This window comes from Chenopodium quinoa, unplaced genomic scaffold, assembly GCF_001683475.1.
Source record: "Chenopodium quinoa cultivar QQ74 unplaced genomic scaffold, ASM168347v1, whole genome shotgun sequence".
NCBI classification, from domain to species: Eukaryota; Viridiplantae; Streptophyta; class Magnoliopsida; order Caryophyllales; family Amaranthaceae; genus Chenopodium; species Chenopodium quinoa.
Window position 1 is genome coordinate 2341071 of NW_018743099.1, and position 144179 is coordinate 2485249.

Genomic DNA, 144179 nt, shown 5'->3' on the forward strand with positions numbered 1-144179 from the left:
GGCCTTACCTGATTGCTATAAAATTTTGAAAGGTAGGTTTTTGAAGTGATGAAATGGAAAGGAAGAACTGCTTTATGGAGGAAATGCTTGAATGAACCTGAGTTCTAGATTAGTTGAGTGACTGACTATTCAGACTCTTCCCTTTTCTCTTCCAACGGTAAAAAACCCTGTAGTCGTGTCATGGCTAGAACCCACTCCCCAGCAACTACGGCTAGGACAGCGACTTAGTTTTTTGTTCGTCTTTCACTCTTTCGGCTGCCAAAAAAAATAAAAAAAATAAATAAATAATCCCAAGTTTCCTAACCTAATAACCCTGCTAGCTCCGCAGTAATCACTGACCCTTCAAAAGTTTTTCAAAAAAAAAAATTTCATTTTACTTCGAAAAGCAAAGTGGCTGCAAAGGTGTTTGACTGCTGGATCCGGAAAGTAATATCAATGAAACAAACATTTAAGGAACAAACTTTCACTATGCATATCAACTTTGAATATTTTGCATTCTTCGTCTACAACAATTTCTTCTGAAATAATGTATACTATCAAAAATTTAGGGTGAGACAATGAATCAAAGAGATCAATCGACTTATTATCACTCATCGTCAAACTCTATACCAGCCATTGGCACCTCTGCTTTGATTTCATCCTCATCGTCATCTTCATCAACTTTCATGGACGATCCTCCTTGCTTGAAATCCACTGTGAAATCGTAATCACCATCCATAGCATCCTCTGATGCAACTTGCTTGCTGACCTTCTTTCGTTTTTTCTTTTCTGCTCGCTTCTTTTTTGTGTTGAGCATTCCTTCTTCATCATAAAGCTTCTCGTTTTGCTTGCTTGCTGAGCTTTTTACCTTGGTGTTTCCTGTTTCCTCATCTTCAGCTTCCATAACTTCATCCCCGCCGTTTACATTTAAATCAATGGCTACCTTGTTTTGTATTGATGCTTGTTGATCTTCCTGTTTGGTGAAAATGAGGGATGTAGTTACATACAATGTATTTTCCAACTAACTACCATTTTTTTCCCAAGCTTAGGAAAAAAAAGCATTAAAATTAAAATGGATGGATAGAAAATACTGAATGGGAAAAGAGCAAACCTCGATCATCTGTTGATCAAAGTTCAATGGGCAATTTGGTGGAACCTCAACAGTTTGGAAATCATCAACCGACTTCAAGCTTCCAATGAAAGAAGTTTCAGTTCCGTAGACCTCATCTATATTGAACTCCTTACCAAGTTCAGTAACAATCCTAGTTTCGGAATCAGGTACTTCTCCTTGGTTCCTTGTTGGAGGCATAGTATAATAAGGAATTTTACCTGAAACAAAGAAAACGGACAAATATATTCACAAAGCAACTCCTTACATCTCTTCACAGAGTACTGAGAGAATCAGAGAACATAAGATCTTTTTTTTTAACTTGAGCATACCTTCATTCCAGTCGTACAAAACAATCCTTGCAGCTGCATCAATATCTACAATACCACCTTTCTTAAGTCTTCCCCTGACAGTGGCCACCTTGAACAGAAAGTCATCAACTGTATCGAAGCTAGGGACCTTGTATAATGTGACTAGCACTTGGGCAGGGCAAAGATTTAGGATTTCCTTCACTGCATAGAGGTAGATTGTACACACAATTAATATAAATTCAAGATACAAAAATTAACCTGTAATGGAATTTTTTTTGGAAAAACACTTGTGCCAAAGAGCGCTTTCTTCAGTAAAGAAACAAACAAGAGTTAAAAAACAACTGAATATCCAATATTAAAGCAATTAATGAAGTATGCACTCAACACCCAAACATAACCTATTCTCTTTTTCCAAAAGCTTCTAGGATATGTTGCAATGCCTTAGTAACTTCATCAACGAAGCAAATTAGAGGATGAGATGTGGATCAATCAAAACAAGAATGGACTATATGTTGCAATGTGTTAGTAACTTCATCAACAAAGCAAATTAGAGGATAAGATGTGGATCAATCAAAACAAGAATTGGACTATTCTCCTCTGTGAATCCAAGATTGATTGGATAGTCTTGTGGTTTGGTTTCATAAATTGGCCCATTTGCTAAGTGTTAATAATATGTGGTAATGAGATTGACTTTTATATAAATTTGTAAGAAAATTGATGTCCATTCCCAAGGTAATGCTAGTTTAACCCATATTATTTATGTTTCTTAACAAATATTCATTACCATTCAAAACCATTTGGGGAGCGGTATTAGGTGTTAACGGACAATTATAGAAAGAGTATCAGTCTGGGAGATTGTGTTACTATGGAGTATGGACTATAGGAATTTACTTTGCTCGTTAAATTACACTTAAATTCATTTCCACTACTGCTATTTGTAACCGGCAACAAAAGAGACTGTAAGAAAATTTAGAATTTTAGACTATCAGCAAATAACCAACTCGTTAGATCATAAACAATGCACCAATTACAGCAACCACCAAGTGAAGATTGAAGGTAGGAAATAGTAACCTGGTGCAATAGGATCTTCAAGCTTTTCAATTCGTTTGCAATTTCTAAGGGCTACAGTTGCATCACTCTGCCCAGATTTAAGCATAACAACTCCAGGACAGTCCATCAACTTGACATTCTTGTCCAACTGAACTTCTTGCAGAGACCTTGTTAATCCAGGAGTTGCACCAACATTAGCAACATGGCTTCTCTTCAAACTATTGATGAGACTACTCTTTCCAACATTGGGTAGCCCCACAATGCCAACAGTTATTGACTTTTTGATCTGCAAAGTCCCCAAATCAACAGAGAATGAGTGATTAAATGATAAGATGACTTGTTAACAATCACAGTACTAATATAGGTAACATCAACTGATATACACTGATGGATGGAAGTCTGAAAAGTTTCACGGACTTTTAAACTCTTACCTCGTGACTCCTTGAGTAATTTTTAAGCAACTTAACTAGAGTGTCTGCTCCAAGACAGTCACTGGTCTGCAAAATGTTGCTAGGTTTAGCAGCCTTTGAGGACTTTGAGGACTTCCACCCCAAGTTTGATCTTTGCTCTTGGGTGCTGCACTTAAAGGCCACTGCTGGTAGTTCTTCTCTAAGATATTTTAGCCATTTTTCAACAGCTTCACGAGGTACAAGATCTGATATATAGGCAACAATTTAGAATACAGCAGATGAGTACCATAAACAAACCATATTTTTCTTCAATATAGAATAGCTTAAACTTTTTCCACTTGAGGAAAAACAAGTGCAAAAAACTATCAAAATCTTCATCCACATAATAAATTGTTATAAAACGACACCAGCATGGTGTGATCCATTACCAAAACATGAGTTACTAGGCTAGGGACAAAAACAATCCCTCAATCTCAGAGGCACATGAAAGAATGAATAAATCAAAATGAAATTCATAATATCGGCACTAAGCTTAGTTCAAATTTATGCTCATCTACCAACAACCACCACAACCCCCAAAACAATGACTATCTGCCTTGAAGATATAATTTGAACATGCATAAAGTTTTCAGAGCATCTGACTAGCATGAAGGCAGCAGACTTAGACTTCATAATGGACAACTAGTCTTACAACAAAACATCAAGCAGCTAAAAGAAAGACGTACCAATTTTATTCAACAGCAAAACAAGCTTCTTACTGGGACCCGAGTTAAGAACCAATTTCTCCATATCTACACATCTAGTACCAAGGGGATCACGGGCATCAAGAACTTCCAAAATAACATCAGATGCCTCAATAACCTTGACTAGCTCCTTGTAAAACGCCCTGTCAGAATTATCTGCATAAAATCTCAAAATCATTAGTTCACTACTACAAGGAAAATCATGTGCAGGTAAGTAAATATCTGTAATTTAAGTTGTAGCAAACTCTATTGTTTTGCAAACCTCACATACCTCGGTTTCTAATGAATTCTTTGGCTGGATCTGCTTCTATAACCTCCTCAGCAGGTTGCTCCTCAGTGTTGTCCTCAAGTAATCCTAACTTTCTTTTCTGAGCCTACAAACATGATGGAAGCATCAGAAGATATCAGCTTACATATACATGATACCTCCCAGTTTTCACTAAAAGAACAAGCATGCTTAAATTTTAGACAGCCTATAGATACATAATACCTCCCACTTTTCACTAAAAGAGTAATCATGCTTAAATTAAACATTTTCTATGAAGACTAATCAACCAACAACGTACTCTATACAGCACATCCTTTGGAAAGGGGTGAGTCAAAAGTTCTGCTAGCGTACTATAGGAATTAGACCTGCCTAAATCAAGCTAAATTTTGGTCAACCAACAACATCAGAACGTAAGGTATCAATAGCCAATATCATGCTAAATGATGTGCAATGACCCCCTCCCATTCTCACCATCCAATCCTCCAAAGCTCCAAACACACAGATGCAAACACGAACTGATGGAAGGTGATGTTGGCAGGGGAAATGACTCCCCTAAGAACTTTGGGTCTAGTCAAGCTGCTATGTGTATAATAAATAATACTATATACTCTGTTAGTGTTCAGCCTGTGTTTAAGCATTGTTAATAGCATCTCAGGATTATTTTGCTAACCAATTACTTGTATACTTTCTTCAAAGGCGTATCTTTTTTCTCCCCCTTCACCTTAGATATTAAATAACCGCTTCTATATTTTCACTTCACAGTCATCAACAATAACTTTTAACAAGATCAACTCTATCAAAAGACCCCCCAAAAAAAAAATATTCCAAAGCAGCTAAGCTAATCAACTAAATTACACCATATGTACTCTATTATTGTACTCCAAACCAATACTCCATAACAAAGCATACATCTTAATTCAAATTTTGATTACTTATGGCACTTGGAGTCACAATATAATCCACCCATTATTCTAAATACCAAAGCATAATTTCCATCAATCAATGAATAAAACAGTTAATTGCTCTAGTGTCATCATCGATTCATTTAAATCTATACAACTAAGATGTTAGAAACAAGTCTCCATTCTCCAATCACATCCATAGTTCCAAACACTTTCCCCAAAATTCCCCTACTATTTTGAAATCTGAATTTATATAAAATGTTTACTAAGTTTATGGCATACTTATAGAATCTAAACACTAAGCCCCTGACAAAACGCCACCCCTTTTTTGCATAATTTTGTTTGTTAAATTTAAGTGTCTAAATGTCCATGTCCAATTGTCGCGTATCCAACACGGGTACTTGAGGTGAATTGAAGAGTCGAGAGTAACATAACAATTACATTACATTACATAAAAATAAGTACAATATAATAACCATGAAAACCTTAAAAATTACTCACAAAAACAAATTAAAAATCACATACCTTTTCTTTACGGGCAGCTTTCTTCTGCTCCTTTTCTTCGACGAGCTTAGCACGTTTAACCTCGAGAGATTTAAGCTCCTGCTCCTTAAAAGGCCAATCATTAGGAATACCAGGATCCTTTTCAATCTTACTCTTCTTATTAATTCCAAGTTTTTTTGCTTCCTTAGCTTTCTTCTTGTGATGCTCTTTCACTTTCTTTATAATCTTATACTTCTTCTTCAATGAGACCCTATTACTCTTACTCTCTGCAATAAAAATCAAATCAAATAAAATCAAAGTTAGAATTTTTATCAACAACCCAGAAAAATTAAGAATCTTTATTAACAACCCAGACAAATTAAGGAGTTTACGGTTAGTGGGTTAAGCTTACTTTTGCTTTTCTTCACCATTTTTGGTTTTGATAAAAAATGAAGAGAGAAAAGTAGCTATTTGAAGGAGAAGAATGGCGGTCGTTCTGTGTGAGAAAGACAGAGGGAGAAGGGTTAGGGGTTAGGGTTTATGGATTCACAAGTAGGAGAGATTTTGGTGAGAAATGGCCGATTTATCAAAATTCGGGTCTAATTCTATTGGATTGAACATGAATTCAATATTGGGCTTTTTTTTTTTTTGAAAGGAATTCAATATTGGGCTTTAAGGGTCCATTTTAGTGAGTTTTTTTTTTTTTTTTTTTCAATAGAAGATACACGAATACAATTAGGTTTGTAGGAGCAGTAACTTCGACTGAAAAGAGGCTACATAATCCTAAAATATGAATTAATGGATAAAAAGCATCATACGACATCATTATGATCACGAATCATCATACTAGTTACTGCATAATTGTTAACAACAGACCCATCATAATTTAGATTTAATATTCCTGGTAGAGGAGAGTCTCAATAACCCAAATTAGGTCTTTAGGAAGGGTAAGGAAAAAGTTCTAAATAGAAATATCCAAATAATCGATATTAGTCTGTAGTTGTCATACAATATGATTCAGAAAAGCCTTTTGAAAGACAAATGATGAACTAAATGGTCTATGTTTGAAGTTAATTTATTATTCCATATACTCTGTAAAAGGCAAATAAAATCGATAAACGAATGTGGGAAATGGATTTTAATGACCTAAAGATTACTACCACAAAACAAATTAAGAATTTTTATTAACAAACTAAAAAATTTAAGAACTTTTATACTACATTTTACACCACATATTTTGATGTAGATTATAAACACAACAAATTCAAAATCAAATTTAAAATAATTACACGCATTATTATCAATATCCATTGCTTTAAGAATTTAGCTATTCTGAATTTAGCTATATATCTCCATACTGAAGAAAGGAGTTTTAAGTGCAACTGTACAACTTTCCACTTGGTCATTTTCCCCATAGTGCAATAGTGAAGTCAAATTTATGACAAAGAAAATATCTTTTTGGACTTTTCCTCTTGTAAATGTTGGCTATCAACAAAAGGAAAATGTTAGTTGTAATTTGAATCTAGATTTTAGGATTGTTGTCAGATTTGAAAACCCATGATAGCTTTAACATTTTATATTAGATACAATTGAAATTCTTTACCTGAAGGACGGTTACTATTTGGAAATGCTCATTTCTGTTTGCAATGCAATGCAAAGAAATTTAAGTATGAGAGTTTGCATTTTTGTTGTTGCAATGGAGAGGTTGTAATTGCTGTGAATAAATTCCCTGCTGAATTGCACCGACTATTTACATCACAAGATGAAGATGCTAGGCATTTTAAACAATATAGTCGAGTATATAATTTAATCTTTTTGCCTATAGTTCCTTAGGAGGAAAATTTGATGCAAAGACATATAAAGGAATTTATGTTTTCAAAATGCACGGGCAAATGTACCATTTTGTTCCAGACCTTTTGCCTGTTGATAATAATCCTAAATATTTGCAGTTATATTTTTATGATGGTCAGCGTGAAGTCAATAATCGACTTGGATGCTTTCCACTTTTCCAGAGTTAAGGGAGGATGTTATAAATATATTAATGAAGGTGATTGAAAAGAATCCATATGCAAGATTTTTCAGATCACTGAGAGAAATTCAGGTGGATGAAAATACGAATATTGTATTAAATCAGAACACGGTGTTAGATCAGCGTGTTTACAATGCACCGTCGACAGATGAAGTTGCTGCGGTATGGCCAGATACTGTATCTACATATCAGACTATTAGCCCACACATTCTTGTGTGTGGAAAATCAGCTCAATCTCATAAAATCTATCATTATTATGGGTGTTATGACCCGTTGCAGTATCCGTTGTTGTTTCCTCATGGTGAGTGTGGTTAGACTCAAATCTTAAAAAACGAAGTCATAGTGCAAATCAGCAAGCCCATTTGGTTCCTGATCCTATCAATTCTTGTGTGGTTCATACAGTTGAAGACCTGCTTGATGAAGAAGCATCACGTGAGTATTCTTCCAAAAGAATGGGTGAAAAGAAGTTCAAAGTTGACTGTTGTTGGTCGTATGGCATTTGTTCTTCCAGCAGAGGGTGAACGTTTCTTCTTGCGACTTTTACTTCTCAATGTTAGAAATGCAGAGTCCTTTTTGGATTTACGAACTGTGGCTGGTTGTGTTTGTAACACATTTCAAGAGGCAGCCAAACGACTTGGCCTTCTAGAAGATGATGGTCCAGCATTTGTGTGTTTAACTGAGGCATCTGAAATACAGCTACCAGATGCACTGAGACGTTTATTTGCAACAATTCTAATCTTTTGCCAACCCAGTGATCCGCCGGCTTTGCAGGAGGAGTTCTATTCCTTTTTATCAAAAGATTTTCGACATAAGTATAACAACAATTCTGAGAAAATTAAACAGCTAACTGCTAGTTCAATTGAGCAGTATCTTGAAGCAATGGGCAAATCACTTACAAGTTTCGGCTTAGAACATTTGAGCAAAAGCGTTGGCAGTGAATACAGAATAACAAGAGATATTAGTGATGCTTTGGATGCACCTATTCCTGAAGAATATATCAATTCAAAGGAACGTCTCAATGCTGCTCAGCTTAATGCATTTGTCTGTATAATGGAACGCATACATGAAGGGAAGGGAGGTGCATTCTTCATTGATGGGCCAGGTGGTACAGGGAAGACATTTTTATATAATTCTTTGTATGCAGAAGTTCGACTTATGAACAAAATTGTACTTCCCACGGCTACGTCTGGTATTGCAGCTTCAAATCTGCCTTCAGGCCGAACTGCCCATTCAAGGTTTAAAATACCAGTTGACTATGAAGCTTAATTAGCATGTGACGTGCCTAAACAAGGTAGCTTAGCGTTTTTAATAAAAGAAACAACCTTGATTATATGGGATGAATGCTCAATGGCCAACAAGGCTAATTTAGAATCTCTTGATTTATTACTACAAGATCTATGTGAAAACACACTGCTTTTTGGTGGAAAGATGGTTGTTCTAGGAGGGGATTTTCGGCAGGTGTTACCAGTAGTCCCTCATAAGTCACAAAAACAAGCTGTTGAATCAAGTATAGTGCTTTCACATATATGGCCACAGCTTACCAGATTTAGGCTAACAGAAAATCAAAGAGTTCGGGAAGATCCTGCCTTCTGTTCATTTTTTGTTGTCCTTAGGTAATGGTGAATTACAGAAAAGTGAAAACGAATTTGTCAGACTACCTGAGGGAATGGTTCATCATCTGGTTGCTGGGGAGGATCCTATTATAAAAATCGTAAGTGCAACATTTCCTGAACTCAATGATGGCAATATGACTCCTGATATTTTTACAGATAGGGCTATTCTAACACCTTTAAATGATGATGTTGATTTGGTGAATTCTGCTCTAATAAACCAGTTTGCTAGAGAATCAGTTGTTTACGAGAGTTTTGATATAATGTTATATGATACATGCAACATCTATCCCACGGAATTTATCAATAAATTGTGTCCCGGAGGAATGAGTCCTCATGAACTTGTTCTTAAAAAAGACTGTCTGGTGATACTATTACGTAATTTAATGCCTTCTTCTGGTATGTGCAACGGTACAAGATTGATATGCAAGAGGTTCCTTCCTAACGTTGTTGAATGTATGATTTCTGTTGGTCAATATAAGGGGACACGTTTTATTACATCGGGTAAATCTCCGGCCTTCTTCAGGTGGTAATTACCCTTTTCTTTCCGAAAGGAAACAATTTCCTATTAAATTAAGCTTTGCTATGACAATTAACAAGTCAGAAGGGCAGACTCTCAACAGCGTATTGTTGTATCTTCCTCGATCATGTTTCTCACATGGTCAGCTCTATGTAGCGCTGTCTCAGGCTAAGAAGGCCAAAAATGTTGTGGTCTATACCACAAAGGCTCCTGAAGGTTACCATCCAGATTCTGTAAGGAATGTTGTGTCTTATGATATACTGACATTATCAGGAATAATTTGAAGACCAGTGTATCAGGTACTATTACCAAGTATTTTTGAAAAGAAAAAAAAAGTTAGTTCATTTGTCTTTATAATTTTAAAATGCTTTCTGACAACAAAATACTAATTGCTAAAATGTGCAGCTGGATATACTCAGAACATCAACATATAATTACCTACATATAACTACCTATTGCTGCATATTTGTCTTTTCCATTTAACAGGTATAAATTTAATTTATCTTTGAAGAATAAAGTATTTTTAAAAGTATAACAGTCTACATGATTTTTCCTTACAGATAATTACAGCATTGCAAAAAAACCAGAGTTACCTAGAGTGAAGAGTGTTGCTCAGAAAAAGTTACGCTATGCGTTGTCTGAGGACAATGAAACTGATCAGGATGAAACCCCCGACACACCAGCACATAACACTGCTATTGATGAAGTCCTTTCAACTCAAGATCAGTCTAGTAAACCAACTACTGACCAGAACTTGGATGCTGAACCTTAACTGTCTAGGGTACATGTATTTAAGAATAATTAGTATTGGTAATAGCCAAGTCATCTATAGGCTTATAAAATAGGAATAAGTTTCCATGATGTATAGTTATCGGTAATGTAGCTTCATGGCTTTTGGACTTTTAAATGACACACACATGGAACTACCATTTGTGTGTTAATCTACTATAAGACTATGTGTATATAGTATTGTGTTGCTACAACACACTTTCTAGGTTTAAAAGTAATCTATCTGTACTTCCAAATTTTCTAATGATATATGGAAAAACAGGTAGACAGTATGTCTATTTATTAAGTATATATTTCTTCATTTCATTTCATAGTCTCATATTGTCAATTTTTTCAGGCTTGCTTATATTGGGTGTTCTAGCTGCTGAAAACGCACAAATCTCCCACTAAAGAAACTGTAGTCCAGTGCTTCATGTTTCAACAATATGATTTCTAATATGTTGAAAGAAGACAGGTTTTTAGAATCCAATCCCCGTTGATTTTTTTTAACACATAATTTATGGAACCTTTCTCACTTAAGAGATTCTTGTTCAAATATGCCATAATAACCATCTATTTTCGAACAAAAAAACCAATGAAAAGATACATATCCAATTTGAATAACAAAATGTTTATTTTTTCTACTGTAAACATTATATAACTATGACAAAGCTAGGACTTACACAGGTTTATTATATCAGCTGTTTCTATTTATTATTAATTTGGATAAAGAAATTATGATAATTTAGAATAGCGTGTGCAACACACGCGATACTACAACTAGTGAAGTCAAAATATGTATAACCAATAAAAATAGGAAAAATTCAAGTTTATCTCTGAGATAAACATGAAAATATATCTCCTCTCACAAAATATTATTTTACTTTTATTTTTTAAATAATAAAAGTGATATAGTAAATGGCACAGAAATAAATGCAGAAAGTTGTGAGAGGAGATTAACTTAAAATGTTAATCTCAGAGATTAACTGGGGCTCCCTCATAAAAATAAACGGAGAGAGCAACCCTATTTCCACCGTCTAATCACCAAACTCCAATTCGGACTTGCCAAAAACCCAAGAGGCCCCAAGAGGACTAATGATTTACCTCCAAGGATTGTAGATATCAGGGTCCACTCACTCTGCCATTATTCAGCTTTGCAAAACCAGTCATAAACTCAGCCCATTCCTTCCTTCCTCTCTCCTTCTAACAATATGAATTCATGAAAATTAACTTCCAGGTATCATCTAATTTCCCATTTTCTCACCCCCAATTCCCTAAATCCCACTTCAATTACGCCTTTTTATTTGTTAGAATTTTATGCCATTTCTTTGAAAATTAATGAATATGTTGTCTGTTTAGATATTGATTTTTGTTTGTTTATAATTAATTTTCAGTAGATTCAAGCATAAGCGAAGTTCTTATTTTCTTATTTGATTGGGAGAATAAAATGTATTGAGCATTTGGGTGAGATTGAAACTCCAGAAAAATGGCGGAATGTGGGACTGTGCCATCGAATTTTAAGCTGCAATTGCAAACAAATGGGTCTTGGTTCAAACCCCAGAATTCATACCCCAAAAATTTTCCAAGGTGATTGCTCTTCCTCCCAATTTCGTTTGTAATTTTCATGTTGGTATGATAAAATTGTTCATTTTGGTTGTTATTTTGTGGTTGCTAGAATTGTAGTGTTGTTGAATCGAATAAATTGATATAATGTGGGTTCATTTCACCTCATCCTTTGACAAAAGTGCTTTCATGTTGGTATGATAAAATTGTTCATTTTGGTTGTTATTTTGCGGTTACTACAATCGTATTGTAGTCGAATCGAAGAAATTGATATAATGTGGGCTCATTTCACCTCAAAATTCGACAATATGCTGCCTGTTTGTAATGTATAAGCATTTGCAATGGGTGTATAACATAACTTTGTGGAGCCATGTCTATAAATATTGCTCTAATATTGCCTGTTTATGGATATGTAGCTCCCCAAAATGCCTATTGGAAGTACGAGGTTTAGCTTCAGCAATGATGTTAGGGACTTTTGGATGTGTTGATTGGAATATTATGATGGTTTCTTGGGGTTGAACACCTTTGGCACTTAGCATCTTGAGAAATTTGTTAGTTACAATTTTCGAATTCTTTGTTTTGAAGCTTCATTTTTCTTATGTTAATGACAACCCCTTTTAGGCTCGCTCTTCATAATTACATATTCCAGATGTTACCGACTTTCATTCCAATTTTGTTACTAACACTTTCTAGAAGTCATCTCTGTTGTACTGATCGAAGCAATTTGCAAGGCATGTTTTACTGCCTTTTGCTATTTCTTTCTCCAAAAAATGAGGCTTCTGCTTCGGAATAGGAATTTGTTGTTAGTGTTTTCGTGTATAAGTTTAAAGGACAAACTGTCAGTGGCATGACCTGGTGTAATTCTGTAGGAGTATGTCAACTATGCACTTATTTGAGCTGCGCGTTTCATGTTAATTACGAATTAACTTAATTTGTGGGGGGATAGGCATTCTTAATATATAATTTGTTTTGACAACTTTTAATATTTTTCTCTGCAAAGATTATATGTCCACAAAAGTACCTCTATGGAGGTTTTGACAACTTCTAATATTTTTCTCAGCAGAAATTATAGGTCTGCATCACTTCCTTCATGGAGAGTCAGCAAGCGTAGTACTATGTCTGTTGCAGTTACTTTCAGAACTCCTGTTTTTAATGGAAGTCCCATGAGGTGTAGCTGCTTGGGAACTATGATAGACTTTGAGAGTGCTGCTGCATCTAGCTGGGTTCCTGTCATTGACCAAGTGCTTCTGACTGCTAGTGTATTCTTTGCTTATATGGCTGGAGTCATTCCTTCTGGGGGCTCTTATATAAGATCCCAAAAGAACAAGTCAAATGACCTGCTGCTCCCTGAAACTCCCATCTTTTTTGGTAGGTAAGCTTACTGTACTTGAAGTTTGATTTTCTTTAGCATACATCTTCTATTGTACAATTGCAGTTTGCACTGTCTTAAGTTATGAAGATATGTGCTAAATTTTCTTGTTCTAATTCTGCTCTTCCTTTTTCTATTTATTTATATTTAAATTTTGCAGTACAACAGAAAAGGAAGATCAGCTTGGTTGTCACTGTTCCTGGGATGCAGTGAAAGGGAAAATCACAAAGTCTCTTCTAGCTATTGAAAATGGTGTTAGTGTGGAAGAAAATACCAAAGAATATGAATTAGATCGTGCAAAGAGGCCTCTTAATTTGTATGCCGTTGCCATTGGTCCCAGATTCAGGTTGCTTTTGTCTTTGGTTGAGCAACTTGAGAAAATGGTGGGCACAGGTTCTTTATGTCCTATCAGCTTGTTTCCTTGTTGTCAGTTTAGTTTTCGACGTGAAATATATTATCAGACAGTGGACACTTGAAACCTGAAACATGATGCATCTGATGTAGAGGAATGTAATTATATTGAGAAATTGCACGAAAATGTCTGTCTTTTTGTCGGGGGTGAAGCTGCATGTATCTTGCCCTCCTCATACTCGTGGGATCCATACTTTGTATATACATAGTATATATTTTTTTTTAAGGTTTAAGCATGAGACAACTAAGCAAACTGTTTTTCTCCCTTTGATGTGAGTTTACAACTCCTCTGTAGCTCTTTTATACTTTTCCTGCTCCAGAAATCATTTTTCTTATAATGCGAATCCCTTATGAATTATGATTCTAGCTCCTAGGGGCATCTTACCTTGGCTTATTTCTGAAATTAATTGGCAAGAACATAGTTTTTCACTGTGAATTAAGGTCTAGGTCACATGGTATCATGGGGTAGACCAAATATGAAAATTTAAAAACTAAGAATATCATTACACTGTATTTTTTTTCACAAGTATCCATTACTGCCGATTACCACTGTAGAGGTTGGTATTGAGTGGTAGTGGATGTTTACAAAGACATCATGTGATAACTTGTTTCATATAGTGAATTGATTTTGCCTAGTTAATCTCCTTCGTCACCCTTTAACCATGTTGATTTTGTTTCTTCTTTCTTGCTCAAGTTTCTCCATTGTCTGGACAGGTTAATGAAATTCCAGACACATCAATGGCTATGGAAAGGGAGGAATGGCTGGGTTTATTTTCCTCTACAGTAAAGAAGGCTTGTCAATCAGCTTTGTTTTCTTGGATGGAAAAGGAGTTCAGCATAGAAAATTGCAAGCCTGACAAGGTATTTTTTGAATGGATTGCTTTCGATGTCAAAGTCGATACATTTGAGATATCAACATTTTTCTTTGCTCTGTTTTTGTGTAGGAGCTTTTGCTGTCTATGTCAGAGAAGTTGAGAGGAGAAGATATCATCTTAGGAGATTTTAGAAAATCCGGCAAGATGGATCTTTTTGCAGATTTGATAGGTTTTTTCAGATATGGTTGCTTTAGGTAAGTTTGTTTATGGTTGTTGGGGTGCTCTAGCTGATTATTTGCCTAAATTGATTCATGTGGTAGAATGGACTGTACACTCACTATAATGCTTTGAGCACTATATATTTTTCATCCTCTATTGTAAAAGAGAAAAAGGACTTTACCTTACATTTTGCATATCTGGTTTCTGATCAATTAAACTGAATCATCTTTCTGCAACAAACTATTTTTATTATGCACTATTTCTTTGTTTGACTTTTGAGGTATATAATGTTCAAAATACTGATTTTCATATAAGTATGGCATTCAGTTGTAGATTGCTAGAAATCAATAGAAAAAGTCATTTTGAGCAAGAAAAATGTAGACTAACTGATAGATTGTTTTATTATTGATGCTATTATATCACCAATAGAAGTAATACGACCTAGACCTCAGGGTGCTGATTATTAGAATGGAGGTAATACAACCTAGACCTCAGGGTGCTGATTATTAGAAGGGTTGGGCTGGTTGATTCACTACTTGTTCTTGCTTGAGATTTATGGACTTGCTTCCTGTACCTTTTGAGGGTTTTCTAACTTAGTAATGAGCTTTATAAAGCACTGATATTGTTGAAGTTCCTCTTTACCCTTTTCATCTGTGTCAAGTCTGTCAACATTTGTGTATTGATCATCCTAGGGATCCACATTTTATGTAGCTTGCCAAATATTTCTGTCCTTTGATTATACCTGTAAAACTTCTAAAGTTTGCAAATTGAAAAAACTAGGTACTGGCTGAAGTTCTTATACTGCTTAAAAGGGCGCTAAAAAAGCAGCAGACTAATTGTAAGCATTGCCACTTTATAAGGGGAAATTTTTAACTTGGGTTTTGGTGGTTTGGCATTAGGAACAAGTTAGGCAGACAAAGTTTTATCTTGTAATGTCACCAACTAGAGACTCTAGAAGGATAGTTGATTGAAAGAAGTTGGTGATTCAATGAAAAATGAGCCAAAAACGGGATTTTTCAATAAATGGGGAATTGCGTGCAAATGCTACGTGATGGAAATGTGGGAATGTCTACAATCCCTGGGTTTAATCAGATACAATTTGAAGGATTTTGGAGGTCCATTGATCAGGGTTTAACGGAAGAACTTTATAAGTTTCCAAAAATGGAAAATACAGACCAAGATATTGAATTTCAATAATGGCCTAGTTTTTGAAGTGCTTTTATCTTGTAATGCTATTGTAGGTTCTTGGTGAATATATTTTGTACTGAATGCTAGTCTGGAAAATGTTATGGACATCAATTTTGGCTATTATGTTGCTCCCTCAAAATTTATCTAAAAGGTAATAGAAGATGTTGTGCACCTTTTGCAGATTTAACTATTTACTTCTCACTTCTCTAGTAACTAGTAAGTTAAAATGTTGTAACTTAAACAATGGTAAGATTACAATTGTTGTTATTCTTACTGAAATATGTTGATTTATACCCACATCTTATCTCTCTCCCCTCCTATATTACTTTGCCTCAGCCTCCCCTTTCTCAATCTCTCTTTTTCTACTGAAAAACCATGCACAAAATGTGGCTTGATTTGGCTACTAAATTACCCCTCAATGGCCAATGCCAGTGCTTCTAGACTGGGTTTGCCTCCACCTCCTTCAGCCCTTCTCTCATTCTCTTTAACTGCTTTGCTTCTGCCTCCCCTTCTTGCTTGCAATAATTCATTTTTTTGTACATTGGCCTTGAGCATGATGGTTATTGGACTGTGTTGTTAAGGGTGGGAATGATGGTCATGGGCTGCAGATTTGTGAATGGTCGTATGGCGAGGTCACTGAGGTGTGGTTTTAATTGGTGCTGATGATGGTTCTGGGGTTAAAAAGATTCCCATCTATTCTTTTTAAGTTCATAATCTCATATCTTTGATTTCCTCTGTTAAGGTAATAAATTATATGAGGGAAGAGGGTTTCAAAACAGGTGACATGGATACTTAGATTGAAATAAAGGGAAAATGTATTTCAACGAGCACGTAGAATCGGAATGGGATTCTTAGTCTCTCCATCTGTTTGAACGAGCACATAGAACAGCTTCTAGCATCCTTAGTGCCTATAGTTTCCGAAAGACAAAATAATTGACAAAAACCCTGAACTTAGGTAGATTGGTCTGAAAAGTTTTCTTGTGAGCATATCAGTAGGTCTGTGACTACTATATAGAGTAAGGCCTATATTTATTCCGTTTCTTTTTAGTTGATACATTTCAACTTTAGCATTATTCACACACTCCCCTTTGACCGTCTTTTGTGATTTATACATGATGAAAAGTAAGTCATGCGGGGTCTTGTAAGATTTATCTTGATACATGATTTCAGTATATCAACTTTCTATAATTTTTTCTTATTGGTAATTAAAGTGTCAATGGTTGATTTTTTGTATTGGAAAACGTTCCTAAAGAATTGTGTCAGCTGAAAAGAACTGGAGGACTTATGACATAACTTAATACCTCTATTCCGTATCTAACAAAATTCTTCACTTTTCAATATGTGTGTTTAGTAATTCAAGTACAGGTATTTTGTGCCCCTTTTCTCCAATTACCTCAAAACCTTATGCACTTTAGTGTAAGCCTATATGTACTAAAGATTTAATGTGGTAATCCTTCTGTGAACTAGCAGTTGCCTTAGATGTTGAATAGCTTCAGCTGCAGGTTTATTTGTATACAGAATTAGTTATTGGATTTGGATATATCCTTTCTCAGTCTTTCAAATCGCCTCTACCCATAATTTTTTGGTCAAAATGAGCTCCTTAATTCTGGTAAGCTGTTACAACTTTTTATTTTCCCATGTTCTTATATGATGACGTACTAAAAATTAAAGTGAAATTTGCCTTCTGTTGATGCCAGCCTCATCCTTTAACTGCTCTTTGTGATAGTTTATTTATTGTGGTTCAAGTCTCATTAACATCAGGTTGAATAAATCCTTTAAATCCAACTCCAGTGAAGAGTATGTGGTTTTTTCTTGCCCTGTCTTGTTTAAGAGAATGGGGTTCTCTTTCTTTATATTTAGGTTGCTCTAAACTATTATGGAAACTTGGTCTTTTCTGTCTTTATGTTTTGTTTTCCATACTTATTGTCCCTCACTCCCTCTTTGAGCAGTCTCAATATTCAAGATCTAATTTGCAATGAAAAAGTAAAATTGCTGTTCATGACGTACTTACTCAACCTGAAATATGCTCCTACGATAATAATTTATACTAAAAGGTTTTACTCAAGTATTTTGAGCTTTGATTGAATTTATCTCACAGGTGCTCTTTTCATTCATAGTTTATAGTGGGTCATGGGAACAACATTCCATTCTGCGAGGTTATAGGTGTCATTTCACATATTACAATAAATGAGTTTTAATTTGAAGGAAATGAAAAGATATAAAGAAAAATGCCCCACCAGTGACTGTCAACTAACATTTACTATACTATAACTTCTGGTGACTCACATTTATAGAGTTTAGGAATCTTACTTACATAGAAATGTAGAAGTGTTCAGGTCTTTTTACCATTTCTCTTCTTCTCTTTGTTGATTTTTCTTTATGGCGATACGCTCACAAACCCCCAAATTGAAGTTTTATCACTTGACACGGATCTGCCTTTTTTGTTGCAGGGAATGGAGCTACTATGATCATAATGTTTATCCCTTACATGGAGGTGCTATATTGGAAGATCTAATTATTACTCTCGCTGATGCAATATCAAGTATATATTTGGAGGTTATATCTGTAGACAGTGACATTTCTGAAAAGATTAGTAACTTTGGGCTGTCCTTGTGTACTTTGTCGACCAGAGATTTGCAGAAATTAAGAAATGAGGTATCCCCCACTTCATGTTCCTTCATTTTCTTTTCCCTGCTAACAGTCTTGGAATGATCTGTGTCTCAGAAGAGGAGAATTAGGAGCAACTATCATTTCGGTGACCGGCTTTTACATTCTTGTGTTCCAGATCTATACATTGAAATATATGTATATAATCAATCATATATGTGTTCGTTTCACTTTGATATCCTGGGACTTCAGGTCTTCAGCCTAGGCAAGATAACAGGCAACTCAAGGATGAATAGTATATCTTATTACTACGTATTGACTGTTGCCTATGACCAAAATTGTCTCTTAATCTGTTTTAAAATCCATCATCTTGTAAAACTAAGAATCCCCTGAAACTGAATCAGATTATTTCTTTTTGTTCTACCAGTGATGCAATATTGATCTAAGCTAACATAGTAAGTAGCATTGTAGCAATGTAATCGTTATAAAGAAGCTGAGACATAATACACTACCTTCTCCATCCTATAATTGCTCTCTTGTTAAGCTTTGTCACTCTTTAGATGCAAATTGAGAACACTAGTTGGGGGTGGACTAAAGAGTGGTAAAATGTGTACAAAAAGTAGTAAGAGATAGTTTGGGAATTTTGAGAGAAATAGGATTGATGTTGTTTCAGGAGAATACTGGTCTTTATCACATAGGGTAGTTTTTCTAAAAACCAAAGTAGGTAACATGTAGTAATGAGTTCACATCTTGAATTTTGAGACATCCCACAACTAATTTAACAATTTCATAAGTTCTTAACTCTTATTATTTCTTGAAGTCCCAATCCCCCCCTTCCCCCCCCCCCCCCCCCCTTCATGAATTATGACTCAATTTGTGTGAAGTACCTCCAATATTCAGTATTGATGCTAATATGGCAGTCAAAGTAACATTTTGTTCCTTTCAGTCTCTAGAAAGACCTCCATTGTCTTGGAATAGGAAGTAAATAGAGAAGATGAAAAACAGCAGCAATGTATCAATTGCTCCATAAATTTAGCAGTTCTGCCCCCTGACTCTTTGAATTGGATTTATGGTGTAAGGTAGCTATGCGTGAGTGGATTCACCAGAACTTTGGAGAAATTGTATTAATGTATGAGGATCGATTCGACCTGCGAATACTAAAGACTGAACCTTATCGTGAGTCGGCTGAGACACTCGAGGAAAGTCATAGTTGGTGGAGGAGACTTACTCTGAAGAAATCTGTACATGTGCAGTTCTCACTACGCTATTCTGTAGTCAGTACCTTGTCTTTGACTTTAAAGCGCACAAGGGAACTAAGGGCCCTCAAAGGATGGTATATTCCCCTCCCTCCCCCCCCCCCCTAGCTCTTATCTCCCAAATATGTGGAAACTATAATTATTTTACTCTTAATATTGCATGAAATGGCTTAAAAGTTCCACCAAGCACATATATTGAAGTTAGGGCAGTATCTTTGTAATCAGTCTCCTGTTTGAAAGTTTAGCCTTTTGTCCATTCATCCTATTAATGCATGCCTATTTAAACTATGGAATAACAAGAGTAAGGCCCTATTCTCTTCACCTTATTTTTGCTGAACTGAAATTATTTTTATTGAATTGAAATTTTTTTTGCTGAACTTAAATTTTTTTTGTCAAACTGAAATTTATTTTATACTGATAAAAACTTATTTTTACTGATTTCCTATTATATTTGGTCTTTAAAGTAATTGATTTTTATTGCTTAAAAATAATTTTTACTAAACTGAAATTATTTTTTAAGGTGAAGAGTATAGGGCCTTATAGTGCTATTGGATGTGCAAACCAAAAATTATACTCCCTTCGTCCCAAAATATCTGGGACGTTGGACTTTTTTCACTATTCATGTATTAGCTTTGACCATATTTTTTTTACTAACATAATAAAAACATATTTTATCATAAAATATGTTGTTGGATAGGTATTAATATAAAGTTTCATGATATAATTTTTAAAATAGTTTTCATTAATATTTAATCATATAAAAGTAAAGTCAAGCTAGTGTATTGACATGTGTGCAAGGTTGACTGTGTCAGATATTTTGAGATAGAGGGAGTATGATGATAAGAACTGGTACTTTTTTGCAATTGCTTGTGGTGGATTTGTAATATAGAAAACTAGAAAAGTGTGGTGAATAACTAATTTTTGGTGCCAAGTGCTCTTCCTCTGTCATTGAATTGGCTTAGCATGCACACATATAAAGAACTGCAAACTAGACTTTGGTCTTGGATTTAGGTTGCTTTGATTCTTTAATTGCTGTCTGGAGATGAGTAGATTACAAGCTTACAGCTACAGAGATGAAATTTTCTTTCAAAGGTTCATAGAAAACTTTGAATTATATAACTCTATGATACCTGGAAGGAATTAAGGATATGCAATAGTTTATTCTAGAAGCTTCTGACTGTAGTATGGAGGAAGCCATCAACTCATGTGCTTTTTGACAATTGATACCTTGTAAAAGTGCAAGGGAGACACTGATTCTTTTGGTCTTAGCTGAATCTGAGATGTCTTAAACTGCGCAACTTAATATCAAGTATCAACCTTTTGTCTTATGCCGTGTTGCTGTTCTGTTGCTTCTGTATGAGGCATCTATTTAGAGAAGGCACATCTACAACTGTGCCAGCCATATGATTTGTACCTTTGGGAGTATGGGTGTTTTTTTTTTGGGGTTGGGGGGTTGGTAATTAGAAAGGACTTAGGATATATTACATTTCATACTTGTTTTCGAGTTATGATATATGTTCTTGTCTCAGTTGGATCATGGGTGGTTTGTTCAACTTTGTAACATTTTCTGATAGCTTTGTGGCAAAACCGTTTTATTATGGGGCACAATAACTAGAACTAAGAAGTCTTGAACTTTCCTATTATTTTACTGATTAGAAAGGACTTAGAATATATTACATTTCAAACTTGTTTTCGAGTTATGATATATGTTCTTGTCTCAGTTGGATCATGGGTGGTTTGTTCAACTTTGTAACATTTTCTGATAGCTTTATGGCAAACCGTTTTATTATGGGGCAAAATTTGAACTTTCCTTTTATTTTACTGATTGCATGAAATAATATATTTATTTATTTTCTGACGTTAATATTCCTACAAATCTTTTGATTTCAGGAAGTACTACTTCAGCCTCATACTCGAGTTGTCTGACATTGCAGTGCCGATGGTGAAAGTAATAGTTTCTCAGGTTCGCAATGCCATCTCTTTCTTCCTCGTTAGCTTGATTGGACGGTCTGTAGGACTTGTATATACCGGAATAAGGCAATCTCTACGGTGGAAGTAAAGATGACCTCTGGAACTCCCTCATCTCATGCTCCAATTTTGCTTTGTTAGCTAGTAATATACACTTGAGTAGATGGATTATATAGGACAAAGCAACTTGCTACTCCAATCCAGTGATTCTTTTCTGGGCTAGTCCTAAGTTTAGCCCAGCCCATTCTTTTTTGCTAATTGTTGGGCCTTGAAAATATTATTTGTTGTTTTGAGCAGGTCTTTGTCATTTTTGGTGGTAATTATTACAGCACACCTCTATTCAATCGATTAATTCCTTTATTATCATTTCTGTTAATTTATTTTTGCGTTAAATGAGAGGATTGAGCTATGCACAATATAATTAGATGTACATTGTACATTTTATGGACATTTTCTTATGACTCTTATCCCTTTATTATCAATGAGTATTCAAGGTTAGAGGATCAAAACTTACTAAAAGATTCAAGGGGGGTTTTTTCTCCTTCCCTCCACTCCCAAAAGGCGTTTCTTACCTTATTATAAAAATAATGGCTAGAAAGTCGTATGATTCTAGGCAAACCATGATTTATGGAAAATATTTTCAATTTAAAACAAATACGGAATTAGTTTGAGATTATATTTGATTCAATTAGCTTTATTGAATGCTTTTGACTTTCATTTGATTCAAAAAACTTTGTTTAAATGTGCTTGACTTTGATTCGATTCAATTAGCTTTGTTAAATTTATTTGACTTTCATTTAATTCAATTAGCTTTATTAAATGCATTGGACTTTCATCTTATTCAAAAAGCTATGTTTAAATGTGTTTGGCTTTTATTTGATTCAATTAGCTATGTTAAATGCACTTGACTTTCATTTGATTCAATTTTCTTTGTTGAATACATTTGACTTTCATTTGATTTAAAAAGTTTTGTTTGAATGTGTTTTACTTTTATTTGATTCAATCAGCTTTGTTAGATGTGTTTGACTTTGATTTGATTCAATTAGCTTTGTTTGAATGTGTTTGACTTTAATTTGATTCAATTAGCTTTGTTGAACGCATTTGACTTTCATTTAATTCAAAAAAGTTTGTTTGAATGTGTTTTGACTTTTATTTGATTCGATTTGCTTTGTTGAATGCATTTGAATTTCATTTGATTCAAAAATCTTTGAATGAATGCATTTGAATTTCATTTGATTTAATGAGCTTTGAATGAATGTGTTTGACTTTCATTTGATTTAATGAGCTTTGTTGAACGTATTTGACTTTCATTTGGTTCAATTAGCTTTGTTGAATGCATTTGACTTTCATTTGATTCAAAAAGCTTTGTCTAAATGTGTTTTACTTTCATTTGATTCAATCAGCTTTGTTAGATGTGTTTGACTTTGATTTGATTTAATTAGCTTTGTTGGATACATTTGACTTTCATTTGATTCAAAAAGCTTTATTTGAATGTGTTTGACTTTGATTTGATTCAATTAGCTTTGTTGAATGCAATTGACTTTCATTTTATTCAATTAGCTTTGTTAAATGCATTTGACTTTCGTTTGATTCAAAAAGCTTTGTTTGAATTTGTTTTGATTCAATTAGCTTTGTTTAATGCATTTGACTTTGATTTGATTCAATTAGCTTTGTTAAATTCATTTGACTTTCATTTGATTCAAAAAGCATTATTTGAATGTGTTTGACTTTTATATAATTCAATTAGCTTCATCTAATGCATTTTACTATCATTTGATTCAAAAAGCTTTGTTTGAATGTGTTTGACTTTGATTTGATTCAATTAGCTTTGTTGGATGCATTTGACTTTCATTTGATTCAATTAGCTTTGTTGAATGCATTTGACTTTCATTTGATTTAAAAAGTTTTGTTTGAATATGTTTGACTTGTATTTTATTCAATTAACTTTATTGAATGCATTTGTCTTTCATTTGATTTAAAAAGCTTTGTTTGAATGTGTTTGACTTTGATTTGATTCAATTAGCTTTGTTGAATGCATTTGACTTTCATTTGATTGAATTAGCTTTGTTGGATGCGTTTGACTTTTATTTGATTCAATTAGCTTTGTTGAATGCATTTGACTTTCATTTGATTCAAAAAGCTTTATTTGAATGTGTTTGACTTTCATTTGATTCAATTAACTTTGTTGAATGCGTTTGACTTTCATTTGATTCAAAAAGCTGTGTTTAAATGTGTTTGACTTTGATTTGATTTCCTTTTTTTTCCTTTTTCTTTTTTTTTTTGGGTAAGTAAGAAGTATATTTCATCAAAAAAACTGTACAAAATTTACAAGTGTACAAAGGCCTAAAAAAAACAAGGCAAACTCCTAACTACACATGACCCTAAGGTCAACCACCCACCTAGATTCTGGACCCTTCAGGTGCCACCTTCTAGGAAGGGATCACCCGAGAAACCATAATCCAACTTGAACAGTAGCAGCCCTGCTGCCACCTTCTAGGAAGGGATCACTCGAGAAACCATAATCCAACTTGAATAGTAGCAGCCCTACTACCTTCCAGGAAGGTTACACGGAGCTACAGACAGGTGTACAACAACAACTAGCACTCCCAACCTCAAAATTACATATCATATTTAAGTTGATAAAACCATCTGCAATCTGCTATCTTCCATTTTGCATTGATCAGCTGCTGGATTCTTCCTGTCACCTTTCTTTTAATAACTCTAGCTAAGACATCAGGATGCAACACAACACTATTCTAGAATACATGATTCCTTGCCATCCAAATATGATACACCACAGCTGCTAAGACTGCTAACAGAACATTCTTTTGAACACTGTTCTGTCCCCTTCTTTTCCAATTCTTCCAGGCATTATCAATATTAATTTATTGAATAGGAATTCCCAACCAGCTACAAATGCCTGCCAGACATTTCCTGCTATACTTACAATTAAAAAACAGATGGCAATTAGTCTCTGCACTCTCACGACATAAGAGGCAAGTATTATAACTGCACACCACAAACAGAGCTAGCTTATCTCTAGTTCTCAGCTTGCCTAAGATAGCTAACCATACTATAAATGAGTGTTTAGGAACATTATATCTATTCCACACCCAGCTGCTCCATTGAACTTTTTCCAAGTTGCCATGCATAACAGTCAGCTATCTTATATTTCCTGTCTAGCTAATTATTACTCACAAAACCATCCCTGAGTTCATCCTTGATTCTACACATAAGTTTCCATCCCCAACCTGCATCCTTCTTATGAACATAATTCCACCAGCCTTAATCCTTGATGTATACAGAGTGGACCCATTTGACCCACAAAGAATCAGTTTTCTTTGCTATCTTCCAAATGTAACTGCCTAAAGTAGCCTTATTCCAGCTGATGCAGTCCCTGATAACCAATCCTCCAGCCATTTTAGGTCTGCAAACCCAGTCCCATGCTAAAGAAGGAGCTCTACTCAAAGTTGCATTCCCATCCTAGAGAAAAGCTCTATAGAGTTGAACAATCCTAAGCATGATTGTTTTAGGAATAAGTAAATACTGAGCCTAGTAAGTGTGCAAGCTCATAAGGACAACATTGATTAAAGTCACTCTGGCTATATATGGCAGATTCCTATACTCCAACAATGCAGCTTATTTAGCATTTTGTCAATTAAGGCATCATAATCTGCAACTTTGAGGTGCTTGACATTTGATAGAATACCAAGATACCTAAAAGGAACTTCTCCAACCACAAAACCAGACATACCTAAGATATCATCTTGTATCTGACTTTGGACATTACCAAAGTAAATAGCAACTTTATCAGTGTTAGCTTGCAACCCAGACCTAACCTCAAATGCTTTCAAAGCCCTAACAAGCAGTTTGACAGATTGAGTGTTCCCATATGAAAAAAGCATAAGATCATCTGCAAAAATCTAATGATTCAATCTCAATTGCTCACATCTTTGGTAGAATCTGAATTCCCTTTTCTTCCCTACTTTCCTTAACATTTTAATGGTACATCCCAGCTTAGAAAATCATAAGCCTTCCTCGGATCAACTTTAATGGTACATCTAGGTGGCTTCCTTTTGTTATTATAAGCTTTGAGCATATCATGGCATACTATAATGTTATCCAGAATTGGTCTTCCTGCAACAAAAGCATCTTGACAGGGATCAATTAGACCTGGCGGCACCTCCTAAAGCCTTTCACAAATCATTTTAAAGATGATCTTGTAAATGACATTATAGTAGGCTATGGGTCTGAACTAAGTGACCATATTTGCATTATCTACCTTAGGAATCAAGGTTAGGGTGGTAGCATTAACTTGTTTCTGAAAATTCTCCATGAAATCAAGAATTACCTTGATAATATCTAGACCAGTTATATCCCAAGTTGCGTTGAAAAATTTCCTAGAGAAGCCATCAGGTCCAGGGGCCTTATTGTCATTAATACTCCAGACTGCTCTTTTTACATCTCTTGCAGTGAAAGCTCTGCAAATATTGTCACTATGCTCATTAGAGAGCACACTTCCTTTTGCGATTTCAGCAGGGTGCACATTCCCAGAAGCAAAAGCTTGAGTTCCAAGCAGTTCCTTGTACTACTGCAGGAAAGCATCACAAAAACCATCTGGCTCTGTAAACCATCACCATCATTGATTACAATTGAAAAACCATTTTTCTAAATTCTTCTCTTTCTTAATATGGCATGAAAATAAGCAGAATTCATGTCTCCATCCTTAAGCCAATGAGCCTTAGCCTTTTGCTTCAGAAACTTGTATCTAGCTGAATGAGCAATATCATAATCTTTCCTAGCTTCCTTTTCCTGGAGAATAAGCTCTGTATTATCAGGATATCTATGCAACTTGATTTGAATATCTTTCAATCTGGCCTCAACACAAGAGAAATTCACCAAATTAAGCCTTTTCAAAGCCTTTTTAACCTCTGCTAGCTTCCTCACTACTTGGAACATATCAGTACCAGTCACCTCGGTGTTCCAAGCATCCTTTGTAGCATCATGGAATCCAGGAGCATCAATACACATTTTGAAAAATCTAAAAGGCTACCTAAGATGCCCTCCTCCCTCAAAAAGCTTGATCACACAAAGACAGTGATCCATAAGCCCTTCATGGAAAAAGTTAGCTTGCATCGTTGACAATTTTCATCAATAAAAACGTTAGTTTCGATATTTTTAAAATACTTCATTGACATCTATGCCAAAAATATGATCTTTAAAGGTTATGGACTCATTTTGGCTCTTTGTGTCTCAAAATTGTCAAATAATAATTGAACATGTCTCATTTTGCATGCTGAAAATACCTCAAACTCAGTTAAAATAAATTAAGGGAATTTTTTTTATTTATATTTTTTTAATAATGAAGAAGTTTAAAAATTTGGATGTAGAAATACTTCAACCAAAAATGTAGAGGGTTTCGCTGGTTTGATCCTTATTCAATTATCAATGCTTTGGATGCACTGCCTCATCTTTTTCAACCAATTATTGTTCTCAATTTGTTACATATTTCAAGCTTCAAGATCAAGGGAATTAAAAAATTTAGTGTATATCATTTCTTATAAGGTGGTCCAATCAAATAATTGTAATCATATCACCAAAAAGAGGAAAAGTACCACTTACCCTTTAAACGAAAAACTCAAAAGTGAATGAGGAGTGATAAATAAATACATATAATTTCACAAGAGTACTCCTTAAGTCTTGGAAGACAAATAGGACATACAAATTATTGTACTTCGTCCTTACCTCAACAATGGTTATATCCTAATCTCATATTCACGGGGCATTGTGGTTTCCAAATGGTTATAAATTAATATATGCCTCACACATAAACAACCTCACGGGTGAATTGTGATTATACAATACAGATCAATAACACCATTTTGATACTCCCCCGTTCACAATATAATTTGAGTTAACAATTTAAATTGCAACATGGATTTTGTTTAAAAATATATTCAAATCCACTCCATTAGTCAAGTATCCAACACTCTCCCTTATATTAAGGCATTGCTAAGATGTAGTGTTTGACCCTCTTTAGAATACATGTGTTTTTCTGAGTCATTAATTTGACTCTTTCTTACATAATGTTCCTCTTTACATGAATAAATGTGTATATTCTATTATTTTTGGTCATAACATTAGGGTGCATATAATATTATGTATGTAAGTATGTTATATTCTACGTAGTAAGCTTGCATGGTATGAGTCATCTTCAAATAATTTAATCACTAATAAATCAAATTGGTGGGAACACAAATTTGATGAGAAAATGATAGGTATATCTTTTAGTGGTTGATTATACTTTTACAAAAGATTGCACAAAAAAAAAGTTAAAGTACATTTTTACAAGATAATCTTTGCTCCCTACTACTTTAATTTCTTTGAACAAATTAAATATTTTAGCAAGGTATGTAAGAAAGTTCTTACAATAATTAATTAGAGAAACTTGTTTTTGGAGTTTTTACTTATGCAAAGAAACCAAAACAAAAGCAAAGTTTTCCCACTTTTGTACACTTATATATAATAATGTATGAAGATATATTGAGCCACTGGTCAAATTTGTTTTTATTGTATTAGCTCTTAGCTAGGCATCTTGTGCTTTCTTCTATTATACACTTTCTAAATTCTTTACAATAAAATTCATCATGATGACTTTATTACTTCCGACCCTCAATTCATATTCTCAATGAATGAACTCTCTCTTCCTCGACTCAAATTTTATCTTTGATTAATAATACACAAACTTATTAGCGTATGATAAATCCATTGGGTCAATAAACAACATATAAAGATCACTGCACCAAACACGTGTGAACCTAATAAGTGTGGTGTGTCATATGTGACATGTGCACCACTACACCATATATGTTTATCAACCAAAGCTAATATTCCTTAAGTTTATCTTCATTAGTCACTATACTCGTTCATACTAATTTGACCAGTTTTAAATTATCATTCACTTATCTATAATGAAAAATTTTGGTCATTCACATGTGAAGTAGTTCATAGTCTCTTACTAAAAATTATTTCTTCGTGTGAAACTAAAGAATCACAAATCGGCGGGTTATATGGCTTGCCTATCATGACCATCAAGGCAGTCTTAATCTTGTGTTCATTGTCATAGCCTACAACACAACGGCACTTATTAAGGGAAAATAATGAAGGTGGATTATATACATAATGACCTACTTTAGGCGATATAATTACACACTTTAATGAATGTCATTTTAATTGTTGATCATGTTTCCCCCAGATCAAAAAGTATTACTAGTATTTAATTTCATTGTTTGCCTTTTGGACTGTTGATGCTAAGAGATTGAATAAGACTAGCTATAATATACACAAATTTAATTACATGGAAAGTTAATCAAACAATAATAATGGAAATCGATTATGTATATCCCTAATTGTGCGTTTAACTGTTCATTTGGACTTTTGGAGTGGGTCATATTGACAAGATAAGTGGATGAAGATGTGAATAATATACACAGTATTGAAAATTATCACATGCTAGGTTGTTTTTTTTCTCAATATGATCCCTTTTTTTTACTAAGAGTATTGGTTTAGAATTTCTTTTTGCAATGCAAACTTGGAGCGTCAATACCTAATATTAGTATATATACAAAGTAGATATTTTAAAGCTATAAAGTAAGGCAGATAGAAATAAGATCTCATATGGGCATGTATCTATTATCCGTCCCAATAATCCCAAATAAATGTGCGTGGACGATTAGAATTTGGTAATAACTTAAACATATGGTAAGGATAGATTATTTCAACTCTAGCCATTTATTTAAAAAAATAGTTAAGAAAAAGGATCATATTAACTGAGGAAGTTCTTCTCTCGAGGGTTAATCCTAACAGATACAACTCTAGCCAATTGATTTATCAAATCAGCACATGGTCTAGCCAATTGACCGGTCCTCTACACGTTTTCACAAATATTAATTGTATATTAGATAAACATTATACAAAAGTATAATATTAATGTATAATAGTCGTGACCATATAATTTTTTTATAATGTTATGGTTGTCCATATTAAATTTAACTCACATATCATCATGGAGTACAAAGTACGTGTAGTATAACTAGAGGAATTATAAGTGTCCAAATTTTACATGATCTAATATGCTTATATGCTCACTTTTGTACCCTCTAAGATTTTGATGCTTTCAAAGCCATGTTAAAGTAAAATGAGTTGTTGTACATGTTTTTCATGTATGCAATATGCATCACATGCATTCAATTTACTTGTAGTATAGAAGTACATATGAATATAAGACATAGTAACAAAGTTGACATTAATTAACAAAAAGTCAGGGGAAGTTAATTTTTCCATCTATGGAAATCTTCTTATGACATGATAATAATTCCTGAACTATATTTATTAAAATAAAATTTTGGGCCTTATGATTACTGTGTGTGGACCATTCACAAGTCATGGCTGCTTTCTGTGGCTGCTTTCTGTGTCACTTTTCATTTCAATGTTGCAAGATGAAAGCAACACCACCTTAGGCCAGTTAAGCAAATAAACCAAATCTCTTGTGATTTGATGTTGACTTCGAATCTAGTTGGAGAATTCTGAGTTATATTATGGTGGAATGTAAATTGGAAAATAGAATAAATAGTATGAAACGATCCAAATACAAATGGGGCCTAATCCTCTAAAATGTCTTTCCTAGGTAATTCTTAATTAGATCATGTAGGTCAGGCCATGTTAGTAAAATAACTTACGCATTAAAGAATTGACTTTAGAATGAAACTTTGCTGAGTTTGTATGTAATCTGACATTAATCTGACGTGGGTTGGTAAATGGCTCAATGAAATTATCACACGCTAATAAGTTTGTGTGTAACTGTATTAATTACATATCCTAACATAAAAATTGATCATCCCACGCAAAGAAAATAAAAAAAAAATAAAATACTACTCTCATTTTCAAAAGTTTTAACATTTATTAGTGTTTGCAGGTAAATTAAGGCAATTAAGAGATAAATTAGAAAATGTTCATGTAGTGAGTGAGTGTAGAAAAAAGATATATGACAAAGTGAAAGAGATCGAAGTGTAAAAAGATATATAAAGTAAGAGGTACAATTGTTTTGAAAAAAAAAATTAGAGGTTTTAAGAAAATTAATGAAGATATACTCCGTATTAAATAAGGAAAAAAATTCATATGAGGAAAGAAGTGATAAGAATAAAGTATATATATATATATATTTTTTTTTTTTTTAAGGGTGTTATAAAGTATATGTCTATGTAAATCTATCTAGCATTAAGAAAAAAAACTAGGGAGTAAGACTAGCATATAAATTAGTGGATTTTTAAATGCGTTACTTCGTTGATAGATTAATTCAAGGATAAAACTTCCTTCACTTTATGCCCATGTTTGATAAATGGCTTTTTGGTTAGTTTTTGGCTTTTGGCTTTTTTATGTGGTCAAACAGCCAAAAAAAATGTTTGGTAATTGGTTTTTCATTCAGTGAAAAAGCTGGCTTTTAAGCCAAAATGAAAAAGCTACTTTGAGTAGTTTTTTTTGTTGGCTTTTGGCTTGGTGGCACTCAAATTATCAAATAAACAGTCAACAACCAACAATTAAATTTACCAAACACTTTTATAAACAGCCAGATTAAACAGCCAATTTTAAAAGCCATTATAAACAGCCAAACATTCCAACTGGTCAAACAAGCCAAGTGAACCAGCCAACCGTCAACCGCCAACAGCCATTTGCCAAACAAGGCCAATATGTTGTTAAACTCATAATTCATATAGTCGATATAGGATTGCAACAAAGAAAAAAATTAAAAGGATTTAATATGTGATTTAATTTAATTTTTTTAAGAAAAGATACACGAATGTGTGTTATTTAATGGTTAAAAGACCAAGTTCTTCAATGATAAAATCATGATATATGGCCTCTTTGTCTTTTCACCATAAAGTTATAGGGGCGCAATTAAGTTGTGCCACATGCACCATCCTATTTATTTTGATAAATCCGCCCCCCTTTCCCCTTTTATTTCTTTTTTTAATCAATTTTAGATGTTGATATACCCGTCAATTTTCAGCCTATAGTTCGATTTTTTGAACAATTTTTCTAGTCTTGTCGTATGTAACTCTCTACTGCTTTTAGCAAAACAATTGGTAATGAAGACTCAATCATGTGACAACAGAAAGACGATTTAGTGCTCAATAATACTATACCAATAGGCAATAGCTAGTTTGAACTCATTCTTATTGTGTGGTTGTTAAACAGCCCTGAGTTGCATCCGTTATGAAAGTCCACTTTGTAACTTTGTAAGTTCATTTAATGAGGTTTCACCTCAAAATCATACGTCAATAAGAGGAATAGACTCTTATAGTCTTATAAAGTGAAAATAACTTTCTACTTTCTTCGATATGAGATACTCATCCCAACATTCTTCACTTTTCATACTTGTTTACGGTGGAACTACACTTCCACTTACATTAAAGTTTGTTCATGCGTCGATCTTTATATTATGTTTAAAGACTTGGTCATTCGGAGCATCACTCGGGTTTATAGGCTAACTATTAATACATTCATTACACAACCTTGTTATATGGTGGTACAATGGTACTCCTCCTTAATAAGCAAGAGCTAGTGCACTTTTGTTGAAATCTGCCTGATCTACACATGCGAATTTCTCATGTCGATAAAAGATGAGGGAATTCATTACTTTAATTAATGAACTATTCTTCTTTTTATTGTCAATTGTTTTTGGGATGAAATCTAATTTTTGGTCTTACGAAGTGGCATTAGCTTGCTTCTTAGTTAAGGATGTTGACGCTCCAAGTAAAATGGCAATTCGAAAACCCATTAAATTCACTATCTTGATTTATTCCATTTCGCCGTGTGATTTAACATATATTATTTATGTTATTTTTTGGGTCTTTAATTTGACAATGACATTACACATTAACCCTTGCTAATAATTTTATATATAGTAATATAGTCTATGAGAAAGGTGGTTGAATTTGGGTCAAGTTTTAACATCTTAACCTCATAAATTTATTTGATAAAATTTTCTATGGATACATACATAAAATAAATATAATTAAATAAGTAGTTTCTAAAAAAATATATATATAATTAAAAAAGTTCAAATACACATTGCTTGATTAATTTTAACTTGTTAGATACACATGGTCCCATGATCATATTATACATATAACTAGCTTAAATTCCGTGCAACGCACGGTTTTACTAAATATTATAAAGATTTATAATAATATGTAGTTTAAATTATTAATTTTTATAAATTTTTTTCTCTTTATAAAATACTCCCTCCGTTTTTTTTTTAAATGCATTAGTTTGACTTTTGCACTATCCATATGTCATGTTTGACTTTAGAGAATTGAAGGAGAGAGAATATGAAATTAATAAAATATGATATATATTGGGTCCCCTAGTTGAGATAAATGAATTACATATTATAAAAAATTTCCAAATAAGGAAATGGAGCAAGTATTTAAAAGCGGCCGAAAATGAAAAGTGGAGCAAGTATTTAAAAGCGGAGGGAGTATATCGTTAGACTCGTCATAACGTCTACTTTCATAATATAATTTTATTACAATTTTTACTAATAAACAATTAAATATATTAATGGTCAAAATTACGTCTTGACAAATGTGCCGGTCAAACTAATGCATTAAAAAAAAAAAAAAAAAAAAAGAAAAAAAAAGGAGTATACAATAAGGTATTCATATTCTATACATTATTTCAATAGAAATTTTAAGTTGTACCCATATGTCTTACGTATATATTTTAATTTTAAATTTTAAATTATGATTTTGTTTATAATAATAATAATAATAATAATAATAATAATAATAGTAATAATAATAATAATGTATGGTTAATTATCACTAAGTAATAGTTTTACTGAATTTGGGAGTGAAGGATTGCATTACATTCAAATTATTTTTTCTTGGTATAATATCTTATTGAATAATATCTTATACAATTAAAGATATGGAAAATAAGTGAATATTTTTTTAGAAAGTGAATCACAATTATATGATTTAGTGAATATTTATTTAAGAAAGTGAATCACAATTATATAAAGAAGTGAATATTTTTTGGAAGGGAGTGAATAAAAAATTAAAAAAAAAAATTAGAGGGAAATAAACAGCACCAAGAAGTGACACGTGTCATTCTTGGTGTCTGTTTTAGTATTATGTTATTGATTAATTATTGTCCGTTTCAAAAAAGTTTCCATTTCGTTCTAAGCAATCTTTACATAAGTAAATATTAATGGAAATTAAAAAAAAGTTATATTATGATACTTTATATTAATACCTATCTAACAATATATTTATCATTGTTAGGATGTTAATTAAAAACTATAGTCTAATTAAAGTATATAAATAGTGAAAAAAAAGTCCAACATGTCTGTTAATCAGTTATTATGGAATGGAAGGAGTATTATTTTAGGGGGAAAACAATTCAGCGTGTTTTTGTGTGTGGCTGACCACATAGCTTGTAAAATACTCTTACTACACTAACCGAGTAGCCTCTATAACACTGATCGAGTAATTCCTATAGTAACATTGATGAAGTAACTCCTATAACACCGATCGAATAACTCCTATAACACTAGCGAAAGTAACCCCATGATAAGAATTATTTGCAGGAAAAAAAAACTTTGTATAAAATACAATAAATTAATAAGAGGAGGCTAATTAATTTTAAATTTTAAATTATGATTTTGTTTATAATAATAATAATAATAATAATAATAATAATAGTAATAATAATAATAATGTATGGTTAATTATCACTAAGTAATAGTTTTACTGAATTTGGGAGTGAAGGATTGCATTACATTCAAATTATTTTTTCTTGGTATAATATCTTATTGAATAATATCTTATACAATTAAAGATATGGAAAATAAGTGAATATTTTTTTAGAAAGTGAATCACAATTATATGATTTAGTGAATATTTATTTAAGAAAGTGAATCACAATTATATAAAGAAGTGAATATTTTTTGGAAGGGAGTGAATAAAAAATTAAAAAAAAAAATTAGAGGGAAATAAACAGCACCAAGAAGTGACACGTGTCATTCTTGGTGTCTGTTTTAGTATTATGTTATTGATTAATTATTGTCCGTTTCAAAAAAGTTTCCATTTCGTTCTAAGCAATCTTTACATAAGTAAATATTAATGGAAATTAAAAAAAAGTTATATTATGATACTTTATATTAATACCTATCTAACAATATATTTATCATTGCTAGGATGTTAATTAAAAACTATAGTCTAATTAAAGTATATAAATAGTGAAAAAAAAGTCCAACATGTCTGTTAATCAGTTATTATGGAATGGAAGGAGTATTATTTTAGGGGGAAAACAATTCAGCGTGTTTTTGTGTGTGGCTGACCACATAGCTTGTAAAATACTCTTACTACACTAACCGAGTAGCCTCTATAACACTGATCGAGTAATTCCTATAGTAACATTGATGAAGTAACTCCTATAACACCGATCGAATAACTCCTATAACACTAGCGAAAGTAACCCCATGATAAGAATTATTTGCAGGAAAAAAAAACTTTGTATAAAATACAATAAATTAATAAGAGGAGGCTAAAAAAACATATCCGACCTGCCGGAATCGAACCAGCGACCTAAAGATTTCTAACGGGTTTACCCACTACAGTCTTCCGCTCTGCCAACTGAGCTAAGGTCGGATGTTGCTTATTTTCTTCAAGTTTATTATTTAAACGGTTAAAAAAGTGGGCTCCTTTTCGAATTTTTCCTTTTTTTTTTTTTATTATAATTTAATATTTTAAACTTTTGTTTTTGAAGCATATAATATTTTAAACTGATTGATCTTAATTTATTTTCTTACCTAATACCATTAACCCTCTTTTTTAGGCATCTAAGCTGTCAAATGTTCAATTTTTTGGCACGTTATTATAAATAATTGCTCAAATTATTCCTGATTTTTTGGGAGAAAAGGGGGTGTTTACCGACAAACATAAACTTTAAAGTCTAATTATGTTGTTTTCTAATGTTTGTACCAAAAAATAATGTTTTCTAATGTCTACTCTATTTGACTTTTGTAGCCCCTTTTTTTGGTGATCACTTGAAGCCTAAGAAAAACGCCAAGAATATGCATATGAATATAGTAGTAGATTATACTTGTATAATCTAAGGTATTATTTGTTGTTTTCTCTTTGTTGGTTCATAGTTTGCAATTTTTGTAGACAAAGATGATGCCAATTGTGAGTAATTGTGACGAAATGTTGAAAATTTTGATAATAATATTGTTATTTTGTATATAAAGTCAATGATTTTGATAATGTTAACTATTTACTCCTATAGTGTTGATAGAAACTTCTTTGCCTTTTTTTGAGAATAAACTTGACCTAAGTAATCAATATATCTCCGTTTGACCATTGAAATACAAATTAGTCTTGTTCTCTATATCTGCTTTTGCATTAAATAGATTCAGTGAGCTATCATTCTTCATTAAAAAATTTATTGTTGATTTAAAATTATTTTCACATTATATATATAAACTATTACTTCAGCAGCAAAAGAATATTTCATTGTGCAGAATTTGCTTACTCGCTTTAGTTGTACGAGCATCGAAGCATGACAACTACAATAGCTTTAAATTATCCAATCTACCTTTTTTTTTATTGTTGATGATTTTCTACATCTATCTTTATTATTTTGTCATGCATACTTTTAATTCTCTGGACTAAAATACAAGGTAAAATGAATTGTCGATTCAACAACTATCACCTTGGAAATGAAAGTTATATATATATTCTCTGTACAAAACATAAGAATCTCTCAACTTTTACTAATCTTCTTGTATCTACTTGGAATATAACTAACCCAATTTATGGATCCACATTCTTAGTACTTATGAAACACAAATAAATCAAAAACAGGTAAGTATAAGATTAATAACACAAAATAATATATTTTGATTCAAACAATAACGTCAAATTATATACTTGATTTGCATGCATGTACTTGATGGTCTTGATCATATGGTTCTGCACGAGTGCATGGACGTCCGATATGGTCACACAACAAAATTAACAACTAGAGTAAGACAATTCACTGAAAATACATAACTCTGTAACAAACTCTTTTATTTAAAAGATAGATATGATGAGAATCATGAATTTTGCATCTTAAGGTTAATTATGATTTCCAAACTTTGTCTTGTTCTACTAACCAATCATTTGATAATTAATATTCTAATTAGCTCCTCAAACTTTATTGGAGAGTTATTGAACGTGGGCATTGGGTACCTTTTTATCAACTCGATCATGAATATATTTGTATGTATGGTAAACAAATTGAGTGTTTCTTTTCCCAAAATATCATGCATGCTTTCAATGTGTTGTCTTCATCAACTTGCAATGCATAAAGTTCATATACCACCAATATAATGCGAGATATAAAATAAGAAATGATATATATATATATATGTATACTTTGTGTGTGTATATATATATATATATATATATATATATATATATATATATATATATATATATATATATATATATATATATATATATATATATATATATATATATATATATATATATATATGAAGTACTTACGTTCGTATTGTAGTTTATTGAGTCCTTTCTTCATTTTAATCACGAATGATTTAATATGGTTCGATCATATTTAATCTATACATTATATATAAGTTATAATAGTGCATTATCTTATAATTAACTATTTCTGATATTTAAAAAAAGATCTTCACTTCTTGATTTTTCTATCTCTAATTAAGAAGAAAATTGAAAATAAATTAAATGAAAAACTTTGATAATTACTTTGTATCATATAATTAACATCAACTATTTTTTAGTTAAATTTCAAATTTTTATGTATCATTGCTGGGCTTGGTGATGAATGATTGCGATTAGAAAGACACTTTTAAAAATTGACTATGTACTTATCATTCATCTCGTATTATTGATAGATCTTTTAAATATATTCATAGTCCCACTATTCCTAGGGAATAAGCTACTTAATTTCTAAGGAAACTCTATACCCAACCTGTAAATGTTTTACCTGATTAATTTTATGACATATATTTCAAATAGTTTTGACATGATATATTATTTTGATGGTTGTCGGAGAGGTTGTTGAGAGGTCATTACAATGTTGAGCTACATGTTTACAAATTTAATTTTAAAAATCTGAAGTTTATTATTAGAACTATACGATGATAGACCAATTATTTGTCAGAATAGTAAAGAGAAAAATAAAAAGAAAATTCAATAAAATAGAAATAGTGTTATGAAATATTTGTGGATATCCATTATCCTCCCTGTATCATTCCGGAATATTCTAGATTTAGGGTTTATTGTTATCTAAGCAAACCCTAGTTATATTGTATGTATATATATCCACATTCTATGGAATAATAAAACTGATCTATTCTCTCTTAATCTCTCATTTTTTTTTTCCTTATTTTATAACACGTTATCAGCACCATTTCTCTTGGATCTGAAACAATATTATTGATTCATATGATCAAGAGCATTACTGCTTCTCAAAACTACCCAAACTCCAAAACAACTCTCCTCTCCTTCGACACCCTAATTCACTTTCACTCATAGACTAACAGTCCCGCAGTCCGTGACGGCGTGACGCGTAATCAGGTCGTGGCCTCCGTGCTCCGTTCTCTATGCTCAACCGATTAGTTTCTGGGTTTATCTGAGGTCAGAGTTCGACAGTATTAAGTTTTGATTTTAAGCAATTTCTAGCATTACCCGTTCTGTGTGCTGTTTAATTTGTTTGTTTTAAATTTATGATGTTGCCCTTTTGATTTTAACACCCACTTAATGTTGCTAGTTGCTCTTTAATTGTTGTTGTTTCATGTGTGAAATCGTTATTTTAATTGTTCAACTAGAGTAAAGTGTTGTTCTTGGCATACTGTGTTAGTTTTAGTCCGGAAATTCGAGCTAAGAAACGAGTGGTTGATTGATTATAGTTTATCTGAGGTGGAATATTTGTAAAGAATTGATAACGAAGTTTTAATCATTAAATTTTTTTTTTTGTTATAATATGGTACTCATCCAAGAATTTATTATATCCAAGAAGTTTTAATCATTAATGCTCTGTATTTTGCTTCGTCTTCTGCTTTCGTCTTTCTTCTCTTATCCTATGTCGCTGGTTTTGCGTTAATCGTCTTGCATAATTTGTGATTGGGATCGGGGTCCTGTTTAATCCATTCAATTGGTTTGATGATTTTGGGGTTTTTGATCGTTTTCTTTGTTGATTGTTACTGCTTCTTTTGGATTGATCAGTCTAATATTTGCGGGATATTAGTAATGAGAAAATATTGTATGTTTTATTGGGAGTTTTTATACATTATCGAGAATAATACGGTTAACAAAAATTTTTTTTATAGAATTTTTTGAGAAGTGGATGTATCTTTACAGTGTATTAATTAATAAGCAAGCTTGTCATTGAAATGCTTTGAATCAATCATTGCGTGCAAAGACCTTATTGATACATTACTTTTTATAATCCGATTACATACGTATTTCCACAACTTGTCCCAAAATAACGTTTTTGTTTTTTTTTAAGGTTTGTGTTTGTTATGGTAAATTAAGGTTCATGTTTTGTTATGATAATTGATTAGTAGACTTAATTATGGTCTCATGAACAATAACCTTCTCAAAGTTCAATACGCAAATCTTGTTATAATTACTTACTTGAAATTAGTTATCTTAATTGAAACTTGGAGTATATATATTTATTATACCATCTTAGTTCCTAATTTATAATATTGTTTTATATATCAGTGAATCATGTCAAACCTTGCAAAACGCGAATTTGTTGCTCTTGATATTACTGGAAACAACTATCTGTCTTGGGTGTTAGATGCTGAAATACACTTAGATGCAAAGGGACTTGGTGATACTATTAAAGAAAACAATACTGCAACAAGCCAAGATAAGGCTAAAGATATGATATTCCTTCGCCATCACCTTCATGAAGGCCTTAAGACTGAATACTTGACTATGAAAGACCCACAAGTCCTTTGGAGTAATCTAAAGGACAGGTATGACCACCAGCAAAACTGTGATATTACCAAAGGCTCGTTATGACTGGTTACATTTAAGATTACGAATACAACTCAGCCATGTTTAGAATTATATCACAATTGAAATTATGTGGAGAGAAAATCACGGATGCAGAAATGTTAGAAAAAACATACTCTACTTTTCATGCAAACAATGTTGTCCTGCAGACACAATACCGTGAAAAGGGTTTTACAAAATATTCTAAATTGATATCTTGTCTCCTTGTGGCCGAGCAAAATAATGAACTATTAATGAAAAATCATGAATCACACCCAACTGGCTCTACTCCATTCCCTGAAGCGAATGCGACATCCCATAGTGGGAAAGAGAAAAAGGCTAGAGATCACGCCAGCAGTCGTGGTCGAGGTCGTGGACGAGGTCGTGGTCGCGGCCGCGGACGTGGACATGATCGTGGTCGAGGTGGTCATTTTAGAAACTCATACTCTCACCAGAAGTGGGACAATAAAGATGGAAATAAGAATGAGAAGGATAAATATGAAAACATATGCTACCGTTGTGGAGGAAAAGGCCATTGGTCTCGTGTGTGTCGCACACCAAAACATCTAGTAGACCTTTATCAACAATCAATCAAACAGAAAGGAAAGAAAGTAGAAACAAATTTGGTGTATGAGGATGGAGAAGGTGATTTTGATTACGGTGATAAAACTCACCTGGAAGCAGCTGATTTCTTTCCTAATTCTGAAGAAAATAATTGAATAAATTATGATACATTGGCGAATAAAAACTATTAATTAGCTTGCATTTATTTTAGAATTTTATCGTAGTACTGTGATTTTATGCTTTATGGGACATTTGTTTTTGGATATTTTTATGTTTTCGGATATTTCATTATTATTATTATCAGTCATTTATTAATTTAAGTTATTTGGTTTAGTGAATCTTATTTTAGTTCCTTTAATTCTATTAGAATATTAATTTGAGAATTTTTAGTATAAAGGTTCATATAATTGGGCAAGAGGAACGAATATGAGTCTTATAAGAATTATTTTACTTTGCTATACATACATTGATAAAAGAATTTGTGACTTAAAAGGTGCAAGAGATTTAAAGGTAGTTGGATTAATTTAATGCCCCCACATACAAGGATTAGGGGGAGATAGTATTTATATCATTATTTTATGTAATCCTTGCACATAAATAATAAAATATATTGATGGTCAGTTTGGTACATACATTAACTTAAATATTAATGTTTTAATTAATAAAAGTGGTCACATGTTAATTAATATATTTCAAAATGATACCATTCTGAAGATGGATATGAATAGATGTCATTAGCTATATACCTTTATAAGTTGCTAATGAACCTAAAGCACGCCTGAAGCGTGGTATCCGTAGGCGAGCCCAATAGATTCCAAAGATAAGAATATTCAAACAGGAAAAGAGCAATTATTGACAATAGTAAATTTGAGGAAGTAATACGTTTTGATAGACCTTTATAAGAGATTATATTTAGTAAAATGGATATGTACCATGATTATATAGAGTACTCTAGAAGAGTATAGAATTATCCAACAAGCTTAGCATGTATCAAGATTATAGTCAAAGCTCTAGCAGAGTATAAAATTTTGGATCAAGTATTAGTTGATTGTCTTGCCAATTATATAAAGAAACACATTTTGGTGTTCTAATATCACATCATATTATGTCTCATAAAGTGATCACCTGGAAAACTAACCGTAATATAAATTTAGATAAATGATTGGATGTGATGATTAAATTAGGCCATCCGGGTTCAATAAATACCCGTTATAGAAACCTGAAGTTTCATTTGATAATGTGCTGACACTCTCTCAATGTTAGATATATGAAGTGAATTGAATGGCAAGACATAACATTGAGATTGAACTATATTTGGATTCTGATTTTCAATGATTTGTGTTGAAGAAAATTTCAAGAGATAATATATTCGTTCTGAATAAATTTTCATACGAATAATAGGTGACTAGAAGTTCACCAGAATAACTTATATGTTATCACATGTTGGTGACCAGAAGCTCACCAAATACAAGTTGTATGAGAAAATTCTGAATATTTAATTAGTATCATACTATCAAGGTTTCTAGTGATCTAGAAGATCATCACCTAGTAGAATTACAATCAAGTTTATATTTGTATAATAATTCTTTTGATTGGGGATATTATATGTCAGCACATAAGAAGTTGGAAAAGAAAGAAAAACGTACAACTGCACGACACATGTCTCCCCATTGACATTGATCTCCAGAAGAGAACATATTATAGAAAGTGTAACAATAAATACACATGCAGTGTAAAGTTAATGAAGAAATGATTCTTCATTGAAATTGTTCTCTAGAAGAGATAAAACTTGTTTAATACAAATCTTCTGAGATAATTATTTTGATTGTGATCCTCCCGATGAAAAGAATTTTAATTTATATACTAAGTTGGTATAGAATTAGATGCCCCTATAAATGAGATATTTTACCAACTTAGGGGGAGAAGAATTAGCAAAAGTTGGAAAAATCGGAAAATATAATTGATGATCCCGATAAGGTAGTTTGAAAAGTTATATGCCAACTTTTGTCTATATATTATCAAGATATGTTGCACATTTATGATTTGATTTGTATTTAGTTATGACTCATGTTGCATAGCGTTGAAGATACTTTTTGGTCATATTATGTGTATACATTGAGATAAAATCTTGCCAATTATACTTGAATCACTACACCTGAAGTGTAGGTTGTATGATCGGTTCCAAAATAAAAATATCTTTAATGGATATGATATATGGCAAGATAGTGCAGTTAACACTAATAGCGTAATAATATATAAATACCATAGAGTATGAAATACCCTAAAAGTGGTATATATATCTGAATTATTACAATAGATGGCCTATGATGTAAGGAAGTTATGATGGTACCAATAAGAAAAGTATTTAGATATCATAGTAAAATAGCATGCGAAATGTACGTTAAAGGAATATTATGATACCGGTATACAAGGGAACCGATAAATAATATGCATATGTATGATAGAATGGACTAGTGAATAAGGGATCTGAAATATATATGTCCATTTTGATGTCGACATAATGATAATGATAAAAAGTTTATCATGGACTAGAAGTCCAATGTAATATGGATTTTTAAATCCACACTGTACAGTGTCTTGCATTATTTTGAGTCCTATGCATGTTTATATGCATAATTCATAGGTTAACGGATTGTTCATTACATATGTTAGTAGTTGTTAGATGCATTACTTATTGTATATTTTGCTTAATATGTTATCATGTTTTATATATCTCATATTGCATGCATTAGTTTCTATACAATATTTGTGGTGTATGTGCATGTTCATTCAAAGTATAGTAAGGCATATTTACAACTTTGATGGAAAATTAGAAAGACATATTTATATTCCAACGGGCTTATAATTATGATGAAATTAAATATGACGTCGATCTAATATTATTTATGAATCATGTAAGAGAAGTTCCCGAAGTACGTATATGCAACGTATTTATAGCCCTACAAATTTTATATCTTGAATATTGCAATTATTATCAAACTCTTGAAAAGTGTATGTGACTACATCATTGACTTCTCAACCTGAAGTTTGAGCATATGAAAGTTAGTGAGATTTGCTTTTGTATTTGCAAGAGAGCTATCGTGTCAATTATGAAACGTCTAAGGAATATCAATGGAATACTTATGCGTGAGAATGTTTTCTTATGGTCCAGAAGAACCATGATTAGCGTATCTAATTACATGTGTTATATTATAATTTAGATGAGATTGAAGAACGACATTAATAATATCAAGTTTTGTCATCAAATTATTATTAATGAATGTTTGATCAAATAATGATCATCGATTTCTATTATTCACGACCTCCAAAAGAAGGCCTAACCGCATAAGTTTAACTTTTAAAATAACTTTATTCAAACAGAGGTTTGGAATGATGTAGAGATAAATACATGTATGGTGAAATGAAGACACTTCACATGTTCACTTGAAGACTTGAAGATGCAATTTCAGTTTAGGAGGATCGAAGACCAATGAATGATATTTTACTACATATTAGAAGATATCCATCTATATTGGATTCATTGTTGCCGTACTAGAAGATCTCAGGTTATGTATTCATCAGGGGGAGAAAATACGCGCTGCACTCTTTTTCCCTTGACCATGGTTTTGTCCCACATTGGGTTTTCCTGGTAAGGTTTTTAATGAGGCAGCATCTCGAGCGTATTACGAAGAATGTTGTACTCTTTTTCCTTCATTAGGTTTTTTTTTATCCCACATGGTTTTTCCTAATAAGGTTTTAATGAGGCACACTCTTCGATAATGGACATCCAAGGGGTAGTGTTATGAAATATTTGTGGATATCCATTATCCTCCCTGTATCATTCCGGAATATTCTAAATTTAGGGTTTATTGTTATCTAAGCAAACCCTAGTTATATTGTATGTATATATATCCACATTCTATGGAATAATAAAACTGATCTATTCTCTCTTAATCTCTCATATTTTTTTTTCCTTATTTTATAACAAATAGGTGTAAAAGTAATTAAAATAACCTATTTTTAGAAGAAGTTACCAATTAAATAATAATTGAGTATTATTTATTTGAATGTATATATATTTTAGTTTTCTTTTTGATATACGGAGTAACTAATAATAACTTTAGAAAAAGTACATGAAAATATAAGCATATTTTTGTAACTTTTACTGTATTTTTCGTAATTTGGTATTTCACAAATATGATCAATTGTCGTCATCATAGAATTTAGAAAAAAAAAAATTGAAAGAAAAAGCTTCCTTGCTCAAAAAAATATAAAATTACTCCTATAAAATGTACTTCAACCTGATAAATAGGAAAGAAATTTAATTTGTTAGATCATATAAGACTTTTACACTAATTCTATTGGCTAAATACACGTACACTTTCTTCACCTAAAATTTTCCCTAGGATAAGAACCCTAAATTTCCTTACCTTGAATTACTTTCAAATTAAGCTCACCTAATATGCAAACTTCCTAAAATTAGTCTCTAGCTTTCATTATCTACTTTGATTTCAGGATCTTTAAAGGTAGACCCTAAATTTCCTTTCCTAAAATTAGTATTGCAATATCATGAGCCACTCATTAAAGGTAGACCCCACTTATGAAATCAGCAATATGTAAAATTTTCATTTTTTTAAAGGCTAGGGTCCCCTTAACCAGGAAGTGTGAATTTACAATAATACCCTCGGCGTACCATCTCTATCTTTGAAAGCTAGGTTGCTAGGCTAAATATGGGGCCCAAGAATTCCCATCATGGAGACAAGTCTCTACTGGCTCTTCTCAACTTTAGAGAGAGAAAGAGAATCTAGAGAGAGAAACAAGTCATGGATTGATCGAATACGATGCTTATTGTGTTATTGCTTTGCTTTGGTTCTTTCTTTCTTTCATTTACAGCTTTCTTAGCTTCTATTCATATTTGTTGATTTCTTGTCCATGTTTATTTTGACCCCACACGTTATTTTATTTCTTTGGTGTTTGGTGCAAATTTAAATTTGTGTATGTACTGTAAGTAATGTAACTATGTAAGTATGGTACTATGAATTTAGTTAATTAATTAATGAGGTACAATCGTGAGATGGACTGAGATTTTAGAAATCGATTGTAAATTGAATTGGTACGGTGTTTTATAATGATTTTGTTTAGATTGTTACAAAGATATTCCTATCATAATTTATTTAAATCTTAAAACTTTGCCCCCCCCCCCCAATCAAATCCACTACACGTAACTATATTTACTATTTTTCATCATTTAATCGAGATAACATGATAATTGAACTTATGCATGACAGCCGAGTTGAGGATTGTGTGCCACACTACTAGATACAATTTTTATAAATTCCCTTTATTAGATAAGTATAATTATATATTCAATACTATTCGCATGTCTTTTTATACAGTATGTAAAGTTGTTAAGAATCACTCTAGTCTCTAAATATATATCCTAAATATCATCGTATTATTACTTTTGTTATCTTTAATATAATTTCTAACATATATCGTCCCTTAAATTAATTAACATTCTCATCCATTCTATCCCCATACTACCATATACGAAAGTATTTCACACTCTGTTCCTCTTTTTACCATGCATCCCCCCACTACACCCTAATCACCATCTTTATTAAAGACCTTTTTAAGAGATTATATAAGAATACCTTCACAACATAGACTTAGAAATTTGATGTGGCATATTAGGTTGGTTCAACTCGTACTTTGACACTTTGTGCTAACATAAAAAAAGTGTGCAAGTCAATACTCAACACCACTTAAATGAATTTCATACAATACTCCGTATGATTTTATTAATATGGGTTTGACCTTTGAAGTGGCTATATACAATAATTCCTTATTAATAGCAAAAGAATGTTCATGTGATCACACACCAAACGTTTTAAATCACCTCTTAAGTTTACATTAGTTCACACTTACATGTTAAGGAGTACGAGTACAATTTAAAGCCATATTAATTAATTTTGAAAAGAAAAAATATCCCGTAATATTTAAAAGCATATCGAGCATAAACTAATGCACTCTAATTCAATCCATATATTAGGTTTACATTAGTTCACACTTATAAATATCAAGGACTACAAGTATAATTTTAAGTCATACTAATTAATTTAGGATAGAAAAAGGATCCCGTGGTATTTTAAAGCATATCGAGCATAAAATAATGCAATTCAATCCATATAAGAGGGTGAGGGGCAAATAGTAAGGCCCCCATCAAGCGGGGTGAAAGAGTCAAAGAGACATATCCTCATAAAAGGTTGAACAACTCTATAAAATCACCATTTTTCTATGTGCCCTGTGGCTGGGGCTCTTCAATTAGTCAAAGAAGAAAATTTTATAAATTACAAATTTTTTGGGAAACCGGCCAAATTAAAGTTATCAAATTTTAAAAATAAATAAAAGGGAGAAAAACAGAAAATTAATAAAGCCACTGTCATCCCCTCCACTCTTTTTTCTCTTGTGTCATTCTCTCTTTACCTTTTTTAGGTGCCTTTTTCTTTTTATTTACCACATGACCCAATTAATATGCAATCTTGTGGCTTTATTTTCCAGTTTTGACTAATATGCCCTTGATCACAAGTGCTCTCTTTTCTCAATGGTTTGACTATGTATTAGTTTAAAGTTTAATTACTAGCTAAAGCATTTGATTATTTATTTTTATGGTGACAATAAGTTTAGGGAAATTATTCTATAAATTGCAATGTTAAATGTTATTAAAACATTCATTATCATGAAAAACATTATAAATAGCGAAAATATTAATTAACTAATTTATTAATTACCACCGTGTTTGCTAAAGTATCATTTTAAACCAGCATTACTAGCGAATGAAGATTATTGATACTGTATTGTTATTGTACTAGACATTTTAATTAACCAATAACATTTTTTAACCACTTTTTATACAATAAGAGTACACAAATTTTAAGGAAAATGATTTATACAACTATTAGGGTTACATATAAGAGATGTGAGATTAAACTATATATATTTAACAATAATTACATCTATTGACGCATCATTTTGTCATACATTCCTAAGTTAGTACTAATTAAAGAAATGTAATAAACGTATTTTCACAACCTTAAAAAGGCTACATATATCATTATCCAAATTTCATTAAATTTAAAGTTTAAAGTGACGTATTATATTTATGAAATGTCAATATACACATACCTAGACTAAAAAAAAAAAAGTAAAAAAAAATTGAAAATAATAGATTCATTGTGAAGAACTTTACTTTTAAATTTTTCTTATGAAAATCTATAAATACAAATAAAACAAATAACTTCCAAAAGATTTTTTTGCAACCTTGTTCGAAACACAATTTACTATGCACAAGCACATATAAGCATTCCTAAGCTATCATCTTTCAAAAAAAAGTATTCCTAAGCTATAAGTACAAGGAGGTTTTAAAACCTTTTTTTTCTAGGAATAATTTAGAGATATAGATCCTTATTGCAAGCTTGATTCGGAGACTTTAATTTTATCGTATAGGCAACATAGATTTTTCATTTAAGCTCAAACATGCTTAGCTTACATCCACGTATTATGTTACATAATCAAAATGAAGGGCATTTTTGTCATTAAACAATATGTAGTCCATTGAACTTTAAGCTTTTGTATACCTCCTTATTAATATGCATTTTTAAACCTTCTTGACAAACTAATTGTGCATCGAATTTCAAATCCTCCTTTCAAGTATTACCTACTTTTGTTGAACCTTCTTCTTACTTCTTCCTTTCCTCTTTCTCTCTCTTTCTCTCTTTTCTTCAATTACCTTCTTTAATTTCTCTCTCTATCTTTCTCTTACTTTTCTTAATTAGCCTTGGAGAGGCTTAATTGGTTCATGGATATTGATCCCTTGTGGGTTCTTGGGGGGTGTAGGTTTTTATCTTCAATTTGCATGGCTAAAACTAATAATAAAACACCACCATCATCATCACCAAGAGAAAATAACTACAACAAATCTCAACCTTTTATACTATTTCTCTCCTTCCTTTTCATATTCCTCCTCCTTGCTCGTCCTGCGGATCAGATAAGACATTCTAACATGGTATCGGAGCCAGACAGTCAAACCCTACCTGCCTCGACTGCTTCTACATCATCATCATCTACTGCGACGACATCAACCCTACGACCTAATAAGAAGGCTCATCATGAAAAAACATTGCCTTCTAAACAATTTGAAGCAAGTGAGCATGAAGTACCAAGCGGACCGAACCCTATTTCGAACCGGTGAGCCTTAATTAGTTATATATTTCTAAAGATTGCCGCCTCTTCATATCACAAGGGTTTGTGATTTTTCATGGCTTCATTCTGGTTGCATGGTGAGAGCTAGCTAGGCTTATTGCCACTCCATTTAGTTTTTCATTTTTTTTTACTACTTAATATGTTGTTATTTATTTTTATTTTTTTTAATTTCTCCTTTGAGCTTTTTAAAGATGTATAGCAAAGATACTACTATTTGTATGAACTCATTTATAACTTGCCTATATAGCTCATGGCTGGTATTGGTTTTTGTAGTAAATATAGTTACTCTTTGAGAGAGAGAAAGAGAGTGGGGGTCAATACTATTCTTCTATATTTTTTTCACTATTATTCTTCTATTATGTGCATGATATAGATAATTAATAAGATATTTTTGATTGGATAATAATTCTTTTTGTTTTTTCATTGTTTTCTTTCTCTTTTCTTTCATATTTTTGTTTGGCTTGCATCTAGAATGAATAAATTGCAATGATTATGATGATCTCGATTTTTCATGAAATTTGATTTAATTATTTTCCAATTCTTTCTTTCTTAGGAATGTAAATTACTAATAGTTATGCATTTACTTGTTCCTAAATTTGAAGATCTAAGTATAATTTTGGTGAAAATCACATGTTGCTCTAGAATAGTATTTTTATTTTAGAAAAAAAATAAGTTTACTCCGTATTACCTTATTTTAATTTGAATTATATATAATTAGATTTGATTTAATTATGATCTAAATTTTAAAAAATCTCTAGTAAGATATTACTAAGATGATGACTAATTATTTACCAAATTCGAACGTAGGGATAGAAGTATCAACGTAATAATAATAATCAATATTACAAGTGATCATAATGTAGAATAAACCTAGTTTTCGTACGATCTTTACTATGTAAAATGATCCAACTAAATAAATAAACAAATTAAGGATATAATTAATTAGAATTAGTGCATAAGATGGTGGAATTCAAAGCTAAGGGAATTGGAAATGGTAGATAAGAAGGGAATCTGAGGCTTTAGAACAGAAAATGTCAGAAATATATGTGTACAATAGTTAAAGAGGACCCCTTTTGTTTAGCTTTGTTTTTGCACTCTAAAATTACATTATTTACATGTATTTTGGATTCTCTTTATTTCCATGGTTTTCTTTTGTCACCTTCATGCACGCATTCCAATGAGTGACCAACTGATAGCATATAATTTTCATGTGTCATGTTATAATCTTTAGCATGATTTAGCAATTATTATAAATTTATAATTAACCTCAGCGTTTTGTCTATGGTATTGTTTTTTATTTACATAAAAAAATGCCAAATCATATAATAGTTGAATCATATCCTACCAAAAAATTTTGTTTGTATTATTGTGTGTTTTCTTATTCTTCTTTATGTGAAATTGAGAATACACCTTTCTCACTTTTGGAGTATACTAAAAAGCTAAGATTGAGTGAGTAGTACAATGTTTTTTATGTACTGTAATATATATGTTATGATATTACAACGATCATTTAATTAAGGAACATGTGAGAGGGTGACATTAACATGTCGTGGTAGTGTACGGGAAATACTTATCGATCACATCTTTTTTGACATATACTCAGTATTATTGTCATGTTGAGAGGGTAACATTAACAAAACATTGTAGGTTTAATTTTCTTTATCTTAAGGTGAAAATACATGCTAAGGTATCATATATTGTCTCAACCCTATTTCAACTTTTCAAGGGCATAAATCAAATTGATAGTGGCTATGTAAATGGTTTGTACACTGACATGCTCACCCAAAGAACTGGGAATTAGGGTAAGAAACCAACGCAGACATAAGGAATGAATCACGTATTGTATATGTTAGTGCCACCTTTGTCTCTCTTTGTTTTACATATTCGATCATTTACTTTATAATTTATGTGATCAAAATAATAATATTTGATCTTATATAGATTTTTATAAAAGTAAATAGATTATCATGTAAGATTTTGTTAATTAGATTCGTCACAATGTGTATTTACAGTATCGACTTTTCATAATTTTCATTAATACAATATAAATAAATCTATGATAAAAAAAAATGGAGGAATAAGACTATAAGAGTGCCTTTCTTGGATATATGTTAAACATATTGTAAATAAATTTATACGGTAACTTTGTTAATAGAATCATGAATCTAGGTTCTAATAGAGAACACATATCAAATTAGATTAGCATAAATTATATATTAGGTCGTTATTATGCATACTTTGTGCAGGATCAAAGTACAAATATATTATTTTAATGCATAAATTATTCATTAGGTCGTCACTATACATACTTTTTTTTTTTTTTTTGAAACAGTCATTATACATAATTTGTGCGGATCAAATAACAAATATACAATTTTTTTTATTTATTTTCGTTCGACAATAATAGTGGCATATGGGTATAATTGAGTGAACATTTTTCCAAAGTAATATCTACTGTATATTCTGTACAATCAAGAATAATGTCCTTGTTAGCAATATATAACTTCTTATTATTGACAGCACCAAAAACTATTTTGGAAAAAGGCTTCATTCATATCGTGTTTTGTTGTTTGGGAAAAAAAGAAGTCATTTTTACTTAAATAAAGTAATGATTTGTGATTCATTTCACAACGCTAAAGTCACAATTATGTGTCTAGGAATTTTATGAACAAAATAGGGAAATTCCTATGCTAAAGAATAATTTAATCATGTGACAAATTCTATGTGTTTATTAACATTCTATTTGTTCCAATAATATAACTATTTCAACAAATGACTTAATTATTCATGTGACAAAGCATGTCTTTACAAAGTTCAATTAATCTAATATTAGAGGCAGCAAATTGGATAAATTAGGATAACGAATAAACTATAGTCCAAATTAATGGACAAAAAAGTTACATGTATAAATTAAAGTTTTCATATTAGTGGGAATAAATGAATGAATGAATTTATAATTGTGCGTTTTTACTGTTACTCTAGTGTTGAACAATATATTTGCTGTATAAAAAATGAACAAATTAAATTTGTATGTTTTCTATGTGCTTTATTCAATATGATGATGTCTCAAAAGACAAGAAAAAAACAGAAGCAAATAAAAAAAGTTTATAAATAAAGGTATTAAAAGAAGTACATATGGTTTACTTTTTTGTCAAATTACTAAGAATTATAACATCTTTATATGAAGACTAAGGTAAGATTAGATTTTGGGAATTTTAGCAGTGTGAGTTGACATAAAGATGTGCACAACTAGTATAGTATAAGATTTTTATGCTCATAAGAATCATAAACATGGGCTAGCTTTCAATCAAACACAATAACTTTAGTAACACCATCTTTTTTCAGGGGAGCGGACTTAATTTTGCCAGCATTTTAGATGCTTATATTGGTTGGTATGGATTCCATTCACCAATCTTTGCTCCTTTTCTTGTTGAGTTTTGAGGGCTAAATGTGAATGTTTTTTTTTTTTAAAGGAGGGGCTGAGGGCTTAGAAGCGCTTTGGTTTACTTGGTCTAATGCTCCCTTTGTCTTTAGATTGAATCTAAATGTGCGCGATGCATGTTTTAGATTGTTTGAAACAAGTACGTTGAGGTTGACAGCTAAAATTAAAGTATGAAAGAAGTAAGTAGTTTTTAAGTACAACTACTCAAATGTTGGCTTATAGAATAGGAATAATAGGCTAGCCCTACATCAGGGAAAGGATCAATTCCATATGCATTATATACATAAGTTATTACTCCGTATCTCATATTATATCTTATGGCCTAAATTAATGATATTATTAAAGATATGCATTTTGAAATAATACTCTGTATGAAATTTAATTTACTTAATACAGAAACTGACGATTATTTTAGGAAAATTTGTTAAAAACCATCTTATAAAACACGAATTTTATTAAAAACCCTCTTTTAATTTTTTTTTTGTCAAAGCACACCTATTTTAATTTTTTTTTTTCTTTTGTAAAGTCCCACCACTCCCCGGATTCCGACCTTTGACTGTATCTCACTTCTCCACCTTAATTCCAGAAGAAACAAATTGATGAAACTTAGATTCACACAAATCAATTGTTCTTTGAAGAGAGAGTGGTGTTTTGGATTTCAATTGATAAACAGCAAGTACAAATTGGAGTTTTCCAGAATCAGAAGATAAAGATCGAGAAGAGTCGTTTCGCTTGTTAGGATTTCGGCGACGAGCAAGAAGAGAAGGAGCAAGAAATTGGGATGACGGAGCTTTTGGGTTGCCATTGATGTTGTAGTTGAGGTTGGATTATGGGACTGAGAGGGAGGTTGGGGTAACGGCAGAGTGAGGTTGCGGAGTTTGCCGCCATTGGAGGTGATGGAGGAGAGAGAGTGCAAAGGTTCGTTTAGTTAGTTGTTGCAGTGGAGCGGGAAAGAGGTCAAAGGAAAAGAAAGGGGGGAGTTTAGTAGAGGTCAACGCCGGAAACCCAACCAATGGTTGGAATCGGGTGGGGTGGGACTTTACAAAAAATTAAAAAAATTTAAAAGCAGGTGTGCGCTTTGACAAAAAAATAAATTATAAGATGGTTTTTAACAAAATTTGTGTTTTATAAGATAGTTTTTAACAAATTTTCCATTATATAACTATTCCATAAGTCCATAGTATATGTGTTTCCGGCTATTTATTTGGGGATAGAGAAAATAATATTTTCAATCAAAATTAATAGTACATGTTATGCGTATACTAGATGAAACCTGTGCGATGCACGGTTTGTTTGTATTTTTTCAAATGACATATTTTACTAAATATATATTTATCTGATAAATTTTGTGATATTTGCTTGTTTACTACTTGAATTTTTTACTATAAAATGAATTATTAATTCTGTGTTTCATATTTAGATAAAAATTCCTAATATAAAAAGATAATATTTTATTTCACAAAGTTTCATATATGACTGGTCACACCGTGTGGCCAGGTTTATTTGTTCAGGAGTTACTCAGTTGGTCAAGGGTTACTTAATCGATCAGGGTTACTCGGACGATCAAGGTTACTCGGTTCAGTGTTTTGGTGTGTCTCAGCCGCCACACGATATGGCCAGCCACACAGAAAACGCGTTGATTTTATTTTTATAATTAATATAAAATTTTAGATCTAAAATAAATTGCAATTCTTTTTTTTCATTGGCTAAAATATAACATTTTCCTATGTGACGCTCTAATAAATTTTTATTTATTATTATATTCCTACGTAGCGCTTTAAAAATACTAATCTTACGTGGCATAATGCTATTGTAGTGTTTTAAAAATATTAATCCTACGTAGCGTTTATTTTCTTATAATCTTACGTAGCGCTTTAAAAAAACTAATCTTACGTGGCATGATCCGATTGTAGCGTTTTAAAAATATTAATCCTGCGTGGCGCTCTAATAATTTTTTAAAAGTTAAAATCCTACGTGGCGCTCTAAAAACTCGGGAAAAAACTCCCTTATATATATATATATATATATATATATATATATATATATATATATATATATATATATATATATATATATATATATATATATATATATATATATATATATATATATATATATATATATATATATATATATATATATATATACTAGTCTTATGCCCGAGCGATGCCCAGATGGTTGATAAAAGGGTTTAGGATAAACTTTTTGGATTGAATGTTAAATACGATCATATAATCCCTTTTGATAATGCAGGATATTTAGACATATTGAATTGAAATATTTTTTATTAAATTGAAATTATTTTTACTGAACTAAAAGTAATTTTACCAAAACAAAAATTATTTTTCACGATTAAATTTTTTTTCACTAATTCTCTATTATTTTTGTAAATAAATTAAATATACTATAAATGGATCTTATTTTAAAGAATTTTTTAAAACGAATTTTATGATGGAAATAGTGCCGAATTATAAGATATTTAATAAAAGTTAAGATTAATTTTGTATATATGAAATATTAGAAGTATATCGATAATAAAACACTACAACTTTTTTATTTTTAAAAATTTATCCAAATTTCGTTTACTTATCATCATATGTGTCACAATAATACCTATTTGTCGCCTACGTGGCGTGACACTTGGCAAAAAATTGGAATGTCAAGTGTCGCTATCTCTTGTCCTGGCTGCGAGACCGGCTTTATATGATATGATATTAGATTTTAGCTAGACTTTTAGATATTAGTAAATCTAATCTATTAACTATTACTAAAACAAAACATTGCTGACATCATAAACCCTCAAACTATATCCAACGTGTCATTCTCACATTAAAGTTTTTCCCTCCAATTCTATATGTGACGTCATCAATTATTAATGATTTTTTATTTTCATTTTTAATCTACGCTTTTGACTTCAATGCATAAGTGTCTATATAAAATTCAATTAACCAAGTTTCTCTCTTAAATTATAGTTTCACATACCTAATTTGTTTGATGTTTGATCGTGGTTTCAATTTTTTTTTTTTTTTTTTTACTTTCGTTAAATGTAAATTATTTTTTATGTTTAATTCTAATCTTCATATACAATAATGTAATGCAACAGAATATAAATTACAAGAAACATTAATTCTAACTGGGGGATAACCTAGTAACATACTATAATGGAATGTGCAATATCGCCAATATATATACACTTGTTCCCCAAAAAAAAATGAAAAGGTCGTCATATAATAAAACATGTTCCTTGGTTCGTTGTGTCTTGGAGCAGACTGTCCACGCATCATCAAACACACCATGCTCCTCCGTATATAATTTCTGATAGAATATTTCAATTTTTGTGATTTGTGATAAGTTAGATTTTTAATAAAGAGAAACAGTCTTAAAGCGAAAGAAGACATGGGAGTTAGCATGTTAAACTGTGTATGTATCAAATTATCAAAAGACATGTCCGATATGATGGACTATATATAAAGCGCGAGCAAGTGAGTCAAGGAATTGATTCTTATATACGTACCTTCGACCTTATGCCTAAGATGGTATCTAATTGTATTGTATGTGATTAGGCCGTACGTTTCCACAAATTCTTCATAGTGTCATCAAGACGTGCGTTCATTGCTATTATACGCGCTAAGAGCTAGGAGCGAGCTCTGTCAAATGCACGCCAAATGCCTTCAATGAACGAACGGCTTCAAGTATGGTTGGTGAGTTGGTTATCTATACGACGAGCTTTTATAATCAAGCTTCCGTCAAGTTTCATTGCATTTCTATATGTCAATCGAACTCCACTGTAATTGATTTCGCGAAGCCATTGCGTGCATGAAGATGTATTATTGTGTCACAAAGGATAACGCTATTATTTTCTCCTAAAGGATAAGTTGCATTCGATTCTCTTTTGGTTCTTCATGATTAGTGTTTAAACATTGTTAATTTGAGCACACATCTTTACCGGATCCAATTCTCTATGGTTTCATTATAGTTAAATTTAAACACTATTTGACTATTTTTCATATTGATATTACATAGTTGGTGCATGTATTATCTCAAATTTATACAGAGATAAAAGCATTATATTATATTACCTCCGTTTTTTTTTGACACATTTTGACTTTGAGCATTATTCACATAACCTACTTTGATTTCATTTTGTGATTTAGTGTTAAATAAATACATATATAGTCATGTGGGATCTTGTTAAATTCATCTCAATATCTACTTTCTAAATATACGTAACTAAAGAAATTTATATTTAAAAGTATGTGTTGACAAACGTGCTAAATGAAATGTGTCAACTAATAAAAAAAACAGAGGAAGTATGATGTTATTATTCGATATTTTTATGAGCCATCATGGAGCCATGGCCAATATAATTTAAAATATATCTTCTTTCAAACACACAATGATTAATAGCTTGATTACTGTGCATATTATGATGTAATTAGGCTAATTAATTATCCTATTTCTCGACACCATGTTTTGTTAATTTTGTAATGGTGAGAATATTGGGAGCACCTTTATGACTAAGAACACTAATATGTAGGTGCATCAATTAGATTAAAATATAAAAAGTTAACAGTAATTCAGTAAAACTAATTCTAACCTACTGCAATTAACACTAATTCCAACACTAATAGTGGTACTGGTGAATGAAGTTTAACGGTACACTAATATTCAATAATTTGAAGTTACAAGCAATGGCGGATCTATGTTACGTTTTTATGGATGGTGGATCGCCACTGTCCACTGACCGCATACCTATCAATAACAATGCGATGTTAAAAAAGTACAAATTAAATAAGGAATAGTAAATTTTTTCATATACAAACCAAACAGATTAAACAAATCCAATATATAGCTAAAATTTGAATTAGATTAAACAATTCAATATATAGCTACAATTTGAATTAAGTTAAACAATTCAATTTATTTAAACTATGATTTTTGATAATCATGCATCAATCATTTGATTAGCTAGCATATCATCAACCATTTAACTTAGCTAGTATATAATTATCAACCATTAAATACTAAATCAGAATGTTCTATTATTGTCCATTCAATTTTCCATGACCAAGTGCCGACCAAAACCTAGGAGAGGGGCCAAGAAACAAGAGTTATTTAACCTAAAAAAACAATAAGTAGGTAACAATCGACAATAAAAAATAAAACTCAATACTGCAACATCAGGTGTGAAATAAAATTGCTGAACTTTATCAAAAAAAAAAAAGAAAGTAAAACTTATTAGTAGCCAAGCCAAATAGCCAATGTTCACAAAAGATTTCGCCTTAGCCACCCTCGTGGTTAAGAGTTTGTTCTCTATCCCCACCATATTTAAACTTATTTCATGGAAAAAAGTTTTGATAAACTAAGTTCAGTACCAAATTCAAATAAGAACATAAAGGGGTATTCAAGTTTAATTCTACAATAAGTTAATTAATAATAAAAGTTCATATAAGGGGAAATTAGGTAAAAAGGATGCACCTTAAATATAAGTTTTCAGATAATAAGTTATGACAACAAATTTTCGGGTAAAATGAGCAAATTTTTGATTAACTACTAGTCGACGTCACTATGAAACATGTTATTTAACTTCATATGTTTTAAAATAATCCATTATTTTTACAATTTTATTCAAATGAAATGTTATCAAGGGTGGTAAACATTTTTTGTTAACTTTATTACTTCATTTGAGTATATGAATTTATAGTATTTTGAAACATAAAAGATTATAATAAAAGATAAAAAAAAATTACCTTAGTTTTTTTCGCACGAGTGCAAGCTAAAATGCAAAATTACACGTTCAAAGAGGAAAAAAAATAAAAAAATAGACATTCAAAGAAAGATTAATGTGCAAAACGTGGTCGCGGGCCTAGTATGGACTTCAAGTACTCCAATTTGGCTCGAATAATGTTTGCCCGCAAGCCTTTGTTTTATGTATTTCTTTATATGTACTCTTTGTCAAAAAAAAATAATAAAAAAAATAAAAAAAAATTCAAAGAGAGATTAATGCTTTGCACCAAAAACTAGAGAGAGAAAGTCCTAACCTTTAAAAAATGAAGTAGCTAAGTAATTTTGGGTAGAGGTGTCAAAACCACATCTGACCCGACCCGAAAAATATCCGATTCAGATTTGAACTCGCGTGGATATAATAATTTAGCATGACTCAACTTTAAAAATTGACCTGATCCAATCCAACCTCATTAGATCATCAGACTCGATCCGATCATCCGAATTGACACCTCTAATTTTGGGTCATACTAAATGGGCTTGACCATACATGAATAATTGAATACTATTGGATCTTATTTTTAGGGTTTGGACCATAACCCCCATTTCAATTCAACTGTCCAGCCCAACGCCATTCCACACCCTCTGCTCTCTCTCTCCTCCGCCTCTTGCTGTGCGTCAATGGCGTTTCGATATCGGAACCTCCGACGAGTTTCGACTATCTTGCCTCGACTCTTCTCAGGTCAATTTCAAACTACTTACTTCAAATTCACAGAAATAATTTCCGTAATTTGTTCATGTTTTTGTAGTGTTTGTTTGATTGAACTTTGAGTGTTTTTTAGAATTTGTTTTCATTTTTAGTAGTTAGCAGCTGAATTTTAGCTAAATTAGTGATTGGTTGATATTATTTGAAGAAGAACTTATAGATATTATTCAGTTTGATTGCTAATTCTTTTTAACAATATTACAATATGTTTCATTTTTAATTGTTGCTCATATTTTTTGGTTGCTAATTCTTTTTAACAATGTTACGATATGTTTCATTTTTAATTGTTGCTCATATTTTTATATTATTTATCAAGTTAAACAACTTATGTTCTATCATAGTGGTAGAAGTTGATCTAGTAATGGAAATTTGTTTAGTATGTAGTTGTAATTTGTAAACTTATAATGCTAATGTACTTCCATTTATCCTGCTCAAATGTATCAATAGAGCTTGGGCTACGGCGTAATTTGATTTTTTTTTGCTTAGTGATTTGATTTGGGACCGAATTTCGCCTTTATATGCGCTGCTGAAGTTCAAGTGGAGCATTTAAAAGTATAACAACTTTTTTGCAATTTGTTTCACCTTCAAGCATCATGTTTGTCGATATTTAAATTATGCAACAAAGGACTTGTTGAGATTATTTGACCTTTTTGATCATGTATATTTTTGCCTAGGCAAAGGAGTAATTATGTGGTTAGCTAGCTTGAAGCTGTATTTAATTTACTGAAGCTTATTGTTTTAGGTAAATTCTGTATGATGCTCTTATAGTATTGGCCTTTTCGTTTAGTACCATTCGGTACACAAATTAATATTGGATCCATTCAACTACTTTCAATCTTTGTAGGGGATTGATAATTTGATATATTTATTAATTCAGTAAGATTGGGCTATTTATGAGGAGGTAACGATGAATAAAGTTGAATTCCGTATGTAAGAAATATGCCTTGAATCTGATTTCGGGTCTTGGAGTAGAGAACGATAGCTCGCGAGGTAATTCAGAAGTTCGTAGGCAATTGTGGAGTTGCGACGAAAGTGGAGCTATAGCTCCTAGGCGATAGCTCGCGGAGGTATGTAGGTGCGGTGGAGCCGCTCGGTCGCGTACAACTCAGAAAGTCGCGCGCAAGTTTGGAAGTTGCGCTCGGAGGGTCAGCGCAACTATGAGAGTTGTGAGCAACTTTTAATGAGGCGGTCAGCGATTTTCCGCCCGTTTATCTATCATATTCCGGAGTACTATATATACCCCCTTAGGGTTATTCATAGCCATATGATCATTAGTTAAGTGATTATTCAAGAGAGTCTTTTGTGTATTTCTCATCAATGAGTTGTGAGAGAGATAACATTGCAATTCTAAGAGACAATCAATCTGTTTTCTGTGATTGGTCTCATAATCTGTATTCCTCAAGATCAATAAACTATTAATCCCGCCTGCCCGTGGACGTAGCCAATGCATTGTTGGTAAACCACGTAAATATGTGTGTTTTTCTTGTTAATTTTACATATAATATTTGTTTTTTCTTGCATCCGTTATAACATCGTATTTTAGAGTTGGGGCTTAAGAATCTTGTGAATTTTTTCTTTATGTTTTGTTTTTATTTCCTCAAGCTGAAAATGCTTTCAATTACTCCCTCCGTATTTTATTACTTGCTCCATTTCTCCATGCGTGGAGTTTTAGGAGGAGTAGTGGAAAGTAATAAAATATGATGGAAGTGGGGTTGGTTGAATTTTAAAAAAAGAAAAAGTGAGTATAAGTGGGAAGGAGAGAGAATATGATATATATTAAAATATGATATGAGGGGACCACTAGTAGGAGGGAAACCGTAAAATATTGTTTAAATTTTCCAAAAAAGGAAATGGAGCAAGTAATAAAATACGGCCGCAAAAGGAAAGTGGAGTAAGTAATTAAATACGGAGCGAGTATCAGATTAGAAAAAGATTTAATTGGAATATCCTATCAGGGATCATAATTGTGTGTCATTGCTGCATTGTTTTTACTTTGCTATTGACGCTATGTATGGACAAAGTTGGTGATTGACATTTTCTCTTCTCATCAGGCCAACGATGTCAACATTGTGGAGATGCAACTAATATAGCTTCTGGTTCAATTTCATTGGCACATACATTAGAAAAGTTTGATACGATTGGTGAATGGAGAAGTGTGCAAGTCTCAAGGTGGATACTCATGCTCCCTTTGTTCTCCTCTATATGTGTATTTATTGTCTTCTTATTTCATTTCCTTGATACCAAGGGCTAGGGCATGTGAGAGGTGTATTAGCTTTTGTTCGAAGTGGATGATTGAATAATCATGTTTCTGCTATTTTGTGTGTGTGTGTGTGTGTGTGTGTGTGTGTGTTTTTTTTTAAAAACTTTTAATTCTTTTTGTTATCCTCCTTTGTGCAACTCTTTGGTAAAGTGATTGCATTGTTGTGATGTGGAATTTTTCTTTTCCTTATAAAGTGATGAGCTTTGGGTCGAATGCTTGCCTGCTTGGAGGATACCTGTATGTGTTTGAGGTAGTGTTTGTTGTTAAATGGTTGTATTAAACAAGTCAAAGAAGGTTTATTTCATCGTGACTAACTTTATCAAGTACAATGTGTTAATTTGCTAACCGTCCTAAATGACCAGTGGCAGTTATTTTCAGGTTATCAACTGTAGCGGAGATATCAAAGGAGGTTCCTCATGAAGTGGATCTAACTGCATATATTAGGTCGACCTTTGATCATGTGGAAGGTTTGTATTTGATATCTTCATTGATTTAAGCTCTTGTTGCTGCACTTTTTCTTTCTTGACTTATTAAGTTTGTTGATAGATGACAATGAAATGTCTCATCTACTTGGTATTTTCCATTGCTGGGATTAGAGCACTTACATATTATTCTTCAACACTTGGATTCTGATTTTGATTGATGCTTTAACATGGGAGGTTCATGTGGCTTGTAAATCCTTCATCAATCAATCAATCAATCAATCAAAGCCTTAATCCCATAAGTGGGGTAGGCTATATGAACCAAAAGTGATTATTCCGTGTAGTCATCGACAAAAATCTTCCTCCATTCCTTACAATCTAATGCCTCATCCTCATGTAAATCCATATACTTCATATCCTTCCTAACTCCTTCCAACCAAGTCACATTAATTAGCTATCAACAGCTTCAGGCCATCCATTGTAACCTGTACTTTGACTGAAGTCTTTTTTCATCATAGCTTTTCCTTTCAACTTTGCTTAGACAATTCAAATAAATTGTACATTGGCATTGCTATATTTTATTGAAGGTGAGCATTTTTCTTGAAGGTTTTTGCTAACTGTAGCCATGAGGTACTTAAAATAGTTGAAACATATAATAATACAACTTAATGATAATTAGCTTATATTTTTCGAACATATTAGCATAATGGGAAATATATTTGTTGCTTAACCATGGCCCTAAGAGCTACGGTTGCTTTGGTTGGCAAAATCAGTGTTATATGCATGCTTGAGAATTCTTTCCATGCATTTGCTTATAATGCACGCTCAGTGTATTTTCTATTTCGTGTTTACCTTACATTTTAAAGTGGTTGCGAATCTTTACAGTCCTTTATACAAAGTCTCTGTATGGTATTCTGTCAAGTAATCTCCTGTTGGCCAAGATATTCTTACAACCTTTTTACTTATAATTTGGAGTTTTGATTTTTATTTTCTGTGTGAGATTAGTGCTTGTTACTCTTGCTTACTATTTTACCTTATTGTCAATCAGGCCCTTCTCATCGTTGGTTAAATATATCTGCTAAAAGCACGGAGTTCTTTAACAAAGATGGCGCCTTTCTGCTTGTTGCTGGAGGATTTTTGGATTATCCTCCGGGATCTCAAGGTGATCGAATTCATATGCTTCAAAAAGTGAAGTTACTTCAGCAGAGGTAGGAGCATATAATAGTTCTGTGAGCTTGTAATTGATCATTTTATTGTAAATTTCCATATCAATATCAAAAGGTGGGATGAGGGGTGGGTGACTTTTTTTGCAACTTGCAGCCACCTTATGCTATGTAGTTTGCTGGATTTCTGCAATTAATTGCTGGTGTTTGTTAATTTTTCTTTAACACCACAACCTAAAATCATGACATTCATTATATGCCAATTTCTATGTAAAACATTATTATGCATATGGATTTCAGTGTCTCTATTTTGAGCATGTCAAGGGACTATCTACTAAATTAAAGTCTAAATTTTTGATCCACTGTGGGAAAAGAAACACGAAGAGATGTTGGCCTTTCGCTATTTATTGCATAGATGCTATGATACATGGACCGGGGATGTTAGACTATGAGTTATTCTTGGCATCTTGGGTATTTCACCCTTGGTGATATGGGGGAAGGATTGTAGTTTGTAGAGGAACTAGGAATGTCAAAAAAAAGAAAGTTTGCGCATGTTAGTTGAAGCAAAATTACGATTCACGAGAATGGGATGGAGTGTAAAGTTAGAGCTTAGGCTATGTTCTCTTCACCTTATTCTAAAAGCTTATATTCTTATTTAGACAACATCATATCAGACTAGAATATTTTATTTCAGACTAGACCATATTTTCTGTTTCTTTTTGTCAAATATCTTTAATTTTGTAAACTACCTCCGTTTCACATTTTTTGCAACTTTGGAGTCGACACGGACTCCTAGGCAAAAAATGAGAAATGGAGATTAAGAAAAGAGAGGGGCATTTGATTAAGGAAGGAGAGGGAAAATGGGGATAAATTAATAAGTAACCACCCAGCAACACCAAACACCAGCCTCACAGGCACCGCCCAACCACCACACACTCACCCTGTAGCCACCACACACCCAAAACCTAAAACCCATCTTGTAGCCACCACCACTTGCACAAACCCGAAACCATCTACACACCACGCCGCGCCGCAACCACACCACCCAAAACCTAAAACCTACCCAACAATCACCACACAGCCACCCCGTAAAACACCCACACAAATTAAACCCAAACCACTTACCCTAGCCAACCAAAAAATCATATCACACCCTCATTGAAAAACCCACCTCGCACTAAATTCGTTCGTAAATGGCCGTTTAAACCACCACCATACATAGCGAACTTTCCGATATTGTACTCCACGCAAAGATCTCCGCCATCCCGGTATTTTGGCTTTGTGGGAAGAGAGAGAGAGAGAGTCAGATTGAAGGATAGAGTAAGAAAATATGGAATTGAAGAAGAACTTCAAGAATTTGGTTTGAATTCTGGAAAAAATTAATGAGGGTAGAATGATGTTCGGTGAATTGAATTGGTGTTGGCTGGGGGGGATTGAATTAGTTTTGATGGAAATAATTAAATTAATTAAGTTAGATTAGTATTTTATTAAGTTTTGTTTTAAGTAATTAATTGAGTTTATGAAAATTTTAGTAAGGTTGTTTTAGTAGTTTCATTTAAAAAACTTTACTAAAAATGGAAAATTTTGGAAAGTTGCAAAAAATGTGTAATGGGCGTTTTTGTCAAAAGTTGCAAAAAATGTGAAACAGAGGTAGTACCTAAAAATTAGATATTTAAAATAAATATCAATAAGAATCTGATAATATCCCACTTATTTGTTTTTTATATATTTTTTTAATATGTTGGTGTGTGTAAATACTAAATATGGTCAAAGCTTAGTCAAACCATGAGATCAAATCAGACCATACTAGAATTAGGTGAAGAGAACATAGCTTGATTGAATAGTCATGGGGTATGAATTAATTTTTTTTTTTTTTTTAAAAGGACTCTTCTGGTAAAATTTATGATGATGATGTACCGTGTACACTCCCATTGATTGCATAGTATTAAGCTGTATCTTCCTTGATTTACCAGGAAACGATTGCTTATATCTTATTCCTACAATGCTCTTCTTTTTGATTCCTCATTAAATTGTTATGTTAAAGGGTAATCCAAGCGATTAAAGCTCACTTAGTCATAGTATTGTTGATTTGTTTTGTTATCCTTAATTTACTCCTATTTTGGTACTGGGCAGTGTAATTCTGTATTAATGTGAAAATGAGAAGTTATTGGGCGAAATTCCCTCTCTTTTATTTTACTTTATTTTAATTTTTATCCCCTCGAGTTAAATATTGAAAGTTTATCATCTTATCTGTTCTATATTTTCCCCTCATCATGTCAGGTACCCATGGCTCCATGTTTTCGGTTTCCAGTCTTGCTCCTCAATATGTTCCACTGCTGATTATGATCACCTTATCAATGTTATCATGGAAGAATACATTACTTTCCCAATTTTATTGTGCAATAAGATATTCCCCGAGGTTTGGTTCAAATCTTTGCTGCTATATTGAGGTTTTCATATGAAGCTCATGACTTGTGAGTACACAAAATTCCACATTAGTGCTAAAATACTGATAATATGGTGTCCGGGCCTTATAAAGCTGTAACCATAAGCTTAGCGTGGCTAGTTTTAGTGTAGGTGGAGGTCCTCATAGGAATCTGAACAGCTGTTATTTAAATTGAAATCTATTTTTGGCTCCCTGAATAGCTGAACCAATCATTCACCCTATCATGAACTTAATGTCTCTGTGTCATACAGGATTCCCGACCGAGAGACAATCTACCTCTCCCTGTTTGTTCTTCTCGTACATTTGTTTAACTCCCTAGTTTAAAATTCTACAGGGTATCGGTATCTGCTTTAAAATTGTCCTCTATCCTGATGAAAGAATTCTGTAGAAGGTTTGGATACAGCCCAATTTGAGCTTCAACTTTTTATTATTTTGAGGGTGAATAAAGTCTTCTCCGAGTACCTTATATGCTCTCTTTCGAACAGATGACATGGCACCTTTTAGTTGGTTCTGTGCTATGTCAGCTTTTAAGTTCTACATGCAGACTTCCTTTCAGGTTCTAGCAGTCTGCATTAGTTAGTACAGAAGGAGCTGATAACTAATTTCTTGCACCATGCAGCCATCCTATAATTTTTTCCTCATGGGGCTTTATGGTAACACAAGTATTAAATAGCAAATTGCTTCTGCTTTCCAGTTACTGGATGGTCTAGAAAAGAAATGGTTCCAATACATTTGAGAATCATTTCATGACATCACCTTGTCCTCTGTACTGTAGTATCTTCAAGGGATGTCACCTTTGAAAGAGCTGAAAACTGAGAATTGATTAATTGGTAATATTGAAGGGTTGCTGACCACTCCAATTAGCCTGAAGAATCATCTTGATCCATTCCTTACCTTAATGCTCTCTATTGTGAGAAATAATTTAAAGTCATAATATTTGCATTCCAGACACCAACACCATCTGTATAAGAGTTGTTTTTTGCTGCACCATCTCAATTCCTCTACTCCAAATTGTGGCATGGATGACTTTATTCTGAAGAGCATCTTCTTTATTACAAGATTCTAAGTCTTCACAAACTTGTAGTCATCCAAATGTTTGTTCCCGGAACCATATACTGCAAACTTGTAGACATGTATTGGAGTGTTGAAATTGATTGACGTGCGTGCTAGGTCTAACTTTCATGATTGTTAATTTGTTATAGTGTAGAATTTTCTTCTTTAAGCAACCAAGATGTTGGTTCTTTCTACCTTGTTCATTCTGGATTTTATTTATCCTTACTACTTTTTTTTTCCTAGGTGGCTGCTGGGCCTTGCTGTATGCTATTGAAAAATCTCAAAGAGCTCCCATTATATCATGAAAGGGACATTGATTTGACTATACTAAATGGAGGTATGTGTTTCATTTCATTGCAGTATTATGTTATCTTTTAGTTTGATTGATCCATGTAAAATGGAATTATGGCTTTCTGTTAATCTTGTTATCTGATTGATGAGAAATTCCTAAAGTTGGATAAAAATTTAGATTTCTATGAGGACAATAAACATCTGTTTTGAATTTCTTTAAAGTTGGTAGTGTTTTGCTTTGGGTTTCCCTGGACACAGTGTGCTTGAACTTCCTTGCAATCCTTGTTGGTTGGGGCTTGGCATATTTGCATGCATGCCCTTTTCTTCATTGCCTTTTTCTCTCTGTTGACTATTCTGGAATGCAGTATATGGTTCCTGGAAATTGGCATGGATAGGAGAACCCAATAATGAAATCGCCCAAGCTATAGCAAAAGGAATCGGAAGAATACCTTTTTTCCAATTTTTCCCACATGAGCATAATGCATGGTGCCTAAAATATCACCACACTATCTGTCTAAAACAGTTATCAAGTACTACCTTGATAAGTTGATAGATCATTGAACTATAACAACCCTTCATAATACTTCTGGTTTTACAAGTATATGACTTGGACATCCCTTGACACTAGGTTGATATCTGTGCACAATTGCAAACATGTTTGAGAAGTACTAATTAGATCCGTTGATCATGGTACCACCAGAAGTATTGTAACTACTATCAGTGCTCCTTCTAGAAGTAGTGTTTTTGGTCTATTTAATCCAGCATTTAGTTTTCCCTTGTCAACTTGGTGGTCTAAAGTTTGCAGCCTTTTGTACCTTATATGCAGTTATCAAAGACTTGAGTGAGCTGCATGCCAAGAACACTAATAATGCCAGTAAGTTGAACAGTACTTGGTCTAAACTTCGTGAGGGCTTCAAGGAACCTCGTGCTTGTTCTTCACTGAAGAATTTGTTTCTTTATTTTCCAGGTAAGCTTTTGGGAATTGATTCTAATGGATTCCTCTCTTTTTTGTACATAAGAAATTAAATTGATTTTTATTCCAAATTGTATCTCTAGATCACTCTGGAAATTGACTATGGAATAGCTTCCTTTGCGTACTTTTCCTGTTCCCTGCCTAATTTAAAACATGCATGCCCCCTTAGCCAAAAGTTTCTAGGGTGAAACATATTGACACTCTGCCTTTTCATTTCATATTGTAATGACTGTTCTCACTAAATATGTATTAGTGTATTACCTGAAGTTGAGGAAGTTTTCTCAGGATGCTAAGTTTTACCCTTTCTATTCTTATTTTCTGGAAAACAGAAACCAACACTTTTATTATATGGCTTGAATCAGGCTTGTAACTATTTACTAATGCAAATTTCTAAAGCCAAATCTGAGTATCTAGTTGCTTTTAAACCCTTTTTGGTATTTTGCAGAATTGTTATTCTAAAATAATCTCTCAATTGCAGCTTGCATTTCAGCTGATGGTTCTCGCAGTAGATTATTCCTTTCTGACAGCAATCATCATCGAGTAATTGTATCTGACTGCAACGGGATGATTTTGGACGTGGTATGTATGAATTGAATTATTTGTTACTAAATTTTACATTTTTTAAATTACTTAACTGCCATTTTTCATATTTGATTGAGAGCTGGTGATATAAATAGGGAATGTTTGATCACATAATTCAATTTGGGTTATTACTTATTTGACCAGATTTCTTATCTAGATTGTCACTGTTTATTGTTTACTATATGAGCATGTTTCTGAAAACGCTTTAGGACTGGACTGGACTTCACTTTCTATACATCAACCCCACAATAGCTAGCGTTGGATGATTGTATTCGATTTTAGAATCACTGGAGTTCTGCTTCATAGCTCTAAAGTTAATTTTCACTTTTCAGTTCCTTCCTGTATGAGATGAAAGAGGTTTGTTTTGTTTTGTTATTTTTAAGGCTCTATGTTTTCTGAAAGCTCTGCTCTTTGACCATTAATAAACTATTTTTTGGATATGATACAAAATTCTATTGCTGATATAGAGTCTAAGTTCAAACTTACAGCTTTTATATGTCAGATCGGTTCTTCCCCAGGTTTCGAGGATGGAGACTTTGAAACTGCCAAACTAATGAGGCCTGCAGCTTCCTATTATCATGCTTCAGAGGATTGTCTGTACATAGTGGACTCAGAGGTAGAATTTATTTGGATCCTACATTTAGGTTGCATTTATTAATTCTTCACGCTCTTTTTCCTCATTTACTAAATGTTATTTTTCTGTTTGGTGGGTGACTATACATACTGTTTTTTCCCCCTAAAATTAATGATGTATTGTAAAGTTTTGCCTGTATGAAACAATTATTTCCTGTGTCTTACATCACTTTGAAACCTTATTAATGCAAAGAATTTTAGGAGATAAGTTGTAAATGAGTTATCGTTATATTAATGATAAAGTAGATGTGATGAGAGTTAGTGGGGTATATATAACATTATTTCAATGGAAGTATAGGTGTGAAAGAAGACAGTTAACTAAAGGAAAAGGTTTGAATTGATTAATCATTGGTGGTACCTTGCCAAAAAGGAAGTGTTCAAAGTTTTCAAATTGTTGTATATGTGGGACAAATAAAATGAGTTAGTGTTTAAACTAATTGGGACAGAGCTAGACTGCTAGAGTATTTCTTATGATGTAATATCTTCAAATCCAACAAATGTTAAGGTTTATTTTTCCATTAAATTTGAAGTCTAATGGAAGAATTTAAGTTGGGGAAAAGCGGTTTGTAATGAGCAGAACTAATATGTTATTGAGCCTTCTTTATCTGTGTTAGTACATTGTATAGGAGTTTGTAAGTCTTGTTCATCCTTTCCTGTTCTAATGTGGTACTTCTTCCATAACATAAAAGACCAAAGTCACACTGTCCCATAAATATGAAACATTTCTTAATAACTTACTAAATTCACATGATGTCATTTTCCTCAAATAGTATACTCGCATTGGATTGTTCACATTAAAAGACATTTATCGAATAAAAAGTTGAATTCTGGTCAACTGGCTGTACAAATTCCAAGTGTTACTGTCATAATTTGAGGTTCTATTTAACTTTTTACATTATGTTTCCCCACATTTTTTTTTGTTGGTAGGGATGCATTTGATGATCTTCTCCCATTATATTCTGATCACTTTGGCTAGCTATGAAATTACTTTCTCTCTCTTATTTATGAAGAATCATGCTATCCGAAGAGCTGATATTGGCAGAAGAGTGCTAGAAACACTGTATCCAATCTGCAACGATGACAAAGCGAAAAGTGGATTGTGGTCATGGATCTTGGATAAGCTGGGGCTCAGAAGAGATGCTGGCATGATGTCTGTAGATTTTGATTCAGAATCACTGTTATTTCCTTGGCATTTGTTAAAGTCCTCAGATGATGATCTTTTAATCATGAACAAATCGTAAGCTATTATCTTTTGACGTCTCAAGGCTTTACTCTTATCTTTATGTGACACTACATTTATAGTGCAATACCATCTTCTTTATGTTCAACATCAAATTCGATTACAAGTGTTTATAAAATCAAGCCAAGAGGCCAAAGAGACTAGCTTTCATTGATTGTTTTTCATGTGGATATCAATTTGACATATTTGTATGTAAATGTGTTTGTGTGCAGTTTTAACAGTATGTGGATCATGGATACGAGTTCTGGCATGATCTGCAATGTAGTCAAAGGTATTATAAAATGGCTTTGTAAATTTCCTTATGTTTTATTAAAAATCTTCTGTTGAACTGTGATATCTGATATGGCTTTCTATTCTCATGTTTATATTTTACCTTCCTAAAGGGCATGCAGCTATAATGGAGCTATGTGGCCAGCAGATCATTGAAAAGGTTTCACAATTGGAAGATGTTTCTCCTGATTTTCTTCAGCAGCTGGTTTATTCTAGTTACTCATTAGGTGGCATCCCATATTCTGGGTTTGTCTCCTCATTTGTTGCTTTGGGAGACCGTTTGCTTATCTGTGATACAGGTAAGAGTATTTTTATTTCAACATTACTTTCTCATTGTTATGACCTTCAATTCATATTTATGTTTAAGCTTGAAATGGTTTCTGAAGTTGCTCAGAGGATTTTAATGATGAATAAACAAGCTGATTCTTCTTCAAGCTTTGAATTCTCAAATCTTGGAATTCTTGCCCAGCCTTACTGGTTATCTTTTCCTTTGGAGAGAGCTTTTACCACGTAAGTTCATGCAAATCTGTCACCTTATTTAAGATTTTGAAGATGTATATTTTTATACTTTAAACATTACAGGGGCGATGTTTATGAGGAAGCTCATATTGATCATTTTCAGACTTTCACATTGCTACCAGGTAATCTATTGTGAATAGTGTACTTCATTTTTTGTCCACTAAAGTTTCTTTCTGAGTATGGCCATTATGACTTTGGTTTATCTTTGGCAATGGTAACTTCATGAGAATTGATTTCCTGTGTCAAATACAGGAAAAATAGCCGTGCATTGTACCGTAGATATTCCTGGGACTGCAGAACTGGTAGAACCTCTGGAAGAATCTTGTGTATGGCGTCAAGTTAGAGGGGCTGCTATTGAAGTATTGGGAATGAATAACACTGCTGCAACTGCAGAGAAGGTTTTACAATCACTTTTATTTTCCCAATAAACTAGCAGCTTGCTTCTGTTATGTAAAAATCTTTTGCTCTATTTTATATCCCTTGGATTCTCATGAGAGGGATTCAGTATGCAAAGGTTTTACCAGATGTATCTTTATTTGCTTTTAGGTTGGTGTTGCTCAGCAGTGGTATGATGAGTTGGATAATCTTGCTTTCGAAGAAGAAACAGAGGTCTCTTTGGAAGAAAAAATAACTCCACGCATAGACTTGGAAGATGGCAAAATTCACATCAACTGTGCTGTCAATACAAGTCCTGGAACAAGTGAGGTACGTGTGCTTTCCCCTACCTTCCCACTCACTCTCCTGAAAAGGGAGGAAATGTTTTTCACTAAGGCGTATAAAATGAAGACGTTGGATGATACTTTTTCACTTAGTTCAACTGATGTCTGGTGAGTGTAGAAGCTAAGCCAGTTTGGCAAGAATTGTTTCAATGTTTCATTAATACATCAAGAATCAAGATACAGTTGTAACGGATGCTGAACTTTGTTTCGCTTCGTCTCACTTCAGAATTGTGGAGACTAGAAATCATTTGTGATATTTTATGACATGATTGTTTAGGCCTAGAAATTGATATCTTGTATGCAATATTTTACAGGTTTTCATTTTGGCTCCGCTCTACCTGAAACTGCATAGTATTTTAAAGACTTGCAAGGACACTCAAGAAAAGGCCGCAACAATAGCAGAGATTTTGAAACCTGATATAACAGGAAAGACTACAAGAGACGCATTTGTTCATTCATTATTAAATTTAAACAGGGATTTGGGGGAGCTTGTGTTTGTGAAACCATTGCGCATAAAGTTGAGATTTGAGATTATCAACCCCCAAAATCTGAGAATTCGAGGGACGTCATATTAACTGATTCAGCAGTTGATGTTAATGTATCTCTCAGCTAGTATATGGAGAATAGCAAGTGATATCAATGTATCATGTAGAATAGTCTTAAACGCTCCATGATAGTTTTTTTTTGGGTTGTGAACTTGTAATGGTTACCAATCTTACCATGTTCTAGATGTAGATAAACCATAAGTATTTGAGAAACCGGACTTCACTTTTTTTATTTTTCTGTGAAATTAGATGAAGGCTTTAAGATAGGCTGTCGAGTTGGTAGTTTGATAATTTTTATTTTTATTTTTTTGAAGAACGTAGTTTGATAATTTCAATAAATGTGATCTTGTTATTCAAGATTAATTTGTGATGATTTTGCATCTTATCTTGTGTTATATGTAGAACATATTGAGAAGCTTGGGGAAAGAGGCTTATAGTCTTACACTAGCATTTGATGTCGTCAGTTCTCAAACAAGGGCTGAAAAACATTACACTGTAATACTTCATGTTACTGTAATTTCCTCATCAGAGAAATATATGGAAATAATATTTCAAATATTGTGACTTTTTTCTTTTCATTTTTACATCAAAACAATTTCCTTGGTTTGTGATAAATCGATAGTTATTAAGTGAATAGGATAAAAGAAAATTGAAATTTACTCCGTAGTAATTTGGATTATACCTTTTCTCAGGTAATAGGGTCATCAAAGTTGCGGAGGGTTGAAAGTTCTTCAAGTTCTTCACAAGTGCCTAGTTGCCTACCAAGTAATATTTCCTATGGGCAGTTGGTCACCCTCATCCTTGTTCCATTCTTGTCTCAAATAGTCAAGTGCTCTCCATTTTTTTCTTTTAATTTCTCAAACAGCAGTTCATAATCCCCGTTCCATAATAACTGACATGTTTTTTCAAACTTGACACACTCGTCATAGTCGTCAATGTTGATGTATTAGTTTGGCCATTGATACAAGTATATGGATAATATAATCAAACAGAAGTAAAAAATATGATAAAGTTTACATTATAAGTTTGTAACACGTTATACCAATTTAACAATCTTTTATATGGAAAACATTTGTTTATAGTAAATTAGAAAAAAAAAAAAAAAACACTTTATTTAAAGTTTGTATATGAATAGTGTAAAAAGTCAAATTGTGTAAATTATTCTAGATTAGAGGATTAGAGGGAGTACAAAAACCACTTTGTACTCCGTTCCATATTCACATTTGATACTTCACCAGATCAACTTGATCTTTGCTATGTACACATTTACATAAACAAAGACATTTAATGTTGGATCTTGTTATATACGTCTAAACAAGGATTTTGGATTGAAAACTTCGTTACATCTCATACATGTATTACATAAGCAATAAATTTGACTATTTGTGGCCCTTTCAGTTAGAAAGAAAGGATTGTTATTTTTGAAGGTTGATCGAGTACGGCCTGTAACGGAAGCTCCCTCACACATCCACCAAAATAAATAAATAAAAATTATACTTTGTATCATAGTTCTATATGTGAAGAAATGGCATTGAAAACCAAGCCACTACCCACAATATCCTCTATTTTTCTTAATTATGCCCTAAATCTCAGTAATATTATTGATGGTGTCATTGGTGCAAAAGCATCGCTGAACTTCAGCTGCTAGTTCCTCCATGCTTAGTTGACATTCTAGCCCTATCTGTATCACATAAAATCCAAATTAACACAAATTAGTCATAGGAGAATCCGAGAATCAAATTATAGCATAATTTGATACTAAACACAAAATTTACTCCTTCTGTCACTTTTTAATCTTTACGCTTTGGCTATATTTTCTCATAAAAAAATCAGAAATCCAAACGTTAAAATAATTAAAAACTGACGGGAGTATTAAAAATTACATACAACATATTATCTTACATTTATTGAGAATATTATTTACTAAAAATGTGTAATACGTAGATTAGGTCATCACCCTTTTTACGTGTTATATATTATATGCCACCACTCAAGGTCAACCTAGCTAGCTATTAGACAAAAACTCACATTCTTATAAGTATATGTTTAGTTAGCTGTTTTTTTTTTAATGAACATGCTAATGGAGTTTGGTTCGCAAAATTTAGGTATAAGGTATAATTATGATAAAAGGGCTTTGTATATATACCTTGACGACGAAATAGTAGAGAACAGTGTCATCCATGCTACTAATATTCAAGTGAAGGATCTCAAACGAAAGCTTCTCTAGTGTACTTATTATCTTAAGTAATTGTCCATGAGTTCTCTTTGATATGACCCTCAACACAACGTTAGAACCCGAAATCTTGGCTTCAACATCAGCAACCGGTGAATTGCATGATGCTACTAGCTCCTTGCCACAATCAAATTGAAAGGAGTGGTTCGTGATGCTGTTGGCGTTTGCTAGTTGTCGCGGACTAGGCTGTAGTTGCTTCGGACTTGGGCCGGGGCTAGGGCTTAGGCTTTTCCTCCTCTTTTGTGACTCCAAGGATTGAAGAACTTGGTGCAACTCCTTTATGAATTCGACTACTCCACCGATGATTGATGCTTGATCACCCTTGATATTTCAAAGCATATATTATGAGATTTATATGTACATTATTCAAAGCATAATAACCAAATACATTAATGCAAACATAACACTAATATGAGATTATAATTGGATCTTCTAGATAAGCTAATTGATATCTTATATTAGGTGAATGATTACTATAATCTTGGATCAAGAAGCTAGGGTTTTTTACACATCCCATGCAGCTCTAACTATGGCCTAATTAACCTTTTCATTTCCTCAACACTAATTTGCATTTTTTCAATATATTTTGTTGTTATTTTTTATTTTTTATTTTTTGAACGGAATATTTTGTTGTTGTTAGAGAATGATATTAGCAACAAATTATTCTCAAATAATCACATACTATACGAAAGTCGTCTTTGTAAGATCAGAACATAAACGCACATCAATTAACATCATATATAGATAATGGATAGTCCACTGCTAATATGTAAGATCATAGTTAAGAAGGGAATCTTAAGATCCACTAAGTCACTAACCTATCTATAAGATGAATAATTTATCATGTTCCTTTAATAACATAACATCTCTTATTCACTAATTTTGAGTATTTTTCAACACACCCTCTTGCTCAAAATTTGTGATGCATATCTCATCATTTGTCGAACGTGATTTTGTCAACAGCCTATGTTTCACGGTAACTATACGGTGAAATGAATAAAAACAAATTTCCAAAAGAGCTGAGGTAATATTGTAATAACATAGTTCCTAGACACTTTAGACTATTTAACTATGGTCAAGTAATAAAGTAGCTAGAACTTGTAATATGCTTGTCATAAAAACCCTACAAACTAATTAAGATTAGAAGGTCACCTTGGTTCTATTGGATGGAAGCTATGGGCGATCTAAGGGATCGACATCGAAACTCTAAATCATGGTTAAAACCTCAAAGTATGCAGTCGTGCCCTAGCTAGGAAATCGATTTGTATTATCAAATAAATCTATTGAAAGCATGATGATTAAGGGATCAAGTCAACCAAAAGTTGATGGTTAAAGCCTAGCATCGGTTTACCTATGATATCATCTACAATTCATCCAAAGCTAGTTGTCACGTTGATGGCGTAATTTAGATCAGTAACGTGACAACTAAATCTAGATGAAAGTGGTAATAAATAAACTATTTCGATTTCTCGATTGATCGATGAAAGTGAAACATGTAGAGGAAGTATATTTACATACCTTCTTGATATAGAAGCAAGGTGTCAAGGAACGTAAAACCTTGAGATGGTCATTCATCTGCCTTCTCCTGTTCCTTTCAACTGTGATATGTGACATGATGTGAGTTGTCGGGGTTCGATGGCGACGGCGAAGATGATGTTTCCTTTGGTTGATATGCTCAGCCGCCATACAAGGGTTTTCCATATTTATAAGGTAATGTTAAGTGAGGAATGAAGTGAAGAAGGAAGGACGAAAGAGACGTGTTAGAAAGGGATATATACACATAATATGCATATATTCCTACCTACCAGATATTATTGGACCATCATATTATTTGTGATTGTTTTAACTATTATATAAAAGATTAGGTTATATTTAATTTGCCGTTAAAAATTAAAGAAAAATAAAATATTAAAGCACTATGGATTAGGTTTTTGGTTAGAGAGATTTATTAATTAAATGCAATTTTTACATTGAATTGCCGATATTACAGTGTTTTTTTTAATCAGAAAAACAAATTATTAATTGATTAGAGGGCTAAAAAAGCTCAGCCTCAATACATACGATATAAATATATAATTACTTTATCTATAAATAACTTTAATTGGATATAATATTAGCAAAATATATATATATATATATATATATATATATATATATATATATATATATATATATATATATATATATATATATATATATAACAACTTATTATTAATAAAATGCTCATTAAATTGAGAGGAATCAAATAAAATCCAACATGACTATGCTATATTTTATGTATCAAGAGTAATTTAGAAGATTGTTTGATCTTCTAAATAGTGCCAAGATTGCAAATGGGAATTGAAGAACAAAAAGAAGTAGAGGGAATACTTTACATTCTACATACTATCCCCATAATTGTACTCATATAGTCTAATGTGATGAGTAACTTAATTTGAATCAATGCAACATAATAATTAAACAACCTCATTTTAATTTTCAACCAATTAATCTCTTTTGACCTTTTGCTAAAGTGTAAATTAAATCTTAAATACGAGTACATGATACGCATCTTACTATGATCTCAAACATGTAGTTCAGATACTAAGTTAAAATACTAAGTAATAAATAAACATATCCCATTTTGGTAGCCTTTTGAAAAGTGACTACCACAAGCCTAATGATGTCGCATAATTTGATTGGAGATAAGCTATGTCATCTTTGACGTTTCAAAGCTTTTTTTTTTTTTTTTTTTTTTTTTTTTTTTTATTTTTTTTATTAAAAATACGTAGTTTTTACTTCTAAAATACTTTTTTTAATTTTCAAATTTGTTTTTTTATAATTCAAAATTTCTTTTTTTGATTTCTTAATTGATTTCAGAAAATCAAAAATAAAAAATAAAAAACAAAGACTGTTCTTCATTGTTCTTCATCCAAAATCAAAACTTTCATGCAAATTTGTCACTATTATGCACTAATTCTTTCAATGTTTCACTTTGAAGTTTGATCTTTAAATTCCTTCATCAATTTGTTTGGTAGCATTTCGAATTTTTTCACTTTTTGATTTTTAGGTTTTTGTTCTTAAAAATCTCAACCAAAATCATATTATTACGTATCTGTTAAGGATGAATTACCCGCATATGTGTTTGGCTATTTCGCGGCGGTCGGCGGCATGGTGGTTTAGGTTGAATGATTGGTGTTCTTCCGAATGTATGATTGGAGAAGACAACTATTCATTTTTTTGTTTCGTCCCTATTATTTGATCTGTAAAAATGTAAATAATTTGTCGCGAACTTGTTTGTGGCTTAGGTAATGACCTAAACTCTTTTAGGTCATTACCTTTGGAAAACAGTGTTTTATATGTTGTGGTAATGACCTTATTATATTATGGACATGACAAAATATTAGGAGAGTGTCCACTATCTAGGATAGTGTAAGTAGTTTAATTATACTTTTGATATTGATAGCAATATATGTTACAAAAATAAAACGAAGTTAACTTATTTTACTAATTATATCGCATGATTATTTATATTGTAATTCTATAACATAAAATTGGCAATGTTTAATTTTATAAAATTTGCCATATACTTACACTCTTCTAAGATAGTGGACACTCTCCTAATATTTTGTCATGTCCATAATATAATAAGGTTATTACCAGAACATATAAAACACTGTTTTCCAAAGGTAATGACCTAAAAGAGTTTAGGTCATTACTTAAGACACAAACAAGTTCGTGATAAATTATTTACATTTTTACGGATTAAACAGGGACGAAAACAATTAACGAATTGTTGTCTTCTCCAATCATACATTCGGAAGAACACCAATCATTCAACCTAAACCACCATGCCGCCGACCACCGCGATATAGCCGAACCTATGCGGGTAATTTATCCTTAACAAATACATAATAATGCATTTTTGGTTGAGATTTTTTTATTAAGAACAAAAAACTAAAAATCAAAAACTGAAAAATTCGAAATGCTACAAAACAAATTGATGAACGAAATTAAAGATCGAACTTCACAGTGAAACATTGAACGAATTAGTGAATAATAGTGACAAATTTGCATGAAATTTTTGATTTTGGATGAAGAAAATGAAGAACTAACGAACAATGAAGAACGATTTTTGTTTTTAATTTTTTAATTTTGATTTTTAATTTAATTTTGATTTTCTAACAAAAATTAAGAAATCAAAAACAGAATTTCTGAAATTATAAAATATAGTTTTCGAAAATTAAAAAAACAATTTCAGAATTAAAAAAAAAAGAGTTTTAATTAAAAAAACTTTGAATAGTCAAAGATGGCATGGTTTATAACATCCAATCAAATTATGCCACATCATTAGGCTTGTGGTAGTCACTTTTCAAAAGGCTACTGTAAAATTTTCACATTTTCAGGTTTATATTCATTCGTTTATCACAATGCATGTCATGTTCTTTTATCACAATTTTACGTTATTTCAATTTAATTTAGATTTTTTTTTTTTAATTAAAGATTATGATGTACATCTTACTCTAAGATGTACGTATGATTTAATTATTGAGTTCCTTTTAAGTTGCCAAATATGCTGTAAATTCAGGCAATTTTGCTAACAATGCCTTGATTATTCTACAAAATCTAACTTATTCATTCTCATATACTAATAGAAGTTATAGAACTATGTTAGTAGTACTTATTTTTAAGCTTTTTTGCATTTGAACATTATTGCCTCTGAGATATGTAGCCTATGATGTTATACCATAAACGTAATCAATATTGAATAAGCAATTGTAGATTAACTAGAGCAACTATTTATTTTTTGATAATAATGCAATTCATGCTTGAAAACATATTCTCTCTTGCTCTCAAGTAAATTAGTTTCAAGTTAAGGCCTCTTTTACAAGAAGAGCTAGCTTTGCCACACTTTCAGTACTGATCAACTAGTAATACTACATGATCAACTACAATTATAATTGAAAAATAAACTTGGTCACAAATTTTGTTTGTTTTTTCAATTTCGACATTAATTGAACTATTGGTATGGAAAATGGAAATATAAACACCGCACTTTGTACAAACTATCACCTTCTCTCTAAATGAAAATAATACAAGTGTCGAATATCATCATTGTTAATTAAACGACGCTTCATGTAAAAATTCTTTTAACATATAGAGTTCAACCGGTAACTAGCTAGCCATTATATATACTACGTATACTCAAATAATGTAATAACTTTTTCCGGACATCATCAATCCTAAAACTAACATGAATGTGGAGTACTTCGTATATGATTGGTATTCGTAATTCCAATCCGAAAAGCTAAGTTTTGATGTATTGAAGGCCTGTTACTTCACTGATGACAACCTAGAAAATCTAATTCATCAAAATAAAAACAGTAGTTGATGCGAGAGGAATCCTCGTATCATATTAAATAATAGATAGAGTAAATTTCCATATTTAGGTAGGTACATCCAAGCTAGGGTGTAACAAAGCTTCCTGATATAGTCGAATTAAATGCTGCATATAACTTTGGAATGAAATATTAAAGTGGTCTCACGTAAATTACCGTGGGATCAATATTATTTACGCATATATGTTATATATGCATGTATACAAATAATAACGTGTATCGTATACCCTCGAACGCGCTAGCTATTAAGAGAACGATCCACAAGGCCTGACTTTTTCTCTATCTATATCATGCATGTCATGCTGTATTTTTCATCTTCTTTACGCATTTTTATTTGTGACTCAACACTCAACTTATACTAGCGGAGGAGAGATGATAGAGTATACAAATCAATTTTGGGCTTTAACCGTCAACTTAAGCTTTTGATTGAGTTGATTTTCTAATAAATCGACGATGCATTAACATATAATTAATTAAGGCTTAGCCTATGTTTGATCTAGCGTGTTAGATAAAGGGGAGTGTAAAGATGATTATGGATTATGTCATACCCTGGCCCATGTCGAGCCCACCTCCCTTGTTGCTGGCTAGGTTCAATCCATAACCCTACCCGTTTGCATTTACTTTCTTTCTATCACTCTTCTCATCACATGGGTTATACATTTAGCTCTTTCTATCTCTCCCATCTTTTTAAAAACCGTGCCTACCTCCCTTGTTGCAATATTAAGGGAATAGAAGAAGTATTTTTTTTTATTTACTCACTTTTTGAATGTTTCTTTTTATTTTAAATGCTCATACTTCCTATTTTATATATACGACCTATCACTTTTTTTCTTGCAAATAATACTATTTTTTTTACAAAAAATTAATTTCCATTTAAAGAGAAGTGTGTAAACTAAATAGAAATGGAAAGGAGTGTACGTCTTATGTTTCGAATTGAATGTTGCGTATGAATTATGACAACGCGACTTCTCTTTGTTTTTACTTCGTATAACATTATCAAGTGACAACTTTATTTTATTTTATTTTGTTAAGAAAAATAAAAGAAATGAAGCCTTATAAGAATGTATGTGTTCATTTCACGTGAAAAACTTTGCTACAAAAGAATTATTGGCGAATGACAAAAGGTCGTGACAAAATTGAAGTTCATTTATTGAAAATTCATGTTCATTGTTTGAAAGTCGTGATACAAGTTCATCTTCATTGTAAACATATCATGTTCCCCTTATCTCATCTAAATATCCACTACTAGAAGAGTTACTAAAATAACTCATGCAACACCCTCAACCAACAACATCCTCTAACTTCCCCGAGCAAAGCAACCACCATCCCCGCCACCGCAAATTTCATGTTGGACTAGGATGGCGTATAAATCATGTTGACAGTCCGGTAAGTGTAAATGACGGAAAATATGTTATGTTTTTCATGATGCAAGGAGTAGATACAACATACAAGGGTGTAGCCGTGTAGGCGGGTTTTGATGCAAGTAAAAAGGCACAACTCATTCGAAGGAGAGAGTGGCGGAAGAGAATGCATATATCTATATTCTTGATTCTTAAGGATGGTTAAGATTATGCAAATTCTACAAGGTAGTATTATTTTGAAACTCCACCGGATCGAAAGCCGTTGACGGTGATCGAGAATAGCGACATACCAATGATTTACTAACATTGCATAACTGAGATTATTGACAACGCATATATAAGGAGTTACTAATAAACATTACTATGATTAATGTTGATGGAAATAATGGTAGCATTAAGACCAGAATTATTACTCCATATACTTAGTAGTAGTTTCAATAATAATACTGCAAAAAAATTTATAAAATGAATTTGATATCAAGCTTTGGGTACCACCCCTAATTCATTAGACAAAAGGGGCATTTTATGTAGTTCCAACAGGGAGAGAAGGTGGGGCAGGTCAGGGGAAGGGGGGGGGGGGGATAGGAGGGTTTGTTTCGGTAGTGGAAGGGGATGCTAATGCGGTTTTAGGTAGTCATTGTAGTCGCTCTTGGTTAGGAAACTTGGTTGGGGGACGGTGGTGTAATCATGTAAAGGCTGCAAAAATGAGTGTAGTCGCTCTTGGTTGGGAAACTTGGTTGGGGGACGGTGGTGTAATCATGTAAAAGATGCAAAAAAGAGGTGATGCCGTGATTGAGAATAACCAGCTTCATTATACTTCTCCTGTGATAACTAACGCAAATTTCAACTCCTTAGGTCGGAGTGGGAATCATGATTAATTAGCTGGGTGTTTAGAGAACACAAAACTCAGACTTCGTGAGAACCAGTCATCCTCTCTAGTAGAAGATAGGGAGCAACCAAACGATCCATCACACCTCCCCTCAATATAATGCTGAGCTTTCTACTATAGAATTTGCACTATGATCGAAAACTAGATTTTTGTCGTCGCTGAAGGACCTCCAATAACACAAATATTCACCAAACTGTTAAGAATGGATTGATTACATTTCTTCTGAATAACCTATAACTTACATTAATCAACCTTTACATGTTCACTACAGTCTCATTGCGATACACAAAAGCCTGCTACCCTGAAGTAAATACAGTACTCTTTTTTAAACCCCATTTACTTTGTTTTACACCCAAGAAGGGAGAGAGAGCCTCCCATACAAAAATTCGTTCACTTGCTAAAGAACATCCTTCTCCTCTTTCCTTTCCCTTTTTGCATAGCCTGTTGAAGAAGCTCAAACATAGTCAACACTTTCAATTGTATGGGCCTCAATGAAAAATAAAATATACATATTCTTTAGTAATTAAGCTACAAAGGGTGCAAGCAGAAATATATGGATGATGCACAAAGAAGATTCACAATTGTCATAAGTTGAAAATTTCAAATCTAATCACCCGTCCAATGAACAATGTTCCACCTATGGCATGGTCCGAGGGCCAAATATTTTCAGCCTTATGCTTGCCAGTGCAGAGACGCTGTTTTTGTTGGATAATCAATTGAATATCCATCTTCTGTGGTCAAATTTGACTGCAAAATTCAAGAAGCTGAACTGTCTGAAACCAGTTTTGCTGAGCTTTGAATTTACTATAAATTAGTAATTATTTATTCATATAGATGAGATTTATCTTTGTACTTTACAGTGAGCCTTACTAAAGCTAAGTATGGAAAGGTGATAGCCATCATCAAAAGACAGCAATCTAGGAACAGGAAACATGCAGGATAGCAACACTAAGCAGAAGAAACATGCAAGACAGCACTAACCCTAATCACCTAGCAGTGGCTTACTATAGTCACCACTCACCAAATATGGCTTCAGAATTAATCTATTCAGGCCTTAAACATGATAATACAAAGCGATGAGGTATCTCAGGTTTATATAATTGTGCAACTAACTATATTTATCAAAAAAATATATACAAAGATGAAGTATAAATAAACTTTTAAAGAAGTCATATCCAAATTACAAGGGAGAGCACACCTTCATGATGAATAATTTCAGCGTGAGGACAATTGTATCTCTCATACTGCAAAACCAAAAGTAACAAAGCTTAATATATAAATAAAGCCTAAAATTTAACAAGTTAACAATATAATTTTTCATGCATGTGTTTCACTGTGTGCATGTTTGGGGAGGAGGGGTACCAAATGGTTATTTAATAATAAGTTACTTTGCCACATAAGTATGCAAAATAACTCCAACAAAATTGTAAATTTATATAATTCTGGCAACATGGATATATGTAAGTCCACTTTAGTGTATCTCACTTCCAGCTTGAATTAGAACATTTTTATACAAACTGAAGTTCCCCTCCTGAATTTTATCTTACTTCAAGCAAAATTGGGAATGGGAGTGTTCATTTATGCTTCTTTATTCACCCGAACAAGAAGTCAATAACTCTTTTTTTGGAGCTATTATGAGAAGACGGGAACTGGGGCAATACCTAGCAATGTCTGTTATGGTAGTCTCAGCTCGCATGAGATGCTCAACATCACTGGGACTAAATATAGAAAACTCGAGAAGGTGTCCATGGGTAATGGTTACCTGCATAAAGTACTCATCAGAAATGGATGCCGAAGAACAGGAAAATTAGGGGAAGGGGTGTTTGGTTGGGGGTCTTGATCTTATAAATACATAAGCAAACACATCAGAAAGCCAACAGTAGGCTCAAAGTTTCCATCTTACAGAAAATTATGAAATTTCATAAACAAATAATATGGAGCACCGCATATATATTGTTCTGTGTAACCAAGCAAATTTTTGTTATTTTTTATGATAACATTTTATTAATAAAAAAAATAAAATAATAATAATAAAAAAAAAAGCTAACATTTTTGTTATACTACATATGTATGAGGGATTGGATGATAAAGGTACTCCATCAGTCCCTCAAGGATTTGACAATTAATGGATAAAATAACGCTCATCTCATGGAAACACGATACATTCACACAAACATTGCAAGCCTTGCTTGTGTTGCTTAACAAAAAACTGACGTGACTAGCTGTTCTATTTTTAATACGGAAAACAAAAGTATCAATGGTTAGTCACAGCAGGAGGCTAGTACCAAGCACTACTCCAGTACTCCTAGTGTGGTAAAGTCATTTACTCATATAGTTGCCTTCTTGACGTCTAAGATAAAGTTGATCCCTCTAAAGAAATAATTACAGAAATGGAAAAGCTAATACTTATCTCCGACAAATCCCATATATTTGAAGTGCATAGATGAAAAAAATAATGCTCTTAAGCGCTCATTCATCTCACTTATCAAGGAAATGGCTATTACAGTTTGACAAGATACAAGGGGTAAAAAAATCTTCCTCCAACCTAACTCCCAACTCAGAATTAACATTTATCAAAGAAAAAAGGTTGTCCTAACTATAACTCAAACAATGTAAATGTAATATATATAAAGGCTATTCCCCACAATTCTTCCATATACTTCCTTTTTTTAGAGCTGTTCCACTTTGATCTTTAGCATTACTCAATAACCCCATTTTGACCACAATGTATTAAAACAAATGTGACTAAATGTAATTGGATTTATCTCAATAATAATTTTGAGATATAAACTTTTTATGATTTTTACTAATAGATAATTAAAGATAATAATGGACAAAGTTGTAAGTTAGCAAACAAGTCAACTAAGAGTGAAACAACTAATTCAAAGTATTTTACTCATTTACTCTATCTCGAATCCATCTTTTCAGGACCATCAAATGATTCTCATAGCACATAAAAATCACACGCCTGAAGAAAGATTTTGAGGATTGCAATTTTGTAGTCTCACAACTTCACACAAAAATGGGCACCTATCTCTTGTTAAAGCACCAATTGAAGCTATTTGAAAACTTCAAAGGCAAATGGCTTGCAAAACAACAGTGGTTCATGAAAAAAGTCTACAAACATTATCCAAAAATTTAATTTTAAATCTCGAGCAAATGCATTAAAGACGATGAGAGAAAATTTAGATTAAAAACAATTTTATTTTATTTTTTTTTAAAAAAGGAAAAAAAAAAACATACAGTGGTTCCTGGTAAAAACTTCTCATTGACAGCAAGACTGTTGGATCCACTTCCCTTGATACTATAACCCTCACGCTTAATAGTCAAAGTAGCTGGCTCCCATATGTCAAGGTAACCTGTCTGCACCAGTATAACCCACAATCTTAGTACGAAGTATATAACTTTGCTGAAGATGAAAGTGGAATCCATAGCAAATTAACAACCAAATAAAAAATTGAGAGGTAAAAAATGAAGGCGGGCATACCGATACTGATACTTTATAAGAGGCCTGACCATTCCGCCAGTTCTGTTCTATGTGACTTTGCATGGCAGGATCTGTATCAATAAAGAAGTTTTTAGCTAGCTATAAAAAGATTAATAGGTAATGCAGCTACCCACAATCAACAAAACAAATTAAAAAAGGCAACAGAACATTCAAATAAATACATTCAATAAAAATTGGTTAGATTCAGTAAATATCAGTCCTTTAAAACCTTAGTGGTACATAAAGATCGGCTGAAGAAGAGTCCTATTCTATCCTTTTAGCATACACCATTAACAGGTGTGCACGGTGTCACCCCCCTCCCCCCTCTTCCAAAAACCACAGCCCCTATTTTTTTTAATTACCTTTACCTCTAAACTAAAGATATTGGAGATAGAGTCATATCAGCACGCAACAGAATAGAAAAACAAAGAGACAATCACAAATTCACAAGACTGATCGATTTAATCCCATTAAAGTAACAACTTTTAATATCTTACCACAAGTGATTTTTCTGTGCTCATTAGCAAAAACCTTTACAAGCTCCCCCTGCAGTTTAAACAGAGAATTAAATAAAAAGAAAGTAAATGAAAAATAAGTGTCCGATAGTACCGCAGGAAAATGAAAATTCTAACCATAAAGTATCAATCTATACAAGGTTAACACAACCATCAGCAGTAACATCCAAAGAAAAAAAGTTACCTTTCTTTTTCTGTCATCCAAAGGCTGAACTTCAATAGCCAGATATGTCTCCACATCATCAGCTGTGACAAGGTAGACCGGTTGTTTTGCCCCTGATATTTAAAAGTTCGTGAGTTGCCAAATCTGCAAATTTCTGAGTACAAAATGAAAAATAAAAGACAAAACAAAATGCAGAGACAAGGCAGAAATACCATCTATGTATTTCACAGATCCATCTTCCAAATGGCGCACCCACTGCTCAATACCAAACAAGTAACTTTACAAATAGATTCAAAGAAGAATTCTAACAATTATATCTCAAAAATAAAGGTCTCAAGAACGACCTCAAAGTTACAGCTGGTTGTTCCGTTTGTAGAAAAGCCACACGCTTGGATCTCTCGCCCGGGATAAGGTTCACCTGATATTTGAAGATCCTCTATTGCTGGTAATGGATCATCATCAGCAGCTGCAGATTCCAACATGACAAACAATATCCATAAGCCATCATACTTGTTGAACATGAATCAAACATAGAAACCACAAAAGGTTTACCCTCAGAGAAAGAAGATGAAGGCTCTTCAGGAACTGGTTGAAGATAAGGAAAGGAAGAACTAGGATCCTCAATTGTGTTGGAATAAGGAGAGGTCCCTGTATTCCAAGTCGATGCATCTTCATTTTCATGATATTGCCCCTCTGCAGCAGCTCCGTATACCTCAGAACTACTTACTGGATCCTTAAATTTGACCTGTCTAGGCGTAGCATGATATTCATCACGGCTGACAGAAACTTGTGTTGGTGCATCATGGGTATCTGGATCCCTAAAGTCAAATAGGAGGCAAAAAATTAACCAAACTATGCCAATACATAAGAGAAAGATGTGATCACCAACCTAAATTCTTAAGAAACCGTACAAGATATTTCAAGCACACACGGAGATATATATAAAGAATATAATATAATCTAAACATAAAAAAACTTTCAAAACAACAACAATAACAACTCCACATTGATCCTTATGAAGCATGGAGATGTCCAGATCTACACAGCCTCATCCCTTAGATCCTAATCAATGCACTCTCTCCCTTAAGAAGTAGCCAAGTCCCATTCCACCATTAATGGATGAAGAGACAGCTACCCCAGGATAAAATTTCCACATATAAAGCATGGTAAGGGTAAAATAACAAAGAGTAAATGGAGAAAGCACCAATAATAATGTATTAAAAGTACTAAGTGGACACTCATCAAGGAAGAAACATATCTAAAAAAGCAGATCCAAATGCTCCTCACGCACAAAAAGTAGAAGTTGTTGCAGACATGAGGAAAACCCCAAAATTTAAATAAAAAATTAATGGTATATCAGCATCAATGTCTATGTTATTCAAGAAAAAAAAGAAAAAAGAAGACAAATAAAAGTCGATAGCATTTTGACATGCAAACATGAGAAGTCTCTATTATTAATCTAGAAAATATGAACGAGAAAAGAAAAACAAACAGCAGTAAAATAACTTTACGGATGACAACAATCTACTTATATAAAACTCCAAAATAAAATCCTGGCCTTTGCAATAGCAAACACAAAACAAAATTATTTATTGTTTATTTAATGGCTATAAGGACTGTAACATTTTACTTCTGAGATGCCCTTAAATCAACCAACAGAATTTCAAATGAAAACAGGACCCACCAACTAAAGAGATGGTTGTAATTGTTCACAGTTCAGTGGCAATCTTCATTTGAGCAGGCTCACCTGCTTGCAAGAGGTGAATACCTCCCCATATTGCTTAACTCTGCATTTTGTGTAAAAGGAGCGCTTGCATCAGCTTGAATGGCGTGCTGGCCCCTAGAATTCCAATCTGCAGCAATCTGACCATCAGAGTTTACCATGTTTGCAGGAGAATATGAAGGACGAGGCACAAGTTCTAGCCCATTTTTGCTCTGACAGAAAATGCATGATATTAAAAAAAGATCATGAAACTACGAAAATAAGTGACTTGTAGACATGTGATCATACTGAAGTAGGTGCTGCGCCACTGGAATGTTCAGGGGAATGTGCAGCAAAGTTAGGACTAGTCCCACCAGAGCGCCATGGTGTCAGTTGATACTGAGACTCTTTCAATCTTGCCTGTCAGCACAAGAAGACAAACACACAGAACACCATCAGAAAAAACTACTAAATCCTGCATTGACAAAATTGAAACTAAAAATATGCTATATACTGCCTTAGAGAAGGAAGGAAAGAAAAAACGGCATAATCTCAAATCACTTATTCTGGATGGAGGTCAAACAGTTGTAGGTTACCTCAGTGATGATTAACTTTTCCTGCAGATGTTTAAATAGCACCTGCAAACCACCGGTGAAGGAGGGCACTATTAGTATAAAGCAAAAGGGAAGACATGCCAACTTGGATCTGCTATTCCCAAACTCCTTTAAAAAAAAAAAAAAAAAAAAAAAAAAAAAAAAAAAAAAAAAAAAAAAAGGAAAACAAAAAGGACACACACAGCAAGAGAAAAAACAAGCTCACTTTACTTCATAAGACCTTGACATGGTGATGCCAATCATGATGGTCAGGTCAGCACACTGATAGGTCTGTTATTCAAGCTTTTGCTGATACAGGTTACCAATGCGAATGATTCTTCCCTACCCCCTCCCCCCCCCCCCTAAAATCATACTAGCCACAAAAACAGAAAATTATGCTCTTGAAAGAAACAGAAAATTCATCAACATGCAGCAAAACCATCAAGTCACCATCTTCAGGATCAACACCCATCTCCTGAATACAAAACTGTCGAAGTAAAAATCGAATCTTCTCAAATCAGTTGGAAAGTAGATTTTAGTAATGGTGGCATCCAATCATTTTGATTCCTTTTTGAAAAAAAATCAGTCATGGACCAAGATGCCATCCTCCTAAATTGATCACAGGGATCGTTCTATACTAGTCCACTCGTCCCTATCCAATACTATACAGTCCAAAGACCACATGTCCTTTATACCATGATTTCCAGTCTCCTTTCTCTGGACCGGACCTATCGAATGTTAGTGTTAGACATGTTCAAGCCATCATGCTTGATACTCCTTCATCTTTTCACTTACAAAGTACTCAAAGCATACATAATTGAGCCATGAAAGTCCAGAAAAAGAAGGTAGTTAAGCTGCATTCTAACAAATCTTAATGTATGACTAATTTTTGCATCAAAAAGTTCAAAATTCCCCTTCTACGTCATACAAAAAACCCTAAAATGCCCATTAGGAAACCTCAGTTTGTGTTGTATCCCATCTTACAGCAAAATAAATCCAACAATCAGCAATGCTTCAAAAGAGACAGAAACTCAAATTTACAGGAAACACATACCTTGACGTTACTAACAATAGACTGGGCATCTGATACCTGTGGCTGAAGAGAATATTCTGCAAGAAGAGGCAATAAAGATGACACAAAAGTTGTCCTCTCTTGCTGCACATCCTGAAAAAGCAATGGGGTCAAACCTCATACACATAATTAGGATTGGTTTAAACAGACATATCGTGCATACAATTACTGCCATTGTTCCATTGTAATACTTCAGCGTATGGTGTTAAACTTCATACATGTAAGTAGGATTGGATAAAAAAAAGAAAAGAAAAAAAAAATCTGGTCACAATTACTACAATAATATCACCTTCCAAGACTGACAGAATTCTTCAATAAAAAATAATAAAATAAAAACATTTTATATGTCAAATTAACTCTAAAATGGGAGGATCAAGCACAAATATTAAAATGCAGAACATGAAAGGCATCCAATGAGACACATTTAATGTCTTAAATAGAGCCAAACATAGCTTTATATACAAGACAGGCTCAACTATGTGTATCGTCGTATCGACCACTACATAAAGCATAAAAAAAGCATCAGTTCAACAAACCAAAGCCTTAACCCCAAAAGGATGAGTTCAGACATGAACCAAGAACTTACACAAAGAAAACAAATACCAAATGCAAATATTTAATCAAACAAACGATTTACCTGTAAAGCATAAGTTAAGCGCACATTTTCTTCAATTATATCTTGCCGATAAGAAAGAGATTTGGATGCTGCATCAATTAGATCTTGTTGTTGTTGATCAAATGCCTACATTAAACAATCAATGAAGCTTATGGCATTCAGTTATATCCAATGACAAATTCATATCAGAAACAAAATCAATTTGAAGTTTGAAGTTGTTTTAACCATTCGCATATGAGCAATGCGCTTCTCTAGAACATATTTTTCATTACGAATTTGGGCTTCCTGAAACAGTAAAAGGACAATCAAATAAATCAATACAGAATTCACTTATTTTATTATGGAATCAGATTCAAGGTCTTGAGGAAAGACATTTACATACCTTTATGGAATAGTCATTTAGATGCTTACGAAGCTGCATGATTTCTTCTTCACGCTCTCTGATCTTTGGGACAAAAAAAATTGGGTAAGTGCAATTCAATCCCATAAGCATCATAGCAGAAAAGGAGGGAAGCTCTTAGAAAAGAACCTGCTGCCAAAGGTTGCTATGATTATTTGATTCAGTAACTGGCATCAATCTTTCTACATGAACATTGTTGGGATCGTACTCGCCATTCTTTTGCAACCTTAAAAAAATGGAAGAAAATTTAAAGCATGTGAAATTTGAGTATCCCTCATTGGCAATTGTATCCACAAAAGGAAAGGATCTATGACCCGAAATCATAAGTTCAGCCTGTAAGCATACATGAGATGTCTGCCCGGAGAGTGTAGTGTAGGTGATGCAGGCTGGAGGTTGTTGGCATTTTCTGCAGTCTGGCCACCTGGAAGTGCGACCAAGTTACATTACTCTTCATACTCTGATTTTTGCTTAAATTTTGGAAGGAGAGACAATACCTGATGTATCAAACATTTGAGGTACTTGATGGACCCTATTTATTATTCCTTGCATGTGTTCACCAGATGGATAAGACCCCTGAGCTGTAGGCTTATCAAGTTTCTGCCAATGATTACACGGGGGAAGGAAGGAATGCAATCAAGTCAGACCGTTTCAGAAACATGACAGATCACCATGCATGCTTCACAGGCAGATTCAAAGCCTGGGAAGCATAGAGGGTAGGTAAAAAAAAAAAAAAAAACCAAAGCCATGATAATATAGCAAAGTAGGAGAGAGTTGATAGATGCTAATAAAGTTAAAATGGAATGTTCATGAGTCTAATCATTTATAAATGAATCCTACTTAAAAAGGTTATAAATCGGGCAATCTACAAAAACAAAGAAGCAGGGCATATTCACGATTAACTACAACAAGCATAATTATGTAGCTGGAAACACTTACAAGATTTTCAAGTTCCCGATCTTTCTTCAGAAGCTCTTCCCTTAACCTATTGTTCTCTTCAACCTGCTAGAAAATTCATGTAAACATCCATGACTCCTGAAAACAGGCATAAAAAAATTCACAGGCATCAAGCAATTCAGGGAGATAAATATCAGCACTGTTTCTGGGAGTGCCGAAGTTCTTCATCTTGCTAATGGCCAATAGCAGAAAAATATAAACCATTGAAGGTGGATTAGAAATTTTAATTCATGAGTTCAAGCCTTCCATAAAATGTGTCTGAGAATTAGCTTCTGGAACATATAACTGATATAAGTTACAAAAGACGGGAAAGGATGGCCAGAAAACCTTAAACATGCCTCTAATGTTTATCTACGCATAATCGAACTTGGACTAATTTGTCAATTTTAACATAAACAGCTTTGAACGAGACAGAAGTTTGGAACAATCCTCAGAGATCAGGAGGTTTAATTCTGATTTTGAAAGTTGCAACTAAATCCCCACACGAAGCATCATAGTAAATTTTCAGTTAATGCCCAAGAACAGCATCTTTTTATAGGGGATAATTAATAAGTTCTCCCTCAAGGAATTTACTTTCCCTTGAAGCCAATCCATGACTAATGAGAAACAGAAATCTTGGTACAGATTGTTACACTGAAGTGACCGAACAAGGAAACACTCACCCAATACTTTTAGGGCTGTCTCAATAAGCATGGAGGCGCTACGGAAATGATAATATAGGGCCCTCAATAATTGATACATAATCGTTGTCACGTGTGTGAATTCCATCCATAACGATTCGTTATCAAAGGCAAGTTATTAAGACAGGCCCAATTTTAATTAATGCTTTTTTTTTTTTTTTTTGTGAGGAAAGATAGGAAGGAGATTCTATCCAACTCATTTAGAAATGAATGACACGATAACTTACTCATTTATTATTAGTTGATACAGGAGATCATCTGAAACTATTTATCATAACTAGAAGAATACATTACACAAATGAGGAGTATTCATATGCACATACAGAACAAATACAAAAATAATATAAAAAGGCTGTATTGACCTCTATTAGCAATTGTTTTATTAATTTATCTATTAAGTCAAATTAATAGGACAAAAGCAAAATGAAAACATAATCTACTCCTTCTATACCTTTAATGAAGCCCAAAAAGTAGAAAACTAGGATAAAATTTGTTTTCCAGAAAGATTACAGTGTACTTTGAAATTTTCTAGATATAGGATCAATCAGCATTTTAGGAGACAAATCATGAACCTTTGAAAACCACTGATGTTCACTACAGCCAACACACTACCACTACAACGTGCCCACGGATATGATTCTAAATTTCAGGCACTTCAAATACATCAAAGTAAGATAAAATATGAGACCCCATTTCACCGAGGGCTGTTAGCAGTCCGATTGCATCCGCTCATAACCGGTCTTGATTACTTCGAAACATTGTCTTTGAACCAGATATCCAAGGAAAAGAAAGATTTTATAACACCAGAGAGGCTTTTTGGGTTTACAAAGTTTTCCAAGATATATAGATCAAGGAAAAAAAAATAAAAAATAAAAAAAGACGTGGAATTTACAGAAATATGAGAACAGAAAGTATTTCAAACAGATAAGGAGTAAGAAGCAGATACAAAACCAAGACATTTTGTAACATTCTGAAGATCAAACATATTAATTGTACAATTAAGGCTCTTCTACTAGTGTTCTACTAGTTTGGTTGATTATTGCACTTCTTCCTTTCTGCCTCTCTTCCTTAAGGGTTTTGTCATAGCATTTGTACTTCATAAATTCATTTCCTTATATAATGGCTAAGGACGTTGAATCACATACACTCCCAATTAATGATTAGGAAGCATTATGGGGGAGGCGTATCATATACTTCCTCCGTTTATATTTAGTTGACACGTTTGATTTAGGCACGCATATTTAGGAGAAGTGAGATAGACATGTGAAAGACAATAATACCCTTACTTAACCTTCCCTTTCCTTCCTCCATCTATTACATATGAGCCACCACCAGCCCATCCCACCCCAACTCCACCCCACCTATATCTAGTTATCTACTAATTCTACTCCACCACCACCATCACTACCACCTAGATCAGCCAGATATACTTCTCCAGCACCGCCTCACCTTCGTCACTACCTTCATCACATAAAACCCACAAAATTACTCAACCTTGATAATTATCTAAAAATCCAAGAGCATTCACAGCCCAATAATTGCTACTACCTTTAGGGGCTTTAGATCTCAATTCTCAAATATTCCGTACTAGAAAAAGTAGACGACGATGACAAAGGATGACAAATATGATGCTGCAATCAAAGTTCCAGTAATTCAATTAAAAAAGTTGAATCAAAGAATCCCATATCTACACTTTATTAGTTTGTTATGTGGGGATGAAATTACTAGTCCCACCGACCGAATCTAAAGAGGAAAGACATGATTTGAAATCGAGATCTTAATCTAGTGGGTTCAATGATTTGAGGGTTTTTTTGATGTGTTGAAGGCAGAGGGAGGAGAGAGAAAGAGGTGACGACTGACAAGTGGTGGTGGTTGTGGTGGTGGTGGTGAGGTACGATACTAGTATGTGGTTGGTTTGTTTATTGGGTCTGGTGATAGAGAGAGGAGAGAGATTGGTCTAATAATCATATATGAGCAGGAGAGAGGTAAGGGTACAATTGACCATTCACCATAGAAAATATGCCCAAAATAGAAACGTGTCAATTAAAAAAAAAAAAACTTTCCAAAAAGGAATACGTGTCAACTAAAAAAAACGGAGGTAGTATAATTTTATACGTAATCAATGACAACGATAATTCTCAAACAAATATTAGCTTAGATTTGGATCCTGTTTGACTCATCGGTAAGATCATCTACATTTACATTAGTAAATTACTAGTCCCTCTATCCCAGTTTAGTTTGCCTACTTTCCTATTATGTTTGTACCAATTTAGTTTGCCCCTTTTTTTGACAAGGACCCACTAATTTTTAAATACTTTGTTATTCCCACAAGCCACAACTAATAGGTAAGGTCCTTCGACCCACGATAGACAAAACTTCTGGTCTAGGCCAAAATGGTAAGAAATATTAAACTAAAACTTCTCATATGCTCATGAGTTACAGACCCACGATAGACAAAACTAAAAGGCCAAAATGGCAAGAATTTGACCAACCACTACATGATAAGAAGATTTTAAACTAAATTTTCTCATATGATCATGAGTTACAGACCCACGATAAATAAGAGTTCTGGTCTAGTCCAAAATGGTGGTCAGTTCTTCTAGCCATCTTCTATCTTCTTTTCACAATTCATTCATATGAATAAGAGATTCCAAAACTATCAAAACAAGCAACATCTCTGATTCCATTACACCATTGCTCAATGTATGTTTGGTATGAAGATTTTTTAGGGCTAAATTCAGAATCACTAAAGTACTCCCATCATAGATTGTTTTGTTTAGGGGTAAGGCAATAGTTTCCTTTATATGAGCGCAATTGATTCCACCCACTTTTTACCCTTCGCAACTCAGCGGTTACAATTCACATGACCCTCCTCAATTTTTCTCCTCCCTTTCTCATTTGATTCCATTCCATTCAAATACCAAACAATCCATTAAAGTAGTGACTATCATTACCTTTTTCCCACTCTCATTCGATTCCATTCCATTTCGTTTCCATTAACCATACCAAATGCAACCTCGACACTCAAACCGCACCTATCATCAGTGATCATAATTATCTCAACAAAAACATCAAACTAACAAGCTTCCTCAAATTGTTTGATAGCCCTTAATTTACACTTCAACGTATAACATCCATAAAAAAATAACACCAAAATCTAGTTCTCCGGCTATGATTCCAATAAATCAACCATTCTATCATTCATTTCCCACCACCCACAAAGCTTCAAACAAAAGATAACAAAATTGAGCAACTTCTAAAACAGTTTAACGTATACAAAATCAATTGCCATGTTTCGAAATCTTACAACAACAACAACAACAAAAACAACAAGAGAAAGAAGAATATGAACCTGATGACGAATTGTAGTTTCAGCAGCTTCAACAGCTTTCATAACTTGAAAAAGGCTGCTTTCTTTAGCGTTATCAATATTCAATCCGCCAAATTTCTCAGCCAATCCACCATTTTCCATCTTCAATTGAAATTTCTTCAGGAATCTAGGGTTTTTAAATTCTTCCTAAAACCCTCCCCGAAATCCACCACTACCCCACCAAAAATCGAAAATTCGATGATAAATTCCGAAAAAAATTAGCTAAAATCCAGAAATTGATGAAGAAAAACAATCATTTTTTGCAATTGAATTGGGGAAATAGTCGATGATTTCAATGGAAGTGTTTGAGTGATGAATCCGCTCTCGTTTATTTTTTCTCTCTCTTCTCTTTGGTCTCCGGCTAAGCAGCGTTTTTTCCAGCTCCAGTGATCTTTATTTTCTTTTTCTTTTTCTTTTTTATTTTTCAAGTCTTTTTATATAATTACATTCGTAATTTTCTCTTGTACAAAATAACCACTCAAAAACCATTAACACGTGACTTGTACATGAGGTCATGAGACTGTCACTTAAGAGTTGCTATGGGCCTATGGTGAATTGATGATACTCCATCCGTCCCTTTTTGCCCAATTGTTAAAATTTGGGTTAAATTTCAAAAATTTTAATCATAAATTTTTATTGGAATGCAATATATAGTCCTAAGAGTTATATATAAGCGTTAAATATACTCTTGAAAATTATATAAAATTAGGAATTCATGACAAAAAACACGCGTAAATCAGTGTAAGTAGTGTTTATATTTTTGTGATTTCTTAACTTTATAAGATTTTCTAGTGTTTATTTAATACTTATGTGTAGCCCTAAGAGCTATGTTAGCATTTTCCAATATTATTTTACAAAAGGTATAGTCATGGGGGATCTTGTTTGATTCGTTTTATTGTATAATTTATTAATAATAAATTTTATAGTTTTTACACGTTTGGAAATAGAGATATAAACGTTTTTACACGTGTCTTGGAGATCGTAAAAAGTCAAATTCGTAAAAAAAATGTAGGTATAGAGAGAGTACCATATACGGTGATAACTGAGGTAGGGGTGAAAGTTCGGTTTACAGTGTGGTTTATACCCCAAACCGAAATCAAACCACATTAAATCGGTTTTGGGATTTTTCAAACTACACCGCACCATATTACTATTGAAACCGAACCAAACCACACCGTTTTAAATTCGGTTTTTTAAAAGAAAACCGAACCACACTGAAATTTTTCATCCTCTTCCTTTTTGCTCCATCTAATTGGTCATTCACTCCACATCGCCCACATTGGTTGACATTCTAGGACATAAAAAAAAACACAAGTACTATTATTTTTTGGCTTTATATATGTAGGAAAGAAATTAGTATTGGGCTAGGCTATAATTTGGATATGGGCCACAATTCGGTTTGGATTTCGGTTTTTGGGTTTTCAAATCTTAAAGAAACCAAACCATATTAATTCGGTTTTGGGATCCCTCAAACCGCACCGAACCATATTAGAAAAAAAACCGCACCACATTTCTAATTTGGTTTGGTTTGCGGTTTGGTTCGATTTTAAACCGCGTTAGTTTCACCCCTAAATTAAGGAGTGAGTTTGGAGATATCCACTGCAATACATAAAGTTATTTTTGTAATTTTGTTACTCTTAAGAAATCTTAAAAGAGAAGTTCGGTGAATGTATTTGTTGATAAATTTTGATACAAAGAAATATTTTGATACAAAATTCTTGCTGGTACTAATCAAATAGATATATTGAGAGTGACGAATAGTTCAAGTGGTTAGAGCTTCCCTCCCGATTTTTAGGAGATTCTGGGATCGATTCTCACCCCCGACCTTGTGGCTCTCTGAACACCAAAAAAAAAAAAAAAATCAAATAAATATGTTGATTCAAAATGATACCATCTTAACACAATTTAATACCAACGGAGTTTATTATAGTCACATACTAGATTAGTCTCGTGCGATGCAAGGTTTGAATAAATAATATTTCCTAACTTTGTTCATAATTTCATAGCACAATTAAAAACAAAAAATAAACCCAAAACAATTTATACATAAAAAAATAAAAAATAAAATACAATAGAGCTCATAATAAAATTTAATGATGAAACTAGAGGTACCTGAGGAAGAAAAAAAAATTACTATTGTCTGAGAGAATAGACTGGGTATGGAATGTTTAAAGAAAGAGAGAACCTAGAAAACTTCAAAGTCTAGGAATAAACGCATGTAGACTAAATATTTTTTATTTCCAAAATTGATACTTATAATAACATAGCTGATCTGAATTTTTAATAAATTACAAAATGATGACATCATATATAGTTTTGGAGGGAAAATTATTAATGACAACTTGACATGTGTACAATTTTAGGATAAAATGATGTTAGCGGTTACTATTTTAGCATTAGTTATAAACTAGGTTACAACCCGAGCGATGCACGGTTTATATAAAATCTATTTTTATAATTTGTACATTTTAAAAAAATGGATAAATATGAATAAGAATTATGCACCTTGTACAAAAATATTTGTAATTTTAAAATTTTAGATTTTCATCAAAACTATGATACAATATCTCTATTCAACGTCGCCTAATACATATTTCAATGTAGCCTATGTAGGAGTCCATTTATTAGTGTGCTATTTACAATTGTTTCATTTTTTATAAGGATAACTTAATAGGTTGTAGTTGTAATGTAGAACCTTCTAATATTCAAATTTCAACATTGTTAAATATGGTAGCTCCAAAAAAAAAAAAAGAAGAAGAAGATGACATAATCCTTGCGTTTAGGCGGGAAAAAATTTATTATGCGAGTGACATGTGGACAATAATAACGTCAGCAACGTTTTGTTTTAGTAATAGTTAATAGATATATAAATAGAATAAAGCTATTATAAATTTAGACTTAAAAAAAAAAAAAAAAAAAAGGTTAGCACAATATGGGTACGTAATATGTCAGTAAAAATGATTTTGGATATTAATGTTAGATTATTCTCAATAATGGATAGTTATCTACTTATCTTATATCAAGAGTTTATAGCGTATGTTATTATTAAAGATATTAATGGTGCTATTAAATATATATATATATATATATATATATATATATATATATATATATATATATATATATATATATATATATATATTAATGGTGAAAGCTAAATATTGAAAACCATGCAAGGTTAAATAAGAACATTTTTTTTGACGGGAGGTTATATAAGAGCATCTTTTTGAGTTGAAGAGAGTAGATTTAATTGTTTTCAGAGGAAAATTGGAATATACGGAATAATCTTTATTATTTTCTTAAGAAAAAATGGAAAAATAAATCTTAGTTTAATTATCAAGAATGACATTGACATTGTCGCTAATAGAAGTTAACAAATCTTAATCAATCAATAACATAACACCAGGAATGACACGTGTCACTTTCTGGTGTTGTTTTTTCCCTCCAAAACTCCTCTCTCCCTTTTTAGTAAAAACTTTTATTTTTAGAATATTTGGATAATGCAATAATAATAATATATTATTTCTAATCTATCTTTATAATAATTGTATTCCTTTTTATTTTGTATTCTATTTACTTAAAATAGTTACACAAGATTTTGAGACCTTTTAATTAAGGGAGAATAAGCTATAATTTAGAAGGTTGAAATATGGATAGTATAAAATAACGGGGCCAAAAATACAATATTAAAATTTAAATTACCATTATATAGTTGTACAATAGTGGGGTTCAATGGAGAAAAAATAAACATTTCTATTCATGGTGTTGATTTGAAATCCTATGAAATAATAATAATTGAGTGAGTTTTCTATTAAATATTTCTGTGATTATTTTACCAACTTATAACATTTTTTTCCCTAAGAAAAAATCTATTAAAACAGGTCATGCTTACATCGATCATTTTGGACATATGTTAAGCTATTATTAAAAAATTTCCCGCCAATAATATATATGATGTCAGCTTTAAGTTTTTTTTTTTTTAAGATTTATTTTACTTAGCTTATTTTTTGGAAGTACATTATATAGTATTTTTTTTTGGACTAAATTAATTCATTATAAAAAGCCATACGACATTTACATTATATAGTTTTATTGGGAATAACATGCATCGTTAATATAATATAAAGTACACTATTTTAAAATATTTTCAACACAACTAATCATAAATAATTTTTTTTTTCTCAATTGTATTTTTAATAATTTTTGCCTTATTATTTCATCTTTATTATATGCATTTTCCACATAAGTTGCCTCATTTTTATATTATATCACAAATTAATTATGGGAAAAAAAATTATTATTACTGTACATCGCACGGACACTAATCTAATTTTAAAAAAAAAGGAGTAACAAATTCCTATAAAAGTTGAAAGTTAGTTACCCATTTTCAATCTTTACTCCCTATTTAAGTGAGTCAGTTAATTAATAATTCCTAAAGCTAGCCTTTTTTTTTTTTTTTTGGGTATTTTTCATCGTCACCTATGAAAACCCTAGTAAACCCTAGAAAAATATGGCAAACATTGAAGAAATTGGTACTAGTGAAGAAGGAAAAAAAAAGAGCAAAATGAAGCAAATGCCAATTTCATCATCAAATTTTGGATGCTTACCCTATGACCTATCAACTACTGAAAATTTCCTCCGAATACCAAATAAATCACTTGTTCAACTCAAATTAGTGTGCAAAAGTTAGAATTTTTTAATTTCAAATCAAAATTTTGCCAAATATCATCTCTAACATTCAAAACAACACAATCTAACCTCATTATCCTTTATAATGAAGAAACATAATCATCATTTCTTCGCCGTTGATCTCAAAGTCTTAGGCAAAGTTCTCTTGATTGTCAAAACTTGCCAAGTTGATCCATTGGCTCATCGTCGTATGATCATTAAGTCTTCATCGACGTTATATGTCATTGGATCATGTGACGGGCTAATATGTATGTACAAAAATAATTTTAGGAAGGTTTATGTTTGGAATACTACTACCAAAGAATGTAGACGTATATCAAATCCATTAGTTGGTTATTGTTACGATATATGATGGAGATGGAAAATATGATGATGATTTGATTTGATTTGCTTAGGATATTATTAGTTGGCAAAAGATAGAATTAAGTTAAGTTGTGATATTAGCTTAATATTATTGACATATTTATCTTGTACATGTTTTATATATTGGGGCTAAGAGCCATGAATATAGGCTAAGCAATCATTCTCCATTATTATTTTTCATGGTATCAGAGCCCAGGTTGGGTTGTATTGTGATCTAGGCCAGTATTATGGACAACTCACATGTGAGGGGGAGTGTTGAGCCCATGAGAAAACCCACATGTGAGTAAAAGTGTTGTCCCACATTGAAATAGTATAAAAGTGAAGAGGAATATTGGGATGTGTATCCCACATTGAAGAAAAGAGAAAATCGTGTCCACTTTATAAGACTAAGGGGCTACTACCCTCATTGCCATATGATTTTGAGGTGGAACCTCTTTGGACTTATATAGTGGACACTTGTGACGGGTGTGGCCTAGACCCGTTTATCAATCCTAAACATGTTTCTAATAGCAACTACACATGTTTGGATTCGCGTATGTCCCTTCCATCAACGACTACAAAATCATGTTGATTGCGTATCACACGTACAAAGCGATTCCATAAGTTCATGTATACTCATTGAAGGATAATAAGTGGAGAAAACTAGACGAAATTATCAAAATTCAGGCAGCAAGAAATTTTGATCAAATTTATCCAAAGTCATTATTTTAAGTGGCCTAAATTTTCCACATAAATCGACTTATATTCAAGTTATAGAAGAAAATTTGTGCGTTTGTCTCATATGTAATACTCGTAAATCCCATAACCAAAATCAAATACATGTTAAGAGTTGGATGTTCGAGCAAAACGAATGCGTTTGGAAGAATTTTCTAAGATCCCCATGGAAGGAGCAGCATATGGGAAGTATAGATTATTTAAGCTCGAGAATTATTGGATCGTTAATGGTAAACTTCTAATAATATTGGGAGAAACAGAATCATCTCCATTAAAAGAAATTGTGCTTGTTAATTCACGTAATAATCGACCTATGAACTTCTGTATTCATGAAGTGCTTTATGGATTGAATTATGTTGCAAGTTATGATGAAAGTTTTATTTCTCCAAACATATGATTTAGGTTGTGTTTGGGTCCAATTTAGTCCAATTGGGCTTAGGCATTAAATGATCCAATTAAAAGCCCAAGGTCAAGGTTCAACTCTCCAATTGTGCTAAAGTCAAAGATCAGTCCTCAAGGCAAGCCAATTGGGCTAAGGCCCAACTTCTCCATGTATGAAGAGGTATAAAAACCATCAATATTACATTTTTACGGACACTCTGATAGATTCTCATTAATTCAAGCAAAGCCTCAAGCAACTAATTCTCTTGCATAGTCTTCTCTTTCAACACATTGTACTGACTTTAGCATCGGAGGGGCCTTCCTCGGCAACACCCCCGAGGCTAGTTTACGTGTGTTTACTGTGCAGGAAACCTTCGATCCAACATAACTTGGACCGAATCTAGTCTTCTCCGTTTCAGCGGACCTTCGGCAAGGTCCCATTGTTTTCACCCGAAACAATTTGGCGCCGTCTGTGGGGAAGACTTTCAAAAATCTTTAAGCCAAATTTCTAACCAAGATCATCTTGCAATTATCTTAGTAGCAATGGCTAAGAACCGCAAGAGCAAAGGCCTCCGTCAAGGAGCGGGCGAAAAGCCTAAAACCCCTACACCATCACCCTCGCCGGACCGGAACTCTCCCAAGGGTGCCAGCTCGGGGGGAGGATCATACAAGGAGGATTCCCTTTCTCCCGTAATTCATGACTCTCATCATAGGCCGAGTCACTCTCGGTCTAGCAGGGGTGAGTCCGATCATAGGACACATTCAGTGCCCCAAAGCCAACCATCGGCTGTGCGCTCTCATTCCCATACTCGGCCGAGGACCCCTTTGACGGGGCCCAGCTCGGAAGAGGTGGCAAGAGCGCTGGCAGTGCTCATGGAGGCGATGAGGGCACAAAATATGCCACCACCTCGTGATCGAACTCCTCCGCATACTCGGCATCAGCGGAGGAAGCTAGACCATGATGGTGGGAAGCTTCCTTCCTTCCGGGAACTGGAAGAGTGGGAAGAGGATACCTGGAAAAATGAAAAAGAGAGGAAAAAGAACCCTCAATTTTTAAAAGGATCCTCATCCTCCCGACCAGAAACGCATAAGAGCAGCAGCTCAGCTTCTCGGCCAGAATCTACTCACCGAGAACCTGAGACTGTTCGCCGAAGCGTCCTCGACCGACTCGGCGGCAAGGAGCCGAGCGTGCGCAGTCGCCTCTCGTTCCCTGCGGCCGAGGCCCAGACTTCCCAGCCAGGGACGAAAACCACTCCTACCTCTCTAAGAGGGCGGAGCGCGGTCCCTTCGGCCAGGAACAAGGGCAAGGCCGTCATGCTACCCGCCAGTTCACCATTCGAGCAATGGATACTGGAAGAGCGCGTGCCCACGGTTAAAATACCGTCGCACATCACATATGACGGGACCTCGGATCCGAAGGATCACGTGGCCTCGTATGAGACTCATATGCATCTTTGCCCCAGATCCGAAGCGACTTGGTGCAAATATTTCCCAACCACTCTCAAGGGGGTCGCGCAAGCGTGGATCTCCAAGGGAGTAAAGCAAGGCTCCATAACAGGGTGGGATGATCTGTCCTCCAAATTTAGGAGCAAGTTTTCCACGGCAAACCGCCGAGAGAAGACTACTGCGGAACTCATGAGTCTGCAACAGGGGGAAACCGAAAGCCTCCGAGACTATCTGACCCGTTTCAGTAATGAGTCATCCAGCGTCTCTCAGCTGGACCAGGGGCTAGCCGTTTTTGCAATGCAGAATGGCCTTCAGCCCGGGAAGTTCCTAGACTTCATGGTCATGCATACCCCGCAGACCTTGGAGGAAGCTCTGAATGCCTCGGATAAGTTCATCCGAGCCGAAGAATGGAAAAAAGCGAAAACCCAACCTCAATTCGGGGGAGGGAAACAAAGACAAATACCCATGTCTGAAGGCCAAGTCCATAAGGCAAAGGGAAAGTCAAAGGCCTCGGAGCAATCTTCGGCACTCCGCTCTCTCTTCCACGCGCCAAAATTTACAGCGTGACGAAGGAGGAGCAGAGTTACCGAAAGCCGAGACACTCCCAGAGTGGTATCAGCGAAGAAATAAAAATCAGTGGTGCGAGTTCCACGAGTCTTCGGGACACAACACTGAGGAGTGTATCCAACTGAAGGACCAGATAGAGGACATGGTCCGGAAGGGATACTTGAAAAAATACATCGCGGATCACCGCGAGAAAAAAGAGTCCGAGAAGTCAGCAAAGGACTCTCGGCAAGACCTCGACTTCCCCCGGAAAAACAGTAAAAAGCCGGAGGGGAAATTCCCTCCGGTCAATGTTATTTCGGGAGGAATATACTCTCGGAGGGAGCACAAGCGACACCTTAGAGCTTTGACTCACCAGGTGAACAACGCTGACATTCAATCTCCCCAGTCGCCGGTGCCGAACATGACGTTCACAGCCGCCGACTGCCGGGGGATAACATTCCCTCACGAGGATCCGTTGGTGATCATCGCCACGGTGGCCAACCACGACGTCAGTAAGGTCCTTGTTGACGGTGGCAGCGGAGCAAACATTCTGTTCCGAAAGGCCTACAATCAAATCAAGCTGAAGCCCAAGCACCTTACGCCGGTACCCTACCCGGTATCCGGGTTCAACGGGGCTTCAACTTATCCAGATGGGAAGGTGACACTTCCTATCACCATTGGCTGCGATGAGGCAGCCAGAAACGTCATGATTGAATTTTTGGTCATTGACGCTCCTTCAGTGTACAACGTGATTTTGGGGAGACCCATAATTCATGAGATCCAAGGGGTCGTCTCAACTTATCATCAGCTGATGATTTACGTCTCAGACGCCGGCTTCCCCGAAAGGATACAGGGCAACCAAAAGGACGCCCGAAGGTGCAACTACCTCAAGCCATCCAGTAGTCGCCCAGATGACGACAAGGATGGGGGGGGAGAAAGAAAAAGAAAGAGAGCCAAGCACAAAAAAGCCGAAAGGCCTAAGTGCTTCGGCCCAAGGATCTGAACCCAGAGGTAAAGGCCCCGAAAGGGAAAAGGCTGGCTCTTCAGCTGAACAGCAAGACTCAGAGAGCCAGCCGAAGAACAAAAAGACTGGGAAACCTGCTGACATAGGCAGCAGGCCAGATTATGAAGAGTCCAGTCCATCAGCAATGGACATGGACCAACAGACTGAAACAGTTGAGTTGGCCGAAGGAGACGTTGAGAAATGTGTAACAATCGGGATGGACCTTGATCCGAACACCCGTTGTGAACTTATTCAGCTCCTTCGGGACAACAGAGATGTGTTTGCTTTCTCGGCAGCTGATATGCCCGGGATAAGTTCAGACCTCATCTCCCATAAGCTTAATGTTGACCCAACGTGTCGACCAGTAAAGCAAAAGAAGCGGAATTACTCCGCTAATAAGAACCGAGACATCGCAGCCGAGGTCAAAAAATTGCTGGAGGCAGGCTTCATCGAGCCTTGCCAATATCCAGAATGGCTGGCAAATGTAGTGATGGTTCAGAAGGCCAATGGTACCTGGAGGATGTGCGTTGACTTCACGGACCTAAATAAGGCTTGTCCGAAGGATTTCTATCCCTTGCCGAGGATCGATCAGCTAGTCGATTCGACAAGTGGCCATGCCTTGCTTAGTTTTATGGACGCATTCTCGGGGTATCATCAGATCTTCATGCACCCCGACGATCGAGCAAAGACATCATTCGTCACGAACGTTGGGGTGTACAATTACAAAATGATGCCCTTCGGATTGAAAAATGCGGGGGCAACCTATCAAAGGCTGGTGGATAAGTTTTTGCCGATCAAAAGGGCCGAAACATGGAAGTCTATGTCGACGATTCGATCGTCAAAAGCAAAAAACCTGAGGACCATGTTAAGGACCTGGCTGAAACTTTCGCCACCTTAAGATAGCATCAAATGAAGCTAAATCCGAAGAAGTGTGTCTTCGGCGTGAAGTCAGGGAAATTCCTTGGGTTCATAGTCAGCAAAAGGGGGATTGATGCCAATCCCTCCAAAGTCAAAGCAGCGCTCGACCTTCCTGAGCCAACAAAGCGGGATGTTCAGCGGCTCACCGGAAGAATGGCAGCCCTCTCGAGGTTCATTTCCAGAGCTTCGGATAAGGGGTTACCTTTCTTCAAAGCCCTGAAACTCCTGAAAACAAAAGAGCTCGTTTGGGAGGAAGAGCAAAAAGACGCCTTCAAACAGCTTCAGGAGCATCTGGCTCAACTCCCAACGCTGGCTAGCCCAGCTGAAGGAGAAACTTTGTACCTGTATGTGGCCGTTAGCCCAGCCACCATCAGCGCAGTACTGCTGAAGGAAGAAAGTAAAAGTCAGCAACCGATCTATTTTGTCAGTCATACACTGACGGATGCCGAGACTCGCTACCCTCTACTCGAGAAAGTCGCTTTCGCGGTAGTAGTAGCTGCTCGGAAGCTGAGGCCCTATTTTGATTGCCATCAGATAGTGGTCTTAACTGATCAACCGTTGGAAAAAGTTCTCGGCAAGGTTGAAAAATCTGGTAGGCTAGCCAAGTGGGCTTTTGAGCTCACCGAATTCAGCATCAGCTACCGTCCGAGGGCTGCCATTAAGGCTCAAGCTCTAGCGGACTTCTTGGCCGAATGCTCATACCAAGAAGCGCTAGACAATGAAAAGAAATTCTGGACCGTGTTTACGGATGGATCTTCCACCGAAAACGGTTTAGGGGCAGGAGTAGTGATAACTTCTCCCGAAGGCAAATCCTTTGAGTATGAACTAAAATTTTCTTTTAAGGCCTCGAACAATGAAGCCGAATATGAGGCAGCAATCGCCGGCCTAGAATTGTGCATCTCCCTGGAAGCCGATCATGTCTGTCTGAAAACAGACTCTCAGCTAGTTGCATATCAGATCAGCGGCAGCTACGAGGCCAAAGAGCCCTCCATGATAGCTTATCTTGCCAAGATCAAGTCAGTCATTGCAGAGCTGAAAACTTTTGAGGTTCAGCTGATCCCATGGGGTCAGAATACTCAAGCCGATGCACTCTCCAAACTTGCCAGTTCATCTCTTACCGAGCTGAACAGATCTGTATATGTAGAAGTGCGTCGAGAGAGAAGTGTCGACGAAGCACCTGAAGTGTGCTGCGCTAACCCAGAGCCTAGTTGGATGGACCCCATCCTAGCTTTCAAGCTTCGGGGAGAAACTCCCGAAGATAAAGCTTTGGCCTCCAAGATGAAGAGAACCAGCTCAAGGTTCATTGTCTTCAGGGGGGAACTTCTGAAAAAGTCCTTCTCAGCCCCGCTGCTGAAATGCGTGGGACCAACAGATGCAGATTACATCCTACGGGAGATTCACCTCGGCATCTGTGGGAACCACATTGGGGGAAGGACCTTAGCCCACAAGGCATTGAGGGCTGGATATTACTGGCCCACCATAATCGCAGATGCTAAGGAGCTGGTTCGAAAATGCAAAAAATGTCAAAAATACGATCCAGTTATCCATCAGCCAGCAAGGGATCTTTAGCCGATCCTTAATCCACTCCCGTTTGCCCAATGGGGACTGGATATACTGGGACCATTTCCAGAGGCTGTGTACTAGAAAAAATGGCTGATAGTTGGAGTTGACTACTTCAGTAAATGGATCGAGGCCGAAGCAGCCTCGAACATTACAGAGCAAACTGTCAGAAAATTTATCTGGCAGAATATCATCACTCGCTTTGGCATCCCGAGAGTATTTGTCTTCGATCATGGGAGACAATTTGATAACTTACCGCTGAAGCGGTATACAGATCAGTTCGGCATCAAACTGGCATATTCAACGGTATGCCACCCGCAAAGTAACGGACAAGCCGAAGCTGCAAATAAACAGATCTTAAATGCCCTCAAGAAGAGGGTGGAAGATCAAAAGTCCAAGTGGCTGGAGGAGCTCCCTGGAACCCTTTGCTCCCTTCGGACAACTGAAAAAGAGGCAACGGGCTATTCACCTTTTGAACTGGTGTATGGTGCCGAAGCCGTCCTTCCAGTGGAAATTGGCTCTGAGAGCCTACGAGTGCACCACTTCTCGGCTGAGAATGAGCAACTGATGAGGGAATCTCTCGATTTCCTCGACGAAGTAAGAGACTCAGCCCGAGACAGAATGGCCGCTTATAAGCAGAGAATCAGCAAATTTTATAACCGAAGGGTCCATGCAAGGCCTCTTAGAATTGGAGACCTTGTCCTTCGGAATGCTGCTGCAGTTCAGAAAGGCCGAATCCATGGGAAACTCTCAGCTGCATGGGAGGGACCTTATGAAATCTGTGATGAGCTTCAGCCTGGGACATACCGACTTCGGCAGTTGGATGGAACTGAATTGAAAAATCACTGGAACGCTGATGTACTGAAAAAATATCATGTGTAAACCCTTCGGGGCAGAACAATCTTTGTAAGTACATTTTGAACTAATGAAAGGCCTTGGAGCCGCCATTTATATAAATGTTTACAACTTTTTATCCTTTCAAAGTTTTCTCGGTTCTATCTACTCTTTAAGGGTTTTTTATTCAGCCTCGTCTGAAACCTTCACCTTCGGGTAACTGGGTTTCAGATTGCTGACAAAACTCGTCTTTTTAAAGAACACTGGTCTTTCAGCTGAAGTCAAACTTCAGTAAGACTTGTTCTCCAAAGACATGAGTCCATGGACAATTCTGGGATATTGCCTTAACTGAGCCTTGTATCCCAGAAAGCCATTATCCGAAACATTGCCTTCAGTTGGCCCTGTGTTTCGGATATCCATTTTTCAAAGATAGACAGAAAATCAAGGATAACAGCAACAATTGGAAATTGTTTATTCAGCCTCGTCTGAAACCTTCGCCTTCGGGTAACTGGGTTTCAGATTGCTGACCAAACTCGTCTTTTTAAAGAACACTGGTCTTTCAGCTGAAGTCCAACTTCAGTAAGACTTGTTCTCCAAAGACATGAGTCCATGGACAATTCTGGGATATTGCCTTAACTGAGCCTTGTATCCCAGAAAGCTATTATCCGAAACATTGCCTTCAGTTGGCCCTGTGTTTCGGATATCCATTTTTTAAAGAACTCTAGTCTTTCAGCTGAAGTCAAGCTTCAGTAAGATTTGTTCTCCAAAGGCGTTATCCGAAGCATTGCCTTCAGTTGGCCCTGTGTTTCGAATACCCATTTTGAAGAAATAAAGAAATTGTTTATTCAGCTGAAGCCATACTTCAATTTCTGGGGGGGCAAGAAGCACTACCAGTGCAAGTTTATGTTCAGCAGAATTGAAGAAACAGTAAAGCATTCAAAAACAAAGCAGCTGAAGAAAATAGCATCAAATTAATAATTTATGCTCAGAAATTGAGCTACAAGTTCAAATAAACTGTATCGGCAGCCGCCCATAAGCGGAAAATTACAGCTCCCGAAATACGTACAGAAGCAAAAAATAAACTGTTTTGTACGACAAGGCAAGCTGAAGCAAAAAACAAGGCAAAAAATTCAGAAAGCGGCAAGTCTAAAGTTGAGCGCATGATAAACCGCAAGATTCTGAAGACGACTGCCCGAGTTCCTATGCTTCAGCCCGAGGATCAGACTGGTCAGCATTGTTGAGCCCCATGGTGGTCTCAGCCCCAGCAGCAGAAGAAGCAGGCTTTGCACTCTGCCGAGCCTCCCTTTTCCTCTGTTCAGCCTCCAACTCCATTCTCTCAGCTTCTTCTTCGGCTTCCTCAGCCTTAAGAATTTCAGCTTCGACTGGAGTTGCATACTTCATATGAGGGTCTTCGGGATTCTGGACCCATTCAGCACATTTGGACCAGTCCAACTTCGGCTCAGCATGAAGGCAGACTCTTCGGCATACTCTGAACCCGTTTCTGAAACCCATTTCATATTCTTCCTGGGTATAGACACGGACTTTGAGTAGAGCCTCAGCATCAGCCAACTTCTTCTGGGTCTCCTCCAAGTCTTCCTTGGATTTCTTCAGCTCATCGGCGAGCTTGGAGGAGGAACCTTTCAGCTCATTCAGCTCCTGCTGAACTTGGGAAGCCTCTGTCTGAGCCTGGGCCACTTCTTCCTTTTTGGCCATCAGCTGATCCTCAGCCTCTTGGAGCTTAGCTCTCTGAGCTTCAGCAGCAGCAGCAGCCTCTGAGAGTTGGACATCCCTGGCTTGGAGCAGCTCTTCAGCAGCCATTCTGCTGGCTTCAAGAGCTTCTAGCCGTTGCTGCACTTCAGCTTTTGCAGCAGCTCCTTCCTGGATTCGGCTCTCAATGGAAGCCTTGAATTTGGAGACGTCCACTCCCATGTGCTCTTGGAGGAATTTTTCCCCTTCCATTAGTGGGGGAAAAACTTCCTTCTCCATAGCGTCGCAGAAGGTTCTGAAGGCTTCAGCAGCCTTTTTCTCGTATTCCTCACCCTTCTGCTGCTTCTCTTCAGCTGCTGCTTGCTTCAGCTTAGCAAGCTTTAACTCCTCTTCGGCTACCTTCTTGTCGTTCTCGGCAGCGTCTACCCTATCTTGTAGGGTATCTATCAGCTCTACAGTGAGAGTCTGATTGTGCACGAACTGAAAACAGGAGCACAAGTTAAAAAAATAAAATAAAAATAGAGCTGAATTTTAGAGGAAATAAATGCAAGGAAAATCACCTGCATCATCAGCAGTTGGTTAGACCTGGCTGGGTCAGGATCTGATCTGCTGGATTCGCCCATCCCAGCAGTGGCCTTCAGCGACCAGATTCTTGCCCTATCTACTTCGGACATGCCAGCAAAATCGCCGAAGTAGGCTGCAACACCTTCTCGGTTCTGACCCCATATGAGGTCCCAGATGTGATCTGGGATTGGAATTCGGGGGGCCGAGAAACCCATTTCTCCAGATTGCAGAGTCTGGAAGGAAGGAAAGGATGACGACGGAGCTTCTTTAGCTTTGGATGGCTCAGCATCATCCTTCTCAGAAGAGTCAATTATTATGACCTCTTCTTCTTCAAGGGTGAGGACGAAAGCCTCAACCTCTCTTGCAATGTCTGCCGTGAAACCCTCAGCACTGGGCATCACGGCATCCTTATTCTTGTGCTCAGCAGCACTCTCCTGAACTTCTTCTTGGACCCCTCCCTTAGACTCGAGAGTTTTCTGATCCACCTCCATCTTAGGAGGTGGAGGAGGGGTCTTTTGAGGTGATTGAGGTTGTGGCCGGGGAACCCTCGACGATCCATTGCCTTCCTCGGGTTCCCTTATTTCAACGCCGATGGTCATCGGCCTCTGCTGAAAGTCATGCGGGCCGATGATGGCCATTCTTCGGCGCCTTTTCTGAAGCGGCTGCTCGTCCATGTCTGAGTCTAAAGACTCTTCTTGTATTTGGTCTTCGGGACGAACAGGGGCTTTCCCTTCTCTGTGTCTGTTACTCTCTTCACACTGTAACAGACAGGGGGGAGGAAGAATGTGAGTACAAAAAAAAAAAAAAAAAAAAACAGACAAAGTTAAGTCTGAAAGCTCACCGAGGTCTTCAGCAAAGCCTCGTCTTCTTCAGCTGCCCTAGCTGCAACTTCTTCTTCAGCAGCTCTGGAGGACCCTTCTCCTCCTTCGCAATCTTCGATAACCCGTGCAACCTCTTCGGCCGTACGGGTAGCTTCAGCTTCTTCGTCCAGCAGCTGAAACCAGGGGTCTCTCTTCTTCCACCAAGGCTTCTGCCTCTGATACAGAGCAACAGCCTCAATTTGGAAGTGGGAAGAGTCTAGATGAACTTCCCTATGCCTCGGTTCAGTGATAGACGGGGCCCGATCAGTTACAACTCGTTCTCGGTTGACACCAAGACGAGCGTAGTTAATGCCGACGTTGGTCTCGTCCCGCTCTGAAAAAGAAAAGGGGAAAGGTCAGTTCAGTTAGGTTGGCACATCATAAAAAAGTGAAGTGAGAGGAGAAAAAGAGATAATTAAAAAGCCTCGGCCCCAGCCGAAGAAGCTTACCATCCTTAAAATTTCGGCTGAGGCCAACAGCTGCTAGCATGTTCTCTTGGAAAACATAATGCGTATCGGGGAGCCAAGTCTCCGGGATATGCTGCATTCGGCCGCTGCCCCCCGATTCGGCATCTTGCCGAAGATATTTTGTTGACTAAGGTTTGGATCTGAGCCGTTATCTGCGGGGGGACCTAGACTTCCCATGTCGGGATCAGGCTCAGCAAGGTACCGGGGAGCGCTGAAGACGCAAGGGTGGCCCGGGTCCGTGGGTGCCCTAACCCAAATCCATTGACCTCTCCAGTCCTTGTCTAAAGAGTCGTTCGGCCACATGGTTAGATACTGGGGCCGAGACTCAATTCGGTACCACCCAGAACCATGACTTCTGTGCCCACTTTGAATATTTGGCACTAGCCGATGAAGCTTTTTGAAGCAGTGCAGGTTCGGCACATACTTGAAGAACTTGCAGACCCATAAGTATGTCATCACCCTTCGGATGCTGGTGGGAGTTAGCTGACATAGGGAGATATTGTAATGGATCAGCAAGTCTCGGACGAATACGTCCAAAGGGAACCTCAGCCCATACTGAAGCTGTCTTGTGTACACCCCCACATACCCCGGGGGTGGACGATGGATTCTATCGGATGCCACGGGCATTCGACACCAATACCCATCAGCTTCAAAAATGCCGTAATGCAACTCAATTTACTCGACAAACCGATATTGTTCGGCATTCTCCACCCACCATGAGTAGGGGCGGTTCTTTATCATGGCCGAAGCTACTTCGGCATTCTCCCACTCTGAAAACCCGGGGAGGATATCCCAAAGGACAGCGGGAACTTCATCGTCCCGTCCAGAAGCGCTCGGCCCCTCCGTTCTCTGAGGAGGAGCCGAGGAAATTGGAGTCGCCCTAATCCCTTCAGCAGGGTCAGACTCTGCTCTTTGTCCATTCCAGGTCCTAATCCTGTTCCTAGGATCGGGAATTGGCCTTGCTCTTCTTGGAGCACGGGCTCTACCTCTAACTCCTCTTGCCATTGATTATTTCGAAGAAAAAAGTCGAAAAAAGGGAAGGAGTTCGAATTCGAAGAAAAATAAACTGAAATCAAAGGAATTTACCTTAATCTGAAGCGAAAGTTGCCGATTTACGAGTTCGTAGTGGCAAGTCTCAGTTTCTAAGCTTAATGCTTAGGGAATTTGCGAAGTTTTGATGCGGGTTCTTGGGTTCTCTCGAGAATTCTGGGTTTGTGTTGGTGAATAAGTGAGGAGAGATGACGCGCCTCTGATTATATCTCCAGAAATGGGAATACGGAGAGTCCGCGTTTCAATTTCTCTTAAATACCCCACTAAGTAACCGTTAAACACACGACCTTGCGATTAAACTGCCCATTATCCGTCCAACTTCCACAATCATCCGCCTTAACCGTTGTTATCTCATTAATTACGGTTTAAATTCAAATTTTTGGATTAATTAAATCATTCACTTCCCTCCTTTTCTGGTTAAATCAAACCCGACCCGTCATCCTTCCAAATCGGGTCTGGGGGGCAAGTTGTTTGGGTCCAATTTAGTCCAATTGGGCTTAGGCATTAAATGATCCAATTAAAAGCCCAAGGTCAAGGTTCGACTCTCCAATTGTGCTAAAGTCAAAGATCAGTACTCAAGGCAAGCCAATTGGGCTAAGGCCCAACTTCTCCATGTATGAAGAGGTATAAAAGCCATCAATATTACATTTTTACGGACACTCTGATAGATTCTCATTAATTCAAGCAAAGCCTCAAGCAACTAATTCTCTTGCATAGTCTTCTCTTTCAACACATTGTACTGACTTTAGCATCGGAGGGGCCTTCCTCGGCAACACCCCCGAGGCTAGTTTACGTGTGTTTACTGTGCAGGAAACCTTCGGCCCAACATAACTTGGACCGAATCTAGTCTTCTCCGTTTCAGCGGACCTTCGGCAAGGTCCCATTGTTTTCACCCGAAACAGGTTGTAATGTGGTATATGCATGAATATAATTATGCATTTGCAAACATAATAATGACATGAGAATTTATAAGTTTATCTCAAATTAATTCTTTTGCCTTCATTTGTTTATTTTAGTTTTTAATTTGCTATGTACTACATAGTCGTCTACACTATATATTTTCTTGTTAGGTTGAGTTGATTTGGCCCTAAGCTTGCTCTATAAAATGAGAGTTTTAATTTTGGTTTAACTGAGATGTGGTCTTGGCTTTTGGATTATATTTCTTTGGAAGATTGGAGGATTTATTATCTATTAACTAATTAACAAATACTAAAACAAAACATGCTGACATCATCTTTCTTTAAATTTTCCGGCCCCGGAAAAGTCCGTCGAAAATTTCCAACGGATACAATTCCGCCAGAAATTAAGTCGAAAAATGCTGCAATTAAATTAAAAAAAAAAAAGTTGCACCACCACCGGCACGGCGTATCACCACCTCCAACCACCAAAAAAACCCACTATCAACCCCACCCCACACAACTAACCAAACCACACCACCACCATTCTAACCGAACCACACCACCACCCACCTTAACCGAAACACCCCACCACATACCCTAACCGAACCAGACCCACCTCCTAACCCTAACCTAACCAGACCTGTTTGGGGGTTTTCTATGTGTCCTTCGGGAGAGTTACAATTTCCTAGCAGACTTCCTTCTTACGCCTGTACCTGCACCTAGCAGACTTCCTTCTTACGCCTGTACCTGCACAAGTAACGGAGACTCCGGATGGGGGTGGGAGTTCCGCCTCCGAAGATTAAGTTAGTATCTTTTCGAAGTGGAATAAGAACAATAAAAGCTTCTCGGTTCGAGAGCGTTTCAGTAGGTTTGGGCTTTGTTTGTTTTTGTGTGGTTGCAATTAATGTCTCTCATAAATGAGGTCTACCCTTACTATTTATAGTAAGGGAGAACTGTACCTCAATTAGGGTATAAGGGACACGTGTCTGCAAAGGGATTGGGCCTTTGCAGACCGTTGAAAGATTGACACGTGTCAAGCCTTTATTGGGCCACGTGTCTTAGGGTATTTTCACCCTAAACATCTGCCCCTCACAGGTGAGATGTGGCAAACTCACGTGTCATCTGTGACAGACGTAGGGTGCATGGGGTAAGTGACGGTTCGTCTGCTTCCCCCCTCTTGAATTTCAAATTTTCGTGCAGAAGGTGACTGTTCGCCTTCTGCCTCTTTCTATAAGTAGGGTGGCTACCTCTTTCCTCCGCACTTTTTATTTTCAAAAATTTCCTGAGAAGAAGCTCTGATACCGGCTGCTTCTTTCAAGACTTTCGAGCATCCGGTTTTCGCAAGAACTTGACATCTGCCTTCCGGCTGAGTGCGGATTTAGTAAGGTACCGTCTGCTTTCTCCCTCTTTGCCCCTAGATTAAGGACCTCACTCGGCATTTTGCCGCCTGGGTATATTTTGTCCAAAATTTCTGAATTACCCCTACCTCATCCGGGATTTCCCGTGTGAGGTTTTTGAAATATTTCCCTAGTTGTAAAATGCCCTCATCCGTCATTTTGCCGCATGGGGCTGGCTTGGGACAAGTCCAAAAATCCCCCTCATCCGGCGTTTTGCCGTATGGAATGTTTAATACACTCCCATCCGGCATTGTGCCGCATGGGACCCCTTTGAGCCAACTTTGTTTTTATTCAGACTAGTCATAAGTAACCCCATCCGGCCTTTAGCCGTATGGGGGTGGTTTGATCAACCTTTGCTTTCAAACATCTTTCAAATTTCCCCCATCCGGCATTTAACCGTATGGGGGTAGTTTGAGCAGCCTTGGCTTTTTCTCAAACATCATTCAAATTGCCCCCATCCGGCATTTAACCGTATGGGGGTTGTTTGAGCAGCCCTGGCTTTTTCTCAAACATACAAATAGCCCCCATCCGGCTTTTACCCGTATGGGGGTCGTTTGAACTTCCCTGGCTCAAACTTTGTTTCAAATTGCCCCCATCCGGCTTTTAACCGTATGGGGGTCGTTTGAGCAGCCTTGGCTTTTTCTCAAACGTTGTTTATATTGCCCCCATCCGGCGTCTAACCGTATGGGGGTTGTTTGAGCAGCCTTGGCTTCTTCTCAAACGTTGTTTAAATTGCCCCCATCCGGCGTCTAACCGTATGGGGGTTGTTTGAGCAGCCTTTAGCTTTTTCTCAAACATACAAATAGCCCCCATCCGGCTTTTAACCGTATGGGGGTCGTTTGAGCAGCCTTGGCTCAAACATTGTTTCAAATTGCCCCCATCCGGCTTTCAACCGTATGGGTGTCGCTTGAGCAATTTCCAGCCCATCTCTGCTAACCCTCATCCGGGACTTCAACGCTTGGGGGGCTTTTAAATGAGCTTCCAATTAAACATGTCTGATCTATTTTTCTTTATTTCAGCTTCAAACACATTCGGAGATTTCCGCCTGTGTAGGTTTCAAGCCACCATCTCAGCAAATTCCAACCTCCAAAGGTACCGTCTGCACCCTTTTTCAATTCTTTTTGTTAATTTTCCGGTTGCATAGATAGGATATGGACCCTTCAATTATACACTCGGCACAGTTTACGACTGCTGTCAGGCGGTCACCTGGCACGGCTGAGTCTAGGACTGGGACAACCGTCTGGGGGTATTTGGGCGAACCTTCACCTACCTCGAATCCGACCGTCTCTGTTGATGTGCAGGACAGAATGGCTCGGATAAGATGGACGGCAGTTAACCCGGATTACAAGTCCGACGACGCAGCCGAAGATCCGGCTGATCCCAGAAACGAGGACCAGACGGCAGGACCGTCTGGTGAAATTCCTTTGGAAGAAACCCTGGGGACTCGTCAAGATTCCCCGAGTGGTCCGAGCACACCGGGTGACAGCATTTTAGAAGACTCTGATTCTAATGCCGAAGGATCCGGCGATGAATCTGCTGGAGAAGGGTCTGGGTCCGAATCTGAAGCCCCTGCACAGGAGGCTGAGCCTATTGTTGAGGAGGCCTACAAATGGCCGGCTAAGGGGGATCCGACTGACATGACCATGTCTGCAAGAGACGTGGTCACCCTTACTGCAACCCTTCCTGCCTTTCTTTTTAAAAGGAAACCAGTTGGGAAGGACTGGGAAATAAGAGTCCCGCCTGTTAATGCAGCCGTCGTATGGACGGACGACTTGGACCATGCCGATGATTTTTTCGGCTGTTATGAGGCGGCATTCAAAGCAGGCCTCCGGTTCCCCCTTCACCCCTGCATCAAGGACATATTGCTGGGGTATGACTTGGGCGTATGGCAATTGACTCCTAACTCTTGGGTCAATATTTTGGGGTACATTGCCGCATGTGAGCTGCAGGAGGTGAACCCCAGTTGGGAGGCTTTTGCACACATGCATTACCTCAGCCGGGCTCCGGGTGGGTGGAATGCCTGGTACACCCTTACCACCAACCAAGAATACATGATGACTTTGGAGAAGCCATCAAAGTGGACCAACTGGAAGAGCAAATTTTATGTCGTCTCTTCTCCTTCCACTTCCCTAAATCACCGGCTGCGGCGGTATAATAAGCACCCGGCATTACTGGGCAAAAAATGCGCGCTCCCGAAAGTGCCGTCTGAGGCCTGGGACCAAATAATGGAGACGGGTCTCTTCCTCAAAACGACCCATCTGATGGAGGACGGTAGTGAAATCATCGTCCCAAAGTTCTGGGTACCCCTCCCGGAATGGTTAAGGGACGAGTCCTTCTTGTCCCTTTGCAATCTAAGTTCAATGTTTAAAAAGAGTAGGTTCATTAACCCATCCGGTATTCTGACACCTGATTATGCGTACACGCTCTAACTCGAATTTCCCTTTTTTACAGGTAAAGCTAAAAGAATGGTGCCTCCTGAAAAGACACCTGCCTTCTCAGCTATTGAGCTGAGAAAGAAGCAAATCGAAGAGAAGAAGGCGGCACTGGCCGCCAAGAATGGAGTAAAACCTCTTCCATTTCTTACCAGATGACATATGATCTGCCTTTGTTTCTAACTGATTGCTTTGTTTTGACTATTTTCAGGGTGGAACCCAAGGCATGCCAAAATCACTAGCAAGCATGCACAAAAGACCGGCTGGTGTGATACCCCAGCCGGCTTCAAAAGCTCCAAGGCTGCCGGGTCCACCTTTGGCAGCTAGTCCTGCAAAGAGGACGTCTGACCCTGCCAGGCCAACCACTGTAGGGAAGAGCCTGCAGCTAACGCCGAGTGCTTCGGCGGGCCAGAACCGGATGGTATCTGGCTCAGATGCGGCTGGGGGGGATGGCACCCCACAGCCTGAACAAGGTAAAACCTCTGCCTTTGACCCCCCCTGGCCGCTTGGGCATATGAGAGTCAAAACTCAAGCAAGCCAGTCTGGGGGCTCCTCTGGCAGCCGCATGAATATAGGCGGCGCCTATGCCCAGTATCTGACAGATAACCCTTCCTTTGCAGATGACTCTACCAGCCGGCCCGACTACAACCAATACGCCAAGAGAATGGTCAAGACTCTGACCCGTTCTGAAAAGGAGGCGGTGCCGGCTGTACACCAGGTTAACCTGGATCGCATCAACTCTCTTCTTGCTGAGGTAAATAACCCGAATGCCCTATGCTTGTCTCAAGCTCTGCTTTTTCCGGATGAGTAGTAATTATCAACATTAGTTCTAACTCCTTTTCCGGTTGGTACCATAGGTGATGCTGAGAGTGGACGGGCTCCGAGTCCCCTTGCGTAAAAAGCAAGAGGAGGTAAGAGACGCTCAGAAGCGTGCCCTTGACCTAATTGACGTTAGTCAATTTCACACTATTAAATATGATTTGGCAACTAAAGAGAGAGAGTTGCAACAGGAGGAATTACTGAAAGAGGCTGTGCTGGCTGGGGATGAGGCCAAGAAGAAAGTTGATGAACTTGAGCTTAAGGTCAAGGACCTTCAGGCTGATCTCAGAGCTTTGGAAGGAGCTGACAAGGAAAATGCCAACCTCCGCCAGAAGAACAGCGAGCTGACTGTCCAACTCACTAATATTCAGGCGGCCCACAAAAAGGAGCTGAACGAGGAACTCAGCCGCCTGATTACAGAGAATGAAGCCGACTGCGAGGAGCGCATGAAGCTGGCTTGGGGCCTCATCCATCCGGACTCTGACTTTGACTATTTCAACCTCCGTTACTTGTATGCTTCTGAAGTTTATGAAGCTCGAGTACTCGGCACTCCTGCCCCTCCTCCTTTCGACGAGTGGGCTGAGAAAGGGTTAGGGTTAGAGCCGGATGGGGTGCCAATGGGAAACCAGCCGGAGCAGCTGCAGGAGCACACGGCTGAGACTCAGGTTGGGCAAGCTCAAGGGTTGGAGCAGCCTCAACAACAAGAGCAACAGCAAGATTGATATTTTCTTTTTTTTACCGGCCTGCGTGCCGTGTATTTTTGATGTATCTTTCCCGGACAGGGGTCCGGCTAACATTTCAATTAATCTATTAACCGACACAGTCGGTTTTTCTATCTATTATTTGCAATTTTTTTTTTATATGCATTTTTACAAGTATTTCAGCCGTTCTATATATGCCGGATGAAGAAGAGATACCACAATATGCCCCTGAAATGGCTACCTGTTTACCCCAACAGTAGACATGCAGTCGTTTCATGGAAGCCGGATGGGGGGTCAGTGACTGACCTAACCTTGCCCCGTCTGGTACAATTATATATAGGATGGGATGTAAAACCGTTTAGGTGGTTACGGTGGCCCATTAGGAATTTCATTTTTCCGGATGGACCTCTTTTGGGTCCTTGCCGGATGAATGCTAGATGCAAAGGATCATTTCTAACGGCTGCAAAATTGTTTGACAAATGCCGTTGAGTTATTGGATCGCTAGAACAATGTTCCACCCAGAAGGGAGCTGTTCTCTCCAGTGATTCACCCGGATGGACCTCTTTTGGGTCCTTGCCGGATGAATCCCAGATGCAAAGGATCATTTCTAACGGCTGCAAATCGTTTTAGACAAACGCCGTTTGAGTTATGGGATTGCTAGAACAATGTTCCACCCAGAAGGGAGCTGTTCTCTTCAGTGATTCACCCGGATGGGTGTCACCGGATGACTGCTCTTTTTGGAGCAGTGGTTTTAACAAGTGTTCTTCCGTCTGTGTTCTTGCACTAGACAGGTGCAAATACAATTGTATGAATGGAAATTATATGCTTTCACATTTCAATCCTTAGAAGTAGTACTTTTTCAAGTTATCTACATTCCAGGTACGAGGCAGCCGCATTCCGTCTGGGGTTTCCAGGCGGTATGTGCCGTTTCTAACTTCTTCAAAAATTCGGTAGGGTCCCTCCCAGTTTGGGGTTAGTTTCCCTTGTTCGTATGCCCTACCGGTTGCTTCAAGCTTCCGTAATACAAAATCTCCAACTTTGAGGGGGCGTTTAAGCACCTTTTTGTTGTAGGCCCTCGTCATTTGAAGGCGGTAGATTTCATGACGCAAGGCGGCGTTGCCCCTTCTTTCTGGAAGAGTATCTAGAGACAGGCGCATGGCTTCCCAATTTGCCTCTTCATCATACAACATGATTCGAAGTGTTGGCTCATATAATTCAATGGGAAGCACCGCCTCTGTGCCATATGTCATAAGGAATGGAGTTTCACCGGTTGACCCCTTCTCAGTAGTTCTGATGGACCAAAGAACGTGAGTTAACTCTTCTGCCCAAAGCCCGTCTGCCTTCTCGATCTTTTTCTTTATGCCGCCTGAGATGAGCTTGTTGAAAGCTTCAACTTGACCGTTTGCTTGCGGACGGCCAACAGATGCAAAGTAGTGGGAAATCCCTTGATCTTGCAACCAAGTCTTCAGGACAGGCGTTTCGAACTGGGGGCCATTGTCAAAGACCATTGACATTGGTACACCGAACCGGGTGATGACATTTCTCCAAATGAAGGAGATGACATCCTTAGTTTTGATGCCATTTACCGCCTCGGCCTCAACCCACTTGGTGAAGTAATCAACAGCCACCAAAATGTATCTTCTGCCGCCTGGGGCAGGAGTGTATGGCCCCAAAATATCCATGCCCCATTTTGCAAAGGGAATTGGGATGTGAATAGCTGTCATATCAGTTGCCGGCTGCCTTATCAGCCGGCCGAACCTCTGGCACTTGTCGCATCTTTTCACCAGGTCTAATGCATCCGCCTCTAGTGTAGGCCAAAAGTATCCTTGCCGCCGGGTTCTTTTGGCGAGGGTCCTCCCGCCAATGTGAGATCCACAGAAGCCGGCGTGGAGATCTTCCAGTATTTCCTTGCCCCGTTCTGGGGTAACACACTTGAATAGCGGCTGCAAGTAACCCTTCCGGAACAGTTCACCCTTGTGCATTGCGAAGCTTAATGCTCGTCTTTTAAGAGCAGCTGCTTCGGATGAGGTTTCCGGTAGAGTGCCGTTTACCAAGTAATTCCGGATGGGGTCCATCCATGTGGAGCTTCGATCTAGAACTCCAATGGGGTCATGTTCAATGCTTTTCTTTTCCATGACTTCCCAGAAGACTGATCTAGGCGTATCACATGTGGCGGAGGATGCAAGTTTGGATAGTGCATCCGCCTGATTATTCTCGGATCTGGGTACTTGACTTAGGTTGAATTCATCAAATGCCCCAGCCTCCTCTTTGACCGCCTGCAGATACATAATCATCACCGGATGGGTGGCCTCGTAGTCACCGTTGTACTGGCTAACGATGAGTTGGGAATCTGAGCAGGCATCAACTTTCCTTGCCCCGACTGCCTTACACATGCGTATACCGGCTAGCAGGGCTTCGTATTCAGCTTCATTATTCGAAGCTTGAAACTTGAATCGTAGAGCATACTCGTATTTGTCCCCCTCCGGAGAGTGAATAATTACACCCGCTCCGCAACCATTCAGCGTAGAGCTCCCGTCTACATAAACCCTCCAAACTTCATCAGTTTTATCCGGCTGTATTGGCCTTGTCATTTCAACAATGAAGTCGGCAAACGCCTGACCCTTCACTGCTCGCCTGGGTTCGACAGTGATTTCTAAGCTTTGGATTTCCACAGCCCATTTAATCATTCTTCCGGATGACTCTAAAGTGGTCATAGGCCTTTTGAGCGGCTGATCAGTGTAAACGGTCACCGGATGTGCTAAAAAATACGGTTTCAGCCGCTTGACTGCTTTGAACAAAGCCAGAACGAATTTTTCGATCATGGGATAACGAAGTTCAGCATTCCGGAGTACATGGCTTATAAAGTATACCGGGAGCTGATTACCGTCTCTCTCAGCAAGGAGGACGGCGCTCAAGGAGTGATCCGAGACGGCCAAGTACATGTAGAGAGCCTCCTGGGGTAAGGGACTCACCAATCTTGGCAAAGAATGCAGGTGTTGCTTCAGCCGTTGAAATGCCGCCTCAGCCTCTTCACCCCATTCAAACCTTGACCTCTTTTTGATTGCTTGAAAGAAATACAGGCACTTGTCACCTGACCGGCTGAGGAATCTCCCCAATGCCGCCAGGCAACCGGTAAGCTTTTGAGCCTCCCTGACGGTACGTGGCGACTGCATGTCAATCACCGCCTGTACTTTGTCCGGATTGGCCTCTATGCCCCTCTGATCAATCAAAAATCCAAGAAACTTCCCGGACTCAACTCCAAAGACGCATTTTTTTGGATTTAACATGACTTTATGCCGTCTAAGGGTGGTGAGAGTTTCTCGGAGGTCGGCTAGATGATTCGCCTGCAGCTTTGATTTGACAATCATATCATCAATGTACGCCTCCACGTTCCTTCCAATCTGATGTACTACTCCTCCCCCAAAACCTACAAGAGGGTATGAGGCCGGAAGCATGCTACTGGGCTTATACTTGAGTTTCTCCAAGCACCGGTAGTTGATGAGGTCGGATGAGCTCCCGGTATCAATCAAGATCCGGCCAACTCTTTGATTGGCGATTTTGCACTCGATGACTATGGGGTCATCATGAGGCCGCCTGACCTCGCCCCTATCTCTCTCGGAGATGTTAACTTCCGGAAATGAATATTCAGACGACTGGCCCTCATCCACTGAGTTGACCAGTTTCCGAATGTTATCTTTTGTGCCCCGGATGGTAGGCCCACCTCCCGCAAATCCACCGGCTATGGTCAGGATGGTTTCCTCATCCGTATCCGATTGAGTAGCCGTCTTCTTTGGGGGTGGTCCTCTTGCTTGTTTAGGAGTACCCCTTGACTTGGAAAGATAAGATTTGAGAGCCCCCTCATCAGCGAGCCGGTCAAAGAGCCGCCTGAGCCTAAAGCAACCCTCAGTGTCGTGGCCAATTTCCTCGTGAAAAAGACAATATTTGCTCTTATCCCGGGCGCTTAGAGGACTCTTCATAGGAGACGGTTTTTCAAGATTCAACCGGTCCTTTACTTCGTTGAGAATGGAGGCACAGTCCTTGTTGAACTCGTACTTTGGCACATACGGATCCGACCTCTTCCTTTTCTGGAAAGGTTGTCCGGATGAGTCTGCCGCCCATACCTCCTTTCTCTTGTCTTCCTTTTTGGCCGACTGGGTAGGCCGATTCTCTTTTTTATCGGATCTTTTGTAATCCGTTGGAAGTTTAACAGCACACAATTCCACTGCCTGAATGTAGGCCTCCGCCTTCATGAGTGCCTCGTGAAGAGTGGAGACCCTCTTCCTAACCAAGTCAAACTTAAAAGTTGATCCATCTTTTAAGCCTTTGAAGAAATCAGTATAGGCAACGTCATCAGACAATCCATGGCTTTGGATCCTCATCAGGTTAAACCGCCTGACATATGACCGGAGCCCCTCTTTGTCTCCCTGTTGTATTGCCCCTAGATCAAGGCTTGTTTTCTTGGCAGGGATGTTCATAGAAAAGTTGGACGTAAACCAGTAGGCCAAGGTCCTGAAATTATTGATGCATCCGGCTGGGAGGTTACCAAACCAACGTTGAGCAATCCCTTTCAACGTAGCCGGGAAGCACCGGCACCATGCGGCGTTATCCAAACCCTGCAAATACATCAGGTTGGTGTATGCCATAAGGTGATCTTTCGGGTTGGTGGTACCGTCGTAGGCGCCTACCAACACGTTTTTGATTTTAGACGGCTGGGTCATCTCGGTGATTTCTCTGGAGAACGTCGTTGGCTGTTCCCCAAGGTTGAGCAGCCGGAGCTGCCAGTCCATAGGCTGGACGGGCGACTGATGCTGCCCCCCGAAAATACCTGCCTGTGCATAGGGGGATCCAAAGGGCGTATACGGTGTTCCATGCACTGCCGGTTGGATCATATGGGGGCCGGATCGAGCGGAAACCTCGCTCGTCCGGCTGTCATTGTTTGTTCTCGAGTGCCTTCCTGAGGTGGCATTGAAGCTGTCTCGAAAGGTCGATGTTGATGCCGACTCGGATCGCTGAGTCTTTTTATCTTGGATGAGCGTCCGGGCATCAGAATAGACTTTCTTGGTTCCATCCGGCTGAATGTGCCGGACGGGCTTTCTGACTCCATCTATAGGAGTGTGCATCTTTGAGAAATCAAAGAGCCTAGCTGGCATGTTTGACTTCGGATGTGGGGTAGATGCTCTACCCTTTACTGTTTTGGCTGTCTTTTTACCGTGACGCCTTTCTTCCGCCTAACCCTTACGGGGGCCGGCTGTGTAGTCCAGAAGGCCTTTGATCTCTCCTTTGAAGCTCATCATCATATTCATGAGCTCATCTCTGGAGACTGGGGAGTCTCCAGCGGTAGAGGTTAACCCAAGCGGCCCCCTAGTTGGCTTGCTAGGAGCCGCCTGGTTCCCTTCCCGTTCTCTCTTATCTTTGGAACGGGTGTTTTTGGTCCTTAAAGAGCCATCCGCAGCAGTGTAGGCTTCCAAGTCATAGTTATCGGCTGTATCTTGGTCCGAATGGACCTCAACCTCCCCAGTAGGCAGATTGCCTTTACCAGGTAGTATAGGCTCAGATGTCATCTAGAAAGTACTCTCCCCACAGACGGCGCCAGATGTTTGGGGGTTTTCTATGTGTCCTTCGGGAGAGTTACAATTTCCTAGCAGACTTCCTTCTTACGCCTGTACCTGCACCTAGCAGACTTCCTTCTTACGCCTGTACCTGCACAAGTAACGGAGACTCCGGATGGGGGTGGGAGTTCCGCCTCCGAAGATTAAGTTAGTATCTTTTCGAAGTGGAATAAGAACAATAAAAGCTTCTCGGTTCGAGAGCGTTTCAGTAGGTTTGGGATTTGTTTGTTTTTGTGTGGTTGCAATTAATGTCTCTCATAAATGAGGTCTACCCTTACTATTTATAGTAAGGGAGAACTGTACCTCAATTAGGGTATAAGGGACACGTGTCTGCAAAGGGATTGGGCCTTTGCAGACCGTTGAAAGATTGACACGTGTCAAGCCTTTATTGGGCCACGTGTCTTAGGGTATTTTCACCCTAAACAAGACCCACCACCTTAACCCACCCCACCCCACCTAACCCTAACCCTCCCAAACTAAACCCAGATCTAAAACCACCCACCACGGTCCACCTTAACCCAGATCTAAAACCACCCAAATTAAACTAAACCCAGATCTAAAAACCACCCAAACTAAACCCAACTAAACCCGACCCACCTACCACAGGAAAAAAAAAAGAACAAAAAACGCAAACCACCAGATCCCCACACCACGGCACCAGCCACCACATCCTCACCCACCACGGCACCACAGCCGAAAAAAATTAAAAAAAATAACAAAAAAAATAAAAAAAATTAAAGACTCGGAAAACATACCTTCATAACCGAAATTGGCTTTTAATTCTTGAATTTGGTTTAAATAGGCCAAATTTGACCATGAAAGTCTACATCTTTGACCAAAAAAACCACTCGCTGTCACACCACCCACTGGAAAACATCGAGAAAGAGAAGAGAAATAAGGAATTGAAAGAGAAGAAAGAATGAGAAGGTGAACGAACGGATCTTGAGTAGAAAAGAGAAGAGAAGAGGCGGAGAGAAAGAGAAGGAGGAGATAGAAAAAGGAGGAGGAGCAGAGAAGAGGAGAGAGAAATAGAAGGGTCTGGAAAGAGAAGAGGAGAGAAAAAGAGAAAGGAGAAGGAGAGAGAAAGAGAAAAGATGAAATGAAGGGGGAGGGGTGTTGGTTTAGGGTTTATAATAGGTAAGGGTTTTTTTTTTTTTTTTTATAATTATATTCAGACGGATTTAAATTCCGTTGTGTTTCGTGGTTTTTTTGATGTGTCCTGCGGGAGAGTTACAACACCGAGACTGACCTCCAGCTGCATGTACCTGCAAAATAACGGAGACTCCCAAGGGTGGGAGTTCCGCCTCCGACGATCAAGTTAGAATGTGTTTGAGGAGTATAGTGCGAAAAGTAATAACCCCTCCTAAGTCAGGAGGGTTCTGCAATGAGGTTTGCTCAGTTAATAATCCCTCCTCGGTTAGAAAGGTTTGGCAATGAAGATTTCTTCGTTAATAATCCCTCCTGAGTCAGGAGGGTTTGGCAATGAAGATTGCTTGGTTTTTGAGAGTATTGAATGTGTATTCAATGTATGTTGTTATTGTTGGTTGTTTTATAAATGAGGATGGTTCCTCTATTTATAGAGAAGGAGATCATTTTCCCTTCTAGGGTTTGGTGAAACGTGTCAGCAAACTATTGGGACACATGTCGCGTTAACAGTGGTCCGCTTGTTAGGGGTATTTTACCCCCAAACATTAGTCCCTCGGAAGGAGTAGTCTCTCTTTTTTAAGAGGGATTGCTCCTTTCGAATATGAGACCGCTTGAGTCTCTTCAGTCGGCATCTGTCTAGTTCAATTGGGGAGAGATTTGATTGACTTGGAAAATTTGATACTTTGAATGGTATGACATTTTCCGAGTTAATCAAATCATAATAATGATTGCCGCTGAACTAGACGGATATCGACGAATTATAGCTTTTAGCCCCACTATGCTGATAGCCCCAGCCTAGGCGGACTGTCGACCATCAAGTGGAGGTTTACATGCAATATTATATGGCCATTAGCCTATATTTGATCATTTAGGCCAGGGGGCGCTTGTTTGATCATTTGAGGGCATAACCGTTTGGGGATGCTTTGAGCAACGCTGGTTATGGCATGACCAGGATTTTATGTGCCGGTTGTACTGTTTTGCAGTGAAGAACCTGCTGTATCCTGGTTACAATGGATCATTCAAACAACCGGGAGTTATTTTAACGTTAGCTGGTTAAAGCTGTTTGAGTTTATGATCGCTAGAACAATTTACCACCCGGAAGGGAGATGTTCTCTTCGACGAATTCACCCGAATGGGCGTCGCCGGATGCCTGAGTTTTACAGACTGATTTTTATTTTTGATCATCCGGCCGTTGGCCTTCGCTTGATCATTCAAATGTATAACCATTAGGGATGCTTTTAGCAACGCTGGTTATGTCATGACTCCGGCCGTTGACCTCAATAAGATCATCTGGCCATTGGCCTTCGCTTGATCGCTCAAGTGCATAACCGTTTCGGATGCTTTAAGCACCGCTGGTAATAGCACAACTCCGGCCGTTAGCCTCAATAGGATAATCCGGACATTGGCCTTTACTTGATCACTTAGAACAATGTTCCTCCCGGAAGGGAGGTGTTCTCTGCGACGAATTCACCCAAATGGGCGTCGCCGGATGCCTGCTGGAGCAGACGGGTTGTTTTAAATTTTGCCGCCTGCACATTACACAGGCGGTGGTTCTACTTAAGCCTGCTTAACGTACTTTTTAGACCTCTTTCGATCGGTATGTTGCCTTTAAGGGAGACTTGAACCAATATCAAATGTTTTGGAAAAACCAAGTAAAATGCGGTATTGAAAACCAAGTAAGGATGCGCACAATACTCGTACTGAGTTTGTTAGAATGGTACCTTCCGGTGGAGGATGCTAATATGCTGGACGACACTAAAATGCCTCCTGCTAACTCACGATACCAAGTCTCGGAGAAAAGAGCAATAATTCGTTGAAGTACCCAGGCATTCTTCTGAAGCTCTACTTGATGATACCCCAGATGGTTTGATTTGAGTAGCTTAACTTCGACCCATATATACAAACGTTTTTATTGAAGTATAACCAAGCCGTTGTAGAGTGTGACCATAGGCGGCTGGAGAGTGAGACTCAGACTACCTTGGTTTAGCTTGGTGAATACTTGTGCGGCCAACCCATACAAGAGGCAAGACTTACGCAAGAGGTAAGACTTACACAGGAGGCAAGACTTACACAGGAGGCAGGGCTTCACAGAAGGCAATGCTTCACAACATACCAACGCGGAAAAGCGTCTAGCCCCATATTTCTCATAAGGTTGCATTGAGCCCTGTACCCTCAGCCGGTTTCCATGGTGTGATAATAGTATCACCCAACCGGACAACTTGTGGTTGGACCACACGTATACAGCCGGTTTGACAAGGATGCTCCTACAACCATTTTTTTTTTACATTGATTATAATAATGATTTTCAAATCATTACATTAATCATAATAATGATGCTGATAAATTATCCCCCTAATCAAATCATTATTTTAATAATAATAATGATTCCCATGATAATTTTAATACTTGCTCACTTGATGCTCGTTGCAACTTGAGACTTCTCATGTTCACACAGCCATTTTTCCATGGCTTCAAACACGTACGCAATCGGCTTCAATGGAGTAGTTTATGCGGGTTCCGAGTTGCTAACTGGACATAGCCTTTGAGACGTATACCCACAGCCAGATATGGGGCTTGAGCTCGCAATCCACTCATGCGGCAGGCTCCACGCATATGCCGGTTGTGTATGCGAGGATGGGGCTGGTGGCTGCTCTTATGATTGCCGCCTGACCCTATGTCTCTTCGCAAGTAAAACAGCCCCACACTCGGTTATGATTGCCGCATGAGGTATCGACATGAAATCTTAGCCATACACGAGAATCTTGTGTTATCTTGCATACACACAGCCGGGTAATACGTGCCGGACCCATATAGGAGCTGGCTGGAATGCCTACACCTAGCCTCGCATACATGCAGCCAGTGAGAATGCCGGTTGTGTTGTTTAGAGCTTGTTGATTGCTTGGTGTGCATATACAAAGCCGACTAATATATTCAAACGCTTGACCCCAAAAGCCACCGTTTGGGTGTTGTGGAAATGGAGACCACTTGTGATTAGGGGATTTTTCCCCACCAATCACCATCTGACAAGTGGACCAATTAGGTTCCGCCATGTGTCCGTCACATGGGCCAATAGGAGCCTGCCACGTGTCAAGCAATGATCCGTCCACTATGGACCAATTACGACACGACACGTGTCCTTCCCATGACACCTGGGATAACCGGTCACCTAGGCCCAACTTCCGAGGGAAGCCCAATCAGCCCAAGGTTAACCTAAACCTAGATTGGCACGTTTCTCGAGGTTATAAATACCTCCCTTAATCCTCATTAAGAGGGAGAACATGCTAAAAAACGCAGATTACACACATTAAACACTCTCACCTAGAGAGACCCAATCACTTTAATCTCCGCATTAATTACTCCTTAATCAAGTACTAACTTGACCGTTGGAGGCGGAGCTCCCACCACCAGGAGTCTCCGTTGTTTTGCAGGTACAGGCGTCCGGTTCCAGTCTCGGAATTGTAACTCTCCCGCAGGACATCAGAAAACCCCGAAACATCTTGGCGCCGTCTGTGGGGAGAGTACTTCTGAGATGGCATCCACGTTTGTACCGACTCCTGAAGAGAGACGTCCCCTGGACGACCCTCTAGTTCAGTCGGACCACGATACTGAGAATGAATTTGAAGTTGAAGCTCACACAGCTTCAGACGGGACCCTAAGGGCCCGACGTACCCGTCATACCGAAAGGAGGGAACGGGAACATCTTCATACAGGAAGCGAGCCAGCAGGCGCACCGCCTGTTCGGCAACAGCCGACTGATGGGTCTGCTCCCATCACAAGGAGTGAACTCATGACCTTCATGAGGGACTTCAAGGGAGAAATTCAAGAGTTGATCAACAAGAAGCCGCCTGCTCCGGACAAGGAGCAGTCGGCTAAGAAACCCTCCACTTCACAGAAGAGGAAGCCAGTTCAAGGCCGAGAGGCGACTCCTCATCCTAAATCTAGGAAGCGGGAGCCACCTGCCCTTGATTTCACAAAATACCGTTTTCCTACTCCAGGAAATAGGAAACCTGTTCGTCATATTCAGGCGGACGGGTCGAGGAAAACATACACAGACGCTCGGCTACTGCTAGAGCAGAAGAAGAGTGACCGATTGTCAGAGTCGGCCTCTACTTCAAACCTCCAAGACAGTCTGCGAAATACCTCGATGAGGCATACTCAGTCGTATCATGAGAGTCAGTCAGGCGGCACCTCCCGTCAGTCCGGCTATCGTAGCGACCAGGCGGTACCAAACTTACCGTTTATACCGCAACAACAATATTTTTTACAGCCACCTCCGTTTGGTGGACATGCAGCAAAACACGTCCAACCTATGGACTGGCAGCTACGGTTGCTTAGACTTGGCGAACAGCCGTCGGCCTTCTCCAAGGAAATTACTGAAGCCGCTCAGCCGGCCAAAGTGAAAAATGTATTAGTAGGCGCCTATGACGGCACTACTAACCCAGAAGACCATCTGATGGAATTCACCAACCTGATGTACCTTCAAGGGTTGGATGATCCCACTTGGTGCAAGTGTTTCCCAGCGACTCTCAAAGGAATCGCACAACAATGGTTCGGCAACCTGCCGATTGGTTGTGTAAATAGCTTCAAGACGCTTGCTTACTTATTCACCTCCAACTTCGCCATGAACATCCCTGCGAAGAAGACACCCTTGATTTAGGAACAATTCAGCAGGGCGAGAAGGAGGGGCTTCGTTCTTACATCAGGCGGTTTAACCTGATGAGAATACAAATTCAAGGGTTACCGGATGAAGTAGCCTATACTGACTTTTTCAGAGGTCTCAAAGACGGGTCGACCTTCAAATTTGATTTGGTCCGAAAGAGGGTGGCGACTCTTCAAGAGGCCTTGATTGAAGCGGAAGCCTATATACAGGCGACTGATCTTTGTAGTACGGTAAAACAGTCGGACGGGAGAAGGTCCGACAAAAGAGAAGGACGACAGAAACAGTCGTCAAACAAAGACGAGAAGAGAAAAGAGGTCTGGGCGGCTGATTCCTCTAAACAGCCGGCCCAGAAAAAGAAAAAAGAATTCAAACCATACTCCCCAAAGTATGCGTTTAACAAGGATAGCCAATTTATCCTAAAGGAAATCAAGGGACGGATCTCAATTGAGAAGCTGGTCCCCATGAAGGGTTCTGCAAACAGTCAGAACCAAGAAAAATTCTGTGATTATCATGAAGATGTTGGTCATCACACCAATGAATGCATCAGTCTCATGCGGTATCTGGACCGCCTGGCTGAGCAAGGTGATCTTGACACTTATGTCAAGAAATCTACGGGGAACACTTCCTCAAAAAAGCAGTCGACCAAAAAGAATCAACAGGCCGACAGCTCCGATACAGATGATGCAGTCGTCTACACCATTGCAGGCGGCTTCTCAGGAGGCGGCCCCACTATTAGGGGCAACAAAGACAATATCAGACGGTTAGATGTAAATTCCGTTCACCAAGAACGACCCTCCAAATATTCATTTCCTGAGATTGTCATCACTGAAGAAGATCTAGGAGGGGTAAGAGGGTCGCATGACGATCCTATCGTTATTGAATGTAAAGTGGCCAACCAGAGAGTTGGGCGAATCCTCATAGATACCGGAAGCTCCTCAGATCTCATCAGTAGCAAATGTCTGTCGAAACTAAAATATCAAACTGATTCACCATCCGGCTACTGACCTCACTACCATTCATAGCCCACTACCGTTTGCTAAGTGGGGCATGGATATTCTGGGTCCATATACGCCTGCTACAGGCGGAAGGAGGTACATACTTGTTGCCGTCGACTACTTCACTAAATGGGTAGAGGCGGAGGCTGTAAAGGGAATCAAGACGAAGGATGTAATTTCATTCATTTGGAAAAATGTCATCACTCGGTTCGGGGTTCCCATGTCTATGGTTTTTGATAATGGTCCCCAATTTGAGACGCCTGTTCTCAAAAGCTGGTTGGGTGACCAAGGAATTGCACACTACTTTGCATCTGTCGGCCGTCCACAAGCAAACGGCCAGGTAGAAGCCTTTAATAAAATCATCTCAGACGGTCTCAAGAAAAAGAGTGAACGAGCAGGCGGCCTATGGGCGGATGAATTACCACATGTTCTCTGGGCCATTAGGACGACTGAAAAAGGGGCGACTGGAGAAACCCCATTCCTCCTAACTTATGGTGTGGAAGCTGTTCTTCCAATAGAACACTACGAGCCGACTCTTCGAGTAATGCTATATGACGAAGAGACAAACTGGGAAGCCATGCGCCTGGCATTAGACTCACTTCCTGAAAGGAGGGGCAATGCTGTCTTGCGTCATGAAATTTACCGCCTGAGAATGACTAGATCATACAACAAAAAAGTACACAGGCGTCCACTCAAAGTGGGGGACTTTGTACTTAGAAAAATGGAAGCAGTTGGTAGGGCTAATGAGTCTGGCAAACTAACTCCCAACTGGGAAGGACCCTACCGAATCTGTGAAGAGGTCAGGGACGGTACCTACCGTCTGGAAACACCAGACGGACAACCGTTGCCTCGAACTTGGAATGTAGATAATCTCAAGAAATATTTCTTTTGAATGATGTAAATAGTCAAGGGCTACTTAATAAAAGTTTGCATACTTAATATTCAATTTTGTACTAAGAGGGGCACGCCTACTAACACACAGTCGGCTACTCACCATGTTTAATTTTTATTTACTTAAGAGGGGCAGGCCGCCTATACATTTACAGTCGGCTACTCTCCATTGAGTATTTTACTCCCATCTTCAGAGGGGCATGCCGTTTGTACCTTTACAGTCGGCTACTCTCCATTGAGTATTTTACTCCTTCAGAGGGGCATGCTGCCTGTACCTTTACAGTCGGCTACTCTCCATTGAGTATTTTACTCTATCTTCAGAGGGGCATGCCGTCTGTACCTTTACAGTCGGCTACTCTCCATTGAGTATTTTACTCTATCTTCAGAGGAGCATGCCGCCTGTACCTTTACAGTCGGCTACTCTTCATTTAGTATTTTACTCTATCTTCAGAGGGGCATGCCGCCTGTACCTTTACAGTCGGCTACTCTCCATTGAATATTTTACTCTATCACCATAGGGGCATTCCGTCTGGACATATAGTCGGCTACTCTCCATAGAAGAGGGCCGACTGGTTCCAAACACACAGCCACCCCCCTTATACTTAACTAAAAATGACCAGGGCCTGGCCGACCCTGTGCCTAAACAGGCGGCTACCCTCCTTTTACTTAGCACCTACGTTCACCAAGAACTAACCAAGGCCACAGGGCGAATGATCAGACCAGGCGCCAAGCCAACTGATCCAATCTTCAAAAATAATACGACCTGTCCCAACATCATAGCAGGCGTCCGGCGGCATCCCTCCGGATGAAATTCTTCGCAGAGAGCAGCTCCCTTTTGGGTGGAACATTGCTCTATAAACTAATTACACGGCACCTATACGACTGCCCCCAAGGGCAACCACGTAGCCGTTTTCGAGACAAGGATAAATCTATCACTAACCAAACCAGTGGTAGCAGTTGGCATCTGAGTCAGATGACCGCCTGTATTACTTGGGATAAATGCAGGGGGTACCTCTTGAGTTAATAGCCAACAAACATTGGCGAATCAAAAGGTTCAGCCGGCCTCCGCCGCCTGATACCTTTACTACTCAAGCAGGAGTGACGGCGACTGAGTATTACCAAAGTTATAGTCACTCTCTCAAACTTAGTATGGAGCCTAAAAGATATGAGTCGTCCGCCTGTTTTTAGCAAACAGGGGCTCTCAACCACTACTCCTGCTAGGTTAACAACCTATGAGTTAAAAGCCAACAAACATTGGCGAATAAAGGGGAACAAACGGTACCCACCGCTTGATACCTCTACTACTCAGTTACTTGGCGACTAGGTAGCAATCATGTTTACTTGGTCACTCCTTAAAAATTTTAGTATGAAACTAAAAAGGTGTTCATACAGCACCTGTTCACACTAGATTAAATATGGCGGGAAACAGTCGGCCTAGACGGCCTAAAGTCTCTAGCCTAAAAGCATGACAAGTAGGAAACAACTTTCCTACTTGGTTAATTTTACAAATGACAGGACCGCCTGCCTAAAGGGGATCCAATCTTTGAAATGGTTCGAATACCGATTGGATAAATGGCCGACTGATCGTCTAGCCTGGAAACAGACAACCAGCCGTCCAGGGGCATAGGCGGCGTGACTAACTATCCGTACCTGTCTGCAACTATCGGCCATGTAAAACAGTCGGTATAGTGTACAATTGGATATCAGAATATTCAATACTTAAACAAATTTGAAGCAAAACAAAAAATTCATTAAAAAGAAACCGGTCATTAAAGACCGGCAAAATATTCAGAGCCCCGGCCCCCTGGCCGGGTAAATACAAACAAACGGCACGCAGGCCGTGGGAAGAAGACATAAAGCTTAAGAAGGGGGCAGATCTTCAATATCAGCAGCTGCCGCCTGGTCAACACTCTTCTTGCTGGACTCGGCTTCAGCTGCATCCTTCTTTGATGCATTACCCCCAAGCGGCACAAGCGCCACTACCGGCTGCTCCTCCTCCAACGCCTCTTCCTCAGCAGCCGCCAGGATCTCTTGATTATATCTATCAGAACACTGGCGGTACGTTTTTTCCCATGAGGCAAAGTCAGCATTGGGGAAGAGGCGGCCCCAAGTCATGCGCTGGATTTGAGCAGAGTCTTCCATCATCTCCCGGACCAGCTCTTTCTTTTCTTGCTCGGCCTTTTCCGAGAGCTCCTGAGTAAGACTCTTCTCCTGGGTCACCAGGCGTACCTTTACGCTCGCCAAGGATTTCTCCAAGGTTTCGTATGAGGACATCTTTTGGCGAAGAGGTCTCAGCTCAGCCTTGAGGTTGTTGATGGTCGCCTCCAGCTCGCTATTCCTCTTCTGGGCCGCCTCTAACTGAGCCCGGATAGCGGCGGTAGCCTGCACCTGATAATAAAGAATATCAATGGTCAGAACTTCATTTTGGGCAATTTGAAACATTGCCTTATCACAGTCAGAGGCGGCCATAGCTTTTGCAGCCTTTACTTCTTTGTTCTTCCGGTCAAGCGGCTTGCGAAGGCCGTTCACTCGGAGCAGGGCCTAAGTAAAGAGGGGAACAGGCGTCAGTTTCCAAACAAAAAGAAAACAGGCGTCCTGGAATTCAAATACTCAAAAATATGCCAAGTATACCTCAGCAAGGACCCCTGCAATCCCGTCTAGGTCAAGGGTGCCGACACCCCTGACCGCCTCCCTTTCAGCTGGAGGAACGGCCTTGATCATAGACTTGGCCACCTCGACCAAGTCAGGCTCCTGAGGGCCGGCTGCATCAAGCATAAACAAACGGATTAGACCTAGTAAAGAAGGGAGCAAGTCTAAAATTTACAAGGACAATTTCATACTTCTAGGTGGCCCAGCTGGAGTTTTAGAAGAAGTGGCCGGCTGTTTCTCAGCCGCCGCATGTTTCCTGGCAGAACCAGGAGAGCTCGCAACAGTCGTCCTCCGGGCCTTGGGGTCCGGCTGTTGGGAAGAAGAAGCTCTTGGAGCGCCCGTCTAAAAAAGAAGAAAAGTCAGTATATGCATAAACACAACTCCAAAAAGAGGGTGAAAGGTTCGAAGCCCACCAAGGGTGCCCCCTTGTTGGGGGAGTCGGTTGAAGACTGTTGCATGATGGAGGCCCGCAACATGGCCGCGGCAGTCTTGGAGGCGGTAATTTTGCTCATGGCGTCCGCTGCAAAAACAAATAGCAAAGTTAATAAAAGTCATAACAAGAAATGCACGAAACAGCAGAGTATTCGACAGGCCGGCTACCTCTTGAGCACCGACTGCTGAGGCCACAGGCGGCCAAAAAGTACTCGTCGTAGAGCCATTTGAAGCTCGGGACGCAGTGCAGGGGTACTTGCTCTCGTACCCCTGAAGTAGAGTTCACCTTCGACTCTACTTTGAAGAGTCCTTTATCTAGGATCTCTTTCTTAGCCTTGGGGGGAACAGGCGGCATGCTGCGGCCGCCTGCAAGAAGGGGCGGATTCCTGTTCCACCTGTTGAAGCGCTTGTTCAGCTCTGTGTCTGAACTCTCAATGATGAGGAAGGTGCTCCGCCAGTCCTTCCATTTGTTTGCTTTACCTCTCGTCATGAGGTAGCCCCTGTGGCTCGTCAATTGATACCAGCCGGTACCGCCTGCCTTAGGGGTCCGACTGAGGTAGTTCATGTGGGCGAAAGCCTCGAAGTTCGGCTCCACCCCGTGCAGTTCGCACCCGGCCACATAGCCGAGTACGTTGACCCAGGAGTTCGGGGCTAACTGCCATAACCCCAACTCATACCCATCCAAGATCCGCTGAACAGCCGGATGTAGTGGGAAGCGCAGCCCAGCCTTGATGGCCGCCTCGTAGCAGCCAAAGCAGGCGCCATCATAACTGGTACCAGCCGGCCATACGACTGTGTCTTCTGGATCCGGCACGAACACTAAAAAGCCGGGGCCCATTGTGTGGTTTGCGATAAAGCTCTCCACTTTCTCTTGCATGGCCGTGATCCGGCCCCGAGGTACCGTGCAGTAGTAGGGGGTATTTTGCTCTCGGTGAGAGGCGGATGGCTCCGCCCAATCGTCCCCCTTCTCAACTGCGTGAGAAAGCCTCGCCTCTTGTAGGCGACTGTTTTTCTCTTCTGTGTCCAGGGAAGCATGGCCAGAAGAGCTAGACTCAGAATCGTCCTCTGACGAGTCCGAAGAGGACGACTCCTCCCCTCTCTCGGAGGGGCCCGCCTCCTCTCCTTTAAAAGGAGCAGGAGAGAATGTAGAATTGTCAACTGTAAAATGGGAAGGGTGAAGGTTCAATGGGCACTCAAGAGGGGGGGGGGTGAATTGAGTGTTAAGTAATCGTTGGCTAATTTTGCTTCTTTTCGGATTATGTGTGAGGAACCAGTTGTGCTGGTTCCCGTACGCAGCGGAATATAAATAAGCAATAAAGAAGACAACAAATTTAACGAAATAAAACAAAGCAATAAAGAACACAACAAATTTAACGAGGTTCAGCCAACTCAGGCCTACGTCCTCCTATCCTAAGTTCTTTATTAATCTACTCCGAAAAACAAAGACAAAGAACACTCTGCTGTTCCCTACTCCGGGAACCAGCAAACCCCACACTCTACTCCGAGTGTGCTCTCGACTTACACTCGTAAGCCCAATGTGTTTGAACTCACAAACACTCACCCAGCCTTTAACCCCTTTGTTAAAGACTCAATACAAGAATCAAAAACTCTCCTTTGATCTCACTTCTACGAAGCTAATTAAGAGAAAAAGTTTAAGTACTAGAATGCTCTTGTATATGACTTGATGAATGGGATTAGTGCTTAAGTATATGCTCTCAAATAATTGCTCTTTTAATTTCTGGAGAGGCACACGAAATATGTGAAATAAGATGAGTTTATATAAGCTTAGATTCCTAAAACCTAGTTTCCTTAAATCACACAATCTTAGAGAATAAGATATAATGTAATTTTAGGAAAGTTTTTATCTTATTTGATTTAATCACAAAGATAGAATCAATTAAGATAAATACTCCTAGATTTTAGGTAACCAAGAATATTTCATCTTATTTCCAGCTGCACAAAATATTTTCAAGATAATCTTTTCGAAAAAAATCTTTTTGTAAAATCTTTTTCCAAAACGGCAGCTCGAATACAGTGAACCTGGTTCCCCGACCTGGTTCCCTGAATTGAAACATGTTATGAAACCTGTTCCAACTTTGTACCAGATTTCATATCATACTTCAATATACTTTTAAGCACTTATATAACCCAAACATGCAAGCATACTACGGAACATATTACATGAAAACCTAGATAACATATTAAAGCATAAATCGTCTTTTCTTCATGTAATCCTCAAGACTTGAATCTTCCTTGAATACTTCTATTATGAGCAAACAATCTTTCTTCGAAATATCTTCGAAAGGCTTCTATGCTCCAAGTCTTGGAATCAACTCAACTACTGCACATGTAACATGGTTAATGCACAATAAAGAGTATGTGACTGCTTTACCACGTAGCAACCATGGAAACATTACATACTGGTTCCCTACCAGTACATAACACTTTTATCATATAACTGTTCCCTGTATAAAGACAAGTTAGTTCAATAAGAAAACTCATGTAAGTAATAACTTGTCTGGGGAAACAGTGTTCTATGTTAGCTGGTTCCCCTAACTGTATCGAACACTTTCAAGGACCTGTTTCCCTTAGCTGTTTGTCATCATTCAAAACTATCAATCAAAACCTAAGGGACTCAACAAATTCCCCCTTTTTGATGATGACAAACTCTTGAAGTTCCTGAACCTGTGAACATGCTCAAAAGGAAAACCGTCAAAAACTTCAAGGACTCAAGACAAGGACTCAAGACTCTTTGGAACAAGTCAGTTAGGCCAACTGGTTCCCTAAACATAAAATAGAAAATACGAAATAAAAAGACTCAAACTGACTCAATCTAAACTAGCTAAACCTTAGGCTTCAACTTCAGACTACTTCCCCCTTTTGGCATCATTAAAAAGTATCCACAAGTAAAAGCAATGTGCACAAGTTAATGTGCTTATCCATACAATGGCATCAACCACCATTCAAGCATTATGCTGCAAAAAGAGATTAGTCAAACAGTTCATACCATAGCAGAGTTAGTAGTTCATACAAGCCAACAAAGTTCAACCAAAGAAGCCCAAATCCATCCAAAAAGAAAGTTCATGGAATGGAGAGAAGTAGACAGACCAACAAAATCAGTTATTTTAGAATAAACATGAGGGTGAGGAAACAAGAACAGAAACAGCATCACTCCTCATCATCATTCTCGTTCCCTTCCTCCTCCTCAAACTTTGCAACATCTTCTGTATTATCATCTGATTCCTCTTCATCTTTGTCACCATGCTCTGCTTAAACCAAAATCATTGTATTACTAAGCATATTCTTGTGATTCCCCAATCTGTTTCAAAACCACTTCCTGACCTGCTGGTTCCTCTATTTTTTTTTTTTTTTTTTTTTTTTTTTTTTTTTAAAGAAAGCATGAGAGATATGTACAGATTCAGAATGTTCTCCTTGTTGCATAACGAGTGCAAAACTAGCATCACATCAATCAAGCAAAGGAGGTTCTTGCTGGTACCCTTTTTCTCTTGGTTCCTGGAACAGCGTCAATGGACTGTTCCTCCTGCACCTTCTCAGTGAACTTCTTTAATTGAGTTACTCTACTTCGTACCATGGTCTTAGCAGTGGGTGTCTCCTCATAATAACCAACAACCTCTATTTCATCCTTTTCACTCTGACTTTTCTGAATTTCCTCCAACTTCGGGCTTAAGGACATTTGAGCTTCCTTCTGATGTTCCCCCTGAGACTGAGCTGGTTCCTTGAGTGAACAGTAACCAAATGAACAATGATGAATTTAAAGCATACGAGAGAGAGAGAGAGAATTTCGAGTGATGATGATTGATGATCTGCACAAAGGGTTAGTGTATATTTTTAACAATGAAGCACAAAGAGAGAAGAAGGAAAGAAAAGAGTTAGTTGAGCCAATAAAAAGCAACTGTAAAGGATATTTTTAAATTGAAATCAAAAATTTGGTAATTATCTTTTACCATAATTATCTCAACCAACTATAAATAAGGCATATGATATGTTTGCCTTTTATATGGGATTAAATAACTGAAATAAGATAAATTCCTTCCAAAAGGAAATATCTTATAGTAATCTTCCGAAAATAAAAGATATTATCGGATGACATATCAGAGCTGGTCTGCTGTTTCCCTTTGCTGGTACCTGTATAGAACCATGTCACGCTGTTTCTGGCAATTCAGCCTGATTTCACCTGTTTCTTACAACAATGATTCTCAATCTTTTTGAGATTTTGAACCATCTACACAACACTTGAAAGATATCAACATAAGTATGTACACACACTATACAAGAGAATACCATTCTAACCAATCATTGAAGGAAGTAATTGAAGCCAAAACCTAAAATCTAACTAGACCTAAAAGGACTCTTAACCTACAAAAAGACTCTCTACACAAAGGCTTTGTGAAGATATCAGCAATTTGATCTTCACTTTTACAAAACAACATCTCCACCAATCCTTTTTCCACATTGTCTCTTAAAAAATGGTGTCTTATTTCAATGTGTTTTGTCTTGGAGTGTTGCACAGGATTCTTTGAAATATTGATTGCACTAGTGTTATCACAGAAAATAGGAACACTTTTATAAATAACACCAAAATCTTTCAGCTGGTTCCTTATCCACAGTAGCTGGGAACAGCATGAAGCTGCAGCTATATATTCAGACTCTGCTGTGGATAGGGCCACTGAATTTTGCTTTTTAGAACCCCATGAAATTAGACAAGAGCCAAGAAAGTGTGCCATACCTGATGTGCTCTTTCTATCAACTAAGAAACCAGCATAATCTGCATCTGTGTATCCAATAAGATCAATGGTACTGCCTTTGGGGTACCACAATCCCAGATTTGCTGTTCCTACAAGATACCTAAGTATCCTTCTAACAGCCTTCAAGTGAGATTCCTTTGGATTGCTTTGAAACCTAGCACACAAACCAACAGAAAACACAATGTCAGGTCTACTAGCTGTTAGGTAAAGTAGAGAACCTATCATTCCTCTATAAAGAGAAGCTTCAACATCTTTTCCCTTAAGATCAGCATCTAATTTTGTAGATGGGGGAACAGGTGTATCATAAGCTTTGCTGTTCTCCATGCCGAATTTTTTCAGCAACTCTTTTAAGTACTTTTGTTGATGGATCATTATTCCATCATCCATTTGCTTAATCTGCAGCCCTAGGAAGAATCCTAGTTCTCCCATCATGCTCATTTCAAATTCACTCTGCATAAGATTAGCAAATTCATCACATAAAACCTGATTAGTAGCACCAAATAAAATATCATCAACATAAATTTGTACTACAATCAAGTGTTTCCCCCTGGTTCTTATGAACAAGGTCTTGTCTATTGTTCCCCTCTTGTAATCATTTGCCATCAAGAAATTGGACAATCTTTCATACCAAGCCCTCGGAGCTTGTTTCAACCCATATAATGCTTTGTCCAACTTGTACACATGTTGGGGGAACAGTGCATCTTCAAAACCAGGTGGCTGCTCCACATATACTTCTTCCTTTAAATATCCATTGAGGAAGGCAGTCTTAACATCCATCTGAAACAGCTTAAAATTCATGTGAGCAGCATAAGCAATTAAAATCCTAATAGCCTCTAGCCTAGCTACTGGTGCAAACGTCTCATCATAGTCAATTCCTTCTTGTTGATTGTACCCTTGCACCACTAGCCTTGCTTTGTTTCTGACTATAGTACCAAGGTCATCTAACTTGTTTCTAAAGACCCATCTAGTGCCAATGACTGATCTTTCCTTGGGACGGGGAACCAGGTGCCAAACCTGGTTCCTCTGAAACTGATTTAACTCATCTTGCATAGCTAGTACCCAATCAGGATCAGTCAATGCCATTTTATAGTCAGTAGGCTCTACATTAGACAGGAAAGAATAGAAAGCACAAAAGTTTTGAAAAACATTTGTTCTCGTTTGAATCCCCTTATTTATATCACTAATTATTTGATCAGTGGGATGAGAAGATTGATATCTATAACTTTTAAAATTAAGACTGTTTTGTGCTTTCTCATTAAGTTGGGAACCAGCATGTTCATGGATCTCTCCTTCTTCTGAGGAGCCAGGAGGATTCACATTCATGCTGTTTCCTCTATCATTACTTACCTCAGGTTCAGGGGTGGTACCTTCTTCTGTTCCCCCTGAACTCATTACCTGTCTATTATTTGAGGAACCATCAGGACTTGGTTCCCCTTCAGAGTCCTCATTATCTTCATTTTCTTCTCTAGGCACTTCATCATTATCATCTGGTGGAGTATTTGGTAGGCCTGGATCTGCTTGCACTTCATCCGTGGGACCAGTATACTGGTTCCCCGTGAAATCCATCAATCCAATCACTTCATCAGGTTGTACCTGCGCAATCTCAGAAGACATGTTAAATTCATCAAAAATGACATGGACACTCTCCTCAACACGAAGAGTCCTTTTATTAAAGACTCTATATGCTTTGCTGTGAGAAGAGTATCCAAGGAAGATTCCCTCATCACTTCTAGGATCAAATTTATCAAGCTGGTCCTTCCCATTATTATGCACATAACATTTACATCCAAAAATGCGAAAATATGTAATGTTGGGCTTTCGACCTTTAAGCAGTTCATAGGGAGTCTTATTTAACTTTGGTCTAATGAGACCTCTATTCAATATATAGCAAGCAGTGTCAACAGCTTCTCCCCAAAAACTCTTTGGGAGACCACTCTCAATGAGCATCGTCCTCGCCATCTCCTCAAGAGTTCTATTCTTCCTTTCTACAACACCATTTTGTTGAGGTGTTCTAGGGGCTGAGAAGTTGTGATTAACTCCATGTTCCCTACAATAATCAATAAAGTTAGCATTTTCAAATTCAGTACCATGGTCTGATCTTACCGAGACCAGCTTGTGGGTGAGCTGGTTCTCCACTTGTTTCACCAATGTTACCCATTCTTCAAACGTTTCATCCTTTGTGTGTAACATCATTACCCAAGTGTACCTGGAATAATCATCAACCATAACACAGACATATCTATGACCTCTTCGACTTTGTACTCTCATGGGACCACACAAATCAATGTGTACAAGTTCGAAGGGTCTGCTGGTACTCAAAACAGTTTTAGACTTAAAAGAATTTTTGACCTGTTTCCCCCTTACACATTCAGAACAAACTTTATCAGCTTCATACTTAATGTTAGGAAGGCCTACAACTAAGTCACGTGTTTTAAGTTTGTTTAGAAGTGTTAGGCTAGCATGTCCAAACCTCTTATGCCAAATCCATTGATTATTGTCAGAAACAGCTCTCAAACAGATGGACTTGTCTTGAGGGATTTTATCTAAGAAGGTAATGTAAACATCATGCTTCCTGGTTCCCTCACATACAAGTTCTCCTGTTTGTGAGTTAACTATGTGACATAGGTTGGCTTGAAACTCAACTATATTACCTTTGTCACATAATTGAGAAATACTCAAGAGATTATGTTGCAAGCCTTCAACATAATAAACATCATCTATTGCGTTAGAAAGTGTCTTACCAACCTTACCTAAACCAGTGATGGTTCCCTTGTTGTTATCCCCAAAGGTGACACTTCCTCCATCAAAGGCCACTAGTGAAAGGAATTGATCTTTATCCCCGGACATGTGTCTTGAGCAACCACTGTCCAAATACCAATAGGTGTCTCCCTTCACTCTAGCCTGCAAGAGCAAATCAAACATTAGTTTTAGGAACCCAAACATACTTGGGTCCCTTTTCAACAACATTAACATCTTGTTGATCCTTTCTTCTCCACACATATTTTACACCCTTGCTGTTCTTATTAGCACTAATTTTCTTAGCTGGACATTCATGTATCTTATGTCCATTTTTACCACAATGAAAACACACATGCATTTCTTTAGTCATGACATACTTGCCTCGTTGATATTCTTTGATCCAGGTGGTTTCTCTGGGAGACCAGTTAGTCCTGGTTCTCTGTCTAGTATAACCAAGACCAACTTTTCCTCTGTTTCCTCTTGATGAAGTCAGGTAATTTAAGGATTCTTGAGCATTCAATAATTTGTCCACATGTCTATGACTATCATTAAGTTCTTTTTCTCTGGTTTCAAGTGTTTTAGTTAACAATTCGTTTTTCTCTTTAAGAAAATCAAAGTTACTTTTTAAAGCTTCGAATTGTAGATTAAGTTTTGAAACCATAGAGTCAATAGACATGTCAACAATCACTGGTTGCTTGTCCTTTTTCAGTTGATTGATTTCCGCATGCAAATCACAAATATTACTTTCATACTTATCAATCGTATTACTGACATCTACACTGGTACCTGTAGGGGAAACAGTGAACTGTGCAGCTTTAAGTGAAGCAATTTCCTTGTGAGAGTTTTCCAGGTTGTAAGCCAATGTTTCAAAGGCCTTCAACAAGGAAGTTCTAGTACACGAATTTGCTTTACTTATAGCTACTGAAAAATCAAGAGTATCACTAGTGGTTGATAAGTCTCTAGGGAACCAGGAGGTCAGATCCTCTTCTCCATCAATTGGTTCAAACGATCTTTCCTTTTCTAGTTCCACTTTACACTTGTCCAATTCAACCTCTAGTTCTGCTACTTGATTTTTTAGTTCATAACAGACTCCTTCTAGATGATCACAACTAGCAATAGCAATATTACATTCACCACGTTTTTCTTTTAATTCTCTTTTGCCAGTTATGTATGTTTCACTTAGTTTATAGCATTCATCTAGTAAGGAATCAATACAAGCAAGCATATTTTCTCTATCATATTCATGCATATCTTCTCTAATTTGCTCTAAGCTTACCTTGCGTTCATGTAGTACATCCTTCTTTGCCATAAAGCATTTGTTGAATGTACTGGTTCCCCCTCTGGTTCCTGGACCAGTGCTGTTTTCCTTGATGTTTGTAAAGGCAGTTAGGCAAACATCTGAGTTGGGTGATCCTTCTTCTTCATCTGACCCTGAGTCAGAGTCTCCCCACATGGAAGCTATCATGGCATTCTTGTATGCTTGTTTATCTCCGGATTTAGACTGTTTGTCATTCCACTTAGGACAATCTCGAATAAGATGTCCTTTTTCTCCACACTTGAAACATCCTGTAGAAGAAGAATTAGAGTTAGATTTTTTATAGTTTTTAAAATGCTTACCTTTGAAATTCTTTCTTTGATCTCGAAGAGATCTCTCAAATCTTTTTGCAATCATGCTAATTTCATCTTCATCATCTTCTACTGTTCCCTTAAGCGCCATGCCTCTTGCTGGTTCCTTCTCAGACTTAGAGTCAATCAGCATCTCATGAGTCATAAGGGAACCAATCAGCTGTTCCAGAGACAAGGTAGACAGATCCTTTGCTTCATATACTGCTGTTACCTTGGCTGTCCATGCATCTGTTAAACTACGCAATAATTTTCTCACAAGATCCTCGTCAGATAAATTTTTACCAAGAGATCTAAGATCATTTACAATAGTCATAAACCTACGAAAGCAGTCATTGATTTTTTCATTTTTAT

General features: G+C 36.6%; 8 protein-coding genes and 1 non-coding gene across 16 annotated transcripts; 4 read left to right on the plus strand and 5 right to left on the minus strand.

Annotated features, from left to right (window-relative positions):
• Positions 1-414: 414 nt before the first annotated feature.
• LOC110731881 (guanine nucleotide-binding protein-like NSN1) lies at positions 415-5880 on the minus strand. Its single transcript, XM_021911795.1, has 9 exons — positions 5667-5880; positions 5297-5541; positions 3873-3975; positions 3584-3757; positions 2880-3103; positions 2470-2734; positions 1420-1599; positions 1091-1308; positions 415-952 (listed from the first exon to the last, which is right to left on the minus strand). The coding sequence occupies exons 1-9, from the start codon at positions 5683-5685 to the stop codon at positions 587-589; spliced, it is 1794 nt and encodes a 597-aa protein (XP_021767487.1). The 5' UTR covers positions 5686-5880; the 3' UTR covers positions 415-586.
• Positions 5881-8630: 2750 nt separating this feature from the next.
• Positions 8631-10185, plus strand: LOC110731918 (ATP-dependent DNA helicase PIF1-like). The gene is made up of 5 exons (XM_021911835.1): positions 8631-8790; positions 8897-9292; positions 9420-9646; positions 9700-9712; positions 9974-10185. The coding sequence occupies exons 1-5, from the start codon at positions 8631-8633 to the stop codon at positions 10183-10185; spliced, it is 1008 nt and encodes a 335-aa protein (XP_021767527.1).
• Positions 10186-11248: 1063 nt separating this feature from the next.
• LOC110731882 lies at positions 11249-21929 on the plus strand. 5 transcript variants are annotated; one of them, XR_002513368.1, is made up of 9 exons: positions 11249-11418; positions 11576-11768; positions 12805-13116; positions 13274-13496; positions 14239-14385; positions 14469-14593; positions 18197-18401; positions 19437-19686; positions 21500-21929. XR_002513368.1 is itself a non-coding variant. In XM_021911796.1 (9 exons), the coding sequence occupies exons 2-9, from the start codon at positions 11668-11670 to the stop codon at positions 21666-21668; spliced, it is 1536 nt and encodes a 511-aa protein (XP_021767488.1). In that variant the 5' UTR covers positions 11253-11418; positions 11576-11667; the 3' UTR covers positions 21669-21929. The 5 variants fall into 5 exon arrangements, 4 of the variants coding, with proteins under 4 accessions (XP_021767491.1, XP_021767488.1, XP_021767490.1 ...); XM_021911796.1 differs by having other exon boundaries at positions 11253-11418; positions 19433-19686; XM_021911798.1 differs by having other exon boundaries at positions 11253-11418; positions 12808-13116; positions 19433-19686.
• A 2933-nt stretch (positions 21930-24862) lies between these two features.
• Positions 24863-26608, minus strand: LOC110731919. The gene is made up of 5 exons (XM_021911836.1): positions 26318-26608; positions 25860-26165; positions 25574-25763; positions 25295-25490; positions 24863-25004 (listed from the first exon to the last, which is right to left on the minus strand). The coding sequence occupies exons 1-5, from the start codon at positions 26606-26608 to the stop codon at positions 24863-24865; spliced, it is 1125 nt and encodes a 374-aa protein (XP_021767528.1).
• Positions 26609-35201: 8593 nt separating this feature from the next.
• TRNAY-GUA lies at positions 35202-35292 on the minus strand. The gene is given in 2 exon segments: positions 35202-35237; positions 35256-35292. It is a non-coding gene; the product is annotated as a tRNA-Tyr (tRNA).
• Positions 35293-38091: 2799 nt separating this feature from the next.
• Positions 38092-40507, plus strand: LOC110731885. The gene is made up of 2 exons (XM_021911800.1): positions 38092-38310; positions 39400-40507. The coding sequence occupies exon 2, from the start codon at positions 39741-39743 to the stop codon at positions 40395-40397; it is 657 nt and encodes a 218-aa protein (XP_021767492.1). The 5' UTR covers positions 38092-38310; positions 39400-39740; the 3' UTR covers positions 40398-40507.
• A 17725-nt stretch (positions 40508-58232) lies between these two features.
• LOC110731886 lies at positions 58233-71922 on the plus strand. The gene is made up of 17 exons (XM_021911801.1): positions 58233-58412; positions 60488-60605; positions 61075-61163; positions 62167-62326; positions 64562-64700; positions 66024-66117; positions 66898-67038; positions 67523-67623; positions 68129-68242; positions 69270-69496; positions 69712-69770; positions 69883-70068; positions 70156-70279; positions 70352-70410; positions 70541-70686; positions 70835-70993; positions 71322-71922. The coding sequence occupies exons 1-17, from the start codon at positions 58352-58354 to the stop codon at positions 71580-71582; spliced, it is 2238 nt and encodes a 745-aa protein (XP_021767493.1). The 5' UTR covers positions 58233-58351; the 3' UTR covers positions 71583-71922.
• Positions 71923-72586: 664 nt separating this feature from the next.
• Positions 72587-75512, minus strand: LOC110731789 (transcription factor MUTE-like). Its single transcript, XM_021911669.1, has 3 exons — positions 75304-75512; positions 73699-74106; positions 72587-73233 (listed from the first exon to the last, which is right to left on the minus strand). Exons 1-3 carry the CDS (start codon positions 75484-75486, stop codon positions 73135-73137), a joined length of 690 nt encoding a protein of 229 aa, XP_021767361.1. The 5' UTR covers positions 75487-75512; the 3' UTR covers positions 72587-73134.
• A 6023-nt stretch (positions 75513-81535) lies between these two features.
• LOC110731887 lies at positions 81536-95396 on the minus strand. Of its 4 annotated transcripts, none has more exons than XM_021911804.1 (23): positions 94948-95396; positions 90898-90960; positions 90456-90558; positions 90307-90382; positions 90091-90187; positions 89944-90006; positions 89787-89846; positions 89583-89687; positions 88928-89038; positions 87877-87918; positions 87590-87700; positions 87326-87513; positions 86131-86396; positions 85923-86044; positions 85791-85833; positions 85600-85691; positions 85398-85446; positions 84901-84971; positions 84657-84776; positions 83075-83175; positions 82612-82657; positions 82028-82160; positions 81536-81854 (listed from the first exon to the last, which is right to left on the minus strand). In XM_021911804.1, exons 1-22 carry the CDS (start codon positions 95065-95067, stop codon positions 82086-82088), a joined length of 2124 nt encoding a protein of 707 aa, XP_021767496.1. In that variant the 5' UTR covers positions 95068-95396; the 3' UTR covers positions 81536-81854; positions 82028-82085. The 4 variants fall into 4 exon arrangements, with proteins under 4 accessions (XP_021767496.1, XP_021767494.1, XP_021767498.1 ...); XM_021911802.1 differs by having other exon boundaries at positions 90898-90963; XM_021911806.1 differs by lacking the exon at positions 82028-82160.
• Between the last annotated feature and the right edge of the window lie 48783 nt (positions 95397-144179).

Excerpts from the sequence above, each read along its gene's own strand:
- LOC110731881 (XM_021911795.1), bottom strand. Across the intron at positions 3,976-5,296 it reads AAGCTGCCCGTAAAGAAAAG|GCTCAGAAAAGAAAGTTAGG; the intron begins GTATGTGATTTT and ends TCATGTTTGTAG. Across the intron at positions 3,104-3,583 it reads TTTGCTGTTGAATAAAATTG|ATCTTGTACCTCGTGAAGCT; the intron begins GTACGTCTTTCT and ends CCTATATATCAG.
- LOC110731918 (XM_021911835.1), top strand. The coding sequence starts at position 8,631 with ATGGCCAACAAGGCTAATTTAGAATCTCTTGATTTATTACTACAAGAT. Across the intron at positions 8,791-8,896 it reads AAAACAAGCTGTTGAATCAA|GTAATGGTGAATTACAGAAA; the intron begins GTATAGTGCTTT and ends TGTTGTCCTTAG. Across the intron at positions 9,293-9,419 it reads TAATTTAATGCCTTCTTCTG|GTGGTAATTACCCTTTTCTT; the intron begins GTATGTGCAACG and ends GGCCTTCTTCAG.
- LOC110731882 (XM_021911796.1), top strand. The coding sequence starts at position 11,668 with ATGGCGGAATGTGGGACTGTGCCATCGAATTTTAAGCTGCAATTGCAA. Across the intron at positions 11,769-12,804 it reads TACCCCAAAAATTTTCCAAG|CAGAAATTATAGGTCTGCAT; the intron begins GTGATTGCTCTT and ends TATTTTTCTCAG. Across the intron at positions 13,117-13,273 it reads ACTCCCATCTTTTTTGGTAG|TACAACAGAAAAGGAAGATC; the intron begins GTAAGCTTACTG and ends TAAATTTTGCAG.
- LOC110731919 (XM_021911836.1), bottom strand. The coding sequence starts at position 26,608 with ATGTGTATTGATGCTCCTGGATTCCATGATGCTACAAAGGATGCTTGG. Across the intron at positions 26,166-26,317 it reads TTCTGAAGCAAAAGGCTAAG|TACAAGGAACTGCTTGGAAC; the intron begins GCTCATTGGCTT and ends TTCCTGCAGTAG. Across the intron at positions 25,491-25,573 it reads CTGGGATGTACCATTAAAAT|ATGATCTTATGCTTTTTTCA; the intron begins GTTAAGGAAAGT and ends AGATTTTTGCAG.
- LOC110731885 (XM_021911800.1), top strand. The coding sequence starts at position 39,741 with ATGTTTAGAATTATATCACAATTGAAATTATGTGGAGAGAAAATCACG.
- LOC110731886 (XM_021911801.1), top strand. The coding sequence starts at position 58,352 with ATGGCGTTTCGATATCGGAACCTCCGACGAGTTTCGACTATCTTGCCT. Across the intron at positions 64,701-66,023 it reads GCAATAAGATATTCCCCGAG|GTGGCTGCTGGGCCTTGCTG; the intron begins GTTTGGTTCAAA and ends TTTTTTTCCTAG. Across the intron at positions 67,039-67,522 it reads TTTGTTTCTTTATTTTCCAG|CTTGCATTTCAGCTGATGGT; the intron begins GTAAGCTTTTGG and ends TCTCAATTGCAG.
- LOC110731789 (XM_021911669.1), bottom strand. The coding sequence starts at position 75,486 with ATGGAAAACCCTTGTATGGCGGCTGAGCATATCAACCAAAGGAAACAT. Across the intron at positions 74,107-75,303 it reads CTTGCTTCTATATCAAGAAG|GGTGATCAAGCATCAATCAT; the intron begins GTATGTAAATAT and ends TGAAATATCAAG. Across the intron at positions 73,234-73,698 it reads TCTACTATTTCGTCGTCAAG|ATAGGGCTAGAATGTCAACT; the intron begins GTATATATACAA and ends TATGTGATACAG.
- LOC110731887 (XM_021911802.1), bottom strand. The coding sequence starts at position 95,067 with ATGGAAAATGGTGGATTGGCTGAGAAATTTGGCGGATTGAATATTGAT. Across the intron at positions 85,834-85,922 it reads CAACCAGCTGTAACTTTGAG|TGGGTGCGCCATTTGGAAGA; the intron begins GTCGTTCTTGAG and ends GGTATTGAGCAG. Across the intron at positions 83,176-84,656 it reads AGTTTTTACCAGGAACCACT|GTAACCATTACCCATGGACA; the intron begins GTATGTTTTTTT and ends TACTTTATGCAG.